The sequence below is a fragment of the Miniopterus schreibersii genome (assembly GCF_964146895.1).
Source record: "Miniopterus schreibersii genome assembly, chromosome: 4".
Classification (NCBI taxonomy): Eukaryota; Metazoa; Chordata; class Mammalia; order Chiroptera; family Miniopteridae; genus Miniopterus; species Miniopterus schreibersii.
In genome coordinates, this window is record NC_138105.1 from 10,162,560 (window position 1) to 10,286,292 (window position 123,733).

The 123,733-nt window shown below is 44.9% G+C and overlaps 2 protein-coding genes across 6 annotated transcripts; both read left to right on the forward strand.

The window, feature by feature from the left end:
• The first annotated feature begins 10,568 nt into the window (after positions 1-10,568).
• GFPT2 (glutamine-fructose-6-phosphate transaminase 2) lies at positions 10,569-51,086 on the forward strand. Its single transcript, XM_081135501.1, has 19 exons — positions 10,569-10,666; positions 23,355-23,462; positions 24,317-24,415; positions 24,847-24,972; positions 28,440-28,498; positions 29,147-29,281; positions 32,382-32,443; positions 35,451-35,530; positions 35,975-36,092; positions 36,402-36,565; positions 37,899-37,994; positions 38,077-38,174; positions 38,454-38,574; positions 40,632-40,789; positions 40,940-41,054; positions 44,704-44,831; positions 46,222-46,389; positions 48,157-48,318; positions 50,233-51,086. Exons 1-19 carry the CDS (start codon positions 10,660-10,662, stop codon positions 50,275-50,277), a joined length of 2,049 nt encoding a protein of 682 aa, XP_080991627.1. The 5' UTR covers positions 10,569-10,659; the 3' UTR covers positions 50,278-51,086.
• A 10,007-nt stretch (positions 51,087-61,093) lies between these two features.
• Positions 61,094-113,218, forward strand: MAPK9 (mitogen-activated protein kinase 9). 5 transcript variants are annotated; one of them, XM_081136621.1, is made up of 13 exons: positions 61,184-61,316; positions 62,290-62,361; positions 76,185-76,353; positions 85,717-85,846; positions 88,996-89,054; positions 91,522-91,660; positions 100,408-100,573; positions 101,983-102,054; positions 104,908-105,090; positions 106,073-106,197; positions 107,514-107,577; positions 108,869-108,940; positions 110,285-113,218. In XM_081136621.1, exons 3-13 carry the CDS (start codon positions 76,232-76,234, stop codon positions 110,425-110,427), a joined length of 1,275 nt encoding a protein of 424 aa, XP_080992747.1. In that variant the 5' UTR covers positions 61,184-61,316; positions 62,290-62,361; positions 76,185-76,231; the 3' UTR covers positions 110,428-113,218. The 5 variants fall into 5 exon arrangements, with proteins under 5 accessions (XP_080992748.1, XP_080992746.1, XP_080992747.1 ...); XM_081136622.1 differs by lacking the exon at positions 62,290-62,361 and having other exon boundaries at positions 61,094-61,316; positions 110,280-113,218; XM_081136620.1 differs by lacking the exon at positions 62,290-62,361 and having other exon boundaries at positions 61,094-61,316.
• The last annotated feature ends 10,515 nt before the right edge of the window (positions 113,219-123,733 follow it).

Below are 123,733 nucleotides of genomic sequence, written 5' to 3' on the forward strand. Positions count from 1 at the left end.
TTATGGAAGCTGCACCATGAGGCTGCAGGGGCCCGGGCTCAAACCTAGCCATTCCACCTCCGGCCAGCCCGCTCTCTGCCCTCCCCCTGCCCCAGCTGCTTCTGCCTTGTGCTGGCATCTCCATGTCTCCTTGCTCTGCACAGCTCCTGCTGTGACTTTGGGGCTACTGCTCTTCCTGCGGCATGTGGTCCCTGCACAGCCTCATGTATGCTCTGAGCCAAGCAAAAGACAGCCAGCTGAGCCCTGGCTGGCGTGGCTCAGTAGGCTGAGTGTCTTCCCATGCACCAAGAGGTCCCGGGTTTGATTCCCGGTCAGAGCACATGCCTGGATTACAGCTCAATCTCCATTAAGGGGCATGTAGGGGGCATGCAGGGGGCAGCAGATCCTTGTTTCTCTCCCTCTCTTTCTCTCTCTCTCTCAAATAAAAATATTATATTTTATAAAAAGAAGACAGCCATCTGAGGCAGCAGAGCTGTGCAGGGCCTTGCAGGGTGTAAAAACAGTTGCTAATATCAGATCATCCCAAGTGGACAAGGGCAATGGCATGAGGAAGGTTATGTACATTTTATGGATTATGTACATTTTATGGATTATAAATTTAAAAGTCTCAGAGACAGGCAAAGGCAATGTGTAGACAATGTTGGTATTTGATTTGAACCAACAAGCTATAAAAAGACATTTGTGAGACAATCGAGGAATATTGAATAAATTCCAACATCTATCAATTCGTATTGATATGAAGTGAGTGTTAGATAATATTAAGGTATTGCTACTAATTTTGTTCGGTACAATACTGGTATTGTAGTCATAGAGCCTGTATTTGTAAATACATAATAAATTATTAACAAATCAAATCATATCAGGACTTGTTCCAGCAAAACCAAATCCAACAAAGGCTGGACAGGCAGGTGAGGCAAAGTGGGTTAAATGTGATTGTTGACTCTGGATGATGAGCATTAGATCATTTTTGAAATTTTCCCTAAGAAAAAATTCTATGCGTGTGTGTGTGAGATATATCTGCTAAGATCAAAAAGATTTTCTAAAGATAATACTGTTAAGGAAGGAAAGTTAAAAACTGCACACTCTTATTTCCATTTAAAAGGAAAAGGTTTTGTAGCTGGGTCAAGGTTATAAAAAGACAACAAGCTATAAAAAGACATTTTTGAGGCAATCGAGGAATATTGAATAAATTCCAACATCTATCAACTCGTATTGACACGGAGTGAGTGTTAGACGTCCGCAAGACATCATGCCAGCAGAATGGGGAAGCAGTCTTCTCCTGCCCTGTCTCGGAAGGGGGTGTTTCTCTCCTGGAGCCATCAAGGGGGGGCCTCATTTTGGCTGCGACTGGGTAGAGTAAGTTTCTGTCCTTAGCAACAGAGGCAGCTCACTGGTACAAAGACGGCAAACAGACGCCTATCAAGCTCTCCTGCCTTCATGGTAGGTTTCCCGGAGCATCGTGAGCTGTAAGATCCCCCGCTCCCCACACTCCACAGAAAACCCAAGTTATGGCAGCAGTGGGCTCGCAAGCGACATAAACAGGTGGTGGTGCTACCCTCGTCCTGTGAGGACCTGAAGGCCTTTCCCAAAGATCGGTGCTTGGAGGACCCACCCCCAGTTCATTGCACTTGAAGGTAATGCGTGCCTACTCAGGGACTGGGCGGGCTGCCTGGAAGCCCCCAAACATGGCCAAGCTTGGAGCAGCAGGAGCCAGGGAGGGCCCTGAAACAGTGCAATAGCCCATGGGGGAAAGGGTCAACCAAACCAGGGGAGCCAGGACCCCCACCCAAGCAAGGGCAAAATGCCCGAGAAGCCAGGCATGCATGCCTTCAGGCAGGGCTGGATCCAGGTGTACAGATCTGCTTTCCTCCGTTTTATCTCCACTCCTAGATTCTCCCCACTGCAGCCAAGCTAGCCACAGTGACACCCCAGTCTTACATTCTAATACTTCAGTAACTTTACTGGGGGAAAATCTCCTTTTTCCTGGTGGGTCCAGCAAAGCTCCTCCAGGATGATAGTCACTGGTTCTCTTTGGCCTGATTTCGGTCCGTTGCCCAGCCCAGACTCAATTCCTATGTTCAGAGCAAAGTGCCCTCATTGTCCAGGCCTGGGTCAGGTACCATCCCAGCAGCCGGGAAACAAGTCAGCCCCATGTGACCCAACAGGCTGAGAGTCGAGAAGGGGTGATTCCACAGACGAATCCAGAGTGTTGTCCCCAGAGTGGAGGGAAACAGGCCCAGATGGCCCTCTGTCCTCTGGTCACTCCAGAGGGCACCATTGTCTGCAAGCCTAATAAACATCTAGGCAGACCTCTTGGAAGCCTCCTTCCTGTATCAGCAGGGCCTGGAAGGTTCTTGCGTCTTCGCTGCCTCAACAAACATGAAAACGAGACCATACATGAGGTGGGAGTGGCTCCAAGCATGCTCTGGGGTCCAGCCCCCTGCCCCATAGTGCGGGACTGACCCTTCGTAGGATCCCCTCCATTGCCCTGTCTGCATGGCCCACCCAGAAGCTCTCCCTCTCCACTGCCTGATGGAGAGACACCAGAAGAGTCCTGGATCCCAAACATTTATCCTCTGTCCTTGCCCTGGGTTTGAAGGATCACAGAATACTTGGAGGCTACTTTCATCACCACCCTCAGAGAACTTCTTCTCTATCCACCCTCAAGGAATCTGGAGGGTGCTAGCAGTGTATGGAGCAGCAGCTCAGCTTCCTATGGGACCAGGCAGGAAACCCAGGCTGGTAGGACAGCCGGTACCAGCCTAGGAGGGAGGGCAGGAGAACATGTGGGGCAAGTCGCTTGAAGGACACAGCCACACTCAGCTCCAGGCAACTGTTGTCCCTTGGGCTGGGGCCAGCTCTTCTAATTGGTCCTGAAAACCTGGAAGTCCAGGGCACAGCCTGGAACCTTCTTAATATCAGCTTAGTAGACAAGAAGGCAAGGAAATGAGAATGTAGGATTAGAGTCTCTGCAGGCATCCATCCTAGTTTACCCAGGACTGAGAGGTTCATGGGAACTTTGGTGTTAAAATCAGGACAGTCCCAGGGGAACTCAGCCGGTCACCCTGGGCTGTGCCCTCAGACAGAGTGGCCGAGAGCATTTTCTGAAGGGAGTGTGTAGGGTTAAGAGAGATCAGTGGGTTGGCTCAGCCTTGGGGTGCCCAGGCAGAGCATAACCACCCCAAGGCCTGAAGGTGCAGGACCCAGAGAGGGCAGCTGTGGGAGAGGCTACCAGACAGAATCTGAGGCCCTGGAGATGGCAGCCCTGCCCTCCTCAGACCTCCTGCTGGGTGTCTCCCCCTGGCTGGAGCCAACCAGAAGTCTGGGGCCCTAATGAAGGTGAGCTTCCTGGGCCACAGAGGAGGGAATGAAGAGCGGACCTGCAGGAACAAAGGTTAAATACCTGGCCATTTGGGAGCAGGCAAAATCATCAAAGGGGACAAGGCTGGACACAGACCTCTCAGAGGAATGCAAACTTGCCCAGGCAAGGTCCATCTTGATCCCCGACCTCTGCCTCTCCCAATCACATGGCGGCTCAAGTGAGTGACCCAGGCAATTTCGTGCTCCCCTTGCCGGCATCACAGCATTCCTCCCCAGAGGATGTGCTCTGGGAAGACTTGGCTTATGCACACTTGGTGCTCCTTCCCCAGGGGGGCCCTGGACAGAGCTGCTCTGACTCCTGCTCCCAAATTGCCTGCAAATTAGGCCCAGGAGCTTGCGTGTGCACCTTTCTTCGGAAAGCACCCAGTCCTGGTCCTCTGCAGACTGAGGTAGCCCTTGTGCAGCCCAGGAGTCCCCTGGCATGTTTGGGAGGACTCTGACAGCCCGGCCCCCCGTGGACCCTGCTGGTTTCCTGAGTCTACTTCTCTGAACTTCCCACTGAGTGTGTGAGCTCCTCACTCCATCACCAGCAGCTGCAGTTGGGGCGGGCTGTATGCAACCACGCAGTGGACCAGGGTAGCCATGCTCTGCTGAGGACTGCCATCAGAGCAAGAGGCAGCTAACTCGGCCCACAGGCCAAACCCTGGCCCTGGCCTGTTTTCATATTCCCAGCAAACTACTGATGACTTTCATGTTGGTAAAGCATTGTAATAAACATAACAAAACAAAAGGAACATGCAGCACAGAGAGATCTGTGGCCCACAAAGCCTAAAATATTCAGCTAACGAATTCTCTGCTGTGTCACTGAACAGCCATTGCCCTGGCTGGCCGGGCAGCCTTCCCTCTGGGATTCCACAGGACATGCCCCTGTTGGGGGAAAGCTCCAAAAGTCTAAAATTCAGGATCAATTCCAAAGAACTGACACGTAGCCTTACTCAACTTCATGAGCTTTAGTATGAGAAACTCACATACACGCGCAATGCGGCTGCTCGCAGTGGTAACGGGCAGGGAAGAACCCACACCTCTCCCAGGACAGGGTCTCTTTTTCACAGAGGGTTCATAGTAAAACTAGGTGGTGGGTAGTCACGCAGACCCACCAGAAAGAACAATGCATTTCTAAGTAACAGATAACGTCAGGCAGGTATCAGACTCTGCACATTCATTAACCTCTTTCCTGGGGGCATGGCCTTTATCTTTGGGCAGGATTCCAGCTTTCTTGGTAGTCCCCAAAGCCTGAGGCTACAGGGGGTTAACCAGTCACTCGGGGTTAAACAGAGTCCAACATTTCCCAGACGCCTTTGCTGCTGGAGCCATACTGCATCTCTGAGTGAGCTCCCCTGCGGCCCCAGCACAGGAAGAGGCTCCGATGGGGCAGCGGACTAGCATGCGCTGTGCCGCCACCCTCCAGCCTCAGGGTCAAACCGCAGGGCTTTCCTGCTGCTCTTGGGCCATCACTTGCCTCCAGAGCTCTGCCCCCAAGAGCACCTTGCTTTGGCCTTGCAGGGAAGACCTCCTTATAAATAAAACTTGAAACACCTACCTTGAATTATTTTTAAAGACTCTCATAAGCTTTTAGGTCCTCCTTCCCCTAGTCAATCTCTGCTCCACTGCCAGTGTGATGAAAAAGGAGCCACATACCAAACCGGACAAGCTCCGGGGAGGCCTGCGTGGCGGCCTTACAATCTCAGAGACCTGCAGTAACCACATCCGGTGGTCTGAAATTAAAACTTCCTAACTTAAAGCAAGTCATGGAGGGTAGTCATGTCCTAGGCAGGCATCTTCCCTGACAAAGGTCAATCTTTACCTTTACTGAGCCTGTCTATTGTCTTTTGCATTTACAATAACATACCTTTGGAGTGTCTGGGTAATTTCCTTTTCCCAGGCCCCTCAGGGCACAATCACTGCACCAGAGCACAGACTAAAGAACCCTTCATTGTTACTGGTATCGTGTTAATTGTTAACTGCTAACTATCCTGTACCCACCAACGTAAAAGAAGTATGTGTCTATCCACCTTACGTTTTATCCAATCCCAGGGATTTCCCAGCTTTGCTTTGTCCCGCCTCCCTAATCCATCACCAAAGGATTTCATGTAACCCCCTTACTCTTCTCCTTTGATTCTAATATATAAAATCAGGTGCAAAACTGCCATTTTCCAGAGCATTTTGTCAAACTGTTGAGATTTTGCTTCCCTACCATTGTCATCAACTTGGCTCAAATAGACTCATACAAATTTCCTACAGATTTGAATGTTTCTTACGTAGGCACCAGTCTCAGGTTTTTGGTGGGGTTTTTTTTGTATCAGGACACATGATCACAGTGTCCACAGACCCCACTGCCCTCTATCATCTTATCGTTCCCTTACCTCCACTTACCTTCCTTACGTGCATTAGCTGCTTAGACCTGGTGCACTAGTTCTAGACAAGGTGCAGCAGATTAACAATTACGCAGTTCTTACTTGCTTGACATGCTTTTCCTCACTCCCTATTTTCTGTGTGTGTGCGTGTGTGTGTCTGTGTGTGTGTTTGCCCGTGAAGACTATGAGCTCCCCCAGAATGGATACAGGGTTGGTTTCCTCTCTGCATCCCCTGGCCTAGCAGAAGGCAGACATCTGGAAGTGTCAAGAACATTTGTGAGATAAATGCTTTATTTCATCTCATGGTCGTGAATGTGAGGCCTCCTCCAGCTCTGGCAGGAACCCCAAGATGTGCTTTTTTGTCTCTGAGGGACTATGTGCCTGAAAAAAATTGAGCCTGAAATATTACGCTACTCAGAGTGGGGTGAACTTCGGGGGTGCTGTAGAGGCATGCAAAGGCAGGGAAAGCCATGACCAGCCCCCTGCATCCTTACCAGAGCCTCCAGCCGTGCAGTGCCCTCCACTCACCACTGTCCCAAGCAGTGGTGAGCTAAGGCTCAATGCAATCTCAGGTTTCTGCTCTTCCCACCACACTCCCCTACCCTCTCCTGACTGAGCAGAGGAGGAGCCCAGCTTTTCCTGGGTACAATGGCACCAGTGATGCATCGGGGACAGCACTGGTGTTCCTGGGCCAGATCCAGGCTTTGTAGCATGATATGAAATTCTTTCTAATCAGAAATCAAACTCCAGCTACAAGGTAGTATTTGCACTATGATCATATTGTTGTTTAACTAATGGCTATATATGCAAAGAATAATGCTTAAGGAGCGTAAAAATTGACAGAGATTAATCCTTAAAATTTATTCCATTTTTCCTAAAATGAATATGTATTTCTTCTGCAAGTAAAAGTTATACAGGTTGATAATTAGCCTTATATTTAAAACAATTAACTCACAATCATAAAAGAATACACTAGTCCAGCCTAGCGGCAGACCTCCTCCTCAGTCCCTGCAGGGGAGTGAAAGGGGCACAAGCCGTGGCTCCAGAGTACTCCTTAGGCAGGTCACCTCTGTGTAGCCATGGCCTGTGCTGAAGGGGGAGGGAGTCCTCTCTCTCTCAGTGCTGGGGCTGGGGTGGGGTGGGGTGGAGGCAGCTGGCAGCCAAAACCTGAGCTGCATGGCTTTTCCCTTTGACTGTGTCCTAGCCAAGCTTCTAGGCCTTCCCTCCCCCAAGGCCTTCACGCTGTGGAAGGATTTCTGTCTTAGTTTCACATGCAACTATCCATTTCCGGCTGTCCTTGAACCCTGGGAGATTTCCCAGACCCTCCTTAGCCATGGGCCTTTTGCACCTCACCCACTACCCATCCATTCCACTCTAGCCCCACTGGAGGGAGAGGGGTGGAGGCTGACTTCATGGCTTCCTACCTTGCCACTACTCCTTGTCCTCCCAATCGGAGGTCTGAGCTGAGGTTAACAGCTTTTTGGCAGGGCACTCTATCTGGGTCAAGACACCTAAGGTGTCTGGCCTGGGCTCTCCAAACCCCACCCACTGTGACCACCACTCAAGGACCCCCTAGAATCTCTTGCCCAACCCACATGAAGAGATTCAATGCAGGACTCCCAGCTCCAGGCATCAGCATGCTGCACCCCCATCTCCCTGGACCCTCCACCAAAGCCTGGGAAGCTCTGTGCTCCACGGCTCTGGGCTGGGTCTTTGGGCTCAAGGAGCTGTCACTCAGGTCTGCCTGGCATTTCTGCTTTCAGAGGGGTACAAGGAGATCAGGAGGAACAGATGAGCACCCCTAATTGCCCAGAGGCCACGCCCAGCTGGGGCAGCTGGAGACTGGTGGTGAGGACACTAACGACAACATGGGAACTGGTAAAAGCCCAGTCAGGACTCCCCCCGGAGTTAGAAAGCAGCCCTCACCATACCATGGACCCCATAACCCTCCCCAGGCCCCAGTGGAAATGTCACAAGGAAAAGCACCTGAACAGAGCCTGTGGCTGGGGTGTAGCAGGCATAGTCCATGTCTGCAAGACAGCCATGGGACTCAGCCAGGCTGGGGGTAGAGGACTGGGGAGCAGATCTCTGAGTTGTTGGGGAGAAGCCAGATCAATGAGCAAATCTTCCAGCTATATAAAAGTTTACTTGAAGTTTGAAAAAATAAACTCCTGGTGAAAAAGAGATGTCTGTGGCTGCTGTTTGCAATTTTCAGTGCATGGTCCCATTCTCTTAGCCAGAGGGGTCAAGATCATTCTTGAAAAGTGGGGCCTGAGCCAGCCATGGAGATCAGCCTTGACGCAGGACACCACATCCCACTAGCCCCACCCCACCCCAGCAGGTCCTGTGTGCCTCTGTCCAGCTACTCAGGCTCACGCTCCTGGAAGCATGAGTGTGGGGCCAGGCTGGGGGAGGCATTTATGCCTGGTCCCATATCCTCCTGCCCCTGAAAGGAGCCAAGCCTGCCTGGCCTCCTGTGCAGACCCCCTACTTCCCAGCTATGTGACTTTGGGCAGATTGCTTCATCTCACCAAACCCCAGGGGCTGCTTGGGTTGCACTTGGGCAAGAGGAGGCTTCAGCTTGTGGGACCGTATGGGCTGGGGCCACCAGCTGCCTAACTGCTTCCTTGGATCTCAGCTTGCAGTTCCAGTAGGTTGAAGGAATCAGGACTCTACTTGGCTGCAAATAGAAGACGTTGCTTCAGAGTGTCTCAAGCAAACACAGGAATCTACTGAGAAGTTCAAGGATAGATCTTGGCTTCAGAACCGGCTGAATCCAGGGCCTCCAAAAAGGACAAGAGGGTACCCAGCATCACCAGTCTACCCTACAGCCAGCTGCACCACTGTGAAGAGAATAAGCTCATCTTCTCTGCCGGTTTCCCCCATCAGGATGCTGTGTGGCCCAGCCCAGGCCACTGTCTTCCCGGAGCACTCTCAGGGGCTCGGTCCCCTTAGCCGGGCGGGATGCTGGGCCAGCAGCACCTTCAGATACCTCCACAGGGGTCCTAGCATTCATGCCACTCCCACTGGAGAGCTGTGAATCCCAGAGAAGGATGGGGGACAGATCTGGACCCTGCTGGAACCCTGGGGTTCCTGGCGTCTGGGTGCTAGCAAGGGGCCTGCTGACATCATCCTGTCCTCACCTCAGGAACAGAGGGTGGAGGCTGGTCTGGGACAGAACAGCCCGACCTGCAGACTCTAGTTCTCGCCCCCAGGATGGGACCTTTGCACATGCCTGTTCCTCCCTCCCTTCTGGAATCTGTTCCTCTGGTAACTGCCCTGGCTCTACACCACCTGCACCAGCCCCAACTCCAGCCCAGTCCTGGCAGAGCCTGGCACCCTTCCCATCAGACCCACCTGCTCCCTCCTTGTATCCCGCCTGGAATTGTCTGGCTCTGTGTGACCCTGGACTAGTGTCTACCTCCCACCACCCTGAAAGTGCCAGGAGGGCCCAGGATGGATCTATTTCCACTCAGTCTTAAGTCCCTCGCACCAGGACAGGCATGAAGCAGCTGCTCAGGAATGAAGTGACCCGGCCAATGGAGGCGAGGGGCAAAGGCAGAGGCTGCGCTGATTCAAACCAAACTCCCTCCATACTGCCACTGGGCCTCAGTTTCCTCAAAGGGTAAATGTGTACGACGGCCACCTGCTCCCACAGGGTCTGCAGAGCGAATGAAGTTAGAGAGAGATGACGTCGGGGAACCCTCTAGACTACCACGTAAAAAAGCTTCGTTTTGTCGTCTTTCATGACCGGGGGGATCTGTTTATAGAGTTTCAGGATTTTTTTTTTTAAAGTAAAGTAAAAAACACCAGATGGCTTCAAAGTACGCAAATGTTGGGCCAGTCCTCGTGACCTCCCACGGGAGACCGAGGCCGGGAGCGCGGTCGGGAGGGGAGGGGACAGCCGGGAACCAGGGCGGGGAGCCCCGGCCCCCGTGAGTCAGGGCGCGCGGCGGGGCTCTGGGCGGGGGCGGGGGAGCCCGCCGCGCGGGAGGGCGGCGTCCCGGGCGCCCCGCTCGGCGCCGCCCGGCTCTCCCCGCCCCCAGCTCCCGTCTGCGGTCTCGGCCGGGTTCGAACCCTGCCACAGCCTAGCTTTGTTTTTTGTTTGTTGTTTGTTTTGTTTTAAATTTAATCATCACCGGAGGATCTGTTTTTATGGATTTTTAGAGAGAGCCCCGAGGGTTCCACCGGTTACCGCGCAGCCGGGAACAGAACCCGCATCCTTTTGGTGCTCGTGGTGACGCCCCAGCCCAGCCCCGGCCGGGGCTCTGCCGCGTAGTCTGTCCAAGTCCCTTTCCACCTCCGAGGAGCCTCCGTTTTCTCCTCTGTCAGCCAGGGGCTGGAGTTCTCTCCTCAGAGCGCGGGGACCAGGCTGAAGGCCACCGCGCGCGGCGTCTCGGGTGTCCAGGGAGGAGCGTGGCCGCAGCGGGGCGCACACCGGACCCGCGTGTCCGGCGCGACAACGCGCCGGGCCGCGCGCAGACCGCCCCCTCCTCAGCGCGCCCCGGAGCTGGGCGCATCCCCACCCCTTTCACAGACCGCAAAACAGGCACCTGCCCAAGGCCCCGCGCCCCTCACGGGTGCCCTCCCAGCCCCCCGCCCCCCAGCCCCAGCCCCTTTCCAGGACCCAAAGCCCCCCGCCCGCTTTCCAGACCCGACTGGCGCCTAGAGCGGCACCTCGCCCGCTGCCTCGATTCCAAGGAACCCCGTCCCCCGCCGTTGTCACGACAACCGGGGGCCAATGGGGCGCAGGGGGGAGGAGACTCGGCCGCGGCCCCGCCCCGTCCCAGCCCCCGGCTATAAGGGCGGGCGGCGGGCGCTGGTGGCAGGACTCCGAGAGCGCGGCGTGCTCCGAGCGCGAGCGTCTGCAGAGCGACCAGCCCCGAGCCGAGCCCCAGCCCCGGCGACGCGAGCAGCGGCCACCATGTGCGGTGAGTGTGGCGCCCCCTCCGGGGCGGCCGCGGCTTCCGGCGCCCCCGCCTCCCAGCGCCCGAGCCCGAGAGGGGGCTGCCGGGGGTTGGGAAGCTTCGCGGGGTGGGAGCGCCGACCCGCGTGGGTGTCCCAGGGTGATGAGGGGAGGGGAGTGTCCCATCTAAGTCTCGTACTCGGTGAGGGACGGCCCGGTCCACACAGAAGGGAGGGAATTGGTTCTGTCCCGCTCCTGGACACTTGCAACACAGTGGTGTCCGCATCCCCTGTCCAGTGAGGGCACTTTTCTTGCCCCAAGTCTCCCACAAAGGCGGCCACGTGCATCCCTGGCTCGGGGTGCCCACGGAGGAGACGTGACCCTACCTGCGCCCTCCCCGCGGTGTCGGGAGCAGCTCCCAGTGCGCTCGCGCCCACCTCGCGCCCCAACGTGAACCTCTTGTCCCCAGAAGCGTTGATCCCGTGTTGCCTGCCGCCTCTTGGCTGGACCGAGCTCGGGGCGAGGGGCGAGGGAGAGGCAGCAATGACAGCGAGCCCCGGGCTGGAGCTGGGAGAGGGGAGGGGTCCGGGGCCGGGAGCGGGGTCGGGCTTCTGGCTCCCGAGCCCCGCGCGCCCGGAGCTGCGGGCGCGGTGGCGCTGCCTTGGGGAGGGCGGCCCGGCGCGCACATCTGCAGTTCCTCACCCCGCTGCCTGGGCCGCCTCCAGACGCTGGGAGAGAGCCGGGAACTTCTGCTGGGACAAAAGGTCACTGTGCCTTTTTTTTCCTTGAGTAGGATTCAGTTACCCATTCCAGCCTCCTGTGGCTGGAGGACCTGGTGGAACTTTTGAATCCATGAAAGGCCTCTGTCTGACTCCGCAGAGGCTGCGGGGTGGGCTATGCCAGCGGTGAGCCCTGGGCCAACGTCTGTACAGGCGTTGTTTCTGAGGCCAGGCTCCCCTCAGAAAGGTGAAAAGGGAACGACCAACCAAGGAGCAGGCAGCTGGCTTTGGGGCACAGCCTTCCCGGGGCCAGTCAGGCATCAATTTTGATTCCTGAACCCTCAGCAAAAACCCCCAGGCTCCCAGCATAATTTGTAATTTGTAGGGCTGCTTCAGGCAATTCTAGGGAGAGAGATGAGGCAAAGGTGGCAGCTTTGCCAGAAACCCGTTGGGTTCTGAATCCATCAGTGTGGCATTCAAGGCCCTTGGCCAACTGGTGGCCCCAGAGCCAAACTAGTGTACCAAGACCCTGGCACTAGAAGGGTCCACCCTCCAGCACCAGAGGCTCCCCTCCGCCTTCCTCCTCTAAAGCCCTCCCACTCCCATGACATCCTAGCCGTCCATCCTAATCCATACTTGCATTCAGCATTCTCTATGTCTTTCTGAGTCTGGGGCGGGGCTGTCCTCTACCTTCTCCAACTCTCAAAATTACAAGTTTTGTTTCTCTTTTTAAAAAGGCTACACATGTTTTGTCCCCTGGAGAAAGGATGAGCGTATAGTCCAAACTACCTGTGACCTTACATTAGGGCACTGCCCCGGCACACCCCACCCTGCAGCCCTCCGGGAAAGCAGGAGCCACTGTGGAATTCCCACATGAGAAAGTTATTTCCTTTTCCAGTAGCCAGGAGAAAGTCTCAGCTGGGGCTCATGTGTCTTTTACATCTTTCTGACACTTGCCAAGCACAGAGGAAGCTCCCTGCTCAGAGCTCACAGCAACAGCTGGCTAGAATTGAACATACTGGTCTGGTTTCTTTGGATTATGGTCTGTGTATGTATGGCACATGATACTGGTTTTCCTTTTACAGTTGTTTTGTAATGAATTCGTTTTAAGTTTTCAAAAATATAGTCAATTTTACAGAAAAACATTAAAGAAATGTTTGTACATTTGGTACAAGGATATGGCAGAAATTGCGAAGATGCACCTGGCATGAACCACTTACCCTCTTTACTTTACATTTGGGGAAATTGAGGTCCAGAGAGGTCTGTGCACACCCGTGTCTGAGCAGTTGTTTGAAGTCTTTTCTCTGGGCTGGCTGCGGCCCTGCTGAGATCTGCCATCACTAGGGTCAGCTGAGGTCAGCAGGGATTCCACCGATGGCCTCTCTTTGTCAGGTGCTGATGACCATGCTCGGACTGGCCCTGGTTCTCCCTTGTCTTCACTGCTTCTCCCACAGAAAGCTGGACCCAATACTAGTTGATCCCCCACACACACACTAAGTGGATGCTCAAAGTTTCAGTGCACTAAGCCTTTAGCTAAATGGCACGTAGGTACTCATGGGTGGTTTTGTTGACATCTGAGAGTTGCTGGAATTTTGCTTACTTTGTGCCAATAGATAGGTTACTATAGTTCCTCCCTACCTCCTTCCTTTCCCTCTCCCTTCCTTCACTCAGCCTCTAGTGGCTAAGACCCTGTGTTTTCCAGGTCCTGAGGCCACGTGGGCATGATCTTCCCCTTGGATAAGGGGTAGGTAGTTGGAGGGGCAGTCCAGAGGCAGATCACTGACCAGGGACCAGATAACTTCTGAGATAAATGGCAATACAGAAGACAGACCTCGGCACAAGCTGCAGCCTGGCAGGCCTGTGGCAAACCAGCAGGCAGATATCTCTCTATTTTGTGCACAGGATTTACACTTTATTCTTTAAATTAGTTACCCAATTATAAAATTGGGGAGCTTTCACATAAGTAGGTGGAATTTTCGACTTCTCTTGAAAAAATTCAGAGATGAGCAACCGTGAGTCCATATTTCTGAATAGTGCACAGTGGTCTCTAGGATGAGGGATGCAAGCTCCTCAGTTTTCCCAGCCTTCACCCAGTTGTTGGTGCCCATGCAGTCTGAACTTCGGACCCCAGTACAAGGACGCACTGACTAGCCCAGGAAGAGAGGGGGTACCTAGGACAGTGCCTCAAGGTCCTGGCCTCAAGTATGAGTTCTGCAGAGAGAAGGAGCTGAGGGCATAGCAGATGCAAGGGTGTGTCAGCATGGAGCATGCATGCATGGGGAGCTGACTGTAAGGATTGCACTTCCTATCCATGAATTCTTAAATCTTGCCTGTCCTTCACTGCTGAGAAAAAAAGACCAAATTTTAAAAAAAGACCAAAAAAAAGAATTGGTTATGGAGAATTGGAGAATTCCTAGCTTTTGCTAAAAGGAACCTTGAATTCATCATCTTTTGCCTTGCTTAGTATATTAGTGTCTTCTGGCTGCTGTAACAAATTACCACAAACCTGCTGGTTTCAAACAACATAAATTTATTTTCTCACAGATCTGGAGACTAGAAGTTCAGAAATCAGGTTTACTGGGCCAAAATCAGGCTGTTAGTAGGGTTCTACTTCCTTTGGAGGCCTTAGGGGAGAATCTGTTCCTCACCCCTTCTGGCTTCTGGTGGCTGCCAGCTTTCCTTGGCTTGTGGTTACTCCAGTCTCTGCCTCTGTGGTCACATCACCTCCTCCTCTCCCAGCTGAATCTCCCTCTTATAAGGACTCTGATGACTGCATTTAGGGCCTACCCAGATAATTCAGGATAATCTTATATCTCAAGATCCTTAACTTAATCGCATCTATAAAGACCTTTTTTAATATGAGGATTCCATATAGAAATTCTAGCAATTGGGACCTGATATCTTTGGAGGCCATTAATCATCCTGAGACAGTTGGGTTCTTGCTTTCAGGTGCCTTCCCCAAGAATAGTCCAGTGCTGCCAACCTCAGATGCTCATGCCATGGCCACAAGGACATTGCCAGCATTCGCCCCCCATCCCACACACCCAAGCCCCGTGGGCCCAGCAATCCCAGACTGGACCCACCGTAGTCAGAAAGTGAACCTAGACATCTGTTAAACACCCCATCCTTCACTGGCATGGTGCAACATGCCCAGTTTGACCAAATAGTTTTCAGTCCCTGTGCTGTACAAATATGGCTGTCCCTGCATCTCTCCCTTCACACAAGTACGTACCCTTCCCACTCATCTCTTCCCTGCAAAAAGCAAGCATGGTTTTATTGCCCGGATTCAAGAGGGGCCAGGACACCCACACACGGTCTGTTTGCTTGCATAGCAGTCTTTAGGAGAGCTTGTCAGGGACTCACAGGGGCTCGCCTCCGGGCTCAGCTGAGGAAACAGTAGTCCAGGGAGATGATGTGACTCAGAGGAGAGCTCACCCTTTTGTCCCAAACTTCTTCCAGCTCTCAGGGCCCTGTCATATTTGACACTCCTTTCCTCCCTGTTCAGTTTGTGGATGAATGTCTCAGGAGGGACTGGGCTGGAGTTGATGGGGCACAGACACTGGAGTCAGGTCTCTTAAGCCATAGGAGCCTTGAGAGCCCACTACTCAGTGATGGACAGATAAACGCTTAACAACTGGCTCTCCAGTTTGCCAATTTCTATAGTGAAAACACTGTCGCCATGGCTAATTTCAGGTCATCAGTGTGAGGTTCCTGAGCATGGAGCTGGGAAGAGATGTGCACAGTTGGCTCTCTAACAGCCAGTTCTAACAGCTCTCTCTTGCTGCCACCTGAAAGATGGGACTCGTGGGCACTCTCAGAGCAGGGGCTCAACCTGGCAGCCACCCTTCTCCTGACCAGGCACTCATGCCATTCCTGCATTAGTCAGTCTTATTTATCAGGGGTTCCCAAGTTCTGAGAAGCCTTCTGGAAATTTTGTGATACAGCATTAGTAAACAGTGCTTTTAAATTGAAGGATTATTTTTATATTTGGTAAAGTACACTTATAAAGGGAGATTAATGAGGTTATAAACACTTTTGGGGGGAAAGTCTGAAGATTAATTCAGTGCAGAGACAGTTAAGCAATTTGGTCACCTGCCTCTTTCTCATTTTCAACAGAAGTATTTCTCTCACTGAAAATAAAGTCTGGCTTTTTTTTTTAATAACCAAATTTTGGCAATTTAAGCAAGACTTCTATTTTTTCTTTACAATTTAAAGTTTATGTTGCTTGCCCTTTGGTGCTGGTGAATTCCTAACTTGATTAGGACACCAAGAGCTTTTTTATTAAAAATAGAAATGCCTTGCCCATGCTCACTGCAGGAAGGAGTCTCCTGTTATCTCAGGGATTCCAGTGGGACCTAACTTTAACTCTTGGAGGCCCAAGAAGGCCTGAGGCAGCTCACGGTTGTCCCCAGAGAGGCCAACCCCCTCCTGACCTGAGCTAGTGTGTGAGCCCCCCCCCCCCCCGCACTGTGGGACCTTTGCTTTCCCTTTGAGGTGATGCAGCAGGACTTGTCCCCACTTCCTGAAGAAAGTGGCAGTCCCCAGTCTATGTGAGTGAGGACTGGTCATGCGGAGAGCCTACAGCCTCCTCTGCAGCCCTTGCTGTGGGCCCAGTGACCTCCCTTTCCTGGCGACCTCACACAGAAGAGTAGACAGCCCCACTTCCCCCAGCATGCCACACACACATACTCTCACACACAGATACACACCCTCACACTCACACACACAGATACACAGACACTCAGGAATTTTCTGAGGCAGCAATCCAACTGGCCATGCCCGCTGTCTGGGCAACAACTAATCCAATTTGAGACTTAGAATAGTATCTAATTAGACTTGGCTCATGGACTAAAAAGCTTAGACACTTCAATTCTGAGAAGCCTTGGATGGTGGTGGAAAGTGTGCTCTTTGTCTGGGGAGGGTCCCCGCCTGGCTGGGCGGTGACATAGCACCCACAATGGAGCCCCTGTCCTGGGTGTGGCACAGGCTGGCCCTCTACCTGGGACTGTCCACTCTCAAGCTCAGTGGGGGCAATGCTTTACTAATAGCTGACGCTCAGAGAGATGGAGAGTTGTTTTCAAAACTACAGCCACAGAATCAAAATGCGGACCCCAGCCAGCCCCCTGTGAACTTGACCTCTTCCTTCATCCCTCGGGCCCCAAATAACTTTTCTCCCCATGGCATCCTCAGCACTTCAGGGGCTGTAGAGAAGATTCCAGGAGTTCAGCATTTCTGGTTCTGGCCAAGCATCCTTCTGATGTGGTCATTGTCATATGTCACTTGGAGATTGAGGTGCCCTCGGAGGGATGTAATGGGAGCCAGCCTTGCTGTGGTTGCCGGCCCTGTGGGAAGGGAAAGGTGGAATCAGAAGCAGGAGTGTCCCATGGTCGGGGGGGAGTGGGGGCGTGTGCCTAGGGGGATGTGCCCAAGGACCAGGGTAGGTATGTCAACATGGCCTGAACCTGATCAGGAGAGTTCAGAGGTCTGTCCATAGAAGCCTGGTGGGCACCTTCTCACAAGTCAGGTCTCCTTTGCCAGCTGTTTCTCACCCCTTGGGGTAGGATTCTAATACAGGTTTTAAAAGCTGATTTGGGGGGGCAGCAGTGATGAGTAGCCTGCAATCAGATGGACCTGGCTGAGAATGACTTAAGTTTTTGGCCTTGGGGCCACCCATGCCCTGTCTGTCCTGGGAGTCACAGACTCAGCATGGGCGTTGTGAGGGTCAGATGAGGTAGGTGCTGGAAGTATTGGCCTGTGGGAGCCCCCGGGAATGCTGGCAGTGATGGTTTACCCAGCGCCCTCCTCAAGCAGAGTTCTGGGGTTCTTCCAGGGATCAATTTACAATGGTCTCCTCACTCTGGTCCTGGGGTCATCACAGTATATGACAGCAGGGATGGGGCTAGTTTGGGGACATAAACCTGTACTTGAGAGTCTTGGGGTGACCTCTGGACACTGGCAATGCCACACTGCCCTTGTGAAAGGGGCTGACCCTCAGGGACCCGAGCTCAGCACTACCCACCTCCCCTGCCTTTCTGTCTCATACTTACCCTGAGGTTTCAGAGAGCAGATCCACTGTGCACAGCTGAAGGTGGCTGTCTCAGGCCCAGCTCAAAGGCCACTTTCTCTGATCGCCCCACACCCATTTATTTATTCATTCATTTCTTCAACACATGGTTATTGAGCACCTAAAATGTGCCAGGTTCTGCACTAGGGTATGGGGATACGGCAATGAAAAAGAGATGTGTTCCATTGTCACAAAGGTTACAGTCCGGTGGGAAGTCAGACGAAAGACAAAGAAGCAAGTGCTATGTAGGCAATAAACAGGGTCAGGTGGCTTTTTAAAGGGGGGAGTGGCGAAGGCCAGTGGGTGAGTGACCAGTCAGCTAACACCCGCAGAATGAGTTGGGGCCGCCTGTGCATAGAGCCAGCCCAGGAGCTCTGCCCCTTCCCACCCCTCAGCCCCCAGCCCTCTGCCTGCAAATCCCCTGAGGGGTTAGGTTCCTGGGCATCATGTCCTCTCTCCACTCACCTTTGTGATGTCCCCTCCACCTCAAAACTCCCAGCACGGTGATGAGGCCTTCATGGGCCAGAGAAATGTTTGGGGGATGAATTAAATCTTGACCAAGCTGCAGCCAAATCACCCACTTGTTTAAGCACCATTTCCCCAAGTAGAAAGCCAAGAAGAAATACTGTAAATGGTTCTGTTTCCCCCTGAGTTTTAGTGTATGATTATTTCTTCAGGGCTTACCAGTACGCCCCCATGGATCTGCAGTTGACCTCACGCTCCCAGGAGGGGAAGCTCCTGGCCTGCTCCTTACAGAACTCTTACTGTGCAGCAGGCCACTTACTATACTGACTGTCCTCAGGGCTCTGCCGAGGCTCCATGGGGTGTTCAGTGACGTGCTCCAGGCCACAGAAAGCAGGGGCAAGCTGGCATTTGAAAATGGTATTTGGCGCAGGCTGCAGGTATCAACCCGCAGGTGGGGACCCTGGGCTTGTCCTTTCACTCGCTGGAAGGTGCACTCAGACTGGACTCTCTCCTTTGGTGTGGCTGTCGTCCTCCGGGTGAGAGGGGCTGGGAGCCACAGTTAAGTCAGTGAAGTCAGAGTGGGCTGGATGACCAGCCTGTACCCACCACTCACAGAGCGGCATATGCTAAACCAGTTCACACAGGCGTGAGCTGAAGTATCTGCCCGAAGAGCACACACGCGGTGGAAGGGAGCTTCTGCCCTACGTCCAGCGCCCTCCTTGGAGGCAGCCACTGGCCCTGCATCTTGGGTGCCCTTCCGGAAATACTGTATGCATCTCTTCACCCCTGTATAATTCATGCATGTTCTACAATCTGTGTTCCCCCCTTGACACATCTTGGAGAGGCAGCTTGTTTTCTGAGAGAGTAGACTGCTTCACCTTGCTCCTGTGGAGGTTCTGCCTGCCCGTGGCTCCACGGTGGCCCTGCCTGTGGGTGCACTGTCACTAAACCTGGTCCCTGCCAGGCATCCTGCTATCCCCAGTCTTCAGCTACCACACACAGCACCGAGCAGCTACCTTCATGGGAGCGCCCTGGTGTCTCTGCAGAGACAGTCCTAGAAGTACAGCAGCTCTGGCCAACAGATGTGCACCTTTTAATTTTGAGAGATTGCCAAATGCCTTCCCCAGAGGGTGTACAAATTCAAGAGCTCACTTACTGTCGAACTGATCTTTACTGATCTCATAGGTAAAAAATGGGTTCTCATCTTAGCTTTTATCATGGAGGGAAGGGATTCCAGCAGGGAATGCCCATGTGAGTAGCTCCGAGAAATTCCTGGGAGTCAGCTTTCTTTTATTTCATTATTTTTAAAAACAGCAAGAGCATGGTGTGAACGCTGGTTTATTCCCTTCGTCTCAGTAGAATGCAGGGATAGCCAAGAGGGTGAGCTGCGAGGGGAGAGGGGCCGTGCTTAGTGAAAGCACTTGCTGAGTAGATGTTGAAAATTAGGTTTATGCCTCCTTGTGCAAAGACCTTGAAAACCAGTCCTTGGCAGCCCCCTCACCATAGTAATCTCCCAAATGGTGCCCTCGTGGCTGCCGAGCCTCCTGGTTGGGTGTGGACACAGCTGTTGATCCTGAGGACAGGGACATTTAACTGTCCCAGCCCATGGTTGGGGGGGGTTGTGGTGGCAGCCCCCACCCCCACCAAGGAGGCTGTTCTGGATCTGAGGGCCAGAGCCCCCTTGAAGAACATACATTCCTGGCATGAGTTCAGAGGAAAGTGTGGTCCAGAAGCAGGGCATTTCGGAGAGGACTGGAGCTCAGTGCCACAGCACTCTGTGAGAGCATCTCAGAGGTAAAGCCTTCCCGGGGTTGGTATATGGGCTTTTGTGCCATCTGCAGTGCCTGTCAGCTCCCCTTCCTGAGGTGCGAGTGTGATTCTAGAGCAATTTCCAGGAGACCAGCAACAATTCATAACTTAAAACACTTTAGGAATTATCTGAGTTGCTCCCCCCTTCACATGGCCATCTCCCAGAGTTAGGTGGTCTTTACAGGTGACTGGAATCATGTCCCCACAGGGACATTCTGAATTTTTGAAGAAAAGTTGTTATGAAAAATTTCACCTAAACATTGATTGTGGTGATAGTTGTACAACTCTGTGAATATACTAAAAACCATAGCATTTTGCACTTTAAATAAGAAACCAGTATGGTACACTACCTATATCCCAATAAAGCTGTTAACATTTTTTAAATGTTTACATTAAAAGGTAATTAGAATTTTTTATAAGTGAGTGTCAATACATTCCATGCCCAGCTGTGTTCAGGGTGAAGTGTAGGGTAGAGGCTGGGCTCCTGAGATGCCCAGCAGGCACTTTTGGTGGGGAAGCGCCCTAACGTCACACACAGCCCTTACATTCAGCACCTCAGCTGAACCCAGTCGGCCAGGGAGGCAAAAATAGACCGCCAGAATTACCCTCGGCCACTTTAGCAGAAAACGTCTAGCTGCTCAGAAAGCATAGTGTGCATGTTTTCAAATATAGACTCTGTACCTTAAGAGGTGTGTGAAAATATATCCTGTGTACACTAACGTACAGTACCTAAGAATGCAAAATAGCTTAGCACTGTTTAACCTATTTTTGACTGTCTAGATGATTTTAGCAAGTTAAATGTTCATGTGATTTGACCCTACATTTCATTAAAATGTAAGCCATTCATTCAGATATACCATATTGAATTAAATCAACTTAACAACTGGAGATATTCCAGGTGGTTTTGTGTATAATCATGCTCAGCTCTCAGATACCCTCAGGCAGGTTATCCTTTCTGAGGTTCATGTCTGGAAAACTTTTTCTGGTTTTATTGAGATGTAAGTGACATAGCATTGTATAGGTTTAAGGTGTACAGCATTTTACTGCATTAAGATTACTTAACACTCGTCACCTCACATAGGTGAGATTTTTTTTCCTTAGTATGAGAACTTTTAAGAGCTACTCTTTCAACAACTTGGAAATGTAGAATAAAGTATTAACTATAGTTACCATGCTGTATGTTACACCCCCAGAACTGTCTTATAACTGGAAGTCTGTACCTTTTGACCGCCTTTACTTAATTCCTCCACCTCCCACCCTCACCTCTGGCAGTCACCAATCTGATCTCTGTTTCTATGACTTTGGCTTTTTTCAGGTTCCACATATGAATGAAATCATAGAGTGTTTGTCTTTCCCTGTTTGACTTGTTTCACTGAGCATAATACTCTCACGGTTCACCTATGCTATCAGAGATGGCAGGATTTCCTCTTTTTATGGCTGACTAGTGTTCCACTGTGTGTGTACACATTTCCTCTAGTCAGCCATTCGCCAGTGGACATTCACGGTGCCTTGGCTATTGTGAAGAGTACTGCAGTGCACATGGGGGTGCAGATATCTGGCAGGTTTTTCATCTTGGTCAGACTTTGTCATCCCAGAAAAATGTTGGGAAAATTAAAAAATAAAACAAAAAATTGTTAACCAGTGTTTGTTGTCACCAAGTCAATGCCAACAGGAATCCCCAACTTGGGGTGCAGTGAAGGAAGGAAATTCTGTTCAGTGCAACACAGCTCAATTGTGATACAGCAAAGCTGTGGACCAGCTCAGTAGTGTTACAGCTCAGTTATGAAACAGCGTGGCTGTGAGGTGGCCCTGGGGCCAGGCAGCCCTGGGCCAAGGCCCCTCTGGCTAGACCACTCTGCTCTGCTCTGCCTGCATTGCTGGAGCTCCAGCTGGGGAAAGTCAGTCTTCAGTGGAAGGGGACAATGCCCCTCTTGGAGCCATCAGGGAGCGGACTTATAGAGACAGAAGTCTCCACGCTGGTCCCTGATTGGTTCATCCTCATGCAAATGATGACTCCCAGACCCTTGCAGTTTGATGATTCAAAAAGCACCGCCCTGACTGGTCAGAATGGAGCTGCTCTGATTGGTTGCTGAAGATGCTAATGGCAGATACAGCTAGCTGCACAGCTCTGATTGGATGGAGGAAGTCCCAGTCCTATTGGCTGAAATAGGATCCCAGGAGCGCCTCTATAAGGGCTGCTCCGTGGGCAGGAGCACAGTGCAGGCAGGCAGTTGGGTAGAAACTTCTCTCTGAACTGCACCTTGCATGAGAGGGCCCTGTTTGGAAATGGCTGCTAGGCTCCGTTTTATTTATTTTTACTCTGACTCCAGTTAGCCAGCAGAAGCCCTTCTTGATAGGTATCTTCTTTCCCAAAATTAAAATTGGGAAAATAAACTTTTTAACTCTACCTATCCCGAGGCAACACTGCCCAGTGCTGGGAGCATTTACGTCCTGAAGTCAGGTCTCTGGCTCTGCTCCTGACTCTTGCCCAGTCACAGCCTCACAGGCTTCTGGGTGATAGCAGGTCTGACCTCTAAGACTGCTGTGAGCTTTGATTGACATCTGTGTGGGAATGCTTGGCCCAGTGCCTGGCACGTGGTGAGTTCTCAGTGCGATGAGTTACTGTAAGTATGCCTGAAGCCCAGTAACTTTTTCATGATCCATACTATTGCTTCCTGATTAATATAGATTCAGGGTTGCTGTGTTCCACATTTATTGAATAAGGACTGTCTGCTGAAATACGGTGATAAATATAAAGGTAGGAATGCCAGCCTGTGTCCCTGTCAGGGGATATAGATGTCCCAGGACTTAAGAGCACTGGGGTGGCCCTGTGGGTGTAAGAGCCGGGGCCTTGACAAGCCTCCCTGGGAGGTGGGGCTGGAGCTGAGCTTTGAGGAGAGCAGGGGGAATGCAAGGACAGAGGGATGATTGGACTGGGCGTTCACAGGGCAAGACAGAGACAGACCCAGAGTCTGTGGTCTCAAGCAGGGGGGTGAGTGGAGGGGGAGGAAAGAACCAGCATGACAACTTGTACTGCCTACAGAGGACAGTACTGTTTTGCAATATGAATACTGAAAATAAAGCCAAACAGAATCTTCTTGGCCTTCCCTAAAGATAAGAATTCTCTAGGGGTCTAGAGATGGTTTTATTTCTGCTATTGTAAAGTGATGCTTATTGATCCAAGCAGCAGGGCTGAGTGGGAAGCAGAGCAGAGGCCACAGTGCCCATTCTCATCTGCTGCCGGAGGCTTCTCTGACCTCCGGATCACTCTTCCCAGGTGTATTTAGTGCCAGTCAGAGTCCTCGTAGGTGGGGACTCCCAGACGTCCGTGACTGGTTGGGTGGTTTTGCTGATCTTTGCTATTATAAGCATTGCGGCAGTGAAAGCCTCATCTCTTGCAAGCATGCCCATGGGAAACTTTTCCTCGGTGGAATGTCAAGGCCAAGGGTGTGAGGGCCCTTCACCTGCTGCCTGAGTCTTTTGTCACAGAGGAAGGGATGCCTGCGATGCCCTCCCAGGAGCAGGAGGGGAGCGTGGCTCTTCCTCTGCGCAGCCTGGATGCCTCCCGCACTGCCGTCGGTGTCTGCATGCCCAGACCGTGTTCTCAGCATGAACCCAGTGTTTATTAAAAGTGCAGTGTCCCCCTCTTTTAACAGGAATCTTTGCCTACATGAACTACAGAGTGCCCCGCACCAGGAAGGAGATTTTTGAAACCCTCATCAAGGGCCTGCAGCGGCTGGAGTACAGAGGCTACGACTCGGCAGGTAGGTCCTGCAGGCTTCTGCCATAGAAACGTAACGCTGTTTATTACATTTGAAAACTATAGAAAGTCAAAAGTGGAAACAAGAGTAAAAGAAATCTGTATTCGTGGCTGGTTGGGTGGTTTTGCTGATCTTTGCTATTATGAGCATTGCTGCAGTGAAAGCTTCATCTCCTGCAAGCAGTCCATAGGAAACTTCTCCTTGGTGGACTGGCAAGGCCAAGGGTGTGAGGGTTCTTGTGTCCCCCCTCCAGTCATTGTTGGGGTGGTCTGGGGGTGAGGGTGGACTGTGGAAGTGCGTAGACATTTTTGTTTTCACCTAATCGTGATTATAGAATTTTGTACTTTTATATTTTTTTCACTTATCCGAGCATTTTCCATTATCCTAAATTCCTAACGATCTTCTAAGTGGCTGTACAACAGTCCACTAGACTCCGTCTCAGAGTTTACTCCACCTGCCTGCCTGGTGGACATTTCATCTGTTTCCCATTTTAATTAAGCCGCTGTAGGAGAAAGGAAGGGCCAGATCATTTGACATCCCTATCAGTGCTTAACAGAAGGCAAGGCAGGTGAAAGAGTGAGGGGACACTGACCGTAGAGGTACCACCTAAAGCAGGAGGATGCAGAGCCCATGGCAAAATGAATGCCCTAAGTGTGCCCACCGCCCTCCGTGGCTGTGGGTCGGGCACACATTCCCTGCTGGCTGATGAGCGTCACCACAGTCACAGCCCCCTCTTTCCAGGTCAGTTAGGTGACGCCTGGGGAGCAAGAGCTAATAAATTGTGCAGCCTTCACCCTGTAACAAAGCACATGAGACAAACCTTAAATTCCAATACAGAAAATCATGTTCACCTGCAGGTGTGGCAATTGATGGAAATAATAACGAAGTCAAAGAAAGACATATCCAGCTGGTCAAGAAAAGGGGAAATGTCAAGGCTCTTGACGAAGAACTTTACAGTAAGTGGAAACACACCGGGTCAGAGCAATAAGCGCACCATGGGTCACTTGGAAATCTTTTATCCAGCGGTATTTGAAACTAAAAATGCTGACTTTTCTGAGCGAGGTGCATGAAGAAATGTATTTTTAAATATTCAGTACTTATGTATTTTAATTTTTCTGGCAAGTGATATTGCTTTTCCACCTGTAGTAGTGATATATAATTTTCTTTTTAAAGTAAGTTTATTTCAGTTAAGTGAGTTAGGTTACTGATAAGCATTAAGTAAACAACAGCAGGGGTCTGGCAGAAACCCCAGGAGGACGTGAGGGTGCCTTGCGGTCGCTGGTGGGGTGTGCTGATGTGTCTCCATGTAGTGATGCCACCTCGACATATCAGTACTGTGTCAATGCTTATTTTGTAAGTGTGGCCAATGGATTTTTCTTTCATCTAGAGCAAGACAGCATGGACTTAGAGGTGGAATTTGAGACCCACTTTGGCATTGCACACACGCGCTGGGCCACCCATGGGGCTCCCAGTGCTGTCAACAGCCACCCACAGCGATCAGACAAAGACAATGGTATGTACCGAGGCCTTGCTTTCTGTCTCGAGGGTTCTGCCTGGCCCAGACTGTGACAGGTGGATCCACACCCACCACCAATGGGTTTCTCAGCCACCCTGTCATCTCTGACGATCCAGACTGGTGGCACTGGCCCCAGACAGGAGGTAGATTTACCCTGGCTCCGGGGCATCCAGAGGAAAATGAAGACACTTCCTGAGAGTACTCCTGCCTCTTGGGAAACCAGCCGGCGGGAACTTGGCAGCATAAGGGGGTGAAGGGCCTAGACGCTGTTCCAAAACAAGGGGCTGAGGTGTTCTGGAGGTCTGGGCACCTGAGGAAAAGATAGTGTTCCATCCCTAAACCCACCCTGCCTCAGAAGAGAGTGGTCTTGGGCAAGGGCAGGGGAGCAGGGCTGACCTTGGTGAACTGAGAATGAGGTGCCTGCTCTAAACTGGCCCCTGCAGTGAGGCCTCGGCAACTGAGGGCTTGAGATTTGAAGAAGCAGAGGCTGCCACTGGCAGCCCAAGAGCTCCTCCCAGCAGCAGAGCCCTCAACTCAGCTTGCTTTGTGTTTTTAAAAAATGAGAATGATTGTGTGTAAAAATCTAGGCACCTGGCATCCCTTGACAGAGTGGAAGGTATGGTAACTGAGCTCACAGTGTCTTGGCCCTCCACTGACAGCAGGTCACGGTCACAGAGCAGGGACTTGGTCACTGCTCACTGCAGTCCCAGGAGCACCAAGCCCTCTTTGGTGGGCTGCAGGCTCCCCAGTTCTCTTAGCTGCTGCTGTGTGCCAGCCTCAGCTCATGGGTCCTCCTCGCTTGCCTGGACCCCCAGGACAATTCTCCATGCCCTCATGATCCTTAATCATGCCCCAAGCCCTTTCATGGAGGTGAACTGATAGGTCTGGGGCTCCTAGTGGCAGTCCTTGGGGGCTCTGTGGTCAGCTCCAGGGTCATTGGTACCCCTGCAATAAGACACAGTAGGCATGTGAGATGGAGAGAGAGCATAGCCCTTGATTCTTCCCACGGCTCCAGGCAAGGTCCTGAGACATCGTCTGGGTCCTCATGTGGGTCCCCACTCTGGGTTGGGCCTGGTCAGGTCAGGAGCCCTAAAGACTCCCAATGGGGCATGATGGGAGGGGGTGTCCAGTAGAGAGAATGATCTTTAGAGTGAGCTGGGACCCCACTCCAAGACATCTGGCACAGTGCCAAGCCCTGTATCAGGGTAAGGATCAGACGCATCACACGAGGTCCGGGGTGCTTATTAGCAGGCACTTGGCTAAGCATTCAACAGGGCTCACTCCCCTAATCCTCCTGGAAGTCGGGCTGCAGAAGACAACTGCACCTCCCATCTCATTTCCTTTGCCCCTGTGGACACTGCAGTTTCCAAAGGCAGCTCACCCTGCCGACTTGGAAAGAAAGGCCTCATGCACCCCTCTCGTCAGAGCAGCTGGAGGTAGCGCAGGGGCCAGGCTGCCTATGTGTCCATGTGGCCAGGGTCTCAGGTAGTGAGGGTTTTGCTGGGGATTTTTCCCTGGATCTGGTCCCTGCCCTGGACCACAGAGTGTCCCACTACTGGGGCAGGCACCCTACACCCAGGAGGGAGACAGTAGACCCCATGGTGCTGTGGACCTAGAACATATACCCAGCCTAACCCTGAGCCAGGCACAGGGCTGATCCCTGGAGCAGCAGTATTGGCGAGGAAACACTGTACCAGGCTCATGTGCCCCGAGATAATACGCCAGCCACAGCCCCCTGCTCACCCAGGTGATAAGGCGAACCCCTGCTTCAGCGCAGATGGTGATTCTGTGTACGCAGAGCAGGGAGGCTCCCAGGACTTGGAAATGCCTGCCCTGACTCAGGATGAGTAATTAAAAATAAAATAACATGGGAGGTAAGAAAAGATTCATAAAATTTCTTTAGCAACTCAACAGTGATAGCTGGAAAGCATACTTTTAAGGAAGGCTTACACCCAGCAACGACATTGCACAAGAAAATTACACTGAGGAGTTTTTATAGTAAAAACATGGATTCTAGGAAACAAATTAATGCAGAGAAGACAGTAGACTAAGGTGAAAGAAAAGTTAAGAAAATGGTGTAAGAAATAATGTCACAGTAGACATGAAAGCAGTTGGCTATGGGAGCAGTTCATACAGTAGAGGTCCAACAGTTGGATAACTGGTGTCCCCAAGAGGGACCAGAACAAGTGGAGCGGTAAACACACCAAAGCTGTAACACAGGTAAGCTGGGCTAGCACACCTGCTGGAAATGGCTTTTTTTCATTTTTATTCGAGCCATCTCATTTTTTATGTGACCACACAAAAGTAAACAATATGTTGTAAAAATATATAGAGGAAGTTATGGTAAAAATAAAGAAAAGGAATAAAGCAAAAAGTTTTAAAAGATGTAACAGGAAAAATCTGTCCTGTACTGAGAAAAACTTGAGCTGGAGACCCAAATGTCCACTGACTAATAGTCAATATTTATGACAAACACCCAACTTGTAGACACATGCCGCTGGAATTATTGAATCTCAGGGATAGTAAAGAGTTTTTCTGTTAACTAGGGGGAGCAGGGCTACTTGTCCAGAAAAACATTCAGACCGGCCTTAGACCTTTTTCTCAGCTATTTATTGAGATGTGCAGTGGCAACGAAGGGGACTGCCCTCATCTTCCCCGCCCCACCTGTACGTGAGCCTCCCAAGGGAGTGGGTTTGCTGCTGGAGCGCAGGAGGTGGAGGTCTGCTCCTGGCCACAACGGGGGTGGGGGGGGAGCCCAGGGGTGCCAGAACTTCTGGGGATTTTCCTAGAAGAAAAGCAGGATTTTTAGCCTGGCCAGGTGTGGCTCAGAGGTTGAGCATCGACCTAGGATCCAGGAGATCAGGGTTCGATTCGCGGTCAGGGCACAGGCCTGGGTTGCGGGCTGCAGCCGATCAATGACTCTCATCATTAATGTTTCTATCTCTCTATCCCTCTCCTTTCGTCTCTCTGAAATCAATAAAGATATATTTTTTAAAAAAGAAAAAAAAGAAAAGCAGGATTTTTAAATGAAAACTCAAAACATTTCAGCTCAAATATTTTTACAATTCAGTGCAGTCAAACAGGAGCATATGTGTGGACCACTAGTGTGTGACTTCTTTGAACCGGTTGAGAATTCCTGGAATTGTTTTTGGGTAATGAAGGATTAACCAGCCCCATCGACATAAATAGCAACGCTTTTTTGGTGACACTGTAGACCACAAGGAGAGCTCTGTCCGTGGTCAGGCTGGTGGGTGCTCTTGATTGAAAGAGGAATGTGTATGTCCTCAGGTTGAAATTGTAGTCATAGCAGACATCAGTTCTAGTAACTGTAAGTGACATTTGCTTGACAGACGTCCCTATAGGAGCAAAGTCTGCAGAGTTTCAAGCTGCTGAATTGTTTCCTTTCACACCTGACTTGATCTTCACTTCTTCATAGCATTTCACTCTTGAAACTTTTCTTCCAGAATTCGTTGTCATTCACAATGGGATCATCACAAATTACAAAGACCTGAAGAAATTTCTGGTAAGCTACTGCCTCTGGGTAACATCTAAGTCAAGTGCTATTGGTCTTCCCCAGAAACTTTCCCGCTAGCTCATTCCCCTCCGGAAGCAAAAGCAGAAGCTGAGGGACAGCCACTCTTGGCTACGTCACCACATTGGACACAAACCTCAGCCCCAGCTCAGCCACCGCCTCAGATCTTGCTGCAAGAGAGAGCAGGGCACACGCATTCACAAGAGCCGCTACAGTCGTAGAAGCAAAAGAACACGAACTTCCTATCATTAGAGCGTCTGCACTAAATTATCGACTCATACACCAAATGGAATGTGGGGTGGGAAGGCAGATGGCAAGTGTCTAAAACGAAGAAAAGGTTGTGGTGTTGGCTGGGATGTGGGTGGATTTGACTCAACTCATCTGATCACGGCTCGTATTTTGCAATGTCCAGATTCGTGGCAGGAACAAGCTTCTGAGGTGGGGTGATCTCAGGGAATACTGAGTGACTCAGTGGTGTTGTGCTATGTGATTCTGGCAAGCATTTCTCATCCCTTTCACATTTCCCTGTTCTCTCCTTAAGTCACTCTGAGGGCAAGTCATAGGGAGGAGGGGGAGCTAGCCAGTCCAGCATTTCGCAATGACATTATCTGACACTCTGTGGCCAATCTAATATTCCAGGAAAGCAAAGGATATGAGTTTGAGTCAGAAACAGACACGGAGACTATCGCCAAGCTGATCAAATACGTGTTCGACAACAGAGAGTTTGAGGACATCACATTTTCAACACTGGTTGAGAGAGTCATTCAGCAGTTGGTGAGTTATGAGTCCCACCTGTCTAAGTCATCCCTGCATTTTTCGTAAGCACTTATTAGGCAAATTTATGCAAAGTACCTGAGAATTCAAGTTGGCTCTTCTGCAGCATCTGGCGTTAAGATTTACATCCTTGTAATATTTGGAGAAGTTCTGAGGTTTGAGTGGTAAACACAAAATGGAAGTGCCTTGCCTCATGTTAACACCTCTGAAACTCTGATTGGCCCCCAACGGTGGCTTCTTATGACCCCAGGCTGCACAGAGGACCTCGGTGGTGGTGGTTGACACTGTCATCTTTTCAGTTGAGTTGTTTGTGCCTTAGTTACCTAGATGCACTTCACCAATGTCAACTTAGAACTGTAGTCTTTTGTGCTGTTTTAGTAAAGTAATTATTTGTCCCCGGGAAGATGCATCTTTCCTGAGTGGGAGGGAGGGAGGGAGGGAGGGAGGGAGGGAGGGAGGGAGGGAGGGAGGGGAAGTGAAGAGAGTGGGTGCAGATTGTCAAGAAGCTTGAGTGGAGAGGAAGGGTGCAAAGATATGGCCTAGTGGCAAGAGAGGGTTGCAGTTCGGAGGGAGAATTGTGCTTTTGGGATAGACATCAGATCAGGTCTGTCCACTGAAGGGAATGATCCAGGAGAGAGATTCATGACATCCCAGAGGGTTGGACCCACAGAATGAAGTCCCTGCTAAGGGACATACACTGGGGGAATTATCCAAGAGAGGCCCCTCCTTGGAGGAGGAGGTGGGACAGACCCAGGTCCCTCGGGGGTAGTCGGGGAGGAGGAGAGGCCTCCAGAGCCCAGAGCCTGCCCCTTGGGCATCAGTGCCGCCCAGTGGCTCCTCCAAGATGGGGGCGGCCCGCAGACTGTTCAGGGAGGAGATGGTGGGACACCCACAGTCAGAGCCCGCCTGCTGGGCTACAACAGTGTGGTTGAAAATATATCACCCTTGGTGTTTGCAGAGGGTTTTTTTAACCCTCACCCAAGGATATTTTTTCCATTGGTTTTCAGAGAAACTGTATAAGGGAGGGAGAGAGAGGAACGTCGATGTGAGAGAGACACATCAACCGGTTGCCTCCCACATGCGCCTTGGACTGAGGCTGGGGGTTGACCGAGCCTGCAACCAAGGCACGTGCCCTTCACCGGAATCGAACCCAGGACCCTTCAGTCTGAGGGCCAGCGCTCTAACCATTGAGCCAAACTGGCCAGGGCCAGAGTCTTTTTTTAAAAAGTAAGTCTACTGTAGAGCCTTTTGCTCTATGACTCCCCTATTGGGGGTTATCATTTAGAGGACACGTTTATAAATAAAGAATTTGACCCATACATAAAGTATAATGTACTGTGTAACAGGCAGCAAGGCAGCTTGGCTTTGCAGCATAGTACTTCCTCTTTTGAGTTTGTATTTTTAAATTTCAGAAATACCTCCCCAAGGATGGCACTTTTAAACTTCAGTGACTTCTCTTACCTGAAGCAACACAGTTCTTTTGGGCAGAGAACGAGAAGCGTATTCTATTCAGTCCTACTTTGTTGTAGGCCAGCGATTTTCAATCAGTATGCCACAAGAATTTTTGAAACATGTAATACCTGACTATTTAGTCAGGGGCACTGACTTCTGTTCCCTTAGATTGTCAAATAAAAAAATGACAACAGCCACCCTGGTGGGTGTCGCTCAGTGGTTAGAGTGTTGGCCTGAGCACCAAAGGGTCTCAGGTTTAATTCCTGGTCAAGAGCACGTACCTGGGTTGTAGGTTACATCCTGAGCCCTATTTGGGGCTTGTGTGTGAGGCAACTAATCAATGGGTCTCTCACATCAACTTTGCTTTCTCTCTCTCTCTCCCCTTCCTTCCTCCCTTCCACTCTTTCTAAAAATAAATAAATAAATAAATAAAATGGAAAAAATATCCCCAGCTGAGGATTAACAAAAAACAAGACAAACCACAAACACAATTGCCATCTAGTGCAAATGAATCAAAATTATACCTATTTTTTTGGTCAGATCAGCAATAAATACACTTTTTGGCATACTGCAGAATTTTAGTAATTAATTTATGTGCCATGAGGTGAAAAAGGTTGAAAACCGCTGTTGTAGACAAAGCCTACAGGGTGAATGTCAGGCTGCTCAGGGTCTGCCTGATGCCCTTTCATTTGGGGCAGTGCAAAAGGCCCTTTAAGGCCTGGGGACGCTGACTTGGGGTCCCTCCAGTAGGCAAACTGGCCATAGCACGCTGGCTGCACAGGTCCTTAGATCTGCCCAGGGTCCCAAACCTTGTGGGATTTCACATGGAAATCCAGATGTATAGCTGGTCATGTCTGACCAAAGTCTACTAGAGTCATGGCAAATTAGTGCAGGCTAGTCAGAATGTAGGAGAGAATTATGCATTAAGGATTTTAATGCAAAGAGCATTTGGAGCCTTGAGTTAGGAGAACTGGATTCCAGTTCTGGTTTGTGCAAACCAATAAGCTGAGGCACAAAGGACAGTTGACAGTCCTCACCGTAGAAATAATAATGACATAATAATAACTCGTGCTTCTGTTGGGTTCTCTGGATGTCAGGCACTGTTCCAATGCACCGGTTCACAGAAGCCATGCAAGGTAGGACTAGTCTTCAGCGAGGCACAAAGAAGGCTGCACCGTTGCCCAGCTAAGGGTGGAGCCAGGATTTGAATCCAGGTGCCAGTGTGAGTTGAGCTAAGCGCAGGTCATGGAGCATCAGCCCCTTTAATCCTACAGGTGCTCCCTGAGTAGGTACTGTTCCAGGGGGCAGGAGTCCTGGCTCTGGTTCTCACCTGGCCCCTGGTTCTGATGCACCAGTTCACTCAGTTCATCGCAGAGCTGGGACTTGTTCCTCGTGGTTGCCGTTGCTCACAAGATACCTGCAAGGTCTGGTCTTCGTAATCAGCATGGCACCGTCTATGTCTCTTTCCTCCTGATGTCACCCTGCTGTCCTGCATTCGGTGCTCTGAGTGAGCATTGCCAGCATGACCCCAGGACCACTTGCAGTGAAGAGGGGCCCAGGGAGATGTGTCAGGGATGTCAGGCCCAGCTGCAGTGGCCTGGTTCAGCCAGCATGAGTTGTTCCTCACATCTCTTCCCTGTGTTTTCAGGAAGGAGCATTCGCGTTGGTTTTCAAGAGCATCCACTATCCCGGAGAAGCTGTTGCCACAAGGTAAGGCAAACACATTGATATTTCCAATAGCAAATAACTAAAATATAATCACCTAGCTTGAGGCACAGGGGGCCACAGGGCCTCTGGAAAACTGGAAGGTACTTGCTCTATTGAAAAGACAACTGTGGCTTAGCCACAAAGAATGCACCCCATCATCTCTTTGGCCAGAGCTTCTGCCTTTTTGAAAGAAAAAACAGAGTTGGATTTTTATTTGAAATCTCCATATTTTTAGAGGTTGACAACAAATTCAAATTTAAAATAAAATTATATAGTAAAGGCAGATCCAGCTTTCATGGGGCTTAAAGCCTATGTAATTTCAGAGACTCCCTTTAGAAAAGGCATGCAAAATTATTAACATTAAACTAGGAACAAAAATGAACATTGGTTTGAATCCAGTAGAGAAGAGGCTGCCCAGGCCCAAAGCTCAAGCTTCATCACCTTCATGGCGGGGGTGTCCCAGGACCCTCTGTCAGAGCCCTCAGAGCCCCCAGCACTATAGATTTACACAAGCAGGTGTATGACTGCCATCCTATTTTATATTCACATGGGTTGATTGTTCATCTGGCTATCCATTTGTCCATGCATTCATCTGTCCATCCATCCATCTGTCCATTTGTCTGTCCAGCCATCCATCCAGCCACCCATCTATCCATCCATTCATCTCTCTATCTGTCCATCTATCCATCCAACTAATATTTGCTGAGCATTTATTATGTGCTGGACCCTGAGGACCTGGTGACATCAGACATGGTCCTGCCGTTAAGGCCAGGATATTTGTGCAGGAAGACAGAGCAGGGCAGAGATAGTGATACTCTGTGATGGCGGGTTGGGGTAAGAGGCAGCACACTGGGGGCCTGGGGAGAGCAGATGTCAGCCTGGGGGAGGCAGACAGAGGGACTGGCATGAGTAAAGGCAAAGGGCCCAGGGCAAGCGTGGCACTGCTAGGATCTATAGTCAGGCCAGGATGGAGGGGAACAGGGTACTGGTGGGACTTGAGGCTCTTCCAGTCTCAGTGTGTGCTTATTGACACCTGCTGGGTACCACGCATGGGGAACAGCAGTGAACAAGGTCATGGAGACACTCGAGGGGTGATGGGGAGTGGGAATATGCGCAGAGGCCTTGGATACTCTGTGGCTGCAGGCTTCATTCTGAAGGCACTGGGGAGCCATAAGAAATGCACCTATGGCCCTGGGAGACAGGACAAGAGAGGGTGAGGCTCTCCCTTGCAGATTGTCAAACTATCTAGGCAGGAAAAATATTATGATTTTATTTTTTCTAAGATAGGAATTAATTTATCATTTGGAATTTTATTCCTTCAAATTATAGAATTATACCTGTTGGTCCTTATCAAATTTAGAACCCCCTTTTAAAATCTGCTATTATCATGATATTATTATTTTAAATGAATGTAGAAGACAGTAAGAGGAAGCAGTAAAGTTTTGTTTTTCTGAATTGTCTGTAACTAATGGCTCTATAACCTGCAGGACAATCTTTGGGATGTGTTGGGAGCATTATATATCACAAATCCAGAGAAGCCACAGGGATCAATCCATAAAAAAGCACTTGAGGGAGACATTTGCCAAGAAATACAGATAGCTACAGGGCTTTCTCACGGCCATTATTATAAAGACTACTTAAGCTAGTTCCCCAGTGGAGCCAGAACTATGTCTCTGATCTGCTTTGTATATAATAAAAGAGTGTCTAGAATATTCAGGGTGCTCACTGCACCTTCTGCAATCACAGACTTTGTCCCCCTACTTGGAGAAGTCAGAGTGAGGTCCAAATAGGCAACAGCGCTGGAAAACAAGATCTGTTATCAATGAAGAACTATTCAGCGCCTGTATTGAGTCAGGTTAGCACGCTAAGTGGACATACATGGGCTGGACTCTGGCTGACTTAACAAGTCATTCATGAATACATTGATCTAAGTTAGCAAGAAACTGGCTGATGTAAAATATTACCCTGCTGTATTCTAATTAACATGTTCGAGACAGTGCTTTTAAGTTGTCAATACATTCTCAGTGTTTTCTTCTTATTAGCAAGTTAACATGTAGGGGAGGAAGGGCATGTGTTCTTTAGTAACTATTGGGATGTTGATGTCCAGGTTCCTGCTAAGAATGGCAGGTCTGGAGTTCCTGAGCTACAAAAGTGAACTGCTTACTACGCTGTGCACCATTCTGAATTTGATTTGCATGATGTCATTTGTAAGGATGAGCAGATAATTAGGTTTTGGAGGCAGGATGCCATTCAAATCATAGAATAATTCCTTATAAACACATTAGCTGCAGAAGTTGTGACCAGAAAGGAATTCATAAAGCACTTTACTGAAGATTGCCTTTTGGTGCTGGGGGCTGAGCTGGGGTGGGGGTACAGGGGCCCTGAGTTATGGGCCCTCAGTCAGGTCAGCTGCAGGAAATTCCCATCACTGTCCCCTTTGTGATGGAGTCTGCCTTGTGCAGGTCTGAGATTCAAAACTTCATCGAGGTATTCCTTAGGCAGAAACAAAACTGCCCTAGAAAGTGCTTTAAATAGCCCACAAAGTTGAGCAGACCCAAAGCCATTCAGTTGAATGCTCCCCAAAGCTGGAGAACACCTTAACCAGGTGAAAGGGGGGCAAGGAGAGTCTTTGTGCAGATCCTGTGCCTCGAGGGCTCTCTCTTTAGAGATGGGCAGGGAAGAGAGGCAGGCGGAGACCCTAAGTGTACCTGCTGCTGCCAGGGCTTCACAGGGACTTGGTTCTGGTGCCAGCACCATGTGGGAACTCACTGAGCAGGTGGGTGGCACCCTAGAAGCGAGCTGGGATTCTCAACACTAGCCTGTTGGTCCCTGCTCCAAGCCCTGGGAACATCTTCCTGTGGCCCAGGAGTCTATCGTGTGGGACCTCAACAGGACCCTTTGCCTCAGGGAACGGGCTAGGTGTGGGGACTGTCCTCAGTGCTCAGAGGGCATCCAGCCCCATCCCAGATGTTGAGGTGATGGCTAACTCGATCCCCTCTTATCCCTACAGGAGAGGCAGCCCCCTGCTCATCGGAGTGCGGAGCAAATACAAGCTCTCCACAGAACAGATCCCCATCCTGTACATGACATGTGAGTCCCTTCAGGAGGACCGGATGGTGCTGCTCCAGCACAGACAGCCCCACCCCTGGAGGCACGAGGCCCTCACCGTGCCCGGGCGGCCTGCACATGACACCAGATCCAGAAGGTCCTCAGGCAACTGAGACTTGTCTCTGTTTCTCCAAAAGCTTTTTTACTATGAATATTTTTTAACATATACCCAAGTAAAGGGCATGGCGTGCGGCTCGTATATGCAGGCCCCCGTGCCCAGACTCCAGAGTTGATTTCATGCGCTCTCTGCGGCCGCTTAAATGCTCTCGCTATTTGGGGATCTTTCACACTATTTGGCTGACACAGCCAAAGCTAAAAATTGCAAATCTCCTCCACACATATTCAAAGGGGAAATGGGCTGCATGCTTCATGTTATTCAAACAAAAGAGTTTAACGTGATTTGCGATCCTCTCCTTCGTTTGCTAGGCAATATTGAGAACGTGAAGAACATCTGTCAATCGAGGATGCAGAGGCTGGACAGCTCGACCTGCCTTCATGCCGTGGGCAATAAAGCTGTGGAATTCTTCTTTGCTTCCGATGCAAGGTAGCCAAGCCTTGTTTTCTTTCTTTCCTAGGACTGTGTAATCAAGAATGACTGGCTGCGCCCGCCATTTCTTATTCATCCCCCCATAGGAGCTGTTTTCTCCCAGCTCAGCAGGGGCAGGGTGGTGGCAGATTTCAGTTCTTAGTGGCCCTCCTCTGGGAAATAAATCAATGTGTGATGTCCCTTCCCTCCTAAAATGCCATTCAGTGGCACTGATGTGGGCTCACACTGGGGAGGCAGTGACCGAGGGCTGTCTGCAGCTGTCGAGCACAGTCCCCGCCTGTGATACCCATGTTTTCCTTGTCCCAGCGCTATCATAGAACACACCAACCGGGTCATCTTCCTCGAGGATGATGACATTGCTGCAGCGGCTGATGGGAAGCTCTCCATTCACCGGGTCAAGCGTTCGGCTAGCGATGACCCATCTCGAGCCATCCAGACCTTGCAGATGGAATTGCAGCAGATCATGAAAGGCAGGTGTCCTCTGGGGGCAGGCATTCCCTGGGGAAGCCCCTGAGCCTCTCTGCCCTGTCCTGAGTGGGTGCCATGGCCCACCTGCCTGCTGGGGCCTCCCAGAAAGGGCTGCAGTGATCTCAGGGGATGTGGGGAGCCTGCCCTGGCTCTTACAGGGGAGCATCTGACTATATCCAGGGGCCAGTCCCTCTGCTTGATCTAACCAGTCCATCAACTGCCTCCTTCACTGACTTTGGGACACATTTCTGTGCCCCAGGTATCATTCTCTGGCAGAAGACCTGTGGTAATGGGGAAACTAGGGACCACTCTCTCCTTTCAAGGAGAGCCTCTCCCCCTGCACCCATGTTCATCTCCCCGCACCCTCTTTCCACAGGGCAGCTTGGCTAAACTTTTAAGAACATGAATCAGAACCTTTGTCCTGCTGTTTAAAGCCCTCAAATGGCTTCCTACTGTTCTGAAAATAAAATGCACAAACCCCCACATGCAGTCTGGCCCCACCTCGCTCTACCCTTTCCCGCTATGCCCTGGCCACCCTAGCCACCCTGTTACTGACAGGCCCCGGGCTTGCCCATTGCGGGGGTCATTGCATTTATTGTTCCTCTCATAGGATAGTTCCTTTTGATCATGTCCCATGAAATGTCACCCACTCAGAGAGCCCTTTCCCTGATCCTGTGTCTGCGGTGGCCAGACCCCTCTTCACCTATTTGCTTCGTGGCACCTTTTGTATAAGTCCCCTGATGAAGGTAGCAGACAGGAACACTGCAATGGCATGTGTGTGTGTCCCAGAGAACACCTCCAGATCATCAAGCCCAGCTTGCTGGGACCTTAATATGCTGCGGCCACATGGCCACATCGATGTTCTCCAACCCCATTCACATCAGAGCCTAGAAATGCACATGTGACCGAAAGGTTTTTCTTTAATACAGGAGCTAGAAGGGTGTTTGTTAAAAAGAAACCGGTCTCTTTCTTTGGGCAGGCTTAATTTGTACTTCCCTAAGTAGGTGAGTTTTGGGAAGGAAAGCATTTTACTTTCTTCTGGCCTTGCTAAGAGGAGTGTGGCCCAGGAAGACCAGCCCAAATTTGTTACTCTCGTCCCCCCCCTCCCCCGATGGAAAGGCCGAGTGTATAAACTGAAATAGTAATCGAGCCTGACCTGCTTTCCTCTTGATTGTCACTGTGAGCATCAGGTGGAACATCACCTGATGACTGTAATCTGCAGTGGTCTTTACATGTGTCATGCTGACTAATTGCATAAAGTCTTGATTAAAAGTTAAGCCCTGGAAATAGAACTATATGAAAACTAACCTGTCTTGTTGATGTTTACTTGGGCAGGTAACTTCAGTGCATTTATGCAGAAGGAGATCTTTGAACAGCCAGAATCAGTTTTCAATACTATGAGAGGTCGGGTGAACTTTGAGACCAACACAGGTAATCCCTGGACCTCACCCCAGGCCACTGTGCAGTCCCTGTATGACAGGGCTCACGCTGACACCCTGCATGTGCCCCACAGTGCTCCTGGGAGGCCTGAAGGCCCACTTGAAGGAGATTCGGCGGTGCCGACGGCTCATCGTGATTGGCTGTGGAACCAGCTACCACGCCGCTGTGGCTGTAAGTGCCATGTGCTGGGCCCTGGTGGCCGGGGAGGTAGTGGTGGCCTAGGACAAGATGCATCTTACATGCTGTCACACGCTTGGTCTTCCAAATTCAGTTCCTGTGAGCCAGTGTGAGAGCTGGTACGGTCCCTTCTGCTGTTCGCCCTGAGTACCTGAAGTTGCCTCACCACGCAGATACAGAGGCTCCATTTCACAAACTGTCCCCTAGAAGCCCAGCTGCCGATGTCCCTGTAGCGTCGTGACTGACTTTAGTCTCCATTCTTGTTGGCTTCAGACACGGCAAGTTTTGGAGGAACTTACCGAGCTCCCCGTGATGGTTGAACTTGCTAGCGATTTCCTGGACAGGAACACGCCGGTGTTCAGGGACGATGTCTGCTTCTTCATCAGCCAGTCAGGTAAGGGGTACAGGTTTGGGTTAGTTCACTCAGGGCTGTCCTCTCAGTAACCCACCGTGTGCCTTCCTCCCTCCTTCATCCAGCGAGGTTCTCTGTGCACCAGCCACATGCGGCTTTCTCATGCATCTGGTCATTTCACCCACAGCACCATCAGTTTCTGTCTCATTTTATGGGGAGGACCTTTCAGCCAGGGCTTCTTCCTTCTCCTGGTATTTCAAGTCCAAGGTTTATGGGACCGCCCACCAAGGTGCCATAAATGTGTGCTGGGTTTAATTGAGAGAGTTCTTCAAAATTCTGCTGGTTCGAGGACTGTGTGGTTGCTGTGCAGTGCCCACGCTGCCAGCAAGGGGAGGTGTGGAGAGACCCTGCTCCAGGGTAGGGCCGGCTCAGCAAATCCCACTGGGTACCATCCTCTCACTAAGCTGGGTATTTGCTACAGTCGGGCTGGGCAGAGGGTTGGAGAGGTGACTCGTGGCCATAGGCTTGGACCTGCTCCCCTCTCACTTGTCACTGTGAGCATCAGGTGGAACATCACCTGATGACTGTAATCTGCAGTGGTCTTTACATGTGTTATGCTGACTAATTGCACAAAGCTCTAGGAGGATTTTAAAAACATTTTAATTATCGAAAATTTCCAAGTCTTTATAAAAGTAGAAATTCCCACGAGGAATTTCCTAGTCTTAGCAATGATCAACTCAGCAGACCTTGTGTCATCGATACCCACGTGAACCCCTCCCCTCCACTGGGTTATTTGGAAGTCACTCTCAGACGTCGTGTTATTTCATCCATGAGTACTTCAGAATGTATCTTTTTGACAAAAGGAAGAAAACCTAACCACAAAATGGAAGCCATATTGAGAGTTCCAATGGATATTAGGCCTTTAATTTTGGATTTTTTATCCTATTTCACTGACAAGCTAAGAGGCACTAATACAGACACACCCACCATTCCGCTGAGCACTTTGTACCCAGGTGCTGCCATGTGACTTCAGTTGCCAACATTGTCAGTTTATGATCCATCCAAACCTAAAAATGTTTCATGACTTGGTGGGAGCCACTCACCAAAGAATAGAGGTGGATTTCATGTGAAAATAATGTCGTGGCTGCTCTTGAGTATCTTCACAGAGGGTTTTAAAGTTTCATTTTGTTTAGCCCTTTCCATTAAGTTAAAAAATACTGTACCAGAAATTGGGGAGCGAGGATGATGAAGATAGAGCTGTCCTGCTCTCCACCTCCGAGCCCCAAATCCTGTAGGCACTGAGAAAGGGCTGTGTGACACCCCGGTGTGCTAGATGCAAGTCTGAAGAGAAAAAGGGAAAAGGGATTGGGCCATAGAGTAGCACCAGCCTGCACTGCAGAAGCGCTAGGAAAGGCACAGCCAAGAGCAGTGGTTGAGCAGACATCAAATGAGTTTGATTTTATGGTCTGGATCCTATTTGATTTAGTTTGAGTTCTTTAGGATTTGGAAACACAGGGAGTCTGTGCTGGCTTATGCGTGAGCCAATGAAGTAGTTTTATTATAAAAATAATTTTTGTCCACATTGTGAGGCTACAAGAAGTGTTTTTCTTTATAACAAGATTTATTTGAGAAATGCCATTTGGGGACATTCTTGCTTTTTAAATGTTAAATCTCGGCACATTCTGAATAAGGCAGCTTAGAGCTATAGAAAGGGCATTGGGGCCCGAGCCCGCCCAGGTTGGTGCTGATTCCATCGCCCACCGAAAGTGGCCTTGAGTGAGGGAGGCATTGATTCCCTCTTCTGAGTCCCTCATCCTCAAGGGGAAATGGGGACGATGGCCCTCATGGGACTGCCATGAGAGTCAATGGAACAGTGGGTGAGAAAGTGCTTGCCACATAAATAGCAGTGGAATCTTGAATCTAAGAATCAAGCAGCAAAATTATCGAGCATGCATTTTCTTTCTGGGAGCAAATTGGCTGTGACTGGGCACTGATTTTTGTGTAAGAGTGGGGAGGAAATGAATGGGGGGCTGAGGGTTTGGATGGGCAGAGCCATGCACCTGTGAACATCCAGCTGAAGGGAAGGGTCTGTGTGGCAGGTGAGACCGCAGACACCCTCCTGGCACTGCGTTACTGTAAGGAGCGCAGGGCCCTGACCGTGGGCGTCACCAACACCGTGGGCAGCTCCATCTCTCGAGAGACCGACTGCGGTGTCCACATCAATGCAGGCCCGGAGGTCGGCGTGGCCAGCACCAAGGTAAAGAAGCTGCGTGCACCCTGGTGGGAGGGCCTCGGCTGGCGGGTGGATGGTAGGCCTAGGCCGAGGGGGGCCCCGGTGACCTGCCCCTCTCACGTGGCTGCCACCAGCACATTCGCTCCCTCTGCCAACATTGTCATTTCTCCACAGGCTTACACCAGTCAGTTCATCTCCCTGGTGATGTTTGGCCTGATGATGTCCGAAGACCGCACTTCACTACAAGATAGACGGCGGGAGATCATCCAAGGCCTACAGACGTTACCTGGTATGTTCCAAAATGACACTCCCCTTAACTTTCAAATCCCAGTGGGCTGTTCTTCCTGACTCACTGTTAGCGATGCTGTTAATCATACCCTTTTCCTCAAAACTTCCTCCTCTCCACTGGGCCAGGATTGAAGTCCACACTCCTCACCAGTCCCAGGAGCTCTGCATGCTGGGCCCCTGACCTCAGACGTCATCGACTTCCCTTCCCCCACCCTCTCTTGATGGGGGGGTCCTCACTCACCTTTGATCCTCAGGAGTGCCAACCTCTTTCCACCCCAGGGCCTTTGCACTGTCTCTTTCCTTTAGAAACCCTCTTCCTCTAGCTCTTCAAACAGCGTATGGCTTCTTATCGCAAGTCCCAGCTCAAATGTCACCTCCTGGGACTCTCCCTGGCCACCCTAACTGAGGTCTCACTCCCCTGTCTCAGCTCTATGAAATGTTAGCCAGTTTCGCTTCTTTTTTTTTTTAATCCTCCCCCAAGGACATGTTTAGAGAGAGGAAGGGGGGGAGAGAGAGAGAGAGAAACATCAATGTGAGAGAGAAACATTGATCGGTTGCCTTCTGTACACACCCCCAGACCAGGAATCAAACTGGCAGCACTTCGGTGCACACGACGACACAGTCAACCAACTGAGCCTCTCCGGCCAGGCCAGCCAGTTTCTTTTCTTTATAACACATGCTGTGATCCAAAATTACCTGTTCACCTGTGTACTGGCTTGTCTTCCCCAACTAACACGTCAGCTCCTGAGCACACAACCTTGTCACAGTCACTGCTGGATACCGGGTGCCTGGTCAGGGCAGGCATCCTACAGTAGGTGCGCGGGAAACCCCTGAGAAAGAGCACATGGCCCCGAGTCTCTTCCTGTCCCAAACCGCTCCCTTACAGTCTCACCAAACTCCTCTTTTGCTAGGCTCCATCTTCCGCAGTCGGTGAGATATACAGTGTGGCACAAAGTTGCAAGGCCTTTGGGCAGCACGTGGTTTCATTCATTCATTCATTCACTCATTCACTGCACTCACGTGTATTCTGGACCAGCTGCCTTGCCCTGAGGCCATCCTGGCACTGCCAGGATAAGCAGCAGCTCCTTTCCTTCAGCCCACTTACACTCAGGGAAGGAGAGAGAGCTCTTAGGTTTCCTTTGTGCAGCTCTCAGAGTATGAAATGAAAAGACCTCACCCCTTGGACAAGGCAGCCCTGGGTCCTCCCCAGGAGCCAGGGGCCGATCCCAGAGAAGGCAATGAGGGAAAGCCACCATCTAGCCATGCAAAGCCTAGGGATCTGAACCTGGCCAAGACAACATGCTGAAAATTTAGGGCAAGAAAAGCATTCTTAACTTTAAGCAGGTAGTAACCCTGCAAAAACAGGATTCTATCCTGATGTCTAAGTCAGCAGTTCTCAAGATGCGGCCCACAGGTCCTAGGGGTCTGCAAGACCTTTGCAGTCAAATCCATATTCATAGTAACACATTATTTATAATAAACAAGACGTATTTGCCCTTTTTGCCGTGTGCACATTTGCAAAGGCAGTGTGGCCACCACTGGCACCTTCTTGCTCTTCACAGCAGAGGCACCACCCTCTTCAACCACCAGGCACCCAGCCTCACTTACGAATGCCCTCGATGAAACAGTAAAATGCGTTAGTCTCACTACATTGCAACGCTTTTTAATATTCTCTGTAACCAGTGGGAAGTATGGGTGAAGTACTTCTGCTGGACCCTGAAGCATGAGGGTTGTTCCAAAGAAAAGGGATTGTTTGAGTAGCACGCTGATTTGGGTATGTGGCAGGCATCTTCTCAAACATAACAAAGTTTGCCCAACACTTTGAGGAAAACAACTGATGGTATTTGTTACCAGTGGTAAATTTCCAGCCTTCCACTGAAACTTACGATTTAGGAAAACTGAGAGCTTGACCACAGCACTTAAAGACATCTCTGATGAGATCGTGGTGATTTTAACAAATGTGATTTTTTTAAAAAATGTTTTATAATGAAATGTGTCCATTTGCGTAATTCAGTGAACCAGTAGTTTCCAAATGGCCAATGCGTGATGTTACAAAATCATGCAAGTATAGAAGATTTATTTAAATAAATGCAAGTTAGACCAACACGTTTTCATGTAACAAGGGAGGAAAAGTTTATTGATCTGATTTCAGATTCCATATTTACAACTACCCTTTTAAGAAATTGTTGCTTCTTGTTTAGTGTAGATCAAAGAACATTCACAATGATTTGAAAAAGCGATTTAAATATATCTCCCTTGTCCAACTACAAATTTCTATGAGATCATATTTTCTTCCTATACTTTAACCAAAAGATCTTATCACAACAGATTGGATGAGGCAGCAGATATGAGAATCTGATTTTATTTCTAAGTCAGACATTAAGATTTGCAAAAAACGCCTGGCTGGGCGTGGCTCAGGGGTTGAGCATCGACCTAGGATCCAGGAAATCGAGGTTCAATTCCCAGTCAGGGCACATGCCCGGGTTGTGGACTTGATCCCCAGTGGGGGGCGTGCAGGAGGCAGCTGGTCAATGACTCTCTCATCATTGATGTTTCTGTCTCTCTCTCTCCGTCTCCCTTCCTCTCTCTGAAATCAATAAAGATATATTTAAAATATATATATATTTGCAAAATGCAATGCTACTATTCTCACTGATTTTAAAAATATGTATATAATGGGATTTTTTGTTATTTTTATATAAATGAGTATCTTTAATTTTACCAGTTTCTAATCTGTTAAATATTGATATAACCCACAAAAACAAAGGCTTTTAGGAATTTGCAATAATTTTTAAGAGTTTACAGGAGTTTTAAGGCCAAAAAGTTTGAGAGCCATTGTTCCAACTTATGCTGGCCTTGTCTTCCGACGTGGCATGGGGCCTGGACAAGGGGTGTTGATCTGGAATGTCAGCTCTAACTGGCCAGTCTGGAATTCATTATTATTTTTTTAAATATGTTTTTATTGATTTCAGGGAGAGGAAAGGAGAGATAGAAACATCAATGATAAGAGAGAATCATTGCCTAGCCGGGCGTGGCTCAGCGGCTGAGCGTCGACCTAGGATCCAAGAGATCGGGGTTCGATTCCCGGTCAGGGCACATGCCCGGGTTGTGGGCTGCAGCCGATCAATGACTCTCTCATCATTGATGTTTCTATCTCTCTCCCTCTCCTTTCTTCTCTCTGAAATGAATAAAAAAATATATTTAAAAAAAAAAAAAAAGAGAATCATTGGTGGGCTGCTTCCTGCACACCCCCCACTGGGGATCGAGCCCGAAACCCGGACATGTGCCCTGACCAGGAATCGACATAGGTCAACGCTCAACCACTGAGCCCCGCTGGCTGGGCCAGCTTGGGATTTAGCCTCTCTGAGCCTCAGTTGCCTTACCTGTAAAATGGAACTAGAAATAACACTTACTTATCTTACATGCTCAGGAAAGTATGCACACAAATATGAATCGCCATCCCAATAAAATCCTGGCCCGTAACCCAAGTTATTTACCATATCCTAAGTTTAAAACCCTTTTAAATTAACTCAAGGAAGCCAAGTGTACTATGATGTGAGCCTTGTCTTATACACTATATTTTGTGTTTGTGAATCTTGGTCTAAAATCGGTATAACAGACTCTCCCCTTCTGCTGTGTGCATGACTTAGAGCTGATCAAGGAGGTGTTGTCACTGGACCAGAAGATCCTTGACCTCGCCCAGGAGCTCTACACGCAGAGGTCGCTCCTCGTCATGGGGCGGGGCTATAACTACGCCACGTGCCTGGAAGGAGCCCTGGTGAGTCCCCTCTGCCCAACCGCCACGCCACCAGCACGGAGGAGCACAGGGCACTGGGCTAGAGTAGGGGAGTGCTGAGGGCCCATTGTCCACCATGCGAGGCTGCACTGAGCACCAGCTCACTACCAAGTGTTCTCGCCCTGGGAACATAAAGATAGGGCTCCCAATCTTTATTCTCCCAGGATAGAGGGGTAGGACACCCTTGGGTGAGCCCCAGAGGTATCAGCCTGTGTCAGGCTCCATCTAGATTAGGCCATTTATGCTCCACTAGCATCTTCTGAGAGATTGACAATTATTGTCCACAGTCTACCCAGGAGGAAACTGAGCCTCCAAAAAACTCATCTCACTCAAAATTACGTAGCAGAAGCGACTGACCTGAGATTCGAAGTCAGGTCTATGTGGACCTTGCTTTTTTCCCACTGCCATGAGCAGCCTGCAATAGGTTCACAAGAACCAGTCAGGGAATAATGGAGGAGCCTGACCACAGTGCTCCAACTTCCACATGCTTCCAATGAGGCTCTGACCCTTGCCAGAGGCAGTGGGAGCACGCTGCTCCTCGGGGCACAGTGAAGCAAGGCCTGGGTGGGGTGTGCTTTCAAATCCCCTCTGTGCCTCTGCCATCTTGGGGGCTCACCTGCAGTGCCTGCATGCACTGGCGAAAGATGCATATTCAACTGCATCTCCAACTTAATCTTTGGAGGGAAAGGAGCTTTTATGCTGCTACTGGCCCAAGTCAGTGATCCTCAGTGATCACTTGGGGGCGGGCACCCCAGATGTCTGCAGCATTCACAGTGGAGCCACGCTTCTAACAGTGTTTCCTGACCCAAATAAATGGTTCCAGGGGAGGTGGGAAAGGTATTCGTCACTCTTACCAGTCCAGTGACAGGGGTTTAGTGGTAACACAGAATGGATCTTCCTGATCACAAGGAAAATTCCAGTAACAGTCCAGTGTGTGTGATTTTGTTTGATAGGTAAATTGGATCAACCCTTTGCAATTTATTAATGGCCTGGAACTAGGGAAGTGATTAATCAGAAATAATTGAATGGAGGCATAGCTAGACAGAATACAATTCCGTCATTGCAAACCCTAACTGTGGGAGGCCGTGCGGCCTGGGGAAAGCTAGATTGATGCTGACTTGTCCATCCAAGGTGGGTGGCTGTGCCGAGAGGCTGGTCTGGGGACACAGGCTGCATGCTGGGCTTTGTGTATGCCCTGGACAGTAGCTGGCCATCCCCCTTGGACCTGGCCTTGCCAGTTGCCCTCTGTGCTGTTGACTACTCCGTGCGTCCATCCGCCTTGTGGCCTTCAAGCTGATCCTCTCCTCTGGTTGATGTGCTCCAGCCCCGTGTCTTCCCAGTGTGACACTGATTCCACCTCGTGTTTTCCCAGAAAATTAAAGAGATAACCTACATGCACTCCGAAGGCATCCTGGCTGGTGAACTGAAGCATGGACCCCTGGCGCTGATCGACAAACAGATGCCCATCATCATGGTCATCATGAAGGACCCTTGCTTTACCAAATGCCAGAATGCTCTGCAGCAGATCACCGCGCGCCAGGTGAGGGCTCTCAGCTGGGCTGGGGCCACCTTTCTCCTCTCTTCCATACATGCCCACCTCAACCACTGTCTGCCAGCACTGTCTGTGCTTGGGTCCTGCCAGCGAGCAGGGATGACCACACACTCTCTCCTCAGCCCCTCATGAGTGGTACACATGTTCAGAAGGGCCTGGCCAGCTTTTGACCATGCCCACAACAGCTCCTTAGTGAGGACCCAGAGTGCCCGGAGCTGTCCTGCATCCCAAGCCAGGATACTAAAGGAAGTACTCCTGGTGGGAAGTCCTGAGGGCGGTACTGACACTCCCCACATGGAGTTAGGTCATATTTCCCAGGTGAAGGGCACTGTCCTCCACCAGACTGCTTTCATTCCAGACACCAGCTGCAAGTTCAGGGGTTCTCAGGTTACCCACACTTCTGCATTTCCTGATAGTCCCTCAGGTTCAGCAGTTCCCTAGATTGACTCATAAAACTCAGGAAAACACTATATGACTGTTACAGTTTTATTATGCAGGATAGAAATCAGGGTCAGCTTTAAGAGATTCATAAGGGAACGCCCCAAAACACCAAGCTTCCATGGCCTCAGGACGCTTCCCCTCCCTGCACGGCAGTGACCATCACCAGCCTAGGAGCCGCCTGACTTTCCAGCTCCAGGGTCCAGAGCTTTTATTGGGGTTTCACTATGTAGACATGATAGATTGCATCATTGGCCACATGATTGAACCCAGTTTCCAGCACCTCTTCTGTCCCTGGAGGTCAGGTCAGGCTGATATCCTGTGGCTCAAAGCCCCAACTCTAACTACTCAGTCTGTCTTCCTGGCCGGTTCACCCCCATCCTGAAACTATAGTTGGGCCCACCATGAGTCACCTCATTAGCATCAACTGAGGTGTGGTCCAAGGGGCCCAGCGTGGAAAACAAAGACACTTCTATCACTCAGGAAAGCCCAGGAGTTCAGAGGCCCTCTCCCCGGGGCCAGGGACAAAAACCAGCCAAAGTCTTTATTAAACTGCAGCTGTCCGGAGGTGGGGGGGCTGTGAGGTTCCCATCTGACAAGGCGCTTGAGCCAGCTGCTGCCACTCCTGGTTCAGCATGGTGGTCAGAGAGAAGTGGTAGAACACAATCACTACATTTGTTGCTTAAAACCTTCCAGTGGCTTCCAACAAACTACAGTGACCTCGAGCCTGCATTATCCAACCCCTTCCTTCTGTTTCCACTCATGACAGCACCTTCCTGCCTCTGAGCCTTGGCGTCGGCTGCTCCCTCTGCCCCGCATGTCTTCCCACGCACCTCCAGAGAGTTGGCCTCTCTGCTTCCAGGTCTCCCCTTTTTGGAGGGGCCATCCCAGACTTCACCAGTCTCCCCCAATCACATTACCCTATTTTATTGCCTTTGTGGCACTTGCCTGAAGTTCGTTACTTACTGGTTTTCTTGTCTGTTTTTGTTTCCCACCACTCACCTGTGAGCCCCATTAGAGCAAAGAGAGGATGTTCCCTGCCCTTTGCAAGGAACATTGAAGCCACTCAGAAATGGGTGCTGAGTGAGTGAAGCCAGGAGCATGACCACCCGGCCAGGGAAGGGAAAGAAACTCACCAAAAAGCATCAGAAACACTTTGTCCTTTCCATGAGTCATACACAGCACCTCACCCATAATTCCAGCAAAAACAAAAGATCACTGTCTTCATTGCAATAATGTTGATCTCAAAAACAAGAATGTGAGGGATGCTTCTTTCGGAGACGATCTGCATTTTGTAACCACTTTTCTCTGCTTTAGGGTCGCCCGATTATTCTGTGCTCCAAGGACGACACCGAGAGCTCCAAGTTTGCGTATAAAATGATCGAGCTGCCCCACACGGTGGACTGCCTGCAGGGCATCCTCAGCGTGATCCCCCTGCAGCTCCTGTCCTTCCACCTGGCTGTTCTCCGAGGATATGATGTACGTCTGGAAACTGCTAACCCAGCAAAGGGCAGAATGTACCCCTAGAACTCTTTCATGTTTTTAAATACTTATTTGGTGTGTTGACTAAAAAATAGTACCGACTAGGTGTTTCATCACCAAAAAGGATGTATTTGGGGGGAAAAGAAAGAGTTGCAACCCAGTGATGCAGACATGGCAAGCCACGTGCCCCCTTGTAGCCCGTGTGCCAAGATGGATGGGTACTTATAGAAGGGAAAACGGAAATTAAGGGGAAGGGAAGTTAGAACCACAGAGCTTTATTATAAACATAGAGTCCTCCCTGCAGGCTTCTTGCGTGTAGGGTTCTTGTGATTACCTAAGAGTGCGAGAGCTTCCATAACCCTAGCTCCTCGCACGGACCCTCCCAACTGATTTGTTTTCTTAAAGTTCCAGTTAGTCTTTATCAGGTGTAAATATTCAGAGGATAAATATATTTATTTAAAATAACTCTTTTTAAAGTAACTTACACCCCCTGAAAACAGCTTGAGAACTGCAAGATGTATAAAGGCCATACCATTAAACCATCAGCTCATCACCCAGAGGCAATGTTAATAAGCAAATTCAGTATCTTATTCCAGTCTTTTCCTTGTGCATGTGAGTTTTTAAACATTTTCCAAGATTATATCAAGGGTGAAATTTTACATCTTCCTTTTTGATATGTTATGAGTATTTTCTCACATCTTGAACTTGTTGCAAGCAACATTTAATCACTGCATAATATTCCATAGCAATCTCATAACGTGGATTTTAACAATTACTTAGCCAATCTTCTATTATTTAGAGTGTTTCTAATTTTTCAGAACATCTGCATAAATAACACCTGCAGTGAATGAACATCTTTGTACACACATCTTCATCCCACATTTAAGATTTGTCCTCAGTCTAACATGAGTTAACATTTTGAGACTCTTAACATATATTGTCAACTTATGTTCTAGAAAAGAACCAATTTATGATCTTACCAGCAAGTGTATAAGAACACACAATCTATTGTGCAAAGAAATAGGAACTTGATTATAATTTATCCTGAGAAGCGTTAAGAAATACATAACACAAAAAACAATATAAGAAACACCTGATGGTGCACATGTCATCCAGAAGTGACATATGCTAACATTTTGTCCTATTTCTGTTTTAAAACATTACTATAGCCCGGCCAGGCGTGACTCAGTGGTTGAGCATCGACCTAGGATCCAAGAGGTCACAGTTCCATTCCCGGTCAGGGCACATGCCAGGGTTGTGGGCTCAATCCCCAGTTGGGGGCATGCAAAAGGCAGCTAATCAATGACTCATCATTGATTTTATCTATGACTTGTCATTGAACTTGCTGCAGGCAACATTTAATCATTGCATAATATTCCACCACAATCTCATAACTCATCATTGTTTCTCTCTCTCTCTCTCCCCCTCTCCCTTCCTCTCTCTGAAATCAATAAAGATATATTTAAAAACAAAAACAAAAAACCCCCAACATTACTATAAGTTAAATAAGGCATCTCAGATAAGGTTGAGGCCACTTTATCAACCATCCCGTCACAACCCCCACCGTACACTGACAAGTCTCATGGGTTTAGTGCATATCCTTTTAAGAAAAGTGAATATTTAACAGTACAATTTGGGCTGTCTTTGAGGGCATCAATCATATCCTTTTAATAGTGCTACTGCTTAAAACATATCAGGTGCAAAATAAATGTTTATTGAATGAATCAAACATACAGCTAGTTGAAGTTTCTGGAGTAAGGAACCACCTCCAAGACGCAGGTCTCAAGGGAGCCCATGGTGGAGGTGAACTGGTACACAGCCTCCTTTTCAAGTACACTGATAATAGGCTTTACAATACAGCCTGTTGCTGAGCTCTGCGGGATTCTGAGCAGTTCTTTTTTATCATTTTAGGTTGACTTCCCCAGGAATCTGGCCAAGTCTGTAACTGTGGAATGAGAAGAACATGAGGAGACCATCACCACGTTTAATCTGGTTCAAGACCGTCCCAGTGAGGCCATTCTCATCTCCTAGATCCCAGTAGAGCTTGACAGCTTCCACGTGCCTTGTACCCAAGAGCTTTGCTTACAGCAGATACTGTTTCTCTGTGTCCTGAAGTCGCCAGCGGGGAAGGGACTCATTGTTTACATGGGGATCAGAGCGGACTTTTCCACCACCGTGCAATATATAGCTCTTTTCGAGTAACTGTGAACCTTTTTAAATCAACACTAGTTAGTTTTAAAAAACAAAATATTTATAATGACAATTGTATAGCTTTTAAGTTATTTTTCTAGTATGTGGCTTTCTGTAGCCGCGGTCATGCCCAGACTGTGCCCACGGCCACCCAGTGCCCCCAGTCTCCTGTCGGGCGGCATTCAGCTCAGATGTGAGCACAAGGCACTGCCTCTGACTCTTTTCTCCTTTCCCCTCCTCTCTCGGCTGCTCCTGAATCCAGTCTCGATGTCAGGGAAGCTTCCCGGGCTTCCCCCGCCTCCTGTAAGCCCTGTTGGAATCTCAGCTTCCTTCCATGGTTACCTCCTGTCTCAATTCCTCCAACTCGCCCACTTTCTTTTTCATCTGACCATGGTTCTTTTTAAGCCCAGGCAGCATTTTGGTCCTTGCTCTTGCCCATAGTAAAAAGGCCTGAAATGTCTCATGCGAGAGAGTAGTTTCAAGTGGGTTCCCTTGCCCTCTATTTAAAAGCGTGTACAATCAAAGAACTATGCAATTTTAAGACAATAAAGACAGTACACATTTTTGTCCTGTGCATTTGGATTTCTGTTCATCTCTTTCTGTGTGCTTGGATTTTGAGGGCTCCTCAAAACGGGACTAGGCCGTGTCCGGTGGGAGCACACCCGCGACCTGTGTGCTTCCAGTATGAAAATGATGGTTTTACAGGAAGAAACAAAATGTGGGAGATTTGGGAGTCTCTACTCAGAGTCCACTAAACAACTGTTGGAGGAGGTTGAGCCACGTGATAATGCTTGAGATGGTTGCCCAGAGCCTGAAGACAGCAGCCAGGGGTGAAACTCAAATTTGTACTTTTTCCCCCCTGGTGACCCTATTCTACTCATCGATTCTATTAGTGCAATCAGGCAGGAAAGTAGAAAGCTGGAGACAGAGTTCCGAAGGCTTGTGGGGTCGGAGTTTAGGCTCTGTGAAAGTGCTGTCCCAGGGGCTTGCATAGTATCTTCATGACAACTAGCTAGTGTATGTGCTCTGGTACCTCAGGCCTTTGTCCTGGATTACCTGTGAGCCACCGAGCAACTGTCCCAGGGATTGGAAACCCGGGAACCAAATTTCCAGGTTAAATTCCACCAGTGAGAGGCACTACTGGGAGATTTGGAAGATAGTTCAGAAATTGTTATTCATTGAGAAATCATTTGTTCCCCCTCTGACAGGCAGACAGAAGTGTCACTTCAGCAGACAGGAGGTCCTACTATGGTGGTGCTCCCCCAAACTCACCTGCCACTCAGTGCTCTAGGCAGCGGGGGCCACCCAGCAGAGGTTTCCTTCGGGTCCTCCAAAATCCCAATTCTGGAAAGCTGGCAGGGACCCAGGGGTTGTGGCCCTCCCTGACCTCCGTTCCCCTGCCCCTCTCACATATTAACCAGGTGTAAGTCCTGCTGGAAAGCCTGCCCTGGTTTCTGTCTTCCTGACCAACCTACTGCTAATACAACTTCTGAAGTTAGGAAACTTTTTACAAACTACTCAGAATATTTTTATCTGGACAAGAACCAGAGAAATGAATTTCATCCTTATGCCTGAGAGGTGATGACCATCCTGACATTTGTATTAGTTGTTTCTATTTATTGTTCTACCACCCGCGTATAAATCTATCTCCAAACAGTAAACCACCTGGTCCCCAAGGCGGAGGGCAAGTGCGCATCAGCCGCGCAGGTAGAGGGCAGCCCTGCCCCTGCTGGACAGCAGCTCCAGGAGGTCAGAGGGACCGCCTTGGGGTGATGGTCTGACTTCTGCTTCTCTGGGAGGTGATGAGGTCCCTTCTGGGGAGGTCATGAGCAAGGTCACAGGCGAGTCTTGGGAAACAGGGTCCTCCACAGTCAGATGCCTGACAAGACTGCCGTGTGGACCAGGCACTGGACATGCAACAGAAGGGTGGTCAGAGGAGGTGGGCTGCTCAGTACCCCTGCTCCTGAGCTCTCCGTGGCCTACCTCCAGCTGTCAGGGAAAACTGAGGACTTCTGTGAGTGACATGCGTGTCCTTAGTAGAGCATCAGGGGAGAGACCCTCGTCAATATGTGGTCACAATAAGCCAACTACTGATGAGAACCTGGGCCAGGTTCTCCTGGGCGTCAGTCCTCAGGTTAAGAAGGCGGCCCCATGAAAGTGGGGGTCTTGGCGGTTACAACCTGTCTCTGGGGTGACCCTGCTGCAGTGTGGCTCAGTTGCCCTCCAGTCTGGTTCAGGGTGGTCATCCTGGGGTCACCTTTCACCATCCGCCAAGGATCCCTTCTCATCTCTCGTGCTGGTCTCCTGCTTCCTGTCTCTCGTGTCTTCCTTCTGAGTTGTAGTGTTTGTTTTGGTGCAGTACCTCCTTCTAGAGTAACGGTGCTTGGGGGGTAAGATTTTTGAGACTTTGCATTTCTAGAAATGACTATTTCTCACATTTGATTGAGGGTTAATCTAAATATAGAGTGCAAGGTCAGAAAAAAAGATGTTTCCTACAGAATTGTCAAGGTAATGCTCCCTTATCTTCTTTGCAGTGCTGCAGTGAAGGGGTCCAAAGTCACCCCAGTGTGCCTCTGTAGGTGACCTGTTTATTTTCTTTTGTTCCCTGTGTCCTGAAATATCCCAGAGGTGTCTTGTCTCTTTTCACTGAGTGTTGGCTTCAGTTTGGCAACTCATGCTCTTTAGGTCTGGGAAATTTTCATTTTTTGTTTTTAAAAAAAATTCTTTAAAAAAAAGTTTTTTATAGTTTACATTCAATATTATTTTTATTAGTTTCAAGTGTATACAGCATAGTGGTTAGACAATGGGAATTTTTCTTGAATTACTTTTTTTACTTTAAATAACTTTTTATTTTTCAATTACGGCTGAAATACAGTATTATATTAGTTTCAGGTGTACAATGCAGTGATTAGACATTATATAACTTACGAAGTGATCATCCCTAAATTCATTGAGCATCCTTAAAGCCAGTGTTTTGAACTCCCTTTGCATCAAGTAGATTGCTTTTCTCCATTTTTTTTGGTTATTTCTCCAGCATTTTCTTCTGTCCTTTCATTTGGGACACGCTTCTTTTTCTCATTTTAACTGCCTCCTTGCATTTGTTTCTATGTATTAGGTAGAGCTGCTATGTCTCCCAGACTTGGTAGAGTGGTCTTATGCAGTAGATGTCCTGTAGGGTTCAGTGGCACATCCTCTCTGATCACCCAAGCTGGGTACTCCAGGTATGTGCCCTCCCCGTCCCATGTGGGTTGTGTATACCCTCTTGTAGTTGAGCTTTGATTGTGGTTGGCACATCAGTGGAAGGGATCTCCCTCCAGGACAATGAGCTGGGAGAACTGGCTGCAACTACTGTGGAGGATCGGCTGTGCAGGGGCTGATCTCATGGAGCAGGACTTACTTCAGGGGATCTCTGGTGCCTGCTAAATCCACCCCTTGAGTGTGTCCCTTGTGGAGGATATTGAGTAGTTCTTCAACACAGTCTGAAGCTGTCTACGGGGTGTGCAGGCCAAGGTAAGCCGCCATCTGTGCCCTGCCTGGGACCACCTGGCATGAGCTACAAAGCGATCTGCAGATGATTGCTACTTGTGCTGTGCTTGAAGGTGCTCAAGAGAGGCCAAGCTGCAAACCAAGTTTGGCTACTGCTAGTGCTGGGCCTGGGGCCACTTAGTGAGAGGTATGTAGCACGCCAAGGCCAGATGCTTCTTGTTTGAGAGATTTTAGGAAAATCTGAGTGTGAACCAAGACAGGCTGTTCATATAGAAAAGCCACTGGAAATGGCTTGGGTTGGGCCAGCAAGTTGGGAAGGGCAGGGTCTTAAGGAATCACCAGGGCAGGGTGAACAGTGTGAGCCAGGTTGATAAGACTCAGATATGGTGCTTGCCTGCCAGCTCTGTGGGAGGAGGGCCAAAAAAAGGAACAATGGTCTCTGCCAGCACTTCTGTCTGGGAGAAAGCTGCCCCTCCAACTTTTGCCCCAATGCCAGACAACTCAGTTCCTCCCCATATGTCCCTGGTGCCCCAGCGCTGGATTTCAGAGCCAGTGAGTCTGAGTAAGTCTGTGCACAGGCCCTTTAAAGGACCTGGGACTCCAGCAGCCCTCCGTCACCCTCAGCCACAATCCAAGCTGGTTTTTACAGCCAGAAGTTATGGGGACATCTCTTCCTGGCATGGGGAACCCTGGCCTGGGGGCCTTGCTCCTCAGGGGGTACCTCTGCATGTGAGATCTCTCTCCCAATTTTTGTCTGACACGTGTGAGTGTGGGACTAGCCCATTTCACCTCTCCATCCCTCCTACCAGTCTCGATGTGGCTTCTTCTTTATATCCTTAGTTGTAGGCCCTGTCTCAATGTGGCTTCTTTATAGCCTTAGTTGTAGGACTTCTCTTCAGCTAGATTTTAGGCGGTTCTAAATGGTGGCTGTTCTGTAGTTTAGTTGTCACTTTATTGCGGTTGTGGGAGGATTTGAGTACGGCATTTACCTACGGCACCATCTTGACCGGAACCCCTTGAATTACTTCTGTGTGTGGTGGGTTTCTTGTCCTGTTTTTCTGGCCTCACTGTTATTCAGAGGTCAAAGCTGTTGGAATGGCTTTAATTTTTTATCTTTTCTATTGTGCACCTTGTTTTCACTCTATCAAATGGGAGGTTTCTTCAATTTTCTCTCCCAACCTGTCCACTGCAAACATTTTTTCATTTCTGCCACCACAAATTAATTTCCAAGAGTTCTTTTTAATGCTCTAAATACATAAATATATACTTTATGACATATATTTGTAATTAACTAAAGTCCATGCTTTATTCATATTTCCTTAGTTTGTATCAAATGCCCTTTTCCTATTCCAGGACACATTACATGTCTCTTTGGGTTCCTCTTGGTCTGACAGTTTCTCAGATTTTCTTTGTTTTTATACAACCTTGACAGTTTTCAGGACTACTGGTGGCTGTTTTGTAGACTCTCTCACATTTGGGTCTGATGCTTTTTTAAAAATATGTTTTTATTGATTTCAGAGAGAGGAAGGGAGAGGGAGAGCTAGAAACATCAATGAGAAACATTGATCAGCTGCCTCCTGCACACCCCCTACTGGGGATTAAGCCTGAAATCCATGCATGTGCCCTGACCAGGGAATCCAACTGGCAACCTCCTGGTGCACGGGATGACACTCAACCAACTGAGCCACACCAGCCAAGCTGTCTGATGCTGGCTGTCTCATGGTTAGACTGGGGTCATGTGTTTTTACCCTCAGAAGTAAAGTGCCCTTCTCATCACTTTATATCAAGGGTACATACCATCAACATGTCTTATCACTGCTATGGTAAGTGGTCGCCTGAGGTATTCTATTTTTCTCCCTTTCCATGCTCAACTCTTTGGAAGTCACTATGCTTATCCCCCACGTACAGAGGGAGTCGTGCTTCACCTCCTTGAGAGTATCTCCATTGATTATTTGGAATTCAGTACAGATGTGTTTGTCTCCATTTATTTTTATTTATTAAATCATTTATTTCTATTACTATGAACTCATGATATTTATTTTATACTGAGTCATAACCCAATACTATGTTATTTACTTTGCTGCTCCAATTGTTCCAGCTCTTTCAGGTGGCTCGTTGTCCCTTATGACATGCCCCCGCATTGAGGGTGTCCTTTATAAGTACGTCCTTACTTTCTTGCACGACAGGATGCTCCAGGTTCATTGTGTACATCCCCTGCCCTGGCCCTGGAATCAGCCTATTTTCCTTTATCGGAGAAAAGACCTGGGCTCAAAGCGTACTTTTGCTACTGGGATATTGCTTCTAGGCCATCTCAGCTGAGAGAGCAAGGACATAATTCGTGTGCTGAATAATTTTTTTAATGGCTGGTTCTCATTTCAAGGACACAATATTTTTTCATTCGCTCTGAAGCCTGCAATGATACATTTTTTCTTTTGGGAATTTTCTTCTCCAGATAGTTTGTTTCTTTTCAGATGTAGTTTTCTGTTCAATTGTCTTAGTTTTCTTTGCTATGTGACCTTGGGCTGTCCAGTCAGATTCAAGGTTGGGGGATAGTTCTGAGCACACAGTGGGGCCTATTGATGGTGAGATTCACTGCTGGCCAATCTGGGGGAGTCGGGGGGGGGGGGAGGCCTTTCCTTTAGGCTTTAGGGCTGGTCACACTTCCAGAGAAGAGCAAGGGTCCAGAGGCTGGTGCTCCATGAGCTGCCTAGAGGAGGAAGGCTGAGAGCCACTGAAGTCAGCATTTGGTTATGGAGCCACCCTACAGCCCTGTTTTCATACAGTTCCTAGGCCCTTATCTGTGCCCCTGGCTCAGATACCCTCTTTCTTATTACCAGAGAATAAACCCCCAGGCTTCTCCTTTCCTGTTTCTGCCCTTTCTCCTGCCGTGTCCTTACCTGAGCCTGACTGCCAGGCCCAGGAATGGAGGTCCTATCCAGGGGGGCATCAGAGCTCTCCTCTCGGGATTGGGACAATAGGCTCATCCTCTGTGGATGGTGGAACAGCAGATGACATACAGAGAAGGAAGCCAACACATAGGAGACAGGACATGGACAGTTTGCCCATGACTTCCAAGACCCTGGCCTGGTTCTTTAGCCTGCAGTCCTGAGGCCAGCTCTAGCCCTGCCCCCCAGTGCACCCCATCCTGTGCGACAAACCTCTCAATAATGGTCTCCATTGGTTTAAGTGCAGCGTGGCCTTCTACAAGACACAACTGAAACAGTCATGACTTGCACCCCTCTGTACATCTTTGGTCCTGGTAAAGGGTGCAGGAAGGAGCTAGGGGAGGCCAGCATGAGGACACTCATCCCACTGCATGCATGATCTGTGCCCCATCCCCTTGAGTCCTCAAAGCATCCACATCAGGCTGAGTCCACCACTCAAGCCCTCCCCACAAAGCTGAGGCTTGGAGAAGTGAATGCCTTGCCCAGAAGAGCACAGCTAAGTGGAGAGCCCTGTTGGAACCCTGGCCAGTTAAGGGTGGATGATGAGACTGTTGTCATTGACACCTGTCAGCACTGTGGCCCCTAGGCCAGCCCCAGTGCCCCCGGCACTCCCCTCCCAGGGGGTGAAGACAGAGCTCTCCTTCCCTCCTGCACTCTCTTCTCCCTGGTGGAGGCCCATGTGAGTGGGAGGTAGGCAGTGTCCAACACTGTTCAATCAAGGAGCCAAGTCAAGGATAGGGGAGGGGCAGTGGGGTCTCAGGAGGAAGAGCCAGTGGCCTTCATCCCAGAGGGTACACAGCCAGGACTACAGAGCTGAAGGCGAGGGGAAAGGGGGAATTGGTGGACAGCTGGGATGCAGGCTCAAAAAGGTCTTCATCTCAGCAGAGGGTGAGCAGGCCGAGCGTAGAGGTCCTACTCCGAAAACCAATCCAGGAGTCATGGTGTCCTTGACTTGTCCTCCCTCACCCTACCTCTAACACTTGACAATTCCACCTCTTAAATAGATTTTTTCCTTTACATCATTTTAGTATAATCTACACATATTAAAAGTCACCTTGTTAGGTGTACGTTCTGAATTTTGACGAATATATAGTCATATTACCGCCATCATAATTAAAATATAGATACATAATTAAAATATAAATACTCATCATCCCAGAAAACCCCCATGTGGCTCCAGTCATCAATTTCCTTACCCCACTTGACCTTTGGCAACCGCTGATCTGATTTTACTTTTCCAGAATGTCATGTAAATGGACTAACAGATGATGCAGCCTTGTTTCACTGCTTTCGCTTAACGTGATGTTTTTGTTACTTATCCATTTGCGCTCTTGTCAGCAGGCCAGTCCTTCCTGTTGCCAGACAATAGCACACTGGATGGCTATACCACAGTTCATCTACTCACTGGCTAGTGGACATATGGGACGTTTTTAGTTTTTGACTGTTTTGAATAAAGCTGCTATAAACATTCATGTACAGATCTTTGTGTGGATGTTTTTCTCTTGGATACACACCCAGGAATAGGATAGCTGTGTGGTATAACTGGTGTATGTTTAACGTTATCAGAAACTGCCACACTGTTTTCCAAAGTGGATAATTTTGCTTTCCCACCAACAGTGTATGAGACTTCAAACTGCTCCACGTCATCAGCACTTGATATTGTCTATCTTTTTTATTACAGCCATCCTGGTGGGTGTGTAGTGATCGCTCATTGTGATTTTAATTTGCATTTCTCTGAAGTCTTGAAATCGTTTTAAAATCAGTTCCTTCCTCTAGACACCTGCTGCCATGGCCCCAGGCCAGGCCTCACCTTCTCTTACAAGGGCCTTTCAATAGCACCCTAACTGGTCTTGTAGCCTTAAGCCCCTTATCCCTGCAATTTCATGTGCCCTAGTAATCTTTCCAAAATAACCCACATCACTCACTTCCTTTCTTAACACCCTTCAACAGCTGTCCTTTACCTCCACAGCCAGGGTCCCCATAGCCAGGGCCCCCAAGGGCCAGTAGGTAAGGGATGAGTTAAGCTGCAGCCAGGAGTGGGCAACAGGCAGTGGTGGGCACTGTGGTAAACTGGGAGCTTTGCCTAAATGGCAGCTGCCACTCAGTTCCAGCTGACTGGTGTCCTCTGGGAATGCAGGCTCCATATTGCCAGAGCTTCTAACAGTGCAGGTGAAACCAACAACTGAGATGTTTCAAGTGAAAGCTCCCCATTTTTAAAAGCTGGCAATTAAAGAAAAAAATCTCTGGGGTAATCAAGGCATATCAGTGAGCTGAAGCCAGCTCAGTGCTGTCCCACCCACTCAAGGTCCTCATAACTCTCCCATCTCCAGCAAGAGCAGGTGATGTGTGGTCTCCCAAACACAGCATGAAGGTCCTTACTTCTGAACCTTTGGGTCTGAGTGCCCTTTCCACCTAAACAACTGGCCCAGCACATTCCTGCTGGCTTTCTAGCTTCATCTGGGGCTCCCTCCTGGTGGAGACGTTCCTCAACTGCTTTTCCCTACCTGGCAGGCTAGATGAGCTGTCAGTTGTGCTCGTGTGTCCTCCCCAAATTCTCATCACACTTGCAGCAGGATCCTCTCACTTGCTGGCTTCAAACAAAATTCTGTACACTCTTCCAAACATGGATCAGTAGTACCCCACTTGTCACCTCAGTTCTGTTCACTGTATTTCATAAACAAAAAAACAAAACAAAGCAAAAAGCAGAATCCTTTCAGAAAACTCAACATGAAATATGTACAGGTGTGTGTGTGTGTGTGCATGTGTGTATGTATAATGATTTTTGGTACTCACTTTGCATGGGGTGAGTGCTGTAAACTCAGGGTTGGCGTATGTCTGGGAATGGGTGCCCCTTCCTATTCTGAGAGAAAGCACCCACAAGTGCTCCCTGGTAAAACCACAGACAGCTCTGACAGCCAGACATCACTAATTTCCCATAAGCCTTGATGGTGGAAATATTCCTTCCCTGTTTTCTGTTGTGCACTTGGAGCAGGAGGCAGGTGAGGCTGCGGGGAGGACGACTGTGGGCAAGAGTAGGAGCTACAATTTCAAGCACACACGAGGCCATAGTCAATTTAAAGAAACTCCCTCTGGTGGCCAAGGTGGGGGTTGGCCTAAGAGGGATACCACGCTGGATCCCTCCCTCGACCCGACCCCTCTGAGGCTCTCTGGTGGCCCCAGCCTGCCTCTCGGTCACAGGCTTGCCGACCTCCGCACATTCTTCCACACTCCCGCCACCACCTTCCACACTCCCCTGCCCCCTGACCTCCCCGTATGCCGGGTCCTGCTCCTTTCCCCCGTTTTGGTCCGCAGCCCGGCCACCCGTGACAGCTGCTCCTTCCCCACAGTCCTCCCGCTCCATTCAAGGCCCCTCCGCCCGCCCCCACGCCCCCTCCCCCACGCCCTGCGTCCAGCCTCCTAGCCTCTCTTCCACCGGTACTTATCCAAACGACGCGGGGCTTATCCAAACGATCCGGCAACACCCTGTACTCTGGCCTTTCCCACCATTCCCTACGATCCCGGGCCAGCTGGAACCCGACCGAGAGGCCGCAGGACTGCGGCGGCCGCCTCAGAAGGCCAGCGTCAGCCGACCCGGCCCGAGGAAGCCCTGGGCACTGCACTGCCGCCCTCCCGTTTACGACCCTGCCCTTCTTCGAGACTGCTGTGACCCCAGCCCAAGCGCACTGACAGACAAGGGACACTCGTCCGCACTCGGCCATCTCCATGGCAACCCCCCTCCCGATCCCTGACTTCTGGCAGCACCCCTAGACCCCAGTTCACAGGGAGGAGCGGAGTCCAAGGCCCCGCCTCTGCTCCCCACGCCCTCGCCGCCCCGCCTCCCGGAGGCCATCACACGCCGGGGCCCCCGGTTCTCGTTCTAATGGGCGGGCTTGGGCCCCCTCCAGGCCGCCTCGCCGCTGCCACTCTGCACCTGCAGCCTGGAGGACCGGCTCTCCGTCCTGCCGGTCCGGGCCCCGCGGGGGAACAGCGGGCTCAGCGAGCCCCCCACGCCGCGCCTGCAGACCTCAAGCGCACAGAGCCCTCGTGCTCCGCCCGCCGCCCTCCAGCGACCCGCCCCTCGGCGCTATTGGCCGTGCCGGCCCGGGTCCCTGCGCGCTGATTGGCTAGCGTTCGGGTCGCTCAGGCCGGGCGCCGCGGCGGCGGCGGCAGCGGCGGCGGCGAAGGGAGCCGGACCGGAAGGGTCGAAGCGCCCCGGCTCCCCTCACACCCACGGCGGCGGCGGCGGCTGCTGCGGCGGCGGCGGCGGCGGCGGGGCCGAGCGGGCGGGGCGGCCGGCCGAGCCCGGGGCTTGAGCCGCCAGCGCCGCCAGTCCGCCCGCCCTCCCTGTCCCCGGGCGCAGCGGTGGGAGGCGAGGTGAGCCCGGCGGCGAACTAGGCCCTGCGGGGGCTGGTCGGGCCTTGCCCCGCCCCGCTAGGGAGGGGCGACGGGAGGGCAGCGCGGCCGGGGTCCGCTGCGGGTGACGGGCCGCAGGACCGGGCTCTGCGGGCCGGGGCTCTGCGGGCGCTTGCGGGCCGGCCGACGCCCCTGTCCTCGCGGCTGCCGCCGCCGCCCCCGCCAGCCGGCTGTCAGAAGCCCCGGCCGCGGGCCCGCTCGCCGGCCTGGCAGGCTCAGGTGGACCCGCCGCGCGCTCTGGGGGGCCCGCCCTCCAGATTGTGAGGCTCGCAGCTGCACGCTGCGCTGATGCTCGGGAGTCAGGCCTGCTTCCCGAGTCCTTGGCCGCGGCGCCGACTCTCGCTCTTCCTCGGTTTTCCCCTCGGGAAAGTGGGGAAATGCCTGCTCCTTTGGGCAGGGTTGTTTTCAGGCCGTCTGAATGTGTGGGAAAGCGCCGGGGCAGGAGCCCAGGGCACAAATACGGAAAGCTGGGCAGGATACTGCCTCTTGCTGGTGTGAGTGTGGCAGGAACCCCCTCCTCATCCGCCCTGGCGAGGAAGGTCCCCAGCCTCGCTCTCCCCCAGTGCCTCGTCATTGCTCGCTCAGTGCCCAAGCGAGACCGGCGCGGGCCCTGCCCACCTCCCCTCCCACTCCCCGCACCTAGAGCGCTGCTGTCCTATCCCGGCCATCTTCCCACTTGCCTGGAACGCTGCAGCCCCGTTTGTTTACCTTTGCACCTTTGCACTTGCTGTTTCTAGGGCTTGGAGTTGCCTCCGGGTTCTTTGCACAGCTGGCTCCTGGTTCTTCCTCTGGTCAGATGTCTCATTTAACAGCAGGCCTACCTTGACTACCCTTTTTCATCCCTCATCCATTCAATCATCATTTAATTTTTTTTCCCTAGCATTCACTCTGATTCTATTTATTTGCCTGTTTATTTTTTTGTCTCCCGTACTAGGATGTAGCTGTATGAAAACAGGTAGCCTGTTTTGTTCGCACTGCTTCATCCCCAGTGCTTAGAAAGCACACAGTAAGTATTCAGTAGTATCAGTTCAGAGGATGAATGAATGAATGAATGAATGACCCTGCCTGCCTGTTGTCTGCGCTTTATCTGTTCGCTTAGTGACTTCTGACTAACTTGTGAAACATGGAAGCAGGCGGATGCTTGTTCTCATTTTATGAAACATTTTAATGTCCTTGACCCCTTTATTTGGTAACACTCAGAACAAACTGTGATATAAAAATCTTACATTTTTATAATGTTTTAGCTTTAATTTCCTTACATTCAGGAGACATTTACTAAATTCGACATTATTTAGGTCAGGCTTTCTGATTAGCCTTGGGAAAGAAATATGATAGCAACAGGGTCCCTTCCTCCAGAGAGCCAGAGAACCCAGCAGTGAAGTCAGACATGCACACACAGTGTCGGGACAGTGTGATGTCTGCTATAGTGGAAGGGCTGTGCCATGGAAACTCGAGAAGATGACTGTTGGTGCTGTTGTTAGTCCTTGAAAGTGCTGAGAAATTTGCCAGGGAGGGAGAGGCACAGAAGTGGGAAAGGGTAGGGTGAAGGAAGGACCTTAATCAACGTGGGGTTCGGAATCAACCTGTAGGACCAGGTGTAAGACGGATGGTGAGAATCCTGAAGAACCAGACCTCACCCAGCAGTTTTTAAAAAGTCTGAACTTCATATTTGTTAACTACACTCTCTGGATTTTTAAATGTTGGCAGTAGCTAATTAAAAAAATTTTAAATGCTGTTAGCCAAGCAAAATACTGACCTGATTCAGCTTGGTTTCAGGATTATAGACCTCAAGGGCAGGCAACGTAGGAGGGAAGTGGTGCAAAGAGCTGGAAAGGTAGCCTGAGGCCAGGGGAGCTAGTTTGTCCAGGTACTCTCATTTAATTGTCACTGGAGCCCCAAGAGGGTTCACAGAGTTTTAGTAGTCTGCTTCACAGCAAGCTGTTAGGAGGTGAAATTTGAACCCAGGTCTCCCCCAGATCAGGGTGCCTTCCTGGGTCCCTCAACTCCATGTATTCTCCTGGCTTTTAATTTGTTCTGGTAGAACAATATCTGATCTAGATAATGTTTATCTTCATTTAACCTTTTTTTTTTAACCCTTCAGAAGGATCCTTCAGGGTTAAAAAATAATCCTGTTTTGTCATAGTATTCTCTGGAGAGCTTTGATTTTTTATTATTTATTTATTTAGTTAGTTATTGAGGACTTAATTTTCAGGATTCCAGGACTTTAAATAATTTGTTGATAGATTAAAATGTGTTTATTTGTCCCCCCTAAATAATGTTAGAGGGTACACTTCAATTTGTCTATTTAAAATAAAATTAATTTTCTAGATACAGGAAAGTGGCAGATGAAGCAAGTAATAGTGAGTAACACAAATGTGTTTTCATGATGCATAAGGTAAAACAGAAAGCACATTTTTTTCTTAACACTATTGTTTCAGCAACAGGGCAGTTATGTTTGGTCTAAATATGTAGTTATACTTTACTCCTGGTTAAGGTGACCTTTTTACATAATTCTCTTTGAGAATAATTAAATTTGGGCTTAGTCTTTTGTGATTGTGTGAACTGATTTCAATATCAGCCTATATCAACTGTTTATTATGAAGACCTTCAAACAAAAAAACACCACCACCAGAATAGTATCCAGCTTCAACAGTTATCAACTCCTAGCCAATCTTGTGTCATCCCTAACCTCATCTACTTACACCCTCACCTCATATTATTTTCAAGCAAATCCTAAATATGTAAATTCATTCATGAATTTTTCAGTATATGTCTCTAAAAGATAAGGACTCTTTTAAACTTGGAAAAGCAATAATTTCTTAATATAAACAGTGACCAGCCAGTATTCAAATTTCTCATTGTCCCTTAGAGTTTCTTTAATTGTTTATTGGGATCAGGATCCAGATAAGGTCCATGCATTGTGATTGATTGATAGGCCTTTTAAGTGTCTTTTAACCTGGAGATTCCCACTCTAGTTTTTTGTTTGTTTTCCTTGTAGTTTATTTGTTGAAGCGACTGGGTTCTAAAGCGTTTCCATAGTTGGGTTTTACTGATTGCACCTCTTCAATGTAATTTAATGTATTTCTCTGTGTATTTCCTGAAAATTTATAGTTGGATCTAGATGGATTTGGTCAGATTCTCTGTGCATTCCTAAGTGGGGTGTGCTCTCCTGTCTGGAGGTGGATAACCCGCTTGGCTCCCTCCAATGGTAACAGCAGTTGGCCCTCAGTCCTAGACCTATTGAGTCATTAGGAGGATGTATCATTTGGGAAGCAAGTTTGTATATCTTTTGCCCAGCAAGAACTCATTTTTAAAAAAAAAACTGTGGCTCTCTCATTTTATATTGGCCTTTGAATTGACTCTTAAAATGTTTTTAATTGATGCCTGAAATCCTCTTTGGAAAATATTGGTGTATAAATTAGTAGATACAAACATTGAGTGAGAGTAGTCACTGTTTTAACATAGGAATTTCTTACAGCTAAGGAAGTTGACTAAACGTTTGAAGGTGAAATTCAACAAATTTGATGTTATTTAATTCATTTGCTTTTTTTGTTTGTTGTTTGTTTTTTGGTCCTATAAAATATTCTTCCACCACCATCAGCCCCCCAATAGCTAATTTTACCTTAGTATCTTTCTTAAGCAAAGACTACATACTCTAAAACATTTCAAGAATAGTAAAAATAGATTCTAAGGATAAATGGATTACAAATGAGATAGTTATTTTTTCTTAAAAATTAGGCATTGATATTAACTTTTTAAATGTTAAATAGGTTCTGAAATTGCTTTTAAAATAACTTCTTTTCCTAAAGCAAAAGGTATGTGTGTATATATACATACACACATATATATATTTCTATATATATTTCTGTAGAACTGTAAGTGATTTAATTTGTTAGGCTATTTAAATGTTGTATATCTCAACTGATGCTGCTACTAGCATGATTTTTGTATCTAGGCATGAAGGTGCAGCCCAGGTAATAAATCCACCAGCTCTGGTTCTGGAATCAAAATCTGTTTCACCAACTTTTAACTACTTTCAGAAACATAGTTACTATTATGTATTTTGAAGCAGATGTCTTCAAAAAATTTTCTGAAACATCAGAATTTTCTGAAACACACTCTGGAATGAAAAGTAAATTTTGTGCATTGCCTCCTGTCTGTCGTGTCTTTCACTGAGGTGTTCACCCAATATTAGCCATGTCATCAGCATTTGCATTTCCCAGATTTTAGGTCACATTTTCAGAATTCAAACATTTGTTTGAGGAGCAGTAATGAGTATAGTAATATCTGTCCTAATGCCAGCTGAAGTTGAGACATTGACCTGTGCTGGGCCCTGTGCTAGCTATCCTCCAAGGTTGATTCTGCGGTTACCCCTATTTTATAGATGAGTGTAATCACTTGACAGAGGCCATCAGGTAAGTGGCAGGCCCACTGCCCTCCAACTCCAGAGTATTATTATTTTTTTAATGTAGGCATCTTTTATTGTATTATGTACCACAAAAAATTTAGATAGAAAATATAGAAACCCTGCTCTAGACAGCTATTTTGACAATTGTAAGAAATACACACTCCAAAAGTCTATATGCTATAGTTAAGAAGAGAGTTAGTGCACTTTTTTTCTTTTTACCTTTTTACCCCCTTCTCCTACCTCCTAGCCCCCATCTCTGGCACCCACCAAGGTTTTCTGTATCTATAAGATTGTATTTTTTATTTGTTAATTTGTTTTGTCTTTATACTTTACGTATAAGATTATATGGTGTTTGTCTTTCTGTTCTTGACTTATTTGACTTGGCATAATGCCCTCAAGGTCTATCCATGTTGTCACAAATGGCAAGACTTTTTTTTATGGTTGAATAATATTCCATTATGTATACAAGGTGGGGCAAAAGTAGGTTTATAATTGTTCATATGGACAATAATATAATAATAAATAATACAAGAATGAGAGGGAAAGGGGAGGTAGAAGAGGTTAAAGAGGGTGTAAATGGTGATGGGTGGAAACTTGACTTTGGGTGGTGAACACACAAAACAGTATACAGATGATGTGTTATAGAACTGTATAGTTCAAACCTATATAATTTTATTAACCAATGTCACCCCAATAAATTCAATTAAAAAAATTTTTTAAATAAAAGAATAAATTCTGCATTTCGCATACTCACAACTGTAAACCTACTTTGCCCCACCCTGAATATACCACAGTTTCTTTATCCATTCATCCATCAATGGATACTTAGGTTGTTTCCTTATCCTGGCTGTTATAAATAACGCTACAGTAAATATGGGATACATACATCTTTTTAAATTAGTGTTTTGTTTTCTTTTTTTTTTTAATATATCTTTATTGATTTCATAGAGAGGAAAGGAGAGAGAGAGAGAGAGAGAGAAACATCAATGATGAGAGAGTCATTGATCGGCTACAGCCGCAACCCGGGCATGTGCCCTGACCGGGAATCGAACCCCGATCACCTGGATCCTAGGTCGACGCTCAACCACTGAGCCACGCCCGGCCGGGCTGTGTTTTGTTTTCTTTAGGTAGTTAACCAGAAGTGGAATTACTGTATCATATGGTAGTTCTATTTTTAATTTTTGAGGAACCTCCATATTCTTTCCCTTAGTGGCTGCACCAATTTGCATTTCTACCAACAATGCACAAGTGTTTCCTTTTCTCCACATCTTCACCAACACTGGTTATTTCTTGTCTTTTTGATACTAGCCATTCTTACAGGTGTGATCTGATGTCTCGTTGTGTTTTTTGTTGTTTCTTTTTTATTTATTTTATTATTTTATTTTATTTTATTTTATTTTATTTTATTGTTGTTTAAAATATTACAGATGTCCCTTTTTCTCCCCAATGACCCGTTCCACCCAGTTCCTTCCCCCTCCCCAGTCCCTCTCCCCACCGTTGTCCATGTCCTTGGGTTGTGCATATATGCATATAAATTCTTTGGTTACTCTCTCCCCCTCCACCCACCCGCCCTCCTCCATCCCTCTGACATTCATCAGTCTCATCTATGCTTCCATGTCATGTTTCTTTTTTTTAATGTTTTTTTAAAAATTGATTTTTAGAGAGACAAGAAGGTAGAGGGAGAGAGAAAGAAACATGGATGAGAGAAAAACATTGATCTGCTGCCTCCTACACGCCCCTACTGGGGATGGAGCCCACAACCTCGTCATGTGCCCTGGCTGGTAATCGAACCATGACTTCTTGGTTCCTAGCTCGACACTCAACCACTGAGCCACACCAGCTGGGCTCTCAATGTGGTTTTCATTTGCATTTCTCTGATAATGATGTCGAATATCTTTTCATGTACCTATTGGTCATCTTTACGTCTTATTTGGAAAAAATGTCTACTCAGATCTTCTTTAATCAGAATGGTTTTTAATCAGAATGGTTTTTGTGGTTGTTGTTTTGTTAATCCTCACCTGAGGGTATTTTTTCCATTGATATTTAGAGAGAGTAGAAGGGGGTGGAGAGAGAGAGAGAGAGAAACATCGATGTGAGACACATCAATTAGTTGCCTCCACTAGGAGCCCCGGGGCAGGGATCAAACCTGCAACCCAGGTACTTGCCCTTGGCTGGGAATCGACCCTTCGGTGCACGGGCTAATGCTCTAACCATTGAGCCACGCCGGCCAGGGTCAGACTGTTGGTTTTTTACTGTTGCATTTTATGAGTTCTTTATATATTTTGGATATTAGCCACTTATCAGTTACATGATTTACAAATATTTTCTCCCATTCAGTAGATTGCCTTTTCATTTTGTTGTTGGTTTTCTTTTTCTTTTTTTAAATATATCTTTATTGATTTAAGCGAGAGGAAAGGAGAAGGAGAGAGAGAGATAGAAACATCAATGATGAGAGAGTCATTGATTGGCTGCCTCCCGCATTCCCCCTACTGGGGATCAAGCCTGCAACCCGGGCATGTGCCCTGACGGGAATCGAACCCCTATCCCCTGGATCCTAGTTTGACGCTCAACCGCTGAGCCACGCCCAACCGGGCTTGTTGATAGTTTTCTTTGCTGCATAGCTTTTTAATTTCATGTAGTGCTACTTGTTTATTTTTGCTTTTGCTGCTTTTTTTTGGTGTCAGATTAAAGAATCATCTCCAAGAGCTATGTCAGGGAGCTTACCACCTATGTTTTTTTATAGCAGTTTTATGGTTTCAGGTCTTACGTTCAAGTTTTTGATCCATTTTGAGTTAATTTTTGTATATGGTATAAGATAGTGATTGAGTATAATTCTTTTGTAATGGACCTCCCCATTTTCCCAGCACAGTTTGTTGAAGAGACTGGCCTTTCCTCTCTGTATGTTCTTGGCTCCTTTGTTGTAAATCAATTGACCACACATGTGTGGATTTATTTCTGGGCTCTCTATTCTGTTCCATTGATCTCTTTGTCTGTTCTTATGCCAATATCATACTGTTTTAACTACTCTAGCTTTGTACTGTATTTCGAAATCAGGGAGCATGATACCCCCAGTTTTGTTCTTCCTCAGGGCCTTTTGTGGATCCATACAAATTTTAGGATTATTTGTTCTATTTCTATGAAAAATGCCATTGGGATTTTTATAGGGATTGCATTGAATTTTTAGATTGCTTTGGGTAGTGGGGACATTACTTAACAACATTGATTCTTCCAATACAGGAGAACGGAATGTCTTTTCATTTATTTGTCTTCTCCAATTTCTTTCATTACTGTAATACATACTACAGTTATTTAACTTCTTTGGTTAAATTTATTCCTAGATATTTTATTCTTTTTGCTGCAATAATAAGTGGGATTGTTTTCTTAATTTCTCTTTCTGATAGTTCATTATTACTGTGAATGAAAACAGTAATAATGTATTGATTTTGTATCCTGCAGCTGTACTAGATTTCTTTATTAGTTCTAACAGTTTTTTTGAAGCAGTCTGCCCTCTGACTCCATAGTCCTGATCTTAACCACTGTATCCTGCTGCCCTACCCCTTTATTCTCCCACTTAGTTTTGCCTTTAACAAATGTTTTTTAACAAATATTTACTGAACACCCACTATGTAGTTAGTAGGAGATTGAAAAATGAATCAGACACATTTTCTTCCCTCAAGGAACTCACAGTGTGGAAGTAGAGGTAGACTTGCAATGCAATATATAATGAACACAGGTGGTGGTGGCAAAAAAAAGGGCATGCCTGGCACAGTTTGAAGGGAAAAGCTAGAGGGGAAAACTTGTAGGAGAAGCAGGTGCCTGCACTAGATTTTGAAGGAGAATGAAGGTTGGCCAGAAAAAGGGGAGGGAAGTCATTTCAGGCAGACCGAATAGCAGAGTCCTGAAGGTGTGCAATAGCCAGTGTGTCCACTGGTCCCAGGTGATTTGATATTGCCTGAGAGAGGGCCAGAGGGCCTACAGACTCCTCTGCTGTGCTAAGGATTAGAATTCTACTCTCCAGTATCCCTGGCTGGGTAGCTCAGTTGGTTACAGTGACTTCCCGATAGGCCAAGGTTGCAGGTTTGATCCCCTGTCAGGGCACGTACAAGAATCAACCAATGAATGCATAAATAAGTGGAACAACAAATCACTGTTTCTCTCTCTCTCTTTCTCTCTCTCCCCCTCTCCCCTCCCTCCCCCTCCCTACCTCTCTCCCTCCCCCTCCTCCTCTCCCTCTCTCTCTAAAAAAAAAAAGAATTTTATTCTCAAGGCAGTTGATCACTATTGAAGGAATTTAAATAGAGAGCAGTGTGATCACTGCATATTTCCAACAAATCTCTTTTTTTCTTTTTTAATTCCTTATTTTGAAATATAGTCACCAAAAGTTGCAAAAATAGTAGAGAGGTCCCTGCACCCATCACCCAGTTTTCCCCAATGGTTGTGTATTTGCATAACAATATAAAACTTAAAAACCAGGAAAGTGGCATTGGTACAATGAGCACGTACAGTTCCATCATTTATCACGCAGAGATTTGTATAACCACACTGCAATCCAGATACAAAACTACTTCGTCCTCCCCAAGGTCTCCCTTGTAACTATAACCACACCACCCCTTACCCCTCACCATCCATAGCCCCTGGCAACTGCTAATCTGTTCTACAGCTCTACTTTTGATGTTTTAAGAATGTTTATTAATGGAATTATACAATGTGGATCTTTTGTGATTGGCTTTCACTAGGTATAGCCCTTAAGATCCACCCAAGATACTGGGTTTTTCAGTAGTTTGCTCACTTTATTGCTGAGTGGTATACCATGGTATGGATGCACAGCACTCTGGTTAACCATTTACCCATTGATGGACATCTGGATGGCTTCCAGTTTTGAGCTATTAAAAATATAGCTGCTATGTGCATTTGTGTACAGGTTTTTATGTGGACAGATCACTCTTTGTGTAGACAGCAGGTAATTGTGAAAATTTGCTTTTAATCACAGCAGTCAGTTAATTTAAATATTGCATGTCCTGCATCTTCTGAAGCCTTAGGGTCATCAAAGGTTTAATTGAGTCTGAGTGACTGTGTCATCTTTATCAAAAGAAAAAGTGACTAGGTGGACTGAAGCCAACAGGATGAAATGTGAAGACCTGTGTTTTTCTGGCCTGGTCCTGACCAGTCCTTGAACACATCACTTTACTTTCTAACTAAAATTAGAAATATTGGAGTGATGTATTGGGAAGAACACAAATATTATGGTCAAACACACCTAACTTCAAATCCAGGCCATGCCACTTTCTAGCTCTCTGGGCTGTTTCCTCATTTGCAGTTGGGATAGTACTGTGCACAACAAATGCTGTTAGGAGAGCATTTATAACTGCGAGCTCAGAGCCTCGCTCATTCTCCTGCCTCTAGTCTCATCTGTCTCCAACTCATCCTCCCTATGAATGTCAAAGTGACCATTCTGCAGCTCTTCATTTTTAAATTGAATTTTATAATTAATTGTTTAATTAGTTTTTTAATGTGAAATATGTGCATGGCTGCAAAAAAAACAAAAAAAACCAGAAAGTTATAATGGGAAGAGTGAAAGTCTCCTTTCACACTGTGTCTGTATACTTGCTAGCATGTGTGTGTGTATGTTTGTGTGTGTATTTCTCCATAGGTGGAGAAATATTTACTATATGCACTCTGCTTTAATTTACCTTATTTCCTTATGTGTTTTAGACATCATTCCATATCAATACACGAACTCCCTGCATTGTTTTTAATGGCTTTATTGTACTTTTATACCATAATTTGTTCAGTCTTCCCAAGGTTATTTCTAATTTTTTGCCTGTTACAAGAAGTGCCACAAACATCCTTGCACAAGTATCTTTGAATATTTGTACACATATTTGTTGAATACATTTGTAGAATTGTAGTTGCCAGGTTAAAAGTCATGTGAATTTGAAATTTTGAAATTTTCATTAGGTATTACCTATTTTCCTTCCAAAAAAATCTTTTACCAATTTATACTTCTTACTGGCATGTATGAAAGTACCAGTTTCCTTACACCTGGGTTTGATACTGTGAACAAGCTTGCTTTCAGGTTTTGTCTCCTCCAGGAAGCCTTCCTGCACATCCACCTCACTCACACACTCGATCCACTTGTTCATGCCATTCTCCTGGGCTCCATCCATGCGGCCTGTGCATACCCCTAGGACACTTTGGATGCAGTCTGATAATTATGCTGTTGGTGGTTTGAGGGAAGGGACTGTCTGGTTAGTACTTGCTCTCAATAGCCCCTGCCTCATACTTGGCAAACAAGTATGTTTGTTGGGAGAACTCAGTGAATGGAAGGTGACATCCCCACAAGACTGGGACTGTTCTCCACTGTTCTTTCCCATTTTAAGATGTGAGAACTATGTAAAGCTGTAGTTAGAGCAATTTTTTAAATTTATTAAAAGTAACCAGAGATTTAATATTATATTTATAAAACCTAAATTGCTTATATTTAGAAAATACTAGAGTTGGATAGATTTTTTAAAAGTATATTTACTCTAGGTTCTAAACAGGTAGGAATGTTCCTTCCCACCAGTATTTATTTATAGAATGAGTAGAGTTTACACCAGTATTTGGAGGGGATTCTACCAGAGTCCCCAGTCTTAGAGAAATAGAGATTTTAGAGAGCATTTCATTCAATAAGCATTCGGGAAGCAGCATGGAAAATAGGAAGGCCATAGGCGAGAGCCAGATGCCTTTAGCAAAGGCCATGCGAACTCCTTCTCTAGGTGTCCCCTTACCACACTCAGGTCTGAAGAGCCCCAGGAGCAGAATGTGTCCCCAAGGGATTTTTCAGTGGGTCATTGGTAGACTTTGTACATTTCTTTTAAGCTTATCAATCAATGCAGTCAGGTGGGTACCAGGTCCCACTACTGGGAGGAGGGTGAGGAACCAGCACCTACCAGGAGGGAAGCTTCAGTGTGTTGTCACGTGGTTTCACGAGGAATCCTTATATTTCCCAGTTTGTAACATTTCTGAAACCCAGCTGAGATCAGTTTTGTTGAAATATAATAGCTGCAGAGTTGATTTCATTAATAACTAAATTGCATGTTTTCTGGAGTTTCCTGGAGGTTCTTTCTCTTACTCTCATGAGGCCCAAACTTGACATAGAAGGTGGCTTTGACAGGTTTTCTCTTAGGTGCTTTTTTCCCTACCGAATAAGAACAACTTATTTTAAATTTTAAATTATTTTAAATCTTGAGATGAAATTTTATTAATAATTTTTGAACTTAATGATGTCATGTATTCCAAAATTTCACAAAAGCTAACCAAATATTGTACCAGTCAGACTATAGGTTGCTATAGCTATAGCAGAGAGAGTCCCCGACTTGCTCAACAGGTTGAGATTAATTTGTGCCAGTCTCAGTGTGGGCAGGGGGACCAGAATGGGGGTCGTCTCTATCCCACTAGATCATTCAGGATGCTGACTGGTGGGGGTCTCTAGCATGTGACTTCCATCTCTTGGTCTGTGACAGCTAATCCCTCAGCCAGCAGCAAGGGAGAAAGATAAATTGGACAGTAAGCAGCTTTCTGTAAAAAAAAAAAAAAAATTTGGAAGTTGTATATATTACTTCTGCTCACATCTCATTAGCCAAAAGTTGTTGGTCATCTGGCCACACGTGGCTACCAGGAAAGCAGGCAAATGTTGTCTCTAGTTGGGGAGCCATTTGTCCAATTGGAATAGGAAGACTTCTTTCTGTTACTAAAACGAAGAGAGGAGTGGGTCCTGGAGTGCAGTAGGAGCCTGTGCCTGTCATGCTGCTTGTCCCTTGGGCACTTCAGACTCCAAAGCTGAACTCACTGACTCAGCATGGGTCTCCTGCCTACCTCCAGATTCTTCACCCTCATTTCTCCTGTCTCCTCTGAGGGCAGCAAGCTGCGTACGTTCTTCCTCCAAACCCTGCATCTCTTTTTCCCCACCTGCCATGATTCAGTTGTTTTTGCCAGGTCTCTTCATCTTCAGTCCTCCCCACTCACATCCACCGTTTTCTCAGCTTCCCAAATGAGCTGTCTGAAAAGCAGGTCAGAGCACCTGCCTCATGCACTTTGATGGCTCCACAGCCCTCTGGCCCAGGCCCCAGCCCAGACCCAGGTGGCTCCCAGCGGCTTCTGGGCCTGTGGTGATTTGGCCTCATTTTCTCTCTCCAGCTTCTTTCCCCCACTATCCAGCAAAACCAAATCTCAAATGACTTGCCATGCTCAGAGGCACCTCCAGCTCTCTGCATGTGCTATTTTCCTTCCCTGCACCCCAAACCTTCTCCATCCCTCTTGGTTTAGGGCTTTCCTGGCCTCAGGTCTCTTCCTGAATGTGCTCACAGTGTGCGTTCTCACACCAACTGCTCTGGCACAGGTCCTTGCCCACAGTGGTGCTCAGAACATGCTTTATTAATGACCAGCATTGCTGATGTATTATAATATGGCAAAGAAGCAGCAGGTTGTAATGGCTACCCACCTTTTTGCCAAGTCTGTCTCTCATCCTTTGTATTTGTGCCCCACTAACCCAGCTGAGCAATTCACCATGTTTGAGCAGTCAGCTTGAACTCTGTGCGTCTACTGTCTGTGTCTGGCAAAACAGTCCAGGTCAGACGCCACCTCCTCTAGAAAGCTTTCTTTGTCTTCTACACTCCTGCCCATGGGTAGGACCTCTTGACTTTGTTTACGTTTTGCTTATAGCCCTTACCTCATTGTAACTTGTATTATAATATAGAAAATGGGTACATTCCTCACACTTCTCCCCCAAATAGTGAACTACATGCTGCTTCAAGACTGGCTTCTAGCTGCTGCTGTATCTCCTACATGACTTATCACCTTCTTGTACATAGGTACCCCATAAATGTTGAGTAGAATTATCTTTAAATAAATCTTTAGAAAAGGATATTCTTTCAGCTGTAAGTAAAATGGAGCAGCATTGTGAGGAAATCATTGGATGCTGTATTAAGGGTTAGATCAACAAAGGTCTATTGAATGCCTCTGTTGTCCCAGGGGCCAGGCTCTCCCTGTCCTCCTATTCTGCAAGTGTGGGATACCAGGATGAGTAAGACAGACCTGCCCTCACCCTCCTGAAGCATTGGGCATCCTGTTCACAGCATTGTGACTTTGTCAGGCCATTTAACACAGTCTGACATGGGGCTGATCATCCTGCTGTGGTGTCATGAGCAGTGTGATAGTTCATGTCATGTAGTGCTGGCCTCCCCAAGGCACACCTTGGCAGGGTATGTAGCTCTCAGTCGCAGTGGCTGGTGGTACTGACAGCTATGCCTCAGTCACTGCCCTGAGAACAGTAAAAAACATGAAGCAGTGGTCAGTTGGAGAAACTATTCATTTTATTTAAATTTTTTGTTTAGGCTTGTTATTAATTTATTCCATGGTTCATGGAAATTCTAGACATTATGTTGAAATACAAATCATCACTCCAAAAAACTCAGTGGATAGACATTAAATATTAGATGATAGAACAAGCAGTCATTTGCTGGTAGTGTAGACTAAAATTTAAATTCTGTGTTTTTAAACAGTATAAAATGTTTATACCTATATGATTTAAAGGTTGTCTTATTTTTTTAAGAAAGACAAATAGCTTGCTGACTTTTCAGTAAACATTGTCAAACAAGTCAGGGAACCATGTAAATAAATGTAGCTGCCAGACAATTATCTGTGCACTTGTTTTCTGTTCCTGCAGATGGGCATGTCAGCCTCCGCCCAAAGCCTGGGAAGGCTGCTTCAAGGCTGCCAGGTTATACTTGTACATCATGAATGAGCATCATGGCATCCATGTTATTGATTGTTCCCTAGTGATGTGGGGTGCAGGGACATGTGCTGGCTCCAGGACCACTCTCACCAGGCAGGAGCATGCCTGTGGGGATGCGTGACACACCCACATCACCAGGCCTCCTTAACTTCCCCCTTTTCCATCACTTGGACATAGAACTTACTTCGGTTCATCACTTTAACCTGCATTTGTGGATTTAAAAGAAGACTGCTCCATTTGTTTCTCTGCAGGAATTGTTGATGTGATTATTTGAAACAGTGCCTTCTCTCTGGTTGAGACAGCTTCTCACAGGAAGCTGGTCCCACAGGAAGCAAGCTGATGAGAATCATGTAGTGACATAGTCTATTCATGGCTAGAAAAAGTATACAGTTTCTTTTCTCCAAAGGGGGTTATATTCTAATCCAGTCCTGTAAAATATGGTCATGCAAGGCCTCAAATTTTCTTCCTTTCATAATGGCCTTGTACTATTGAATTTTTCACGTGTTGCTTAAATTCAGAACTTGGTCAAACTGAGTTTATGAACTTACAGCCACATTGTCTTACATACCAATAAAATTGAAACACTATTAAGCTTGCTATGTGAGTAATTTCAGTAAGAATGCATGTTTATTGTTTTTCTTTTAAGGAATCTGACGACTCAACAGCCTTTGGAATATTACATGACACTACATCATGAGTGACAGTAAATGTGACAGTCAGTTTTACAGTGTGCAAGTGGCAGACTCAACTTTCACTGTCCTAAAGCGTTATCAGCAGTTGAAACCAATTGGCTCTGGAGCCCAAGGAATTGTTTGGTAAGTACGGTCTATTTCAATAGTGTGGATTGAGTTTATAATAAAAATGAATTAAAAGTAAATCATCAGAATTTAGAAATGCTGCTGATGAAAATACTATTTTCTTTGCTATAGGTTTATGAGCTAAATTGAATTAACCTCTTGCTCTATTTATATGTAGTCAGATTGTAGGATACAAATTCAAATTCTTAGAATGCTGCATAAATTAAATAGGTAGCAGGTTTTTATCTGTTTCTTTTTTCCTTTTCCATTGGCCCTGTCATTATGATGTTAGAATAGTAGGTGTGACAGTGAGTTGTAACAGAAACTTGGAGTTTTATTCATTTCTCCATCCTGGCCACCTTCCCCCTCCCCCTTTTATTCCCATTCACTCCTGTTCATTTCTAGGCGCCGTCATTGCAGTGCTTTGCCCTTCATTGGCAGGATGAGGCCAGTCAGTGTCATTATCACCCCATGGATTAACCAGGAAGGGATGCTGTGTGAGGGGTTGGGCTGGCCGTCTCTTCCTTGGTGTCTCACTTCAACTATGTGTCCAGCCCAGGACGTCAGAACCGTTGGTCTGACCCTGAACCTTAGTCTCTTGCATGGTAAGACAGTCAGCTGCCGCGACATCACTGGCCAGCTAAAGGTAAAGTTTTTCACATGTTTTCTAGACTACTGTTATCAGCACTTCCCAAACTTCTTATCCCTTCATTTTCTGGGCAAAACTTTTGTTTTTCTTTTTTTGGTCAATAAAAACCAAATTGTCTTTTCATCTAAAGGAAACTGTGATGAAGCTAAACACCCAGTGTTTATAGGTGGTAGCAGGGGGTTCAAGATGAAAGAGAACTCTTGGATATTGTGGTAGGGGAGTTTGTTTTCCTTAGAGACTTTGGGGTTAGAGAATCTTCGCCAGCATTTGTAACTAGTCCTCTGTTATAGAGACATGTGGTCAGGGAAGTCAGTTGTTTTCTTTGGACTAGGTGGCTGGAGGCCCTGGGAGCTAAGAGGAGGAGATGGCAGTTCAGAGCTTCCTGGGCAAACTAATATGAGAGAAGGGGCAGTTTGGAAGGAATGTCCAACTTGTGTCTAAACTAGTAGTCATCTTAACTTCCAAATGATAACACGCTGTACTGGTACTTAAATCCAATGTGCCAAGAGAAGTTATAAAGTCAATGGATGGTTCCTATTAGGACACTTTGATGTTAAAAAGTTCTAGATGATAAAACATTCTTTTGATTTAAAATCCATCTCTTACTTGGAATTGGACGGTAATTTGACACAGGTAATTCCACAAGACTGATATCAAGGACATTTAATGGAATACCTACATTAAGAGGCTGACTAGAAGTTCATAATTAATTGTAAAACAGAAGGCTGTAGGAGGGTAGGCAGTTAAAATTAATGACTTCATTACACATGACTTCACTACCAAAATCACATGCTATTTTATAAAATACTCTTTTGCAGAGATTGGTTTTGATTTTCCATTTGCATATGCCACTTCTCATCTTTATTTTTTAAAGAATGTTTAATAATGAACTTATGTATGTTCATTATGGATGTGTATTTCTTATTTAAAAATTCTAGTTTTGAAATAAAAGTTCCTGGTATGCCATTATAAACTAAATCTTCTCTGGTAAAAGCCGCGGTAGAATTATAGGATGGAAAGTTACGAATTTATAAAAAAAATTTTTAAACTGAGAGTACAGAAATAAACCCATACATCTATGGCCAAATTTTCAAAAAGGGTGCTGAGATTATTCAATGGGGAAAGAACAGTCTCTTCAAGAAATGGTGCTGGGACAACTGAATATCTACATGCGAAAGGCTGAAGCTGGACTCCTCCCTGACAGTGTGTAAAAAGTTAACTCAAAATGGGTCAGTGACCTAAATATAAGAGCTAAAACCATGAAGCTCTTAGAAGAAAACGGGGAAAACTTCATGACTTTGGATCCTTAGAAGTAACACCAAAAGTATGAGCAATAAAAGAAAAAAAAGTGGACTTCATTAAATTGTGCATCAAAGGACATTATCAAAAGAGTGAAAAAACAGCCTACAAAATGGGAGAGTATTTGCGAATAGTATATCTGATAAGAGTCTAGTATCCAGAATACATAAAGAACTTTTACAACTCAACAACAACAACAAATACAATTTAAAAAAAACAGGCAAAGGATTTGAATAGACCTTTCCCCAAAGAAGATACACAAATGCGCATGAAAAGATGCTCAGCATTAGTCACTTAGGAAATGCAATCAAAACCACAATGAGATACCACTTCACACCCAGCAGGATGACCATAATCAAAACTGAAAATAACAAATGTTGACAGGGGTGTGAAAAAATTAGAACCCTGTACATTGCTGGTGAGAATGTAAAATGGTGCAGCCACTTGTGGAAAACATTTAGAGGTTCTTCAATGGGTTAACATAGAATTACCATATGACCTGTTAAAATACTCCTAGATAAACACCCAAAAGAATTAAAAACAGATGTTTATAGCAGCACTATTTGCCATAGCCAAAAGGTAGAAATAGCCCAAATGCCCGTCAATGGATGAATGGATACACAAATTATGTAATATACATATATGGAATATTATTCATAAAAAGGAATGAAGCACTGTACATGCCACAATCTGGATGATCCCCAAAGCATGCTAAGTGAAAGAAGCCAGACACAAAAGGTAGTATATGAGTCTATTTATGTGAAATATTTGAAGTAGGTAAAACCATAGAGACAGACACAGATTGGTGGTTAAAGGGGCAAGGGGGAAGGAGGAATGGGGAGCACCTGCTTAATAGGTATGGGGGTTTCTTTTGGGATGATGAAAATCTTTTGAAATTACATAGATATGGTGATTGTACAACATTGTGAATGTACTGAATTGCCACTGAGTTGTTCACTTTAAAAATGCTTAATTTAATTCTATGTGAATCTCACCTCCATAAAAATTATTTTTTTAAAAAGTAAACTGAAAGGTGCCTTAAAATAAGGATATTTGTCATTTTTAATGGATATTTAACTCCTAATATTACAGTATTTTATATAATGATAGTTTTGTTATATTATGCATAAATATGTTGTAATTTTCTTGTAGTAGTTTAAGTTATACATTGACAGAATCATAACAGCAATTTCACTTAACTCAATATTTTTATTTAAATGATTTTATGAAAATTTTATTAGTATTTGCAGGAACATCATTCATCTCACATTCAGAAAGGTAGGAAGAAAGAAGTATGTAGAGATTACAATTTTAACACCATCCTAAATCTCATCTTTTGGAAATCCCCATTTTCATAGCCTGAGTTTTGATTCTAAGGAAAGGTCAAAAACTGTGTTTTGCTCTTTTCTGCTCAAGAAGGAAGTCCTTACTTTGAATTGATTAAGGCAGCTCTTCATGATCCCATGCATAGCTAACAGTCATGATCTTTGATGTCATTAATTCACTTAACTTTGCAACCCAAGCTAGTTATTCATTACTAAATAAAAAATTTTTGTTCTGTTTACTTTACTGGATACATGGAAAAGGGACTAGTTAGTTATCTCGATTCAGATGATTGATATTTCCTTTTAGAAATGTTTGTACAATTATCAAAATTATTCTTAGACTCCTGGGATGTTTCATCTTTTGGCCTTTTGATGAAGTGCCATCATAGAAGTTGGTCATAGATGGTTAGAGACCTGGTCTCCATGATTAATTACTTTATTGCCACTTTCTCCCAGAGCCTGTGCTGGCTCTGGGGAGCTGGGTGACTGCTCCTTGCCTGCCTTCTGGGCTTGAGGCTTTGTCGGCCTGCTGAGCTGTAGCAGTGGTAGTGCTGGGAGTGGTGGTCCTTGGATTGACAGGAGAGAAACCTTTCCCATGATACATCCCCCCACATGTCTTCTGAGGATTTTTCCTGGCTCTATTTTGCATAGCATCTTGGTTATTAGCATTATGCATGTGTGTTTTTACATTTTTTGAGAAATATAGTAGCAATAATACTTGTTTACAAAACTTGCTAATCATCTGTTTAAACCAGAGCTTTATAAAGTCTTAAGGATAGGTGTTCAGGTAAACCAGAGTGCAGGTTCTGGTAGAGGGTTGAATGGAAGAGCTGGAATTGGAATAAAATAGTTGACTCCTAATTTTGAATGTTTTTATAATTATCTTTGATTTATTGTTTCTGTGTTTTTGTTCATTAAAAATGTTAGTGAAATTAATTAGGAAATAAGTTTTAAAATGTTTATCATTTTGAAGTATTCATAAACATTGGCAAGCCATATAGTAAAATTAAGTAGTTCCAAGATTTTACAGCTCTAGGGGGGGAAATGTGTGTACATTTCTTTCATATTTAGTTTTTTCTTTTGCCTTCTAAAATTTCAAGTTATTCAACCAAAATAATAAAGGTGATTTAGGAAACAATTCTATGGAGTATTGAACTTTTTTTAAAAAAAGTGTTTAATCTTAGATCTGGCAGCTCTTGGAAGTGACAGTTAAAACCTTAATATGGAGTGGTTGGTAGAGCTCCTATTTCTTTTTGCTTCTTCTAGTTCTATGCAAGTAAGAATGTTGGCCTGTTCTTGCATTATTTCCTCTGTATTAATATAAATAAAAACATAATGTCTATAATAAAATTTCTGTGATAAAGTAAATGCATGGTATAAGGCATAGGAAGGCTGTGATTCAGGAGACTTGAGCTTTAAATCCAGCTCTGATCCTCACAGCAGTAGTTTTTGGTGACCTTGGCAAATCTTGTGTCTTTATGGGCCTTAGTAGTTTCACCTCTAAAATGAATGGTTTGAAACTTCTCGTTTAAGATGGCAGATCACACACCTAAACAAAGAGAACAAGAGGACAGTAATCAGTGGGTGAGAGCTTTTAACAAGTTTCTGAAATGTAAAAAGTAATTGGAAACTTGATGCAGATAAAACAGCAGAGGAAGTGAGAATAAGTGGATGAGACATTTGCAGTAAGGAAGAGAACCTGTCTGTAGTAGAGCACCAAGGAGGCTGTGGGTATAGTGATGACAAATACAGAAAATGAAGGTGAAATGGGTGGCTAGAAATAGGGGTGTTAATAAAAGTGTCTATGAAAGAGTTGTGTCAGTCAGCTCCCAACATACTCCCACCCCCATGTTCAGCATTTGCCCTTAGAGAGTGTGTGAGTGAAGAATTATTAGTCCAGTGTTCTTGGAAGGACAGAAGTCTAAAGCCCAGGATTTGGGGCTGTCATTCCCTTGAGGGCATTTGAAAATTCAGGAGTGGGCAATTGAGAGATCAAGTAGTGATTTGGACTGTCTGTGTGGCTTGGAGACAGGATTTGAGTGTAGGGTCCTCTAAAGGGGTCTAGTGAACTTCCTTTGCTTTGAATTGAAACCAGTAAAGGGCTGCATCCTAGAAGTAAGAATGAACCAGAAAGAAAGAAGCCATTGCAGGTACTGCCACGCAGGTTCAAATCATCTCATTTGAAAACTTGAGCTTGAGGTGAACCCAAATTGCTAGTGCCCCCAGGTACCCAGCAGAAGTAAGTGTAAATTCTCTCTGGAGGAAGATATTGCATATCAAATTATTTCTAGATGGCAAACCGTTTTCTAAGTGAGAGCTCCAGCACACAATCAAAAATAACTAGAAAAGGAGATTAGACAACAGCAGAAAAAAGAAACACATCCACAGGGGATATTGGCATTATTGGATCCAAACTTAAAAATAGCTATGATGTTATGTTCAGGATAGTAAAAGGCAAGATGAAAAATTTTGGGTGGAAAACTTAAAACTAATTAGGAGTTCTAGAACTGTAAGATATAGTAATAGAATTACGAAGTTAATGGATGGATTTAACAGCATATTAGATATAACTGAAGAGAAATAGGTTAGGAAAAAAATAGTGAAGCCTGGAGAGACAAAAGGGTAGAAAAATACAGAAGAGAAGATGTATTAGTTCTCTCTTGCTACATAACAGATTACCACAAACTTGTGGTTTAAAACAACACCCATTTATAATCTTAGTTCTATAGATCAGAATTCTGAGTGGGCTTGCCCAGGTTCTCTGCTCAGATCACAAAAGCTGAAATCAAGGTGTTGGCTGTAATCTGGAGGCTCTAGGGAAGAATCTGCTTCCAGGTGCTTTCAAGTTAACTTATTGGCAGAATCAGTTTCTTTCAGCTGTAGGTCTGAGGTTCCCATTCCCTTGCTGTCTGTCTGCCAGAGGCCACTCTGCTCCTAGAGACTCCCATATTCCTTCTCATGCAACCCTCCATCTTAAAGGTAGCAGTGTCACATCTAGTCCTTCTCAGGATCCAAATCTCTGATCCCTCTTCCCACCAGCCAGAGTAAACTCTGTGTCTAAAGAGCTCTTGTGATTAGATTAGCCCCATCTCCCTTTTGTTAAATTAATGAGCATATTTAGCTCCATTGCAGGACACAAGGTCAATATACATAATAATAATAATAATAATAATAATAATAATAAAATGCCTAGAAATTGGTAGAACAAACCACTTTGAAAAATAGCTTGGTGTTATCTACTAAAATAAAATATATTCAGTCCCACTGTTAGCTATCTATTCTTCAGAAATGCATATATAGGGGACCCAGAGCCATGTGTGAGAATGTTTATAACTTGTTTGTAATTGCTTGCAAACTGAAAACAAAATTATGTCATATAGTCATGTAAAGGAATATTATAGCAATAGCACAGAATGAATTATAGTGATGCAAAGCAACAATGAATGGATGAATCTCACAAATATAATGTTGAGTGAAAGAAGGCAGACACAGATTCTTTCAAAATCTAGGCAAAAATAAACCATGGGGTACGCCTTGAAGATGCATGTTTAGCTGGTAAAAGCAAGGAAGTGATTGTCATAAAAGTCAGAAGCAGTTAAGGGGGACAGGAGGGACAGTGATTAGTAGGAGGTGTGGGGCACTTTGGGAATACTGGCAAGCTCTTTGTGATAAATCATTGGGTTGAGGAACAAAAAAGGAAGCAAAGGAAGGACTATCAGACAGGCATAAGCCTTGTCTCCAACAGCACTCAACATTGGAAATCAGGGCAATTCCAAGAGAACATTGATTTTGGATTTAGAAGACAAACTATCAAGTGTGGGGGCAAAGGAAGATTATTTATCTCCTATACACTTTTTCTGAGGAAATTTCTTGAGAATCTATTCCAAAAAAGAATACAAGAATGTGTAACACAAGAAACAGTGGAGGTCAGTGAAAAGAAGTCCCAGGGTGATAGCTGTGCAGCAGGCCTTGAAAGAAACTCCCAAGAAAATGTTTTCTGAAAGAATGGAATAGATTCCACGCAATAGATAATGTGAGCAAGGAGGTAGGAAGTACTGGTGATAGGCTTAAATAGGTATATTTTTCTTCTCTTAATAACAAAAAAGTGTATTAGAAATTTACAGTGGAAAAGCTAGAAAAATTCATGGTCTTAAGCATAAAACAAATTTGAAAGGACATGATGTTTGAGCAATTGATGGAATGTAAGAAAAGAGAATCCATTTGACCTTGATGCTGGAAACAATCCCACTCATTTATAAACAGCAGCAAATCATGTGATCTTTAGAAAATGAAATGTAATCCCAGTTCTGCAATCTATATGTATATACTCTGTGTCTTGATTTTTAACTTTAGTCGCATCCTAAGTAAGAAACACAGAAGACTTAGTTATAGAGATCAAATAGTTGTATTATTAGGCTTGACCATGTCGACAGAAGTTTGGAGGGAAGAGAGGAGAGAGCTGGAGGAAAAAGGACATGGAATATAATAGTCTCATTTTACATACTGGGGAGTCAAGAGGGCCCTTTAGAAGTTGATGGAACAGAAGTTTGGACATGTTATTTAAGGTTACAAGGGTAACCAAGGGAGAGTTAAAAATAACATGAGAGCAAAAAACTGGGAGGAGTTGAGGTTTCTGGTAAGTGACTAAATTCTCAGTTTTTATAATGGGGAATGAATAATAATTTCTAAAGTTGATAAATGCGGAAATAGTGATAAAAGTATGTTCTTTGGAGTTGAGAAGTAACTGCAAGAAGTAAAACCAGGAAGGTAGTCACTCCTGGAGTGGGAAGTATGTCTCTGCTGAGAGGCTCAGAATTGGTCCATTTGGCTCAATTTGGACAAAAACTGTTGAAGCCAAAAAAGATGTGTCTGTTTTTCACATTCCTGAGACTGAGAAATATATATAGGTACAAATACACATGTGTGTACGAGTACATTAACTAATGACTTGTTTCACAAATAGATTTCTCTTTAACATTTTATAATTTATATGAATGGTGCATTTACATATGGGCATGTGTATTTACATATGTGTAAACATGTACACATAATGTGAACTGAATTAGAGAAAAAATAATTCCAAAGTGTCATGAAGTTTCTAACCATTCTTAACCAAATGCTGCAGTGGACAGCTTTCAATTTAAAAACAGGTTGAATTAAGTTAGGGTCGTTAGGCAAAAAACATTATTCATAGAAGTAAATAAGTGTAAGCCATGTTATAAACTGGATAGGATAAAGAAATAGAAACAGTATTTTAAGTAGTGCTTGGGTTCAGGCGGTGTTTAACAGCTGTTAGCCCCTGGTGGGTAGCCAAAAGGTAGCAACACGAATGTTACTATTAGTACTTGTTTGAAATTAGTTCAAAATGTGCAATCAGGCTACTCATTTTATTCTATTTTCTGAAAGAAAATGAACTTTAAATTACAGCTGGGAACTTGAGATGCTGGAAACACAGGCTCTAGAAGATTCTGTTCTTACTATACTAGTATGAGGCAGTGTTTCTAGTAGAATTTTATGTATAGCAGTTTGCTTACATTATGGATTTTATGTCTTGGGGATTTACCATGAGCTGAGATTTTGGCTTGTTTTCTTTTTAGATTCTTTTGTCTGCGAAAAACACAATCAAAACTCAGATTTATTATATTCTTCCATGAGCTCAACCATTTCCTCCACTGTGATACGCCAAAATATATTTTATTCTGTGATAACTAGTGGCTTTTTTCCCCAACTTACTGGCATATTTAAACTGAAATTTTCATTTATTGACCGGTGTTACATGCTCTATATTAAATTACTTGATTCTGAATATAATAATCTCAACTAATATAATGAGAAGTCAACATGCAAAGGATTGCTAAACCCCATCTTAACTCTAGCTGCTGTGTCTGTGCCTCTGTAGAGGAGTTAGTCCATCCTGCAACCTCAGCCAGCTCACCTGGTTTTTCATGTGTACAAGTTCCTCAAGTGGAAACGAGCAGAAAGATTTTTCCTTGTTTGTTACTCATTAAAAAAGATCATACTTTGACTATACATTCTACATTTCTATATTCTCCAAAATCATTCTAATGGATTGCTTATTATATTGCTTATTATATTTCCTAATTTTAGTGCTGCTTTTGATACGGTTCTTGGGATAAATGTTGCAGTCAAGAAACTAAGCCGGCCTTTTCAAAATCAAACTCATGCAAAGAGAGCTTATCGTGAACTCGTGCTCCTAAAATGTGTCAATCATAAAAATGTGAGTTATGTCTCTGCTTCAGTATACTTGAATGTTGTCAGCCATATGATAATCTTGTGGGTCACATTGAGTAAAGACCTAGGGTAACCTAATGGTTAAAATAACTATGTAAGTGGTTATATTTTATTGATAAAATTCTTCTCAACATTGGAGAAATTGAAGTCAGCAAGAGGCATCATGGTCCCTAGGAATTTAGGTCACTCAGCAGGGATAGGAATGTCAGTTAACCCTGTAGCCATTTGGTTTTCACTATTTCTGTTTCTATAAGATGATATCAGTATGACCTAGCAAATTGAGGAACAACTAAATATTTTTAAGAAAAACATTGTTCTATAAATAATTTTTTACTTAATAATACAGACATTTCAGTTTTAAATAAATGTTATTAGATGATGTTATATTCAAGATAGGCATGCTCGGCATCTCCATAGAAATCAAAGCATTGTAAATTTTAAGGAGAAAAGGTGTCTTTAGAAACTTAAGGTGGGGGTGGAGGAGTGGGCAGGGAGAGATTAATCAGAGAACTTACATGTTTATAAGCATAACCTATGGACACAGACATTTGTCTGGGGAAGGCCTAGGGTGGGGTGGATGAGGGGTGGAGGGGATCAGTGGGGGTAAAAAGGGGACATCTGTAATATTTTCAACAATAAAGATAAAGAAACTTAAAAAAAAAAAAGGTACTCAGGCATATTTTATGTTCCGTTACTGGTCTCTGGCATTCTTTTGCAACCTTATCTCATTCTAAAATCATAAAATGTTAAGTCTGAAAGGGCCTTTGGAGATCCCCCCCATGTGACCTCTTTTTGTAGGGGGGGGGGTGATTGAAATTACGCTTAATTCTATATGGCTCCCTTTGTTTTTAACATTTATGCTGGGTCTTTCTGGTGTACACAACTAAGATAGGTTTTCTTCTGAGTCTGTACTTTAACTTTGTTTTTAATTTTTTGATGCATGCTTTAATTTACTTATTTATTTTTAAAAATTGTTTTCAGGTTACAAAAAATATGGTTATTATTTTTAAAAATTTAAACAATGTAAATAAGAAAGCAAAAATCCTTGACTCCCGCCACCCACAGATCATTATCATTAACATTTTGGTGAGCATCCATGAGGATATATGAACATACACACACACATAAACAAGATCAGCTATGTTATACATCCTGCTTTTTTCTATCTTAGAATGTTGCTAGATCTCATATACATTAAGGAACATAGATATAAATCATTTTTAAAATGGCCGCATAGTACAAATGTACAACAGTTTATTTAACCAATCACCTATTATTGGATACTTAGGTGATCTCCAGTTTTTCCCTGTTACAAACAGTATTACAATGAACATCCTTATACATGCATCTCTGCACACTTGTCCAGCTGAATTTCTTGGCCAAGATTGTTGGGTCAAAGAGAGAATGCACACTTCTGATTTTAATACTTGCTGACAAATTGACCTCATGGAAGACTGTCAGTTTTACACTTTCATTAAGAGTTTCTGAGCCTGACTGGTGTGGCTCAGTGGTTGAGCATCCACCTGTGAACCAGGAGATCATGGTTCAATTCCTGGCCCCAGGTTTTGGGAAGTCCCCAGTAGGGGGCATGCAGGAGGCAGCTAATCAATGACTCTCATCATTGATGTTTCTGTCTTTCCCTCTCCCTTCCTCTCTCTGAAATCAATAAGAACATATTTTTTTTTAAGAGTTCTGAGAATGTCTCTATTTCAAAATTCCCCCACACTATGTACTGTTGATCTTTTGTTTTACTTTACCAGATGTCAAATGAAATGTTTTTTATTTGTGAGGTTTAATTTCTTTTCATATCTCCATTAGCCATTTCTTTTTATTTCTTGAGAATTTGTATTCCATGGCCTTTGTCTATTTGTTCTTGAACTGTTGGTCTCTTCCATATGCATTTACAGAAGATCTTTGTATATCAAAGCTATCAGTCCTCACTTCTTTTCCACGTGACCTTATTTAGGTTGTTTTTGCCCTATTGATTTTACTTTTGTTGGGTTGATTTTGGTTTTGGTTTAATGGAATAAAATCTCCTAGGTTTCCTGTCATGCTTAGAAAAGGCTTTTCTACACCTCATTATATAAATGTTTGTCCATATTTTAATGTTTTATGGTTTCGTGTTTTAGATTTAAATCTTTGTTCCGTTCCAAGTTTATCTTGGTGTAAATAAAGATTTAAGTGTAGATCCAGTTTTGTTTTTTCCTTGGCTAGCCAGCCGCCCAAATTCTATATGCTGAATAATTTTTCTTTCCCTCAGTCATTTGAAATGATTGAGGATGTGTGTTTAATGCCCAAGCAGCGTTAGACTGCCAGGACCAAAGCCTACAGTGAGGTCCATTCTAGAACCCTCTTTAAGTAAATATATAATGCTATGAGGCATTTCATCTTTATCATACCAAAAATGCAAGCTTAACCTTCATATGTCAAAACTTTTTAGAAATTTGCACATAGTATTTAAGTTTAACTTTAAAAAATGGTGGAAGTGGGCTGACTGGAGCTAAACTTCAGGACTGGATGAGCCAAGCAGTTACAAGACACAAAGAAGTAAAAAAACTGATGGATGAAATAATTAAGAGTATGAAACCCAAATAACCACATTTTCAAAATATATTTATAAAAACTGTATTTGTTACAGTGTGCACAAATCTTTTATATTAAATAAATAACAAATTACATTCTTCCAAAAAAAAAAGTTTAACTTAAATACTAAATAACATTAGTATTAAACATTACTAATTAAGAAAATGGGATAGTAATATTCAACTATTTTTACCTAGATGGTTATCATCTCCAATATGTTATTTAAGTTAATATATTCCTTTATTTAATGTTTTTCTGCCCATAATTTCTACTTTTTTATGTTCAGAGTTAGAAGACATTAAGTGTTAGAATTCTTTAATAATAAATTATTAGGGACACACAAAAGTGATTTTATTAAAAGTACATCTTATTTCCAAGGTGAGAATCCTAATCATTTAACTTTTTTCAAATAGCATATAATATGTTTTTGGTAAAAGCAATAACAATAATAATAAATACTGAGCTCTGCTTTGATTTTTTTCCATTTTTGATATGTTAAATTTAATTTTTGTCATCTGAAATGCTGATGTTTAAATAATTTTCTCTTTTCAGATAATTAGTTTGTTAAATGTGTTTACACCACAAAAAACTCTAGAAGAATTTCAAGATGTGTAAGTATCATTTTTATTCAGTAATGTACTATATATCAAAGACTGAATATTTAGAAAAGAAAGTAGCTGCTTTTTTTACTTAGGAAAGTAACTGCTTTTTTTTTTATATACTTAGGATAACAATACATGTTCAATGATATCTTAGCTTTTCTCTATGGAAGATAAATATTAAGGAAATGGGATAGTAGTATTCAACTATTTTTACCTAGATGGTTATCATCTCCATCTTCAGAGCAGGCAGTGACCATTAATGCCACTAATTTGCTTTACTGAAATATAAAACATTTTTCTCCAGTCCCCTGAAAGCCAGGATTATGGGGTTCAGGTGTTTACAATTATTATTTGAAATGGTTAAGTCATTAAATATATGTTTCCAAAATGTGAAATAGAAGTATCTTACTAACAGTGAAATGGAATATTAATTTATCATATTGAGACACAATGCCCAACTTTATCCTAAATTTATTGTTGTATTCATTAATTTAACAAATATTTCATGGCCATTCCTGTGCTCAGCACTCTCTTGGGCTTGGCATACTTTAGTGAACAAAACAAAGATCCCTCTTATTACTTAAGAATTGCTGGTGGTCATCCTCCTTCTTAGAGCTTGCAGGAAAGCTAGAGAAGAGAGATGATCCACCTAAGAAATAATGAAATGATGTCATTCATTAGGACGTGGCAAGTGCTGTGGAAGAAGTGGAGCTGGGTGAGGGGATCGGAGTTCTGGGGCTTAGGAGTCAGGTTGCAGTTTTAAGTAGGGTGGTTGGGGTTGGGGAAAGATCCTGGATTGGTGACGTTTGAAGAAAGCCTTGAAGGAGGTAAGGAGGCTAGTCCTGCATATATTTGTAGAGGACTGAATTGAAATTTAAGAAACAGGCAGTGCAAAGGAGCGGAAGTGGGAGCATGTGTGGTGTGTTCTAAGAACAGCAAGACGCCAGTGTGGTTGGAGCTCAGGGAACAGAGTAGAGAGGAAGAGAAGGGATAGGAACAGACACTGTTGGGCCTCTAGGCTATTGGAAGGATTTCCTTTTATTCTAAGGCAATTCAGTAAGACTTTCAGCAGAGGAGTGAGCTTACCTAACTTTCATTTTAAAAGAACAACTTTGGTTTCTGGGTTGAGAATCCATCATAAGGTGTGGGAACACAGAAGACCAGTTGGGAGGTGATTACACCAATTCAGGTGAGAGATCATGGTGGATTCACTTAGACCAGAAGCGTAATAGTGAGGATAAAGGGATGAGACTGGATGCTGAAACTGTCCTCAAGGTAGAACCAGAGTGTTCACCCTTAGAGAGGATGTGTGGTGTGAGAGCAAGAGGAGTCGAGGGTGACGCCTAGAATTTTGGCCTGATCGCCTGAAGGTTGAAAGTGCTCTCAACTGAGATGAGGAAGGCTGCAGGAAGAGCATTTTGGAGGTAGGGTGGAATCAGGAGCTCAGTTTTGGACATGGCTTTGAGATGTCTGTTGGACAACCAAATGGAACTGTGAAGTGGGAAGTTAGATAAATGAGCCTGGAGAGAGGTCTTGTTGAAGGTATGAATTTTTAGTTGATGGTCTATAGATAGTATTTAAAACCTTGAGATCAGAGACCAGAGAAGATCACCATGACTGTAACAGAGACAAGAAGGCCAAGGACTGAGCAGTGGCACTCCAAAAGTAAGACTTTGGGGAGAGGAGAAGGGTGCTGTCAACCAGAATTTAGCAACATGGAAGTCATTGGGGGTCTTGAGGACAGTTTCAGCAGAGTGATGAAGGCAAAAGCCTGATCAAAGTGGGATTAAGAAAAAATGGGAGAAGAATTGGAAATGGTGAGTATAGACACCTCTTTGAGGAGTTTTGCTTACAAAGGGAATAAAAACAGGCAATATCTGCTGAGGGAAGTAAGGTGAAGTTATTTTTATTTTAAAATATTCTCAATTATGGATGACATACAATATTATATTAGTTTCAGGTGTACAACACAGTGATTAGATATTTATATGCCTTATGAAGTAATGATCCCAATTAAGTCTAGTACCCACCTGGCACCCTATGTAGTTGTTACAATATTGTTGACTATATTCCTTTTACATCCCCGAGGATAAAGTTTTCTTAAGATGAGAAAAATAACACCATGGCTTCTAGACTGGTAAGAATGATTCAATAGCAAAAATTTAAGATGTAGGAGAATTTGAATGTTTGAGATTCTATTTACTCTGATATAGAAATTGTTTTATTTTTAACTTGAAAGCATTGCATTGTTAGTTGTTGTTTTTAAAAAAAAAAACTTTTACAAAGTTCCATTATACATTTGCTTCTTTTCAAGATACCTTATAAAATGTTTAGAGAAAACAAGTTATCGTTTTACTTTAGCCAGTACATTGACTAGGTAGTAAGTTATTACTGTTCCATAAAAATTCTGGTCTAATAGCTATAAGGAATTTTGGATGATTTTCATGTGTACATGGCTGGTCTTTTTTCCCCTCAGGTATTTGGTTATGGAATTAATGGATGCTAACTTATGTCAGGTTATTCATATGGAGTTGGACCATGAGAGGATGTCCTATCTTCTTTACCAGATGCTCTGTGGCATTAAACACCTTCATTCGGCCGGTATCATTCATCGAGTAAGTAGTGATGGCATATTAATTTTACTTTTAAAATCATAATCATTTTGTTGCCAGAATCCTCCAGATACAAAAGAACTTAATAGTTTTTAAAAATTTGTCAGTATTAAAAATACAAATAAACTATGGGATTGTGTTGTTTCCAAACATTGTTGATATCAGAAGACATCTATGGAGCACCCGGTTGGCCTGGGCCCCTGTGAGCCACCCTGAATGCTGGCCAGAGCCAGGTGCTCAGCTTGATATTGAAGAAGAACAGGACAAAGAACTCCCAAATACTATTTATCCATAGTCACCTCTTGTTAATATTTTTGCCACATTTGAAATCCCATTTTTAATGAATCAAGGGATTAGATTTGGGGTAGGGAAAATTTAGGGACCAAGTAGTAAATGATATAATTGTTTGAGAAATCTTACATAAATTATGACCTAAACATTCGTTTCTTCTGTTGTATAACCCTGTCACTCCAGCATCCTGTCACCTCTGGTGAGAGCTTTTGGAATGGCCTTGATTGGGCCTCATGACTGGATTAAGACTGGGATTTGAATGACAGAGTTTCCTGTACTATTTGAAAGATACAATGTAACTCTCTAAGCTAGTTTTGAGGTTTTTGGTTTTTTTATTTGGACTGCCGTGTTAGCAGAACATCATAATTGAATGTTTTGAAACAACTAAAATGTGAGTGAGATTAGAGGCAGAAATAATGTAATTTTAATGGAATCATTCATAGCATTCTCTAAATTATTACCATACAAATTTTGTTCACAGACTGTCTTTAGATACTATGTTTTAAATCAGTGCATTTTTACACATTGAATAAATTGCAGTTAATTTTTTTTTAAAATATATCTTTATTGACTTCAGAGAGAGGAAAGGAGAGGGAGAGAGAGAGCTAGAAACATCAGTGATGAGAGAGTCATTGATCGGCTGCAGCCCGCAACCGGGGCACGTGCCCTGACCGGGAATTGAACCCTGATCGCCTGGATCTTAGGTCGAACGCTCAGCTGCTGAGCCACGCCCGGCCGGGCTAGATACTATGTTTTAGCATCAAGAAGTTACCATTTCTTGGAACTAAATCAGTATGGGGAGGAAGATTGTGAGACAAGAACAATGCAACCTATTCATACAGAGAAAAGTAGATTTTTCAATGGTGTAGTAGGTTCATTAGGTGCCAGGAAAGGTGAGCTCCATCACAGCTGCTGAATGGAGGTCTCTGTGGCGACAGAACCCACCAACCCAGAGTGGGCCCAGCCCTTGCCCCTGTCATGAGCCTCAGGTCTGCAACCTGAGGCCAGGAGGTAGGAGGCATCCCTGGTCCTCCCAGGGCCTGTGTCCAGGCCCGACTTGCTGGCTGATGAGCACTTGGCTCCTGACCAGTGAGCTGTTATGTAAAATACAGCCTTTGCTGCCACCAAGTGTTCAGTTAAAATAATATGAATTCTATTGACGAATTTGCTTTAAAAATAATAACTTTTTAAAATAAGAAATGAAGATTTCCTGCCCTGGCCGGTGTGGCTCAGTGGTTAGAGTGTTGCCCCACACACTGAACGATCTCGGGTTCAATTCCCTGTCAAGGGCACATACCTGGGTTGCGGTTCACTCCCTGCCTCCAGTCCAGGCACGTTCAGGAGGCAGCCAATTGATGTGTCTCTCTCACATTGATGTTTCTCTTTCTTTCTCTCCCCACCTACTCTCTCTGAAAAGCAATGGAAAAAATATCCTCACGTGAAGATTAAAAAAAAAGATTTCCCAACATACCATTCTATTTCTCTTCCTAAAATTTTCACAGACCTTTATATGAATTCAAGCACTCTTAATCTCTCTTAAATACATTTTGTGTTAAGTTCATGCTTTAGGATTAGTGCCCAGATTATGTTAAGCCATATTAACTTTGTAAAGGGACACGGTTTGCCTTGTTCGTTTCTTCCCTCTTGAGCCCGGAGATTCATGGGAAAGCAATCTCATTTGGGTCTGGGAACCTGGTAAGAGCTGCAGCCAGCGTGCCTGTGTTAGGGGACATTCAAACCCTGTGGCTTGGGCCCGCTGCTGCTGAGCAGAGGTCAGATATGGTCCAAAGAAATGTTTGCTTTGCCCAGCATGGTGTTCAGAAACCTGAGGAGGCCCAAGCAGATGATTCTATGTGCCACCTCTCTGTCCTGTTCAAACCTTCTCAAGCCTGCCAGGCTCCCAGCCTGTAAAAATGCCACATGCTCATTGTGGGAAAGGCAGATAAAGGAAAAGTAAAAGGCCCTGTGTGCCCACCTCACCCTCCCCTCCCCATCCTGAGAGATGAGGAAGTGCGGTTAACACATAGTATGTGAGCCTTTAGTTTGTGAGCCCTCCCGGTCCTTTTCCCTGTGTACGGTATCATGTACATAGATACACACTTTCAATTTTGCTCATTAGGATGGTTTTATACTATGCGTAAAATTTTAATTATTTACAAATAAAACACTAATAATCCCACCACTTTTTACTTTATATAATTAAAAAAATTAAAAGAAATGAGAGTCCCTCAGCCCTCCACTGTCACCTGGAGGTGGCCGGTGAGCCAGTTGGGGTGTTTCTTTCCTCATTTTATACTGACACGGACTTTCTACTTAAGCTGATACCAACATATCTGTTTATACTTGTGTCCTTTTTAACAATTATGTACGAGATCATCTCATACATTATTGTCCTGCAACTTGCTGAATGAGCTGGTTGATTGTTTTTTATTTTAATCAAGGATTAAATAGTTCTACAAATATTTACTAAAAAAGCAGAGTCCCCAACTCCTCCCTCTTATTTCTCTCTCCCCAGAAGCAAACTCTTTTAGTTCTTTTAGTGTTAATTTCCATATCTTGAAATAATATGAGATCTCTGTTCATTCACCTTTTTTAATTTGGAGCCTAAGGTACTGACTTAGCTTTCTTTCACCAACCATGACCCTCACCTATCCTATTCCCCCACCTCCCAATTACAATGTAATTAAATTTGGATCAGTATCTGTATTGTGTTTTACATCATCATGACCAGTGCTTTTCACAAGCTGGGCTTCTCACCAGCGGGTCTGTTGGTATTGAATCTGAAGCCCATGCCTGGAAAGTTGGTTTCAGTTTTTCTAGGTAAGAAGCCAGTGGAGTGAGGAGGAGCAGAAGTCTCTCTTTTCTGGGAGGTCAACTTTTTCCTTCAAAAAAGTTCCCTGTGTTTCCTTCCGGCATCACCTGCCATCCCCAGTACCTGCTGGTTGCTTCCTGAGCTATTCCTGGGTGTTGGTCCAGATTATCACCCTGTGGGCTCCTCATATTCCCCTGGTCGCTGCCAAGGGAGGCCACAATTTCTTAGACATCCCTTCACTCTGGGGTCAGGCCTCCAAATTCAGGTGTCATTTGTATTTTGACATGTGTTCCTTATTTTTCTTGTTTTGGATGGCTTTTAAGATTTAAAGAGGCAGATCTGTCTTTATTCTGCTACCTTGAAACTGCAAGTCCAGTTCTTGGAAAGCTGCCCCTGGTTGTGTATGGAGCTGATGGGAGGGTGGCTGGCTGTGGATGTGGGGCGCCCTCCAGGGCCTGGGACCTCTTTAACCCCTTCCGACTGTCCGCACCATCTGCATTTTATCATTTTCCAGCAGATGGCAGTAAAGTGCGTTGTCAAAAAAAAAAAAAAAAGCCAGTACAAGATGACAAAGATCTGAACCGTGGAAGAGGCCAGAGATGGTGATGTTTTCTAATTCACTCAGGTTCATCGAGCTGGCCAGTGGCTCTGCTCTGGTCATATTCGTTCATGTGGCTCTGCTTTAGTTCAGGCCAGGTTGGCGTGCAGGGGCTGCTGGGTGGTAAAATAAAGACATTTCAATTTTTTTGAAAATCAGCCTCCTGTGAAGAAAGCACCTACTGCCTTCCCCACCAACCCGTGTCCAGTAAGGTCAGCTTGGACTTCTCCCACCAGGACACGGTGTGGCTGCCGTTCCTCTCCTCACTGCCACAGGAGAGACTAGAAGTGGTTCCTCATCATTTGTGGTTTAAAAAACACTTTGTTTGTGAACTTGAGCAGTATTTTATCTTTTAGTTATTTGTATTCTCAGATGCCTACTCTTGCCATATTCTTTGATTTTTGAAAAAGGGAACTAGAAACTAATTGGTTGGTTTTGTTTTAGCTGCCTTACCGTGTGAGCCTCCTCACAGGGACAGTTGCTGGTGGGTGGGGCTCATTCTTCCCTGGCTTTACCTGGTGTAGAACCGTGGCTGCGGCAAGGGTGGCCGTGCTCCCCTAGGACACACTTTGGGACACACACTGGGCTCTGGGACAGCTTGGGGCAGGGGCATCTGCATAGGGCTTGGTGGGAATTTTCACTGCATTTTTTAAAAATTATATATTTATAATTTCTGTTTTCCTGAATCGGGAAGTTTAGAGAGTACTTAACAGTAATGAGCCCGGCCAGGCAAGGCTCAGCGGTTGAGCATCGACCTAGGATCCAGGAGATCAAGGTTCAGTTCCTGGTCAGGGGCATGTAGGAGGCAGCCAATCAATGACAACTCTCTCATCATTGATGTTTCTATCTCTTTCTCCCCCTCTCCCTTCTGAAGGCAATAAAGATATATTTAAAAACAACAACAACAAAAACAGTAATGAAATGGAACTTTAGCTGTTGTAACTTTTAAATGGTTCTCTACTTATCCCAGTAACACTTCACAGTGTCATGCGCCCATTTACGACATATCAGAAAGTTTTAAGTCAGGTACTGGGCCTGGAACTTCACACTTAAAGTGTTCCCAGGTCCTTCCATGTGGTGTGACTTGGCAGTTTGATGTTTCAGCCACAAACTAGAAAACTCTTGTGAACAGAATGAATAGAGGTTGTTCAGAAGTCAGTTTATTGTGTGAGTTTGCAGCTGGCATCCCAGGACTGGAGTGCGGGAGGTCAGCATTAAGAAAGCCCTAGAGTTAGGAGGGAGAAAAATGGCAGAAGTTGTGTTAAAGCATTGAGAGCAGTGAGTGTGACATGTGTCCACTCAGCGGACATTTTCTGACCAACTCCTCTGTCAGGCTTGATTCTAAGAGCAGAGAGCACAGGAGGGCCTCTTGTCACAGAGCTGGACTTGAAGGTGGAGAAGGGGGAGGGCGCGGTGTGCGCATGTGTGCCGGGGAATGTGGATCAGGGTGGGGGAGAGGGGGTTGGTGATCATAGAATTCTTTTACCAAAGAAAGAGAGCCATGGGGAGATTCCAGGGCAAGGGAATTCTAGACCCGTGCTGTCCAGTGTGGTAGCCACCAGTCACATGAGGCTATTGAGCACTCAGAGTGTGGCTATAATTGGATGTGGCAGAACCAAAAAAAGAATAAAGTATCTCATTAATAATTTTTATGTTGGTTATATTTTGAAATGATAAATAATACTGTCAGATGAACTCAAAAAGAATCTGGAGGCTTTGGCTAGAAATAAATGATAGATATTTATTCAAGGGTCTTAGAGTTTGCACACTGGGAACACAGCTAGGCAAAAACCCAGAAGTGTTTGGAAGAAAGAAGTGTTGAGAGCTTTTATAGTAAAAAGTGCATTCTTAAGAATAATCAGCCCTGCATTCTTAGCCCTGGGATTGGTCCAGGACCATTGGCAATCAGATGTCAGGCTGTCTAGATGATGGGTGCCAGGTGGTCTGGATAATAGATGTCAGGTGACCTGGATATGTGGTTCCTTCAGGGGGTAATCAGAGGGTTATCTGGAGGGGGTAATCAGAGAGTTTTCTGGAAGGGTAATCAGAGGGTTATCTGGAGCAAGGTAATCAGGGTTATCTGGAGGTCTGGTGTCTGTCCAGACGTATACCCAGGCATTGACACAGGACTGGAAAGTTCAAAAAGTTTAAGTTCCCAGGCTCTTTAGAACAAGAATAGAGTCCTTCCTCATGCCTCAAACTTCATGATGTTAATAATTTTAGCAGCTTGGTGAAAGTGATTCCATTTTATATATTCCCTACCTTCACTCTTTCCCAATACTGTAGATATTATTGGATTAAATAAAATGTATTATTAAAATTAGTTTTAGCTGTTTCTATTCACTCTTTTTAAGGTGGCTTCTAAAAAATGTACATTACATTTGTTGGACAGTGGGGAAGAACTGGAGTGCTGGGTGCTGAAGGATGACCAGGCGTGGAGGGAAGAAGGGAGGGAGGGAGAGATGGTGTGGAAGCCCTCAGAAGGGTGGTGGTGATTTTTTACTGAGTTACTGAAAAGAATGAGACAGTAAAACATCTGAACATGCACATTTCTTTCACATACAAAGTTCGACTAAGCACCAATGAATACAAAGAGAATCAGAAAAGTCCACTGCAAACGGAATGCATTTCTTGGGATCTAACATTTGAAAATAACCGGCAGACACACAGTTTACCTTCTAAGGAAACTTATTTTGGAGACAAACTACTTTCGGAAGAGAAGTGTAAGAAATGGAGGAGGAAGTTAAGGGAAATGACCACTACATACTGCAGAAACATACTAGAAGGCAAAAAGTGTTGAAAGCAGATTGTAAAACTAGTGCCCTGCTCCAGGGTCAACAACTTGAACAACCAAAAAAGTGAAAAAGACTTTGTCCAATCCTGGGGTCAGTGAGGGACTTCAGGAAAGAGTTGTGTGTTAGTGGAACTCCTGAGAGCAAAGAGTGGGGCACATCTTGATCTGAGGACCAAATACTTTTGGGCTTGACACGGAGAGATTTAGTGGTGTTCTAGAAACATGGGGCATGCCTGGAGCATGTGGACCAGCAGCCTGCAAGTCCTGCGTTCATTCTCTCATGCCAACAAGGGTAGATGTAAAGTCTCTTACAGCTCCTTGCTAGAAACTTGTGTTTTCTTCCTCTTTGCAAACCACAGGGAAACTGAACTTCTATGTCTGTTACATCTCCTGAAGCTGAAAGCAATAAAGGATGACCAGTGATAGCCAGTTGCTAGGTGTATCTCCATTGAGGAGTCACCTTAACACAGAGTTTCCATGACTGGAGGAGAGGAGGCTCCCAGTGATTTTCCTTGATCCCACTGGATCAAGGCTGAGCAGACCAGTCACCTTATAGGAAACGAGAACAAAATCTTGCAGGACAATAAGTCAGAATTTCTGTTTAAATCAGAGCTAGCATATAGGTATACAAGTATCCCAAATGCCCCTAGAAAAAAATCTGAAAGCATTGTGCCAGCTGCTGGAAACCTGGCACCAGATTAGAGTGGAAGAGTATCTTTGAGATTTTATGCAGTTTTAGATGTCAGCATACGGTGCTCAGGGCCCACTCCTGAAGATGCTGTTAAAACCCAAAATAACTACCTTGAGAGAACATGCACATTCTAAGAGGCCAAACATTGTATCTGGGTGAAAGGATGATTTAACTCATGAAACTCAAGAACACAAGAAAACAACAATTTCCTTGAATATATTTAGTGTATCAAGGGAAAGCATTTTTCTATATAAAACATAATTTTCCACTACAAAGAAATCCAATAAATAACTTTACAGTGAAGGGCCCCGATGAGCACTGTGAGTGACCACGGGTCCCTGAGCAGCTGCAATGGTGGAGGTGCCCAAAGTGCCAACCTCTCTGTAAGGTGGCCTGCAGTTTTGTCTTTTTCAAATGTGACTTGCTGGTGTTTCCAAGCTGCTTTACAGAACAGTCCTATCTGGTAAAGCCCGTCAGGGAGTGAAGCCAAAGCATACAACACAGGAAGCGGTCAACACATGACACCTCTCTTCTTCCAAGGGACTAGTGACCATTGAGGCCTGGCATCAGGCTGCAAGTGCTTCAGCCGTGTGCATGCAGCAAGTCTTCTGTGCCCATCATGAGAGGGCTCAGGAGGTCTCTCTCCTTAGGAATATTTTGCCGTGAGATCCCTATAGGTGTTCTTGTGCTGCACGCTCTGGGATTTGGCCCTGCATTTAGCTAAACACAATTCAAAGTGATCTTCAACTGCCATGAAGAGGTCTAGAATGCCACAGCTGCGGGATGGGGAAGTGCTCCAGGAGGAGGTGCTTGTTGGGCTGCAGGCAGCAGGACGTGCAGTGTCCTAAGCGCTGCAGCAGCTGTTGGACAAGCAGCCATCACAGCAGTACTGCTTGGTGCTCGGGAGGCTGACGTTACAGCAGCCATCCACCAGCAAATCTTTTCTGGTTTGTCTGTGATGATGTGCTTCCCTTGAATGGAATTTTAGCATTGGTTGCTGGGCCTATTGCTATTGCCCAAGTTAAACTGCACTTTCCACAGAATGGGCTGATTATGGTCCTCAACCTGGAGGAAAGCCCCATCTCTCTCTCACTGCCCTGTCCCCCTCCTCCTCCTTCTCCTCCTCCTCACGAGCTGGTGCCACACCATAGCTGCCAGCTCCCCATGCCAGTGTAGCACAGTACAGGGCATGGTGGTCAGGGTATGGGATAGGGCAGGCCCAGGCCCTGGGCATCATGAACCCTACACGACTGGCAGCCCCATCCCTCACGCAGGGCACCAGCCCTTGTCCCTCAGCCCAGCCAGCTACTCCCTCAGAAGGTTTTAAGTAAAGATCATGAACATTTCCACATGGGGGTGAGGGCAACAATCTGACCTCTTTAGGCTTATTTGTATTAGTCTCAGTTTGAGAGTAGGATTTTCCAAAATGCCAGGGTTCCATTCTAACTTTCCTCCTCTTGCCAGCACTCTCATATAGTCACTTCTCTCAAATCCTTTCCAGTGTGAGGTGGTTTATTTAGCATGCTTTGGTTCATTTTATTCATTTAAACCATTTCTGTCCTAGGATTTGAAACCCAGCAACATCGTAGTAAAGTCAGACTGCACCCTTAAGATCCTGGACTTTGGCCTAGCCCGGACAGCGTGTACCAACTTCATGATGACCCCTTATGTGGTGACACGATATTACCGGGCGCCAGAAGTCATCCTGGGTATGGGCTATAAAGAGAACGGTGAGTGCAGATGGAACCAGAAGAGGCTGAGATGTTTAAAAATAGTGCCACTGGCCATCACTATTGTCTGTTTACTGTAAATTATATTAAATATAACGGGACTGTGTTACACAGATTATCATAGTCCACAGATAAGAATTCATTAATTTTATATCTCCATTAGTTAAAATCATTCACTTTTGAAGTTAATAGTTTTGAATGTTTATCAAAGTATAACATTTATAGAAAAATATGTAAATCTCAAGTGTGCACTCAATGGGAGTGCACCCACATAACCAGCACCACCCCAGGCCTCCCCTGGGCCCCTTCAGGTCTTAGTCCCCAAGGGAAGCTATTACCCTAATTTCCAGCACCATTGATTGGTTTTACTTATTTTTTAACTTGATATAAATGGAATAATGTATGTTTTGTTTTGCATAAAAAAGTTGATACCAGTGTTTTTTAACATCAAAACTTAATTTATTCTAGCAATATCAGAGCTCTTTCAAACTTAGCTTTTGACAAATTTGCCAAAAAGAACGAAATCACATTTACTTGCTTAAAAAAAGTCTGAAAGTTTGTCCCAGTCATCTGAAATAGCTTTGCCTCAGATTTATTTAGATGTCTCCCACTCTGAGAGACACAGCTCTGTGGGCTTCTGTTGTTTCCTGTGGAAGGGAGAGAAATTAGATTCCTGGTTACCTTCTTTCAGCCCACCCTCTCCAGCAGGGGCACTAAATAGCCCTCTGCCTGGCTGTCTGAGGCATGGGGTTCAGCTAGCCCCACAGAAGAGGGTGAACAGCTGAAAGTCAGGGTACCTGGCAGGGCCTCACCTGGAGCTCAGAAAAGCAAACCTGCCTCTGTGAGGCCCTGCCGATGGGACAATTTAGGAAAGGATTGTTCAGGAGGTGTGGGGTTCAGTATGTTACAAAAGCTCCCATTGACCAGCTGGGTATGTCTTTGTGTGGGAGGGAGTTTAAAGAAAGATGAATGGGGTCTCCTGCTGGTTTTAATCACCTGGTGTTTGGTAGTGGACATCTGGTCTGTCGGGTGCATCATGGCAGAAATGGTTCTCCATAAAGTCCTGTTCCCAGGAAGAGACTGTATCCTTCCCAGGGAACCCCGCATTGGCTGCAGGGCTGGGCAGTGGGTGTGTGGCCTGAAGTGGCTTGGTGTGGACAGGCACTTCTATTTCTGGGGTTTTGTTTGTTTTTTAAGCTGTAAAGTATTGGAATCTTTCCACTGAAACCCCAGATTGCTGCACACTGATGGCTACAATCGAGGCCGGCAACCATTAACATTGTGTGAAGTCCACCCTTAGCAATTTGTTCTTCCATATTTGTGTGTTTAGTACACTGTTAGAATTCCTTTTCCTCACTTTTGTTTTTTTCATGGCACTTTATAATTTTATCATTTCATTTTATTTTCAGTTGATATCTGGTCAGTGGGTTGCATCATGGGCGAGCTGGTGAAAGGTTGTGTGATATTCCAAGGCACTGACCGTATCCTTCCCGGGACCTTCCCGGCCATGCTTCCCTTAAATACCTCTAATGATTTTATTGAGGCTTGGAGTTAAGTTAACCAGTTACATTAGCTCTTAATTTTATCAAAAGTAGCTTATTAGAAATGTACTTACTGTTTGATGAATATATTCTGATATAAGTGAAAATACTGTTTATTTATTTCAGTCAATTAATTTAACTGGGCAAGTTGCTATCTAAATTTAATAGGCCAGTAAGTATTCTTGCATAATTTAATTAATGTACTGTTTTGTTAGTTATCAGTATGCATTAAAATACTTTCCCCCAAAGAACTGAAACACACTACATATGACTTAATGAAAATGATTAATGTGAAATTGATGAGAAACAAATATATGGTAAATTTTCTTGTTTGTTACACTGCTGACATTTTGTAGAAATTTTTTAAAACTCCGCTTAGAAAGTTATTTTGTGAGACACTGGGAAGTCTAAGTAAATATAAAATGCAAAAGATTAACTTACCCTGGGCCAGGAAATCATATTGACATAGCATAAAGTAAATAGATAATATAATAGCTTTCTTTCCTCATATCCTCATATTCTTCCATCTTTAATATTTTTTACTCTAACATGCTTCTTCACATATGGCCTTTTTCATTTGTGTTCTAACCACTTAATATTTTCATTAGTCTTTGATTTTGTTTTTTGTTATGAAAGCTTTTAGTGTCTGTTCATTGGCAGATTGATGGTTATTTTTAAAGGAAATCAAGCTGTGTAGTTGGTGTTTGCATTTTGTTAAAGTAATTTTAGTTATTTATAATTTAATGAGGGTGGTTTTCCTGTATTATAAATTCTTCACAACACAAACTTGGAATGAAAAGATTTTGTTCCTATCATTTTATTTACCTCCTTTACATTTTCCACATCACAGATTTTATGTGACATTAAATGCAGCATTTTATTTTGTTCTAATAAATTTTCTAGCAGTTTCCCATAACCTACCTTAGATGCACTTGTCTCAAACTGAAAGGACGGGGGCCTTTATTTTGCAAATAAAGTCAATTAAAAAGGGAAAGTTGATGTATTCTAAAGAGAAATAATTTAAAAGTATCTACTTAACATTCAGTTTGTCTCAATTCTTATTCATTTTTGTGCCTTTCTTTTTTGTATTAAGAAATGTTTTCTTCAGAAAGTACAAAAATGGAAAATGTGGGTACTTTTTGGTGCATTATTAATTTAAAATTCCTACTTTACATACTAACATCTTGCAGTGTCAGTAATTAATGATTACATATATAAGGTCACCTAATGTCATTTTCAGAACACATGTGGAGATTAACATCATTTTCCAAAGATAATTTTGCCAATTTTTCAAACATTAGATTAAAAATTACTGGGATAGAAAAAGATTCTGGGAAACAAGACTGCTCTTCTTATAGATTTGCTTTAGATTCGTGACCTGGGGTAGAAGAGGAACTCCTGGCCAATAAGAAAGAGAAAACTTTAGCCAGGCCACCTTGGGCCCAAATTCTAACTCCCACGTGGCGTCTGTGCATCCTTGAGGAGTCAGAGCCTCTCTGAGCCTTGGTTATCTCTGTAGTAGAATGAGAGCACAGTGGTGCCTTTACATACCCAGGACATCAGCCAGACCTGCTGGGACTGTCCTCCTGTTGCCTGTCCCCCGGTAGTCTATAGACATTACCGGTTATCATGAACCCATAGCTTTTGAGCACCCACCCTTTCCTAGGCTCTCATCCAACTTAAATGGAAAAGGACAGCCTGGCTGCTGAGCCACGGTAGACCTGCAAGGTCAGGGGCTGTAGCAAGGAGACCACCGGGATGGGGAGTGGCTGAAATGCATCTGTTTGGAAGGTCAGCCCTCCAGAGAGCCTTGTCTGGGTTCTGAGACGTCTGTCAGACACTGGAGCTATCAAGAGCTAAGCTCGGGAAAGAGGCCTGGGATGGAGAAATCAGCATGCGTGGTCAGTCTGCCCCGTGGTGTGAAGGCAGGATACTGACCGGGAATGCTGAGAGAGGGAGCAAAGGAGGGGAACCAAGCCCCCTGGGCTAGCAGAGAAAAGAGAAACGGAAAGGTAGGTAATGGCCCCTCCTGGAGAGGGAGGCCCTAGAGGCCAGGAAGGAAGTTAGTGAGGGAAGCTGGGTGATGCTGGACAAGGATTGAGAATTGACCACTGGAGTAGGGATGGCCACTAGCAGCCTTGATGGGCCAGGTTCATGGAGTGGGGGGAAAAGCCTGCAAGAGGATGTTTAAGAGAGAACAAGAGACTGGGAATTAGAGATACAAGTATAGACAACTTTTTTTTTCTTTTCCTGCAAGTAAGAGTGGTAGCTAAGCGGCAGATGTGGGCCCTGCCTCACAGGCTCTGGTTCCCCAGCTGTGAACCGAGAAGTCCCATAGGTCTCCCCACTTTAGGGAGCTTTAGAACTAGTATAGCTTTAGTATGAAAACTGGTTTCAATTTGCTTATGTAATTACTGTCTAATTTCATGTATAAGCATTTCTGTCATAGGTATTCTTCAGTTACAAGATAACTTTATTTTGATCTAGAATGGGAAGTCATATAGACCTCATTGTATTGATTTAATAAACTGTGATCATAGTTATAAAGATGCAGAGTATAAGAGTGTTGTTGTTTTTAATGATCTAAACATTAGGAGATCTAAACATTAGGAGCTTTGAAACTATAACCTTATTTGAATATTATTTCAAAATGCTTCTGCTGACCCAGTGGGGTGGCCTAGTTAATTACTTGTTGGCAGGTATAAATATAATTTGCTTTTCTTTGAATGATGCTACTTCATGTAATAGGAATATAAGGCATTTCAGTTGTATTTTCCTCAAGAGACTCCTTAGATATTGATCAGTGGAATAAAGTTATTGAGCAGCTAGGAACACCGTCTGCAGATTTCATGAAGAAACTTCAGCCAACTGTGAGAAATTATGTAGAAAACAGACCAAAGTATCCTGGAATCAAATTTGAAGAACTCTTTCCAGATTGGATATTCCCATCAGAATCGGAACGAGACAAAATTAAAAGTAAGATATCCTCTTTTCTTGTACTTCATAATTGGGTGAAGATTTCATTTTTTATGTTTGTGTTCCAAAACCTGTGAGCATTGGAAGGCAAAATAGTTGGAAACCCTCAAGTAAAGCCATTTACAGGGTAGAATGAAGGCATTGCGGAGAGAAAGCTTCAAGACCTAGAAGTTTTGTCCTCAATAAAATGGCTTAACTAAATTAGCCAAATAAAAATATTCCCACCAGTCAAAAAACTCTTGCAGAGGCATCTTTGAAGTGTCCTATACTGTGCAAACTTGAGATTATTGTGTGGCTAATAAGATCTGTTCTAATTTCATTTTGAAATGACATCAGAAGAAAATTCTCACCCATGCTTCATGTTGGCACAGATGGTAGGTAGTGCCACCCATCGCTCGCCTCCCGCACCCTTCCTGCCAGAGCCTCTCAGCCTGGGGCTCTGCCCTTTTCCAGAGGCTGAAACCACATTCGAAAGCCTGATTTGTAGTGAAAGGGGCTGCCTGACTTTTTTTTTTTAAATATATCTTTATTGATTTCAGAGAGAGGAAAGGAGAGGGAGAGAGAGAGAGACAGAAACATCAATGATGAGAGAGTCATTGATCGAGCCCACAACCTGGGCATGTGCCCTGACTGGGAATCGAACCCCGATCGCCTGGATCCTAGGTCGACGCTCAACCACTGAGTCACACCCGGCTGGGCCTGACTTCTTAAAGCAAAAAGTTCTCGTGATCTTGAACCTATCAAAAAATTCTCCAAGTTTATACAGTTTTTAAAAATATGCTTTTATTGATTTTAGAGGGAGAGGAAGAGAGAAATACTGCCTCCCGCATGCCCTTTAGGTGCTTGGGACAGTACTCAACCAACTGAGCCACACCATCCAGGCCCATTTTTGTTCTCTCTGTGCTGTCATGTTCAGTTCTTTATGGTGCAGTTTTCAGATAAACAGCATTAGTTACTAATCTAATGTTTGTTTTCACTCTAGCAAGCCAAGCTAGAGACCTGTTATCAAAAATGTTAGTGATAGACCCTGACAAGAGGATCTCTGTGGACGAAGCTTTGCGTCACCCTTACATTACTGTTTGGTATGACCCTGCTGAAGCGGAAGCGGTAAGCAGCTACTGTGAAAAGACTTGTGTAGAGGCAAGGCTTTTATTTCCTCAGGTCTTCTGTCTGTTGGTCTGGAACAGCTACATAAGGATAACAAGTCCTGGATTTAAGGGCTCACAAAGGTCATGTGAAGCGTCACAACCCCTTTGGAACTTGGACACTTGTTACCGGGGCTATAGCTCAGAGTGATTATGCTGTGGCAATATAACCATCTTTTTGGATGCGGTGCTGTCATGTGGTCATCATACCACCATTTTTAAGCCTCCATTGTGTACCTGGCACTGTGTCTTGAGCTTTGGTTACATCATCTTGTTTAGGCTTCCAGTCAGGCTAAGAAACTTGCTGAAGAGCACCTGCTAGGGGAGCTCCATTCTGAGCTGGTGCTTCTGTGCATTTTCCACAGCCACACCTGTATGGATGATCTTTAGCTGTGAGTGAAAGAGTCACCTAGTGGCATGCTTATTTTATGCCATCACTGGAACATGTTTTTATGTCTTCGCCTATGGATTTAACCACCATTTTAAACATTGTTTATGTGAAAAGAATATGATATATAAACGTGGTTTTTAAGCAAATTTTTGGATCAGTGCATTGATGGGTTGGGGGAGTTGGGTTTGGGAGTTCTGACAGGAAGAACTGTAAATCTGGACTACGTATTCTCCACCTTCTGTTTCCTAGCGCAGTGCCTTGTCCAGGGTGGGTCTCTAGGAAGCAGCCTGCGATGATTCATTTTATAATTACATTTGAGCAGATATTTTTTTATTATTATTTTTTTTAATCCTCACCTGAGGATATTTTTTCCACTGCTCTTCAGAGAGAGTGGAAGGGAGGGAAGAAAGGAGGGAAGGAGAGAGAGAGAGAGAGAGGGAGAGAGAGAGAGAGAAGCATCGATGTGAGAGAGACACATCGATAGGTTGCTTCCCTAATGCACCCCGACCGGGGCCAGGGATTGAGCCTGCAACCTAGATACATGCCCTTGGCCAGAATTGAACCCGAGGACCTTCAGTCCATGAGCCAATGCTCTAACCATTGAGCCAAACCAGCTAGGGCTGAGCTGATATCTTTAAAGTGTTTTGAGGTCATGTGATTATAAAGAGGAAAATAAAAGCTCTATTTTATTGGTTAATTTTTTCTTAATTATTTTGATTCTAAAACTGATGTAATATCACACTTATGAAGAAATCTTTCATAAGCCATGTTTGAAAGAAATTACATCCATATCATAAATATGTTAGAAGTCCTCCAAGCAATTCTACCTTTTCTTCGTGCCTAATTATTTTGTAAACTGTTGACTTTACATGTAACTTAATTTTTAGCCACCACCTCAGATTTACGATGCCCAGTTGGAAGAAAGAGAACATGCAATTGAAGAATGGAAAGGTAAAGATGAGCTTATTTTGATCCATACTTATGACATTTCTCGAAGTCCTATAAAGGGGCAGCTTCTTACTTCTCAGCAATAGCCTTTGGGGGCAGGAGCAGGAAACCCTGCAGGTCATAATCCTCCTCCTTCCCACTCACCAGGAGAAAAAGAACTTGAAGGTAACAGAGTTAAAGAGGAACATGTATGGATTGTATATTATTGGCTTTAAAAGAGAAAAGTAAGGGCTTTTTCACATGACCTTAATTATCAAAGGTTATAAACTAAACTGGTTTGTAAACTAAACTCAGCAGTTATAGCACACCTTGAAACATATTGCAAAATGTTGAGTAACCCCAATTTACAAGCCCCTGTAAGGTAGACCTGGGGGACTTCACTGGGGTCATTTGAATTTATGCTGTATTTATAAGTCATGTAGTTGTATATGTATTTTAAAATAGAATTTAGGCAAAACTGCAGATTACAAATATGCAAATAGTTTTTATTTTCACTATAAGATTAACCAAACAACCCAAAACAAATTAAACCAGCAATAAAGAGACTGAACTAACGATTTTTCATTAAAAGTTAGAATTAGTAGTAATTGCGAACTGTGGTCAGCACAAGTCACAAGACGTGGTATGTCCTGCCCAAGGGCCACTTCCCAGGGTGCCCAGAGTGCCAGTGACCTGTGTGCACACACACTCAGCACGGCTTGCACATGGCCACACTTTGTGGCAAAAGGCTGGCTCCTTTTATTTCACAAATACAGAAATTTTAGGAACCCTTACTAGATTACTTAATAGTTAATGGTTTTTTCTTACAAATGAAAACTGAGGAAAACTAAGGTTGAAGCCAAGAAAAAGTTAGGTATTTAGATTAATGTCTGGAGGGGCTTCTAGCCCACATGTGGATGATGGTCACATTTGGAAAACCACAGCAATGACAGAGAAATGTACAGACAGGCATGAGAACATTCAGTACTTAAAATGTTCTGTGAGAGCCACTTTGCTAATTCTCTCCCTCTCTCTCTCTGCCCCCCCTCCCTCCACCCCAGATCCCCTCTGTAAAACCCCCTCATGGACCCAGAACCACCTACCTTTTTGACAGCCTTAATAGTTGGGTTGAAAAGATGTAATCGATCAAAACAGGGACAGTTTGGTCTAGGTCGACTATCTTTCTGAATTAACTGTATATCACAATTAAAAATAACACATCACAGTGTCCTTGGAGTTGTTCCAATTGATTTAGAAGAAGAGTTAGAGATGCCAAAAACTGATGAAGCCTTTTAACTTGCATTTCTGTTTGCAGAGCTGATTTACAAAGAAGTAATGGATTGGGAAGAAAGAAGCAAGAACGGTGTTGTGAAAGATCAGCCTTCAGGTTAGTCATTGCTTTAATAGTTTGATCACATTTTTCTTTCCCTGGTCAACTTTTACGGATGGCAGTTAAGTGCCAGCTTGACCAGCACTGGATTTGAAAGTGCTTTGCGTGCGTCAGTCTCCCACTTTTGGGTTTGTCCTGGGGGTGGCAGCTGACATTACACTGAGGTGTCGAGCAGTGAACGAACCTCATTCTAAACATTCTTGTTTCATCCTTGCAGCAGCTGCTCTCAGCTCCATTTATAGATGAGGAAATTAAATTTAAAGCCTTTTCAATGTGCATGACCCACTTTGTACTTGCCCCACCCTGTTAAAAAAGAAAACTAATGTGAATCTAAGTGAAATGAAATTTGGTTTTCTTTTGAGAGAATTTTTCGTACAGTTATCCCATTTTCTCCTTGACCTACCTGGTGGGAGAAGCCTGATTGACAGCGAGCTAGACGTATGATCATTAGAGACAGCATGTGGTGTTAACTTATGTCTGCGGGATGCCACCTGTTTACCAACTGAAACTCTTCAGCTACAGCTATTTTCTCTCCCCACTTCTTGCGGAACACGTGCACTGCTTACTGCTTATTACTGAATTTTATATTCAGCTTGACACATGGGTCAGGTATCTGGAAGTCGTGTAATTTCAGCATGAGTTTAGATGCTTTTGTTAACTAAGCGCAAATTTAAGACTGTAGACACCTCTGAGAGCCTGAATGTTTTATTTTCGCTCAGACCAGACCAAAATATGGATAGTAGGAAATAGGATGATTTCATTTGCCTTAATATGTCAGTTTTGGAGATTTCTAAAACAAAAATAAAATGAACAAAAGGACACTACTTTTTTTTCCCTTCTTTGTTGGTTTGTTTGTTTACAGCCCTTATTTTAGAAGGTGTTTTTATTGCAAAAGAATTCTTCAAAGGTCGTGGATTTTTTTCCTTGGATCAAGTGTTTGCGATTATAATTGAAATGTCTGATGGCATATGAATACTCTTTGGGCTTAGGCCTTTTGAGATACTGTTAATTTTAAGAGAAATTCAACAATTTTCTTTAATATCCTTTTAAACCCAGCAGATATTTTTAAGTAGTTAACATGATTATGCATGAATACATATATGATGCTTAGCCACTGGGAAGAAAAGGAGAATGTTGCAGGGAGAGAGGAATATTTGGGATTCTGGACCTAACGAAAGACTCCAGGGAAAGCTCAAAATGTATAGTCGACCGACTTCTCATTCATACTAACAGGACAGGGAACTACGAAAGGATGAGCGAGGAATGGCCCGAGGTCTCAGTGCCTGGGTTTGTAGCAATGTCGTGCCTCAGGTTTTATTATGTTTGGTTTTCTTAGCACAGATGCAGCAGTAAGTAGCAACGCCACTCCTTCTCAGTCATCATCTATCAATGACATTTCATCCATGTCCACCGAGCAGACACTGGCCTCAGACACAGACAGCAGCCTCGATGCCTCCACGGGAGCCCTTGAAGGTTGTCGATGATGAGTTCGAAATAGCAAGCTTGTTGTCACTGAGGAATGCTTGCCTCCATGGGCCTGACATGCCCAGGAGTTGATGGAACCAAATAGAAAAAGTCCACGTTCTGCATGTAAGAAACACGATGCCTTGCCCCTGCTCAGTCCTAATAGCATTGCCTGCCTAGATTTATAAAGTGAAGCAGGTTATGTCTGAAGAAAAAAGTGCAAGCCACACTTTTAGAGATTTTGTTCAAGGTCATTTCAGGTGAGCAATTAGAATGAATGAATTTTTTTTTAAGTTGTACGGTAATAGTAGTGACAATTTCTCATCCTCAGTAACTGTTGGGACTTATATGCATGTGACCACAAATGCTTGCTCCAACTTCCCATCTAGTACTTTGGAAATCAATATTTAAATGCCAAATAGTCTTCTAGGTAGTGCTGCTTCTAGAATTATCTCTTAATCCTCTTAAGTACTTTGGTGTCAGTCCAGAAAAAATAGATTTAAGTGTATTAATTGGCCATCATCATATTATCAAGACTCACCTTCTTTTATGGTATGATTTATTCTATCTTTTGTATTTCAGAAGGAATATAATTAAATCTATTTAAATAAGTAAAAAATAGACCTTTTTAAAAATTTATCATGTTTGGGGCCGAGAATTATCTCTCCTAAAACCAAGACACTTACATGCACACTGGTTCTCTCTAAACCATCTTAGTCTGGTGGTTGCACATTCAGCTTTAATGCATGATAACATTTCAAGTTGTGTTTTTGTGCTGCTTAAGCCATGTATACCTTTCAAATCTTGTCTACCCTAACTTTTTTTCTTGGTCTCTTGAGCTTACTATTAACTTAAAATGCTGCCTAGAAATTCACCATCTTTACTAGCCACCTAACAATCCATTTCAATAATATGATGGCAGGTAGCTCCTTGAATCCATTACCTACCTTTAGAGTAGAATTTTATAAAATGATCACTAAAGGTGATCGCAGGCACTTACTGAGTGCTCTCTCTGCCCGAAATGAGACCGGGTCCCTTCTTTATCCTTCAAGGTGTAGTGACTTCACAAGGCAGTGCTTCCCTTTCCCAACACAGTGTGCTTACTGGATTTTCTTTCTTTCCTGAAAGAAACCGCATTAATCTCCCTGTGGTCTGTTCGAGGAGCCAGGCTGATTCCGAATAACTGTTGGTTGTTTCCCACTTTGTGGTGGCATCTTTTAAACCTCAGGGAAATCCATGAGTGTTCTGGGAAAACTCTCCAGAGGGATGTGGAGGAAATGCCTGAAAGGATAGTGATTAACTATGGAATATTTCCTGATTTAAAACTGCTCACCTGAAATTGATACTTCTAGACTTTTGCATGTGGAAATTATTCAAAATTCACTAAGATACTGAGTATTGAAGTGCCACTGCAGAAATGGAGCTACCGATGGTCACGTTTTGGCTACCTGTGCACATAATGCTTCTCCCTAGAGCTTACTCTGTTACAGATTCCTATCTTGTGTTTAATTATTTTGGAAGCTATTGGGTCAACATTCTATAGAATTGTTCTGAGGAGGAACTTTGATAAGAAAGTTTGTTGTAAATGTTATCTATAATATGTGATTCTCTCTGCACCAGTTTTATCTTATTGGTTGGTCTTATCACTGGAAAGTAGAACCTTTGATGAGCAAATTTAATATTGAAATCATAGTTTTATATTGTGAGATTTAGACACATTCAAGTACAAGATGGAAATACTTACTTGGACTGAGACAGAAGCACCTTTTGTGGGGCTTGGGATGATTTTGGTTTTGGAGGCCTGATGGTATAGTGAAGACAGTTATCACTGTACATATAAAAACATCTTAAAATGGCCTTCTTTCTAATCTACATTCTTTTTAAAAGCTTTACTAAGTATATCTTTAAAAACAAAGAAAGGGGAGAGTTTTTAAAATGTATGACCTGCCCTAGCCTTATGTAAATGCAGCACCAGGTACATGGAGGTCCCACTTAGCCAGGCACCTCACAGATGGGCTTCCCGCTCACTCATTCCTCTGTGGTCACGGATGGAGGCCGGTTTCCTGCCAAGACCACCTTCCATCAGGTAGTGGAGAGTGCACCTAGGACAGGCCACAGACTGCAGACAGTAGAGCTCTGTCGGAACAGCTCACCCCTGCAGGCTCCTCCCTCCTGAGTGAGGTGTGCCAGGGTCCTGGTGCAGTGCGCAGGGTTTCACACTGGTCGCTATGGATGAATGCTGGTAAGACCTGAAAATGTGCTCAATTTTTCATCTTCTCTATTTTATTTTTGTAATTTATATTGTACACAGCCCTGGAAGTAACTATTTTGGACACATATTTTTATAAACCAGGTAATTTGTTATTAGCCTGGAATTTGGACTAGGTTTGTTTTGTTTGTTTTCAGTCAAAACCGAAATGACTGCCTCCCACTTTGTCGGGTCTTGATTTCAAGTGCAGGTTCCAGAGAGCAGAGTCTATCAGAGTCGGAGAGTATTCTAGAAACATGCTGTCAGTGCTGATCAGCTGTGGTCTGGAGATGCTAGTGTGGCTCTGTTCTTATCTTTGGGATGCACACTCAGAGCCACAGTGCTGAAAGGAGAAACCCTCAGCAGAGTCCCTAGTCGAAAGGTTGAATGGGATGCTGGTTTCATCCGGATTTGATGCTGTGTCAGTCATGGTGATGATTATGAGGTCTCCTGCTTGATTGCTAATGTAACGCCTCCGATGTTTCATACTGGTAATAAACACAGGTGTGACCTTTTGGATTGCATATCTCAAAAGTAACATTGCCTAATGTTTTATAATAAAATATATTATGTGTGTTTTGATTGGTGAAAATAATACAGATACATTTTAAAAGAGAAGTGTATAGCATGTCCAGTTTTTGTGTGTTTTAAGTGACAATTGACTGTATATTTCTACATCACCATCTCTGATTACAGATTTAACATAAACACAGGTGGATGTTGAAGTGTCGTCATTTCAGTCAATACTAGCAAATGTTTCTAAATTGAAAGATAAGACATTTCTGTTAGATCACTTATGAAAATATTCTGCAAATTTCTGAATCTAAGTTTTCAAAATCATGCAGTACAAAATCAAATATTCAATAAATATGGGTGTAACTGTCTGCTTACGAGGTGTGGCCAGGAGACTCCACCAACTGGTCTGCCCTTGTATTACGTCAAGTCCCTCTTGGCACAAATGTGCTTGTGGTTTGTGCCCGGGATAAGCACTTGGATTTCACTTTGGGTTTTGAGACCCTTTAGGACATTCACAACTTAAAACAACAGGAGTAGAAGCGCCCTCAATGGTTCACTGTCTGTCTTTATCTGCTTAAAAGGACTAGAGTCATTTCAGGTAGAGGAGTATCAGTCTTATTTTTAAAGGCCTCTGGAGGAGGAAAACATTTCTCTTGATATTGGTCTGGGTTCCACTTCTCTATCTTACCACCTTCCCATTTTCAATGTAGACAGTACTGAAGTACTTTTTATTAGTTGACTGAAATAGTATATGTCGGTGGGTGGGGGATTTTGGTGGGGGAAGGGGTAATATTTCAAAATAACTGGATACTGTCCTGAAGATTCATTCTGTGCCTACTTGTATGAATTTGAGCATACAGTTACCTTTGACAGTAAGGCAGTTTTTAAATTTTTTTTGTTTTTAATCAGGAAAGTTGGTAACTAAATTAGTAATAACAGTGGCACAGTGGCCACTCACATCTCCTTGAGGCTTTCCATGACCATGATTAAGAGGGATGTACCTGTCACAGCCATTGGGAACGTGTCATTTGCTGTGCCCTCAAGGCCCAGCGTCACTCACTCCTTCACAGTTTGAAAGATCAAGGCTTTGGGGCCCAGGGTCCTTGTGAGCAAGGGTGTTTGCTTTCTCTGCCTTAGTGCTCTAGAGTTGGAGAAAATTCAGGATTAGTTTTATAACCCCCAAACCCCACCCCACACAACAGTGAGGAGGCTGCAGCCCCTGGAGGAGAGAGGTGCAGTTTTCCCTGAATATATCACTCTTTTAGTCATAAACACCTCTGAGATTCTGATGACAACTTTGACCCTCTCCCTAGATAAATGCCATGAGCATAAATTTTGTCAAGTTTTCCAAAGAATCCTGGTGGATGCCATTGTAAGAGCTCCTTTCTAGAAGCAGCTGCTGGATACTTTGTGTTCTCAGTGGGAAACAGAGCCTACAGGAGGGTTCTGGGGGCCTTTTCTGCTCTTATTACCTCTGACACTTTTGCACACAGATCTTGGGTGTAAATAGGGACACCCTCACTCAGAGCCCCAGCACTAGTCAGTATTCTTATTAAGTACCAAGAAAAGGACATAGGTGCTTGGCTGCAGTGAAATGGGTCATTTCCATCATTCCTTCCACGTGGAATACAGTGCATGATGGAAAGGTAGATGCTGGAGGCTTGTAATGCAGACTCACGGAAACATAGACGTTGTTATGTACAAAGTTATGAAGTAAACTCCTGACTTAAATCTCTATTTTAAATTGTTGATTCTCCAATAATATCTTCTCCCCTCCTCCTACAACTTCCCTATAACTTTCTTAGAATTTTTATAAGCATGCTTTAAAGTTAATTTTATTTACACACTTAGATGTCGTAGAGAGAACAGATGGAGAAGTCCTCTGGTTCACACCTCCATTCAGGGCAGGAATCAACCTCAAGAGGTCACCTAGCCTCTGCTCAGATGGTTTTAATCAGGGAATGCCCTTCCTACTGCATTTTTTTGTAGTTTTGACTGTTAGAGAGTTCTTTCTTAAGCTGAACTAAAATCTGGCTCCCACAACTTCCACCCATAGGTCTCAGGCATTTCGTTCGGGTGAAATAGAGTGAGTTGGACCCATCTTATGAGACAAGCTTTAAGACATTTGTTGGAAAGGGAAGCTCCAAGTCTTCCAGTCTCTAGGTTAAACTCAAAGTTCTTCCAACCCTCTCATATGAAAAATCTCCCAGAGCCTCTCTACTTCTGGGTACCTTAAAAAAACTTGCCGACTTTCCAGACAAGAAAAAGCCAAAGGACCCCAATTACCACCAAACCAGCATTACAAGAAATGTTAAAGGAAATTCTTGAAAAAGAAGAGGAAGAATAGGAAGGGGGAGGAGGAGGAAGAAGAAGAGATTAAAATGTGAACAATAAAATGGTAATAATTACGTATCAGTCAATAATTACTTTAAATGTAAATGGATTAAATACTCCAATCAAAAGACATAGGGTGGCTGAATGTTACAAGACCCAATTGCCCATCAATAAACAAGTGGATAAAGAAGGCGTGGTGTAATTATAGGAAGATGGTGGTGAGTAAGTGGATCTTTCTCGCACCTCCTCCCAGAATCTAACTGGGAATTAGAACTAAACTGGGGCATATTCGCTCTGAAATGCCAGCTGGGGCCTGGCTGAAGAGGAGACTTTTAAACAAAGGCAGAAATGACCTCGAGACTGGTAGGAAGGGTGGTGTCACAATAGGCACTGGCTGAGCTCTCGGGAGCAACAGGCCAAGGCAAGGAGGGTTCCCCAGAGAAGAGAGGGGCTGAGACCCCAGCAGGGTGCCCCAGCCCAGACAGCCAGAGTCGGCAACAGCTGCCCATGCTGCAACCAGCACTGTAGCTTCTAGACCAGAGAATTGAGCTGCCCAGAGGCAAAGCCACTGGGGGGCCAGCACACAGGATTTTCATTCCCAGACACTCACCCTGGTTTTCTGCAGAGAGAGGGCCATGTGGACTGGAATTTCCTGAGGAGAGACAGGGATGGAGGGAGTTGGGGAACGTGGCAGGGAGGATGGCTGCCAGGATACCTGTGCTGAGTCATCCTCCCAATGTCCCAGGGGCCATTTCTCCTGAGAGAGACAATCCCCTCCCAACAGATGAATCCTGGTGAAAGGCAGCTACCCTGTCCTCCAGGATATAGCTGGTCCCACCTAAGGAATCCCACTCACCCCACCCTCTGGCATCCAGCATGCCCCACCCTGTACCTCAAACCCAGCTGAGGAGTCAGTACCCTCAGAGAGCAGCAGTGTCAGTATCAGTGGCTGAATGTGGGGTGGAAACATCCACCCACATTCCAGGGAAACTGGCTGGCACTTCCTTCTTACAGGAGAGCTGATAAAAACTCCTGGCTTCCAGCAGATCCAACAGGCCTGCCTAGGAGGGTCTCCGCCCAGCCAAGGACAGAGAAATAGTCTAGGAACACACCCTCCACCTGTCTTAGGGCCCCATGCTGCTAAAAAGCCAAACCAGGAGCTCAGCTTGGCCCTTCCCATGGGCAGACAAGCCAAGTAAAAGCAACCACAAGCTGTGGATCACTTAAAGCTTTGAACAGGATGCCAACAGCTTCAGACATTGGATGGCACAAAAGTACCTCCCAGGAGGCCCGAGATCCATCCAAAAGAGCATCAGACAGCATAACAGCAGGATCCAAAGGGAAACACTAGCAGGCACTAAAATCTGCTGAGATGAACTGCACTTGCACCTGTACAACAGCTTGCATGACATGGTTGGGGCTGAGCTTCACAATTAGCCTGAGAGGAGATCACACACACAAACAGGACAACAACAATCAAGACCCAATTACAATAGGACAGCCCAAATAATCCACAAGAGTCACTCCTAGAGCAGGAGTTCAAGAAGACTGCACCACTGGGTCCTACAGGACATTTACTACAAAAGGCCACCCCCACGAAGACTGGGATTCATAGAAGGCATATCTAATACAGAGAAACAAACACAAAGAGACAACTAAAATGGGGAAACAAGACAAAAGAAAACCAAATGAAAGAAAAGGAGGAATCTCCAGAAAAAGACCTAAAGGGGATGGAGGTAAGCAATTTATCAGACATAGAGTTCAGAGTAATGGTTATAAGGGTGCTTAAGAAACTTAATAGGAACTACATCCAAATGAAAAAGGAATAAAAACCATAAATAAGAGCCAGTCAGAAATGAAGAATACCATATCTAATATGAAGAATACACTGGAAAGAATTAAATGTAGGCTTGATGAAGCAAAGGATTGAATCAGCAACTTGGAAGACAAGGTAGAAAAAGACACTCAATTAGAGCAACAAGAAAGAAACAAAAAGCATGAGGAGAGCTTAAGGGAACTTTGGGCCAACATGAAACATAACATTTGCATCATAGGAGTCCCAGAGGGAGAATAAAGTGATCAAGGGATAGAGAACCTGTTTGAAGAAACACATTGAGCCCGGCCGGGCATGGCTCAGCGGTTGAGCATCGACCTAGGATCCAGGCGATCGGGGTTCGATTCCCGGTCAGGGCACATGCCCGGGTTGCAGGCTCGATCAATGACTCTCTCATCATTGATGTTTCTATCTCTCTCCCTCTCCCTTCCTCTCTCTGAAATCAATAAAGATATATTAAAAAAAAAAAAAAAAAAAAAACCATTGAGAAAAGTTCCCTAACCTGGTGAAGGAAAAAGTCGCATAAGTTATGGAAGCACAGTTCCAGTCAAGAGGAACACAAAGAGACCCACTGCAAGACACATCATATTTAAAATGGCAAACGTTAAAGACGAAGAGAGAATCATAAGGGGAGCAAGAGACAAACAGTTACCTACAAGGGAGCTTTCATAAGTCTGTCAGCTGATTTCTCAACAGAAACACTACAGGTCAGAAGGGAATGGCGTGAAGTATTCAAAGTAATGAAAAGCAAGAACCTGCAAACAAGACTGCTCTGTCCAGCAAGGCTATCATTCAAATTTAAAGATGAAACAAAGAGCTTCCCAGACAAAAGCAGGCTAACGAAGTTAATTACCACCAAACCAGCATTGCAAGAAATGCTAAAGGGACTGTTGTAAGAAGAAATAGAGAGGAACATAGGCATAAAGAAAAATGGCAATAAATAAGTACCTATCAATAATAACTGTAAACGTAAATAATATAATGCTCCACTCAAAAGACCTGGGGTAGTTGAGTGAATAAGAAAACATGACCAAAATGTATGCTGTCTACAAGAGACCCATCTCAGAACAAGAGTCACACAGGTTTAAAATGAAGGGGTGGAAAAAATTTTTCCAACCAAATGGAAACAAAAAAAAGGAGAGGTAGCAATACTTATATCTGACAAAATAGACTTTCAAACAAAGGCCATAGAAAGAGACAAAGAAGATCACTACATAATACTAAAGGGATGGATCCAACAAGAGTATATAACCCTGGTAAACATATATGTACCCAATGTAGAACCACCTAAATATATTAAAGAACTTTTGGAGGACTGTAAAGGAGGGGTATGCAGCAATACAGTCATAGTAGGGGACTTGTGAATGTGAAGATTGAAATCATATCAAGCATCTTCTCGGATCACAACAGCATGAAGCTAGAAATCAACTACAATAAAAACACTCAAAACATTCAAACACATTGAGGCTAAACAGTGTGTTATTAAACAATGAATGGGTTACCAATGAGATCAAAGAAGAAATAAAAACCTTCCTGGAAATAAGTGAAAATGAACAAACAACAATGCAAAATCTACAGGACACAGCAAAAGCCGTCCTGGGAGGGAAGTTCATAGCACTACAGGCCTACCTCAAAAAACAAGAAATAGCTCAAATAAACAATCTAACCCTACAACTAAAAGAATTAGAAAAACAAGAAAAGGCCAGAGGAAGTAGAAGGAAGGAAATAATGAAGATAAAAGCAGAAATAAATGACATAGAGACTAAAAAAACAATACAAAAGATCAATGAAACCAAGAGCTGCTTCTTATAAAAGATAAACAAGATTGATGAACCTTTAGCCACGCTCATGAAGAAAAGAGAGCGGACCCAAATAAAATCAGAAATGAAAGAGGCAAAGTAACAACTGACACCACAGAAATACAAAGGATTGTAAGAAAATACTGTGAGCATTTATGCCAACAAACAGGACAACCTGGCTGAAATGGACAAATTCCTGGAAACATAGAAGCTTCCAAAACCCAATCAGGAGGAATTAGAAAACTGGATTAGGCCGATAACTAATGAAATTGAAGAAGTAATCAAAAAACGCCCAGCAAACAAAAGTCCTGGAACGGATGGATTTACAGGCAAGTGTTAACAAACAAAGAAAAACTAACATCTGTCCTCCTCAAACTATTCCAAAACATTCAAGAAGGGGGATGACTTCCAATCTCTTTTTATGAGGCTAGCATTATCCTAACTCCAAAAACAGAAAAAGACACTACAAAGATCATTGTAGGCCAATATCCCTTATGAACATAGATGCTAAAATCCTCAACAAAATACTAGGAAATTGGATCCAGCAATACATTAAAAAGATCATATACTGTGACCAAGTAAGATTCATTCTGGGGATTCAAGGCTGGCACAATATTCTCAAATCAATAAATGTGATACCTCACATAAACAGAATGAAGGATGGAGTCTTTAGGGTTTTCTATCTACAATATCATGTCATCTTCAAATAATGACAGTTTTACTTCCTCAAACAAAATGAAGGATAACAATCACATGATCATACCAATATATAAAGAAAAAGCATTTGACAAAATCCAGCACCCGTTTTTAACAAAAACTTTCAGCAAAGTGAGAATAGAAGGAACATACCTCAATATAATAAAAGCCATATATGAAAACCTACAGTCAACATCATACTCAGTAGGCAAAAACTAAAAGCATTTCCCTTAAAAACAGGAATAAGACAGGGGTGTCCACTTTCACTACTCTTATTCAACATAGTACTGGAAGTCCTAGCCACAGCAATCAGATAAGAAGAAAATATAAAAGGCATCCAAGTTGGAAAGAAGAAAGTAAAACTGTCATTATTTGCAGATGACATGATATTGTACATAGAAAACCCTAAAAACACCAAAAAACTACTAGAAATTATAAATGAATTCAGCAAGGTAGCAGGATACAAAATTAACACCCAGAAATTGATGGCATTTTTATACACCAATAATTAACTCTCAGAGGAATTTTTTTAAAAATCCCATTTACCATTGCATGAAAACAAACAACAACAAACACCCATAAACTTATGGATGTTTTGGATACCTAGGAATAAACTTAACCAACCTGGTAAAAGACCTGTACTTAGAAAACTATAGGACACTGAAAAAGGAAATAGAATGTACAAACAAGTGGAAGCATATACCGTGTTCATGGATTGGAAGAATTAACATCATTAAAATGCCCACGCTACCCAAAGCAATCTGTAGATTCAACACAATCCCTATTAAAATACTACTAGCATACTTCACAGATCTAGAACAAATATTCCAAAAATTTATATGGAACCAAAAAGACCCCGAATAGCTACAGCAATCTTGAGAAGAACAAAGTAGGAGGGATCATAATACCAGATATCAAAGTATACTACAAGGCCACTGTAACTAAAACAGCCCAATGCTGGCACAAGAACAGGCATATAGATCAATGGAACAGAACAGCGGCCCCAGAAATCAACCTACACCAATATGGTCAATTAATATTTGAAAAAGGAGGCACAATGGAGTAAAGACAGTCTCTTCAATAAAAGGTGTTGGGAAAATTGAACAGGTACATGCGAAAAAATGAAACTAGACCACCAACTTACACCATACACAAAAGTAAACTCAAAATGAATAAAAGACTTAAATGTAAGTCATGAAACCATAAAAATCCTGGAAGAAAACATAGGCAGTAAAATCTTAGACCTCTCACGTAGAATTTTCTTTTTTTTAAAATTTTTTTTTTAAATATATCTTTATTGATTTCAGAGAGAGGAAAGGAGAGGGAGAGAGAGATAGAAACATCAATGATGAGAGAGTCATTGATCGAGCCCGCAACCCGGGCATGTGTCCTGACCAGGAATCGAACCCCCATCTCCTGGATCCCAGGTCGATGCTCAACCACTGAGCCACGGCCGGGCTTTTTTTTTTTTTTTTTTTTTTTTTTTTTTTTTCAGAATTTTCACTGATACATCTCCTAGGGCAAGAGAAACAGGAAAAAATAAACAAATGGGACTACATCAAACTATAAAGTTTCTGCACAGCAAAAGAAGCCATCTTCAAAATGCAGAGGGAACCCACTGTGTGTGCAGGTCAGTGAGTGGGTGCGGGAGCAGGACAGAAGCCCATGTTGGCCTTATTTTGTCTCCATGTGAATAAAGATGTGATGGGCTCTGAAGTCCGTAACAAAGGCTGGATGACCTGTTGACTACAGACCTGTGTGCATCGGGCAGAGCCTGGCTCAAGGCGGGCATGACTTCAGAGATTTGTCACCTTGCATTTGTTGCCTCTGTTTTTCTTTTATTTTCAGCTAATAGCCATCATGCTCTTTTGTTTTTATTTGATTTTTTTCTGGGCTAGAGCTCCGTATGGACTTTCACTAAGAGTTAAGTTTGTGCAGCTCTCCATTTCAATGTTGATTTCTTAGGTTTTTTAAAGCAGTAAATTATCATACCTAAAGATGCTATAAAAAATAAATATTTGAGCAGTGACACCCAGCTGTATGTGTTTATTCTCAAAAATGGCTCCCTAAATATTTGACGGGAATAGAGTGCAGTGAATTGAGGCCTACCTCTCCTCCCCTCACCTGCCCCCTGCTCTCACGCCCCCTTCACCCTGTCACCCTTGTGATGACAGAAGCATCCCACTCCTGTCTCAGGAGCCATGCCTATACCCTTTTGGGACCTTAGTCCTACCATAATCTCTTTATCCTGTACCATCACTGTCTCCCCCTCTAATCCAGTATCCCCTACCTTTATGTCACCATGTTAAAAAGAAAAATCTCTCTTACCCTGGCTGGCACAGCTCAGTGGTTAGAGCGTCAGCCTGCACTTCGAAGGGTCATGGGTTTGATTCCCGGTCAAAGGCACATACCTGGGTTGCAGGTTTGATTCCCCAGCCCCAGTCTCTCTCTCTCTCTCTCCCCCCCCCCCACACACACACACCTTCCCTTCCAGTCTCTCTAAAAATACCTTTGGGTGAAGATTAACAAAACAAAGAACAAACCAAAAAAAAAAAAACCCAACATCACCCTTCACAATAAAAATCAAGAACAGTCTATATTTGGCATGGATACAAGGAACAGAATGACAGCTGTCAGATGGGAGGGGATTTGGGGGCTGGATGAAAGAAGGTAAAGGGATTAAGCAAAAGACATGTATGTGTGATATACATATATCACATAAAACAGCCAACAGTGTGATGATAGCCAGAGGGAAAGGGAGGTGGGGGTAGGTGGAGGTGGGCAAAGGGGGGGGGAGGAATGGGGACAGAAAAAGACTTTGCTTGGGGTGATGGGTGCATGATACAGTGTGCAGATGATGTTTTGTTGCGTTGCACACTTGAAACCTTTATGGTTTTGTGAACCAATGTCACCCCAATACATTGAATTTTTTAAAAAAGAACAGTCTATATTTACTTTTTCCACCTCCTCTCTTCCCATCTGCTCCCTGTTTTTAAAAAAGATACACACACACACACACACACATATAAAATCAAGAATGAGAAACTAAACACACTGTATTCCACCATCCAGAGATGAGCACTGTTAATACCTTAGTGTATATCTTTTAGGAAGTTTTCTATGGGCATATACACACCTAGATGTTTTTTATTGCCCAAATGATGTAATATTATACATACTTCTTATAATCTACATTTTTCCATCAATGATTTCCAACTGTCTATGCCCATAAGTTCTCATTTGGTCTAGTACCCACGCCTTGGGATTCCCAGTGTCCCCAAAGTCCTTTATTGATCTGTCCAGGATCCAGTCGAAGCCCTTTCATCTTGATGTCTGGTTCCTGGAATCAGCATATGGTACCAGGGCAGGTTGTCCTACAGGATGTGTACCCTCTAGCTCAGTGTGGCATACATACAGGTGTACATACCTGCATACATTTGTATGTATACACATTTATGATATAGTCATGAATTTCCCTTCATGGATTTTTTTACAAGCAACCAGATTTTTTAATGTCTGTGAACTCATGTATATGTAAGATTTATGCATATACATTATAGACAAAGACCCAAGTATATATAAACATTACATAAATACATTAACAAATGTGACATAATATTTATAAGCAGCATTTGTGTGGGTAAATGTATCCACATGACTTCAGAGAAACCTACTAAAGAATCAACAAGTGTGTGTGCCGGTATGTTTATGAAATGATTGACGGTGCCATGGAGAGAAAGTGAATGCACTCCTCCCAGGAACTGGCAGGTCAAGCAGGTAGAAAATGAGCAAAGACCTGGAAGACTGGATGGAATGTCACCGTTGTTTAATGTGGACTCAGAGGATAGTACACCCAATAGGCAAATGCCTTTAGGTCACACACAGAGCTTAAAAGAAAA

Excerpts from the sequence above, each read along its gene's own strand:
- MAPK9 (XM_081136620.1), top strand. The coding sequence starts at position 76,232 with ATGAGTGACAGTAAATGTGACAGTCAGTTTTACAGTGTGCAAGTGGCA. Across the intron at positions 85,847-88,995 it reads AATGTGTCAATCATAAAAAT|ATAATTAGTTTGTTAAATGT; the intron begins GTGAGTTATGTC and ends TTCTCTTTTCAG. Across the intron at positions 107,578-108,868 it reads TGCAATTGAAGAATGGAAAG|AGCTGATTTACAAAGAAGTA; the intron begins GTAAAGATGAGC and ends TTCTGTTTGCAG.
- GFPT2 (XM_081135501.1), top strand. Across the intron at positions 38,575-40,631 it reads CTTCTTCATCAGCCAGTCAG|GTGAGACCGCAGACACCCTC; the intron begins GTAAGGGGTACA and ends TCTGTGTGGCAG. Across the intron at positions 48,319-50,232 it reads CTGTTCTCCGAGGATATGAT|GTTGACTTCCCCAGGAATCT; the intron begins GTACGTCTGGAA and ends TTATCATTTTAG.